The sequence below is a fragment of the Periplaneta americana genome, chromosome 1 (assembly GCF_040183065.1).
Source record: "Periplaneta americana isolate PAMFEO1 chromosome 1, P.americana_PAMFEO1_priV1, whole genome shotgun sequence".
In the NCBI taxonomy this organism is placed as follows: Eukaryota; Metazoa; Arthropoda; class Insecta; order Blattodea; family Blattidae; genus Periplaneta; species Periplaneta americana.
The window spans coordinates 84,581,581-84,714,050 of record NC_091117.1 but is presented as its reverse complement, the minus strand read 5'-3'; the positions used below and the strand labels follow the sequence as shown (position 1 = coordinate 84,714,050).

At 34.7% G+C, this 132,470-nt stretch overlaps 3 protein-coding genes across 9 annotated transcripts; all 3 read right to left on the bottom strand.

Moving 5' to 3' along the window:
- Nucleotides 1–46,778: 46,778 nt before the first annotated feature.
- LOC138697675 (aldo-keto reductase family 1 member B1-like) lies at nucleotides 46,779–75,012 on the bottom strand. 4 transcript variants are annotated; one of them, XM_069823148.1, is made up of 7 exons: nucleotides 74,857–75,012; nucleotides 64,579–64,746; nucleotides 60,838–60,954; nucleotides 59,203–59,397; nucleotides 55,492–55,704; nucleotides 54,372–54,462; nucleotides 46,779–46,996 (listed from the first exon to the last, which is right to left on the bottom strand). In XM_069823148.1, the coding sequence occupies exons 1-6, from the start codon at nucleotides 74,932–74,934 to the stop codon at nucleotides 54,406–54,408; spliced, it is 828 nt and encodes a 275-aa protein (XP_069679249.1). In that variant the 5' UTR covers nucleotides 74,935–75,012; the 3' UTR covers nucleotides 46,779–46,996; nucleotides 54,372–54,405. The 4 variants fall into 4 exon arrangements, with proteins under 4 accessions (XP_069679249.1, XP_069679231.1, XP_069679258.1 ...); XM_069823130.1 differs by lacking the exon at nucleotides 54,372–54,462 and adding an exon at nucleotides 52,767–52,915; XM_069823157.1 differs by lacking the exon at nucleotides 54,372–54,462.
- A 1,758-nt stretch (nucleotides 75,013–76,770) lies between these two features.
- On the bottom strand, nucleotides 76,771–102,057 carry LOC138697655 (aldo-keto reductase family 1 member B1-like). 4 transcript variants are annotated; one of them, XM_069823109.1, is made up of 7 exons: nucleotides 101,985–102,057; nucleotides 95,079–95,246; nucleotides 94,636–94,752; nucleotides 93,047–93,241; nucleotides 90,356–90,568; nucleotides 84,561–84,709; nucleotides 76,771–79,785 (listed from the first exon to the last, which is right to left on the bottom strand). In XM_069823109.1, the coding sequence occupies exons 1-7, from the start codon at nucleotides 102,000–102,002 to the stop codon at nucleotides 79,743–79,745; spliced, it is 903 nt and encodes a 300-aa protein (XP_069679210.1). In that variant the 5' UTR covers nucleotides 102,003–102,057; the 3' UTR covers nucleotides 76,771–79,742. The 4 variants fall into 4 exon arrangements, with proteins under 4 accessions (XP_069679210.1, XP_069679203.1, XP_069679194.1 ...); XM_069823102.1 differs by having other exon boundaries at nucleotides 101,853–101,989; XM_069823093.1 differs by lacking the exon at nucleotides 101,985–102,057 and adding an exon at nucleotides 99,917–100,076.
- A 7,308-nt stretch (nucleotides 102,058–109,365) lies between these two features.
- On the bottom strand, nucleotides 109,366–129,495 carry LOC138697647 (1,5-anhydro-D-fructose reductase-like). The gene is made up of 7 exons (XM_069823081.1): nucleotides 129,289–129,495; nucleotides 121,214–121,381; nucleotides 117,863–117,979; nucleotides 116,655–116,849; nucleotides 115,527–115,739; nucleotides 112,517–112,665; nucleotides 109,366–109,593 (listed from the first exon to the last, which is right to left on the bottom strand). Exons 1-7 carry the CDS (start codon nucleotides 129,364–129,366, stop codon nucleotides 109,551–109,553), a joined length of 963 nt encoding a protein of 320 aa, XP_069679182.1. The 5' UTR covers nucleotides 129,367–129,495; the 3' UTR covers nucleotides 109,366–109,550.
- Nucleotides 129,496–132,470: the final 2,975 nt, after the last annotated feature.

The following is a 132,470-nucleotide window of genomic DNA, read 5'->3' as shown; positions in this document are numbered from 1 at the left end:
TCTCGTTATCTTTCTGCTCGCGTCACCATCTTCTTTTGTTTTCGTCTTGTGACCTGGTCTCATCTCAGCATTTCATTGCATCTCATGGTTTCAACGTGTGATTTTATCATCATTATTGTTCATGCATTAAGCATACAGAGTGGACCGTTCGAATGTGCCTAATTTCAATTGTATGTGACTGGTGAACGGTTGAAGATAGAACCTTACGGTAACGTTTATATGAAAGGAAAACTCAACAAGTTTCGAATCCTATCGGTAGATGGTGAGCAGACACGGTTTCTTTTAGTAGATTGTGTCGATTATAAAAATGGCGACACCGCAGATGAAAACGCAAACTATGTTGTGGTATGCGGAGTTCAACTCAATTATTGGAGTTCAAAGGGAGTATCGGTGATTGGTTAACCATGATGCTCCAACTGCTAAAAGCATTAAGAAGTGGCACGATACATTTTAGCTACAGGATCGGTGTTGAAGAAGCATGGTGATGGTCGTAGAACTTCCGACGAAACGCTTGCAAATATTCAAACCGCAGATGAGCGAAGCCCGTGGAAGTCATTAAGAAGAACTTAGCGGGAACTTCAAGTACCAAAATCAACATTGCAACTAATTGTCCACAAATGCCTCAAACTGTACCCATACAAAGTGCAGTTAATGCAACATCTGGAGTCGGATGACAAACCCAAACGAGTGGAATTCGCCAATACGATGCTAGACCGTCTCGGTGCTGATCCTGATTTTATGTCCAAGATTTTCTTCTCCGACGAAGCCACGTTCCATGTGTCAGATAAAGTAAACCGGCATAATGTGCGGATCTGGGGATTGCAGAATCCTCACGCTCTACAAGAGCACGATCGTGATAGTCCCAAGTTAAATGTGTGATGCGGTTTGTCACAGCAGCAGGTCATTGGACCGTTTTTCTTCGCCGAGAAAACTGTGTGTGGTACCACATATTTTGACATGCTGGAGCAGTTCTTCTTTCCACAAATTGAACACCTGTAGCTTAACATCGCTTGGCCCCCGAGATCTCTGGATTTAACACCGCTCGATTTTTTTTCTCTGAGGTACGTCAAAGATAAGGTGTACGCCAACCCAGTCAGAGACCTTCATGATCTTCGGGAGCGCATCATAGAGGCTATTGAGAGCATTACAGAAGACATGCTCCAACGTGCTTGGGAAGAAATCGTTCATCGCCTCGATATCGTCACAGTGACAGCTGGAGTTCACAAAGAGATATGGTGATGTGGATATCGAAACTTGTTGAGTTTTCCTTTCATATAAACGTTGCTGTAGATTTCTATCTTCAACCGTTTATCAGTCACATACAATTGAAATTAGGTACATTCGAGCGGTTCACCCTGTAAATTGCTCATCATTGTTTTTGCACCAAGATTTTTACGACTCCGGAGTTGTGTGATTTGAATCCTTTGGGAAAAATATTATTCAGTTGAAGGTTTATTAATGCCTAATCCGTCATTCAAACAGGCCTATATACGGTATATTTCTTGAAGTCTACTACCATAATCTTACGAGGGAGAGTCAATAAGTAAGATACTAGAAATTTAAGAGCCACTCACATTTCGAATGGGGCACCTGAAACTATCATCTTCAGATGGCAACGTTATCGATGTGCGCACAAACGAAACAAAGAAGCAGTAATTGTAACATGGAGGTACCTCTGCACGAGTGTACCATTGTCGACTTGATCCAAGCATGGTTACACGCATTGTCTCTGGCTGGTAATGATGCACCCAAGACTCATCACTTGTCACTGTTTGGGCTAGCATATCGTTCCATTCATCCTGTCTCCTCAGATTAAGTCGCCAATCTGTTGCACATTTGGCTCCGTGTCAATCTACACTGGCCGACAGACTCAGTGTTCGATACTCGTCCACACTTCAGAGAACTTCTGCACCCAATTGACGTGGTAGGTAATTCTTACATACAGGGTAGCATTTCTTTATTAATATTCTTTGTTACCAGTCTCTTTGCTTAGAAAAATCGAACAGAGCGATGCTCGACTGTGATACACTAGCGCAGAGGTACCGCCACCTTGCAAATGCTTGTTCTATGTTTCGCTTGTGTGCACATCAACCACCTTGACACGTAAATAATGCTGCAAACTAGCGTTGATAGCTTCAGGAACCTCGTTGAAAAATGTAGGCCGCTATTTGAATTTGTATCTTACTAACTCGCCTGTGTTATTAATAATTTCCTACAAATGAGTATATTAATGCTCAGGTAATTACCTCCTATGACATTTTTATTAGATTCTTGGTGCACTTAACTGCGATAACCTACCGCATACAAAGTTAAATGGTAGGCTTACATCAAGAGAAATTCTGAAGAAGCCGTTAAGAATCTTGGCTTCTTTATGGACAACAATCTAAACTGGAATAGTTGGGTAGCATACATATGAAAGAAAATATTCTCGTTGCTCCATTCTTTAAGCTATATGAGGAAATTTCTATAATTTATCCAAAAAAATTCTTATTCAGACGCCTGTGATGCCCCATTTTGGTTATTGTGATTTCTTGCTGACAAATGTAACCCACAACCTAGCTGAGAGATTACAGCATGGTCATAATATGTGTATAAGTTTATCTGCAATACGCGTAAATTTGATCGCGTAACACCATCCCTCGAGCTTCTATCATGGGTTCCCCTGAAGAAACGTACGAGTAGATCATACAGCCATTGACACTTCTATTTAAGCTCTTGCATAGGCTACCTGTACTCCCATTTACTGTACCTGGTAGCACGTTTTCAATTTCTCACAATAGTATGCAATCAGAATCAAGCACTTCTTTCTCTTCCCTCGTCATTATATTTATCATTCCACACAATATCATTACCTCATCTATGTAATTCTCTACCTAGTGACGTCAGGGATTGCCGAACGCTACATAAATTCAAAATTAAGTTAAATACATATTTTTTGTCTAATAAAATGTATTATTAGTATGTTACAATATGTATTGATTACAGACTTTGATCGTTTATAATTGTATTTCTTGTTTGCATTATTAGTTTGCCTTTCTCGTTTAGTTGTTAGATTAATAATATTAATATAGATCTTAAACTTTGTCTAATTGTATACAGATTTAACATTTTTAATATTTTTGTGTTATTTTTTCTTTTTGTATAACTTATTCTAAACGTTTTTGTTTTGTATGGACGTTTTTGTGTACTTGAACGTTATTAATTAGTTTCCTAGCTGCTGTCCAAAAATGTTGTATATGTACATATTCCTAGCATGAAATAGAAGATCTGATGGCCTTAACTCCATCAGAATAAATTTATTATTATTATTATTATTATTATTATTATTATTATTATTATTATACTGTACAGTTATCCATTTGGAGTGTATATATATATATATATATATATATATATATATATATATATATATATATATAACAAAAAAATATAAATTATAATTCATTATAGTTGTCTTTTCTATGACAGTTGGGAATTATTCTACAACATATAAATACATGTCGATTACTTCTGATGATTGGAAACGAGTACATCGAGATACCTCTTGACAGAAAATAGAACTTGTTTACTACATGTAGGACTTGAAGAGAGAAAAGATTTTGTTGATAAACGCACGCAACTATTGGCAGCACGGAAAATAAGGCAGGAGCTTAGAAGCAAGTAATATGATAAATGATGCAGTTTACCACATAAATTAATATTCACCTGTGAACAGTTGGGTCTGAAATCATGAAGGTTTATCAGTTAGCGAATCGCGTGAGGCAATCAAAATGGCGGCTAACATATGCGTCATCCCCTCCATTCTGGGCAGATCCCAGGACGATATCACAGAGAGAGTGAAACTCTTGCGCACGTCCTGGGATCCTGCCCATATGGAGAGGCTCTTTGTAACAAGAGACATCACAAAATTAGATCTGAAATTGTCTGTGCATTTAAAAACGTAGGATTCACAGTACATGAACTATTTGGTTTGGCAGAAAATGGAAACAATAGAAGAATTTATATAGGTATTGGCCTATAAAAGCAAGTCTGATGTTGGCTTACTGATCTACCCAACTGTTCGCTTTGGAAGCTACGGCGGTCGATCTGATGATGTTGACAAAGGAAATAAAAGTATTTAAGGACCCACCATTCCTTATTATTTAGACAAATAAACTTAAACTTAGAGAAATCAAAGTAATAGCCCTTATGATAGGAGCCAGAGGAACTACTTCTCATTTTGTAAAATTATTTTGGCAAACACACAATCTAAAAATCCATACATTGAAATTTGTGTTAGCTCTTAAAGGATCCATAGCTCTCTTAAGAAACCATCGTTATGACTTACAGCTGTAAATGTCTATATTTCTATATTTGTATCAATCTTTGTCACGCTCTTGTTATCAGTTTTAGATAAAGCTTATATGAAGGGTTCAGAACCATAGTGGGCCAAGCACCATTTACTAAAACCGTAGAAAACAAGGGTTAAAATGAAGTCATTACCATAATTCAAGGGAAACATATAGCAAGTAATATAAAGTATACACATTAAAACTACATGATATGTCAATTTTAATTAAACTATGGTATTCACTTAACTTTAACCCTTGCTTTCTCCGTTTTTAATAAATCGCGCTTGGCCCACTATGGCTCTGAACCCTTCATATAATGTAACATTAATTTTGTTTTATACAGAAAACATATTTTAAAGTCTATTTATTTTCTTTCTTTCAGGTAAGACGCAAGGCGCAATTCCTCCAGTTGAACATAGAAAACGTCATTTGAAAACAGAAGCCGGAACTGCTAAGAAAATACAAATATTGAACAAAATGGAAGATGCGGGGCATCATTGAGAAAATTTTGGATGTAGAGGTTCTGTATACTGAAGATAATGATAAACAATGTAAGAGTAAATATGTGCAGAAAATCACGTTACATACTATCTATTGGAAGTCCAAAGGCCGAGTTGGAGCCATAACTCAAATATATCAGACAGACAGATGCAAGTTTAATTACGGATGTTATGTCACTAAAACGGCTATCTCTATGCAACGAGGCATTAGTGTGACTCTAGATATGTAATGTTTGTCGCCGTTTTCTTATTTTATATTTTTCTTTTTTCGTTTCTTCTCTTTTCGTCCGTTTGTGTTAATTTAAACTGAAAAGAAATGAACACACCAAAAGGAGAAACAAGAACTTTATGTTTTTCGGATGTTGAAGTGTAAGCAAGCGCAGGGAAATATGGGACATTGCAAAATAAGTTGGCGGCGAGAGAAACAATGTTTTAATTTAGAGAAAAGTAGGGATAAAAAATACTAATCGAATAGGTTGTAGAGAAACCGCAACGCGGCCACCCAGCTCTCGGACAAGCCCGCTCGCAAATTCAGGCTACGCAGATAGCTTGCTATCGGTGATCTGTGCCTAGGCATTGTTTCCCACACCACTGACAAGTATCCGAAAATATCTTACTTGTATGGGTATGTGACAAAATATATACGAAGTAGCAATAGCCCTACTACTTAAAATGAAAATAAGTCTAGGCCCCAGATTATCGTTAAAGTAAAATAACACAAACATATAGTTCATGTTTGAAAATATAAACCATTCTGCATTTGGGGGATAGATCGAGTTTTTCTCACTTGGTGAGGTAGCAAAAGTGACAGTCTACTATCTGACTACAGTTTATAATTATTAGGAACTCCATTATTTCAGGACATCGCTTACTGTCGCCTATTATTATTATTATTATTATTATTATTATTATTATTATTATTATTATTATTATTATTATTATATTCTTCTTCTTCTTCTTCTTCTTCTTCTTCTTCTTCTCAAGGCACTCCAACTTCAAAATTGAATGTCTTGGCCTTCTCAATAATTTTTTTCCAATAACTTCTATTCTGTACGACCATCATCCAATCCGTGATTCTTAGCTTCCTCAAATCATTCACAGTATCATCTTCCCAGCGGTTTTCGGTCTACCCGCTGCTCTAGTTCCCAGGGGTTTCCATTTATATATACCTTTCTCTAGCCTCTGGTCTTCCATTCTTTTAACATGGCCAAACCAACTTAACCTCATAGCCCTGATGACATTTATTATATTTTGATTGTGTATTAAATCATTTAGTTCTTTGTTAGTTTTTATTCTCCAGTTGCCATCTCTGTCCTTGGAGCATCCAAATATTCTTCTTAAAATTATCTTTTCAAAAATTAACAATTTTTGTTTCATTCTTTCAATACCCAAGTTTCACAGGCGTAGGTGACAACTGGCCTTATTATGGTCCAATATAATCTTAATTTGGCTTCTTTTGTTATTAGTTTGCTTTTAAATAAGCCTTGGTTGGCGAAATAGGCTGTGTTACCATTGGTAATTCGTTCTTTAATTTCATCTTCTATCGAGTTATTGCCATTTAATATTGTTATTATTATTATATTAATTATTATTATTAATTATAATGATAGGCATCCATTTTTGTAAAAATCTGTTTTGTTTCTGAAAAGATAGACTCATAATAGTAAGTTTAATTAAAATGTTTAATGGATTTTTATAAGTACGAGTAGTAATAGTACAAATTTTATAGAGTATAGGAATGCGTTAAACATTAGAACCTATTTAGCCTGTATTATTTTATACATTAGGATCAAATAACACATTTTTCTGTTTTCTTTTTTTGTAACATTAAAAATCAACTCGTTTTAAGTTTCATAAGTGGCAGCCATTATTTTCTCTTTGGAAAATGAGGTACCTTGCATCTCTTGTGCTAATGTTCATAACCAAAATTGTAATTAAATAATTGTGTACACGTACTGGAAATTTGTATCTTGCACGTCACTATAAATTGTAAATTTTAGTGTCTCCATATAGCCGCGACCCCCTAGAACTTAAAGATCGATTATGCATCAGGGCGTCGTGAAACTGAGTTTGAGAACCCCTGGTATATCACGTGACGTACTCCTTCTCAAATGAACTATTTTCAATACCGCAAACTGGAGCAAACTTGTTTATAAATAAATAAATAAATAAATAAAGTATCATCATATTGATAGCCGTCTAAATCTTGGATTTAAAATATCGGCATCCTAATCAATTGAAATGTACAAAAATATATGTAAATTAATGTTAGAAATATGCATAATAAATTAATTAAGTAAATGTAAATGATCTTCAACAAGATGTGGTGGCTATCAATGCAACAATAATTTATTCAAAAATAAATATAAATAAATAGATAAGTAAGTAGATAAATAAATAAATAAATAAGTAGATAAATGAATAAATAAATAAGTAGATAAATAAATAAATTAATTAAAATAAGTAGGTAAATAAATAAATATAAATAAATAATAAATAAATAAATAAGTAATTGAGTAGGCCTAAATGAGTAAATCAATAACTGAGTAAATTAAATAATGAATAAGTAAATAAATAAATAAATAAATAAATAAACATTATCTATGCTATGATATCAGATACACTGACATAATTTTAAAGTTCATTAGTTTTTCTCCATTTCTGGCTCCAACAGAAGGGATGATATTGTTGCAATTGATACATAGCATCAGAAGGCCTATTATTCTTGATCCAACTATAAGATTCGAGAAAACAATAATGTAGTTCAGCAGCAGATGAAAATTTATTAAATTTTATTTGTAGTATTTTAAGTCAGAAATAGAAAAGTTGTGGTTTAATTTTCTTGCTTTATGGTCATTTACCTCATTTTACAATATATTTTCAGTTTCCATATAGAGACCCAATTTTTAACTTATTTTCATACGTAAACGATACGTAATTTACATCCACATGCTGTTAATGTGACATAGGTGCGAACAAATGAACATACAGTTTAGTTTCGTTGTCGGTCTGTTAAAATCTTGGAAAAGGACGGTTTACGCTTTTAATTTATAGGATAGGCAGAAGATGGCGGAATTTGTCAAGGGACTTCAGTAATGGTGGTAGAACTTCATGTAGCCGGTCTCGGTTGTTCAGCCGCAAAAGTATCTTCTCAATCGCAAGGAGAGGGAACTCCAACTGCACGCATGATGAATAATAAATTATTCGCTATTTTGCTTATTAAGACACCCCCGAGGTCGCTGATATTTGTAGAAAGGTACGGAGGTGTATTAAAATTAGTAGATATAAAATATGATGCAGATGTGAGCATGTTAACACTCAGAGTTACCCAAATCTGTATTAAGGTCCGTTCTAACGTATTAGAAATAATTTATTCAAAGGTTTTTCTGTGTACTATGTACCACGCGTTCAATGTTACATGACCGTTGAGCTCTAAAGTACCACTATCGTTGTCTACAAGACATCGTAGGTGATTACGTAATGCAGGACATTGAGGGGATCGAAGCATTCGTGGAGGGCTATGACGCATTCGGCTAGTTCGTGGAATCAACACCGGTCAATTTACAACGGACAGATAGTAACTACCGCATCCCGCTGTATGTTAATTCATATTACCATTAATACAATGATCGGCACAAAAAGCGAAACACTTCACCTTTCTTACTTTTCATTTCATTTTTTACTGGGTTATTTAACGACGCTGTATCAATTACTAGGTTACTTAGCGTCAACTGTATTGATGATAGCGACATGGTATTTGGCGATATGAGGTCGAGGATTCGCCATAGATCGCCTGACATTCGTCTTACGGTTGGAGAAAATCTTGGAAAACCCCCCAACCAGGTAATCAGTCCAAGCGGGAATCGATCCCGCGCTCGAGAGCAACTCCGAATCGGCAGGCAAGCACCTTAGCTGAATGAGCTGCGCCGGTGGCTTACTTTTTATTATAAGATCTAAGTTAATGCTATTTGTAACCATATCTACCGAAAATATATTGATTACCACAATAATATACCGACATTTAATTAACAATTTAGTTGTTTTCTATTCGAAAACATACAGCCATTTGTATGGATGCCTTAAATTGAAGATAGAAATTGAAGCGTTTCGCTTTTTGTGCCGGTGAGTGTAATTTTTAAGTTTTATTTCATTGGTTATTAATAAAAATGGAAGAAAAATATATAAAAACGAACTTATGACACCGTTTATTTCGTTATGACCAGTTTTTATATACGTTCCTTTGTTATCTTGTTGTTAACATCATGAAACAAATAGGAAGATTTGGACCTGTTCTATGCGAGGCTTAAAATGTGCTTGCTTTAAGATAATCTTGTGCCAATGATTTGCTAGTCTTGGGGCGACGGGGGATAGATTTGGAGGAATGTTCTTTAGACCATTTAGAATGCCATAGGCATTATTGCGAAACGTTGTATAATACTTGACATCGTTCATTATGTTTCACATGAACAGTGACTCATATTCTAATATTTAATGGTTTTGTATTCCTAATTAATTTTAACTTGTCTCACCTGATATATCACGTTGCAAGTTCACAATTGTATATGTTTCATTACTCTTATTTCTTGTACACATTTATTAAGTCAGTGTTGTTTATGCTCTTACCCTTTCTTAGCTGGAAGGGTGTACAATAATATGTTTCTATGATACTTTAAGATGACTATTTGGTGCACTTTCTATTTTTACGTTCATGCATATTAATTTCTTATGCTACCTGATGATGCAGGATAATGCGAAAGTACTTGCAGCCACTACTTGTTTTTACATGCTATTCGCTTATTGAATGATTCATAATAAATAGACATCGAATGAAGTTTCTTTTTATCATCATTTATTTGTTTGTTGACTAGTCGGTACAATATGTTTAGTAAATTATGCCATAGGTAATTAAATTCAGATTGTTATTAATTTTCCCGTCTGTTCTAAATAATGGTGGGAAATTTGGTGAAGGAGAAAGAGATCTCTTATGGTTAGAAGGTAACCATACACGATTTTACATAAGTCTACGTAGAATAGCACGCTTTTAATTTACTGTCTAAAACAATGTTCGGCAAAGTTTACGTCACATAAAATGCAGCCCGCAATACACAGCAAAGGGGAAGATAAAAGGAGAGGATACCCTAATTCAGGCATGCCAAAACCCTGCACATTGTGCAGTAGTATCTGTGCAATGTGCACTTTCTATTCCCCTACCTGGAGGGAGTGAATCGCCTTGGAAGGGAACGCGACAGGGCTATACAGACCTGCAACAGTATATCAGCTTTTCTTTCAGTAACGCAGTTTCAGTACGGGTCCCGATTTGGCTGTGTCTGTGAATGAGTTATGATAAATAAAATGAGGAGTTCACGGATAATGAAGAAGAGAAATTACGAATCATATAACATAATTGTTATAATGTTTTTCTCAGTCAATAATAATAATTATTTTAAAATGAAAGGCTTTCGTCAGCCCATGTCGAGGAAATAGTCTTGTGACAGTTTAGATCAGATTAGTGAAGTTCTCAAAATATTATATTGCCAGCGCTTATTTCTAATCGGTACTCTCATGGCAAAACGAACTTGACAATGGCGTTGTTTTGGAGTCTGTACTAACGTAGCCATCAAAGATTAGACGACTTACGACTTTCATTTCATAAGCTGATAAGTGATGAGAATATAGTGAGGAATACATATAAGGTTCTTGAGGTTGTAAGGAGCGAAGAAAGCAACTATTTGCAAGGCGGAAAAATTTTCTGGAAAAATATATAATGGCAAATTTTCCATCTCACGTCACTATATTATGCTAATATATACTTACATTAATAAACCTTTAAACCTGACATAAATAGAATATCGTCGCTTCACAGCTTGTGAACTACACTTTTAATTTCTTTTAGTAACGCTTCCAGCTTGTCGATACTTGCTCTCAACGTTTTCCAAATGAACTATATGCGAATTTAAATTCTAAGCTTACTTTATATAATTTATTAATATTAGTGTTAATTTATATTGGCATACAGTAAGGAAATTATTTCAGTGTAAAAACTTCACAATGTCCTACTGCATGTAATTAATTAGGAGTATAATATTTTCTTCAATATTTGTGTACCAATGGTCCCAATAAATAATAATGTTCGACGAACAAAGAAAGCGTAGGGTCTATTACAGCGTTGTCAGACAGAGCCTAATCCACTATAACTCGTTGCGTGCTCCGGTGCTTCCACAGACATAAGCAAGTTCACGCTCCGAATGCACGTCTCTAGCTCCACAACCAGTTTCGGAGCTTACAACTCTGACACTACTGGTCTATTACTTTAAAATAATTAGTACCTACTATGTAAAATTAAATACTTGTTCGTTTTTTGTTGTTTCGAAATTACTGAAATATTTTTTTCTTCAAATGCTATATAAAAATCATATTAATAAATTATGCTTTACAAATCACTGCTTTGTGAAGTATAACTGAGTAAGCCTAAAGTTTCTTGTATTACAATTGTCAAGTATAGACACTGATAATAACCGTGTTTTTTTCCTTCTGCTAAGTGTGTTTATAATGTCCAAATGCCTATTTAATCCAACCTAGAAGCGCAGAATAGATTATTGTACACCCCTCCAGCTAAGAAAGGGTAAGAGCAACGCTCGAATGATGCAGTCTGCACAGACCGGCGATCCGCGCACAAAACTGCATATTTAGAGTCTGATTTCTGGCATGCCTGCTCTAACTGCTTAACATTGAATGAATAAGTGATGGGTAAGGAAGGAGATTATGCCTTACTCCTCCGCTCTGCTTATGTATTAAGGGGATGACTCGCGAGTTAAGAAATGTCGACCACTGTACTAAAATATAGGGTTATAAAAGTTACGAAAGATTTAAAAGGCCTCTTAACTTTGTTGAGAAGTAAATTTTATAGAATAATAATACAGTTTTATGCATAAAAGAATGACTTTTATTCAGAAAATAGGATACATTTGAAAATCCTCTTTGTTACGAAATAAATTCATAGAAAGATGATAATACAGTTTTTTCATAACGAATGGTTTATTCAGGTATAAACAGATTTGAAAACGTGATCTTCGAGGATTCACGGACTTTTGTCTACCACAATCTTGTCAAATCTTTAGCAATATGAAATAATCTTTAACAAATCATTTCAAATATACTGAGCATTGGATAAGTACCTAATGGCAACAATGCTGTAATTCAATGATCGTAGCGGTGACCATTGAAATCTTGTACTACATAATAGAGCAACGATTGTTTCATAAGTTAGCAATATTGAAAGTCTCGAAGTAGCCATATTTTGTAAATACAGTGGCTGTTTCTGATTTGTAGTAGACAATACTGCCCTAAAGGTAAGATCAAAATTGCTTCATAAAAATCCAAATTGCGAGAGAAAAATATGCAACTCAACGCTTCTGGGCATTACAAGAAGCCTGTGGAAGAGAAGTCCTACCATACTGAACTATTGCAAGTTGGTTGGAAGTAAGGCATTCGCTTTCAATCAAGAGTTGACATCCGAAGAGCTTTAGATTGATCAGTGAAAGATATATCTAGAACTATTTCTGCGGTTGGAGTCCGCCATCTTCCAAGAATTTGGCAACATATTGTTCACATAGCAGGAGAATTTATTATTTGAAGCAAGTAATGTCAAAAGTAACCTAAATAAATTTAGTGTGAAACAGTAACTATGTTGTCATTACTTTTCGAATGCCATAGTACAGGGGTACCGAATTGAGGCTTCCGTCAGAGCCGATAGTGTTGTAGTTGCTATCTAGGACGTAGTCGCTTTGACCGAAGGTTCTGAGCAGCGTGAGGGTAGGGGAAGCCTGCGCGATATTGAAAGACTATAATCAGCTCTGTATTTTTGTTCAGGAATGAATTTATGTGAGAGAAATGCAATGAGTGTTTTCCGTTAAAAGTAAAAATGACTATTGGAATAACAAACGTACATCTTTACGTCAAATAGATTTATTTACATCTTACATTTTGGAGGAACAAACTGCTTTTGTAGAAAGATGACAGCGCGTTTTCTTCACAACAAGTTCATGAATATTTGCGTTTATTTTCTTAGCCGTCATTAACCGAAGGTAATTATACAAGTGTTTATCCGACATTCTGCTACGAATATGTGATTTTGTTAATTTCATTAATGAAAATGCATCTACAGAAACATAAGTCGCCGCGAACAGTGAAAGCACATTTACAACGAAAGCAACTAACGTGGGAAATCGTCGTGTTCTTGCAGCAGCTTTCCAAAACCCGTCAATCGTTGATGTGTTTTGCTTATCTTCCAACGCAGAGTCGCACTGTAGTTCGATAAGTTCGGAAGCAAAATCTCCCGGATAATCCTGGGACGGATCTGCTGTATAAGGGGAAGTGAATAGTGAAAACTTCTTTGTCATTCGATGAAAGTCAGAGAAACGTTGTTTAAATTCCTCAGACAGGTTGTGCAAAAAGACTAATAAAATGTTCCTTTCAAAGACGAACGAAATAATCGAAGTATCGGGAAATTCTCTAAATTATTTTCACTTACTTTCATACGATACAAGGATAGTTTAAGACTAATTTGGTAGACATGTTGGACAGAAATTCAAGGTCTTGCTACCAACGTCATCTTCCAATTCAGGTACGTCGAATTTTTTCTGCTTTAAAAATATTTCAATTTATTCTCTTGACTCCGCAAATATCGCCAATGCCTCATATTTACGTGGCCCATGCTACAAGAACCGAAGACACCTCACTTTTCGTTACACAGCTCCCGGGAGAGCCTCGAATCTGATTGTCGTAGCCTCGAGCACCGAAAAATTCTCAGTTCGGCACCCCTGCCCTAATAGATCATCTTTGACAAATTTTCTTGTAAAATATTGAATTGGAAGAAAAATTTGATCGCGTAGATAGAATTTTAAAGGCGGTCGGAGCTAAGTATAGACTACATCTCATTCTAATGATTTCAATGCCGAGATCATGAAAGCATTAGTTCTACCTCCATGCCACTAATGCACGTTAATGACGCTCTTTATTGTGTAAATGGAACTGAGAAATTATATTTGAGGTCAAACATTCCTGTTCTTCACAATAATAGCCTGAATTACTTAAAATGCGTCACTTTTTACTTAGACCAACGAACAGTATAATGGAGGATATTTCCTTCCTTTTACATCTTGATATGCTATACACTTCTCAGAATTAATAACATTTCTGTTCTTGAAATGAATAGGCTATTTTTTTTCTACATTGGGAGTTCGTAGCGTATGCATTAAACGAGGTGTAAGGCAACATTTACCAGTGAATAACTGTTAGCTCTAAAGCAAAATAATAATATCTATAAGTAATCATTACATCTACGCTATCAAGAGACAGCTAATGTGAACTTTTTTGTGGTGGAAAGCAAACTATTCGAACTGTAACTGCTTTTAAGTACATGCTTATCATTTGTGATAGCAGAGTCGCTAACAGAAGACGCAATATCCTCAACGCTGGAAGTATTAAAATAGGCATTATAGTGAAATCATGCAGTATACTACAAAGTAAGTATTGTTAAATTCCAGTAAATTAAAATTTATTGCGATAAATAAATAAATATATAATATATAATTAAATAAATAAATACATAAATAAATGAATAAATAATAAAAATAAGTAAATAAATACATACATAAGTAAACAAATAAATAAGGAAATAAATGAATAAGTAAATAATGAATATAGAAATGAATAAATAAGTAGTCTACATAAATAAATAAAGAAATAATGCTCATTTTATAAATTTATATAGACACTTACATACTCAGACAAAAATTACAAAATTGATTCCGTCAAAAGCAATTTTGCCGGAACGTACTCTAACATGTTTCCGTGTAGTTTGATATGTAGAACGCACACCTACTGAGAAATAAGCAAAGGCGTTTGTTTACGAGCAGAAAATATTCTGTTCTTCACAGATAGATCATAGCACTCTGGTACAGAGTTGCCAGGTTTTTCCATTCCACTGTAGCCAATTGCGGGATAAAACGTATTCAGAATGTCACCTTATCGTAAATTTAATAAAAGATGAGGGTCTAAAAGTTGAGCTACTTACTGAATTAAAGTAGATTAAAAGTTAATAACCATCCTGTATTAATTTGAACCGATAACATTACACATTGTCAGGGAACACTTGCATCTTGTTTGTCCTGCAGTTGGCGTTCTATTCGTGATTCAAAACTAGACCTCGAAGACTGTTGAAAATGCATTCTAGTGATAAAGATTGACACTACGATGACCTTTCCTACAATTTAAATTATTTGTTCACTTATTTATTTGATTTATTTTTACTGGTACTGGCAGAGTTAAGGCCATAAGACCTTCTCTATCACCCAACCAGTATAAAAATACATAGCAAATATTAATAACATCAATACAGAAAACAAAGATATAATAATAACAATAATAATTATAATAACAATGATCATAATAGGAAGAGCAAAATGTAGATGTGTTTAGTTACACGTAGTTTTAAGGGTTAAACAGTTACAATTTAGTGTTAAATAAGACAATTCGGATCGAAGGAATGATTAACATATTGCAGGAAAATTGATATATTAAAAATAAATATTCTAAAAAAATAATATATGAAGAAAGGTCATATTCTAGAGATGAAAAGCAGTCTTTCTGAGAATCGGCTTTGGAAGTAGTAAATATCTGACAGTCCTTTGCACTAAGTACACTAAAATACGCTATTTTCACTATTTACTACACTATTATAAAGAATGAATGCTTACATTGATCAAATATTAGTCTACTTACACTGTTGTTTACAATTTACAAAATAAGTAGGCTATAGTATTATGAAATGAAATATCTTGCATTACAAGACACAACACTGTGCATAAGCTTCTAAGTGTAAATAATGTTTGATCATTGTAGGCCTACATTTTTATATTGTAGTGTAAATAGTATAAATAGCGAATTCTGGTGTATACGTAGTTTAAATAATTTAAATTGTAAGTACTAGTTTTTTTTAGTTGATTATTTAACGACGCTGTATCAACTACAAGGTTATTTAGCGTCGATGAGGTTGTTGATAGCGAGATGGTATTTGGCGAGATGAGGCCGAGGATTCGCCATAGATTACCTGGCATTCACCTTACGGTTGGGGAAAACCTCGAGAAAAACCCCAACCAGGTAATCAGCCCGAGCGCAACTTCAGATCGGCAGGCAAGCGCCGGTGGCTGTAAATATTACTACGAGTACAATTGTTAAAGTGGTCTATGTATTGTTCTGCCACAATTGACGAAACAAGATTCGCATGAGCCGTCAGTCAAGTACTTGTCTTGCTAGATGTACGTGCGTCGTTCACTTAAAAACTCCAGTAATACTTAATCTTGTAGTTCCCTGGGAAAAAGTACGATTCCTAATCATGACTATTCACAACTTCAATTACTTTGTTATCATTGTCATTTTCCTCATTAGCTATAGCTGTTGACAACTGTTGAATTCAGTCTTTCAAACATTTCTTTATTATACTCAAAAGTCAAAGTCCGTACAAGACTTATTTAGAGAGTTGAGATGGACTTCAATTCGCAACAATACACTAAGAATTTCCGGTTTCATTCTATTTCTGAGTTTTGCTTTTGCTGCATTCATTATGATGAAGATTACGGTATTAGAAATAGGTTATGACAACATCAATAATGCAAATTCAGCTAATTCTCTGGATATTGTAGAGCATCAAGCATTTTCTGGGGTAAAACTACTGGCCGAAATTTATACGAATCTATCGAAATGTCACAGATATAAAATTCAGACCAGTTAACATTGTCAATAGAATTGTATTGATTCTGAATAACATCCAAATCCTTGGTTATGTTTAGTATGCCTGTATCTGTATGGCAAGCCTTTGAAATTCGCTTTTGATGTTTGAGAGACACATTTTAGGACTGAAGTACTGGGGTTTATTAATCCTACTGCTACCAAGAGGGGTAATAGGACTATCCCACTTATGATTTTTCAATATTATTTTCATTTTTTTTCCATATTTCTTTTTGAAATGCCATATATTTGTCCGTTACATGTCTACTAACAATTTGAATTAAGAATAACATAATTAACTTCGGAATATGTATGATAAGTACTTCATTGTGTTAAATTTTAACGTACCTTGTTAACATGTTTCGACCTATTTTAGGTCATCTTCGGAACGTTAAAATTTAACACAAGAAAGTACTTATCATACATATTCCGAAGTGATACAGTGTTAAAAGTTGTTTAATCAAGATGTATGTGTAACATAATTAATCTAATTTAAGATGTAATTCACATTATTCATGGGGTAATCTTGTTACCCCCCCCCCCTTGGTAGTCTGTATTATGAAAATTCCAGAATCTAAAATTCAATCTGTAGCTTAATTTTCTTAATTTTTTAGTTGTCTACTTCCAAATTATTTTATTTTGTGTTATTTGTAACATTTTTTATAATTTATTGCTATTTATATTATCATGATCATTTGTTCTGATTTTTTTTTATTTTTTATTCTTGTGTCATGGTTTTCCTGAAAATGCTTTTGTTAGAAATAATTATTAGAGGGGCCTTTTTCGAGGTGCTCATTGTAGTATAGGTGATTTTGGAATATTTGAATTTCAGCAAAGAAATAAAATTTGATTTATTGTTTTATTTTTATTTTTTATAACTTCAATTTTGGGGTTTTTTATTTTATTATAAAAAATATTTTTCAGATGCTCAGGGTTGTATATATGATATTCGAATATTTAAATTTCAAGAATTAAGTGAAATGTTTTCCAATTAATGTTGTAGTAATGAGCTTTCATTACTTGTAAATGTGTTTTCCATCATTTAAAAACTATATAGCATTGAGTAGCTTGTCTTGAAATGGAAGGGAGACAAATTTAAAGTTGCTGTAATATTATGTTACCTCGTAGTGTCACCAGTAACATAAATAAACTTCATTTAGTATACGTTTTCAACAAACTGGAACAGGACTTTTGAATCATGCAATATTTAAAAAAAAATAGGATGATTACATTATATTTTTACATTTTTTTTTTGTAAATCTATAGTCAATAATACTCGTACAGTACATAAATTGTTTATATTCCATATGCTTAACAAAGATCGGTGTATGATTTTGATGGGGGTAATTATGTTATACCCCTTGGTAGTAGTAAATTATGAAAAACCAAGTGACTTAAGTTTGGAGGCAGTTTTTTTACGAGATGGCCAATTAGCACAATAATATCTTGTTTTACTTTGCTCTACGATTGAAGGAGCTTACTATTTTCGAGCTCAAATTTTTCGAATAATTGATAACATTCTGAACGTACATCAACATATTTCTTATCTATGTAGGCTAAATCATTACACCGTGCTGCATTTTAATACTTTTTTTCCGATGATTTTGATCTGATAACTGATTCTTAACCTATATTTTTTTGTGCTGAATTCGAAACTGACCTCCAAATAGCCCCATCACATCAAAATTTTTCACAATTCATAAAAAACCGAAATAAAAACAATATTTTTACAGGCAAATATATCGCATTCATGTTTGTTAAGTACGTGTAAATCAGATAAAATTAGAACTATTAACTGAATAACAAAGCTAGTAACATAATATTTATACTCAAGTAACCTTACCTTGACCATATGTGCATCTCACTCCACTTGAAATTTTCGTTTCTGAAGAATTGTTTCTCTTAAGCATCCGGCAGTAATCAGACATCATACTCACACTCCATTTTCTTTGGTATCTGGTTTTCATGTCTTTGATGTTCTGATGAAACTTTTCACCAACTTCCATTCTAAAAGCGACTAAGTTCTCGGGAAAATAATTGAGGTGCGAATGTAGAAAAACACTCATATTGCAGCCCAAGGTTCTGAAGTTCTCCAACATAGTTTCAACCATTTTTTTGCAATTGGGGCCCTTATAGTTTATATTAGACATTAGTGAATGATAGAATCAAATAAATAACACGTCAACATACAACTGTCATTCATTGGCAAGTACTAAACCCAATCTGGTGACTGATCGCAGTTGAAGGAAATTATCCTTTCCAATGCCATTGTTGTGTTGCTTTAAAAATTGGATTCTTGTAATTGGCTACCCAGCTAATTTATAAATAGTACATTATGCAACGAGCCTATAATGATAGTAATTAAGAATCGAGTATGGATATTTATGAAACGAGCGCAAGCGAGTTTCATAATTTTCATACGAGCTTCTTAATTACCATTATAGGCGAGTTTCATACGACTTTTTATGCTCGACCATATTTCTAACTTGAAATTACCGGTATTCAAATGTATACATTTTATTTGTAACTGACAAGATCGGAAGTGACCTTGTTCTAGGTCGTGAATTGTGAGATGTGCGCAGACGCGAAAGTATTGATTTTTTCCGAGGAACAATAATGTCATTGACCTTGACGTAGTCCCGTTAAACTTGATAATATTATAATATTATAACCTTGATTATTGAATTCGACATTGAAAAACGAGATGACAAATTGAATTAATTTGAATATTATTTACAATTAACGCTAATTATTATAGTAACAGAACATAACCTTCTGCGACAGTATTGGATTTCCAGCCTCCGTGACTTTTCGCTAATTCTCTTTCGATTGCATATCCGAGAATAATCGATACTTGCGGTTTTATAACGGTACAAAGCTGACTTGTCATTGGCTGAACACATGTAAGCTGAGTTATCATTGGCTGAAGACCTGTACTTTAATGAGTAGGTGTACTTTAATGACATGCATTAAAGGACTGCTACCAGATGTATAATTAGTACATTTCGGCATGGTCGAGCATAAAATAATTTAAACGTCATATTCTAAAGCAGGCGGAGCATAAATATTCTCACGCCACGATTTATTTATTTATTTTTTAATTTATGCAGAAGCACAATTTCTAAAATCTGTTACAAAGTGCAATTACACATTTTTATTACATCTGTGTGTGACATTTAAAGATTTTAGTAGCTCAGACATATTGTTTGCAAAACACTTTATTTAATCATAAATACGAGTATACCAGAGATAGGAACAGGCACCTGCAAATCTGTGTGCATTTACTTCAGGTACAAAAATCAGGGAGTGGCCGCTTATTAAGGGATAAAAAAATTCTACCAGTGTCAAACAAAGGCCAGGCATGCGGCAGTATATCAACATTAACCTAACAACGTACAGAAAGATATATGAAATTACTTTAAAATTGCATCAAAAAATTGTCAAAAAATTCAAAATATTAATTTTTGTACGAACACACTTTAAAAATACACAAAGATTCAGAAAGATCCAAACTGTAACGTGCAAAGTTTCATAACTGTGCGATAGTTTCTGAGAAAAGTCGAGTGGCCAAATTTGTATAAGCAATTCTTTCAACATTATTAACATAGTGAAAGAAAAACACTACTTTTTTATCTGCACCCATCAGAATGTTTGCTTGTAAGTTGAAAAATAGTCGAATATTGTAATTTCGAGTTACGTAAAGGGTTGGTTCTGAAGAATTTAAGCATGTTGTTCTAAAGTGATTGTAGGTATGGTTTATAAATATCACATTATCATAGGATATGGCTTGAAATATGCAATTTATTGTCAACTCATTATTTTTTTTTAAATTACACATATAATGTTATCCCCTCGGTATATTATAGTTTGTTGCAATGTTACTCCGAAATTGTTCAAGACATGTTGGTTCGATATTGGAGTTTCACAAATCCTATGGGATTATATGAACGGCCAATACCCAAAATATATAATACATTAATTAGAGCTTACCCTGAGCTAAGTACACTTAACACTCATAGATTTAAGAAACAAATCAGATTAATTATTTAATTGTTTAAGCCAATTGAGTTAAAATTGTTACTCTAATATTCATGTACTTCTGTATTTTCTATTTGTATATAGACCCTGTTATTACATGCTGTATGTATTTTACCATTTATTAATGTGATTGTGCTCAATGAACTCTCGTAATTTTGTGATATATTTTGTATAACTGATCTGAACTGCGCCCGAGCACGAGCTTCTGCTCTTTCGGGCTGCAATGCCTAATGTAGCTCAAGTGTATAGTATTAATAAATATTATTATTATTATTATTAAAAAAAAAAAAAAAAAAAAAACAGTGAAAAGGTGACCTTATGGTGTGCTATATCTGCTAGAGTTATCATCGGTCTCTACTTTTCCAAGACGCAATTGAGAGACTTATTACAATGAATGATATAAGGTATTGGCGAATGTTACAGATAAAGACGCACTAAAAAGGGATGACATTTGATTTCAACAAGATGAGTTTACGGTCCATCCTGACTCAGATACAGTTCGGTTGTTAAGGAATATACTATACTATAAACTGATAAAGTTAATAGGTAAAGCATATAAAACGAGTTATAATTCAAGGAAAAATAGATGAAAACACATTTTTAGAATATTACAAAAAATTATGGAATATAACAATAAATAGAAAGCAAACAGAAGAAACGTGGGATCTAGATAATCATAATGACATCACAACCTTAGAAGAATTAAATATGGTATTAAAACTAATAAAAAATTGTAAAAGCCCGGGTGAAAATAACTAACTCAGAACTTTATAAGTATGCACCAATATAATTTTAATTACGATTACTAACATTTTTAACCAAGTATACACACAAAAGCGTATTCCAGAAGAATGGAGAAATGCAATAATTATACCGTTAACTTATATAAAAAAGAAGACAAACTAGACCCACAAAATTATAGAGGAATAAGAATTCTATTAATATATCTACGTAAAGATTAATTTTGGGTCCTACAGAATTTATCTGTTATGGTAACAGTGGTTATTAGAGGAGAAAAATTCGCTCCGGCGCTGGGATCGAACCCTGGTTCTTGGCTCTACGTACCAAGCGCTCTAACCACTGAGCTATGTCGAAGTTAAATCCAACCATTGTTACTATAAGAGTTAAATTCTGTGAGACCAAAAATTACTCTTTACGTAGATTACTTGCCCAACAGTGCATAACTTATACTGTGGAATCCCGGCCACCAAGTCACTCAACTGAATGCGCTCCTTGTATAATGCCAGTTGACGTAATATATGTCAACATATATGTCGAACATGGAGTCAGGTCACAAAGGGGAAAAACATTAGAAGAGAGGGATCCGATCCGGTGCTGGGATTGAACTTCGGCATAGCTCAGTGGTTAGAGCGTTTGGTACGTAGAAGCAAGGACCAGGATTCGATCCTCGGCGCCGGCCGGAGCGAATTTTTCTCCTCTAATAACTATTGTTACCATTTTTAATACTTGTTTCAAAATATAGTCAAAAATTCTAAACATAAAACTTCAAGCTCATGCAGAGAAGTTCATGACAAACACAAAATGGATTACGGAAAGGCCACTCATGCACAGACCTGACATTTTGCCTCAAATTATTAATAGAAAAGAGAAGGGAATTTAATTTAAACACTTATTTGTTATTCGTTGATAATGAAAAAGCTTTTGATTGCATAAAAAGAGAGCAGTAAAGGTAAAGGTATCCCCGTTACGCCATGAAGGCACTTGGGGGACATGAAGGTAGAGTCCCATGCTTTTCATTTATTAGGTATAATGAAAAGGAGACTTATCCCATATCACCTAATCAAAGCAGTAATAGACATCTACAACAGGAATAAAATAATTATAAAACACAACTCTAAACTGCCAAAACCAGCTGAGCTTAATAGAAGAGTGCGTCAAAGATGTCCCTTTTCACCAACTCTCTTTAACATATGAAATGGATGAAATGAAATAGCCTATTAGTGTCCCTTAGAAGGGCTAAGGTCTCCTGCAAGAGGGAAAGCTCTGGCTCCGTTTTGCTCACGTGTCGAGCTAGTCCACGTGGGCGGAGTTGTGTACTACTCATCGACAATTATGACTAAATATTAACACTTTGTCACTTAATTATAACTAAGATATTCAACACTTTTGTCATTTAGGATTGTACTCATTGCTGTTAGTTTGTTCTCCACTTTAGTTATCACATTAGAATATTTAGGTTTTGTCACACAGGTGATTTCAGTTCCTACTCATTGGTCTACGTTTAATTCGCACTTAATTAACATATTAGGATATGTATCACTTTGTCCTTGGGATGCGTTGTCTCTACTCAACTAGCTGTCGTCCTAGCTCCTTCCATCCTCTCCTACATTGTGCTACTCTGCTCCAGTGTGTTCCGATCTGCTGCCTGAAGGAGTCAGCCCATCTGACTCTCGGCCTTCCCGGTCTTCTCTTTCCTTGGTAGAGGTCCCAAGTAGTTGTTATTTGCGCCCATCTATTCCCCTGCAGCCTTACCACATGTCCTCCCCATCTCCAGTTTATCCTTGCCGCTTCATGAACTATGTTCTTGGAGGATGTGATTTCTTGCAACCTCTTGTTGTTAATCCTGTCCTTCAAAGATATGCCGAGTATTATCCTCTCCATTCCCCTTTGGCATACTGCTAGGGTGTTTTTCTGTCTAGCTGTGAGGGCCGTACAAAAGGACTGGAAAGATACAGGTGGTGAGTGCTTGGAGTCTGAGGTTCCTATTTAGTGACTTGTTTTGTAGTATGAATTTTAATGCCCAGAAGTCTTTCCACGCTTGCGTCACTCTTCCTTTGATTTCTTTTTCCATCCTGTTGGTGAGTGAAACTAATTGTCCTATATATATATATATATATATATATATATATATATATATATTCATCCATATAGTTCAATTCAGTTCCTTCGAGTTTGATTGGTATTGGTGCTTTGTTTGTCATAAGTTGTGTCTTACTGAAGTTCATTTCCAGGCCTGTTGACTTGCTTATCTCGTTTAATTCCCGAAGCATGTGTTGAAGTTGCTTGAGGAAAGTTGCAAATAATACAACATCGTCGGCGAAGCGTAGGTTTGTCAGTCTCCTGCCGTTCACGGTTATCCCGCATTTGCTGCTCCACTGTAGTTTCCTGAATATTTCTTCTAATACACATGTGAAGAGCTTCGGGGAGATGGGGTCACCTTGTTTTACTCCTCTGCCGAGAGTGAACGTTTGTCTCACTTTCTCTGTTTTTACCTTGGCTATGCATTGGCTGTGAATTGTTTTCAGCAATCTGACGTATTTTGTTTCTACTCCTTGATTGACCAATGCTTGGAATACGCTGGCATGTTCGAGGGAGTCAAATGCCTTCTTGTAGTCAACGAAAGCGATGTATAATGGTAGATTGAACTCTTCCATTTTTTCAATAATTTGGTTCAGAGCTTGGAGGTGATCCGCTGTACTGAAGCCGGAACGGAAACCTGCTTGTTCAGGAGGTTGATTTTCATCCAGAATTTGTGTTAATCTTCTTGTGATTATCTTTGTGAACAATTTATATAGATTAGACATTAAGCTTATGGGTCTGTAATTGCTTAAGTCATCTTTCGGGCCTTTCTTGTGTAGCAATATTATAGTGCTAGATTTCCACTGTTCGGGTATGTCTTCTGTTTCCAAAATCTTGTTGAATGTTATGCTGATTGGTTTTCTTAGAGCTTCCTCGCCTAGTTTAAGGTGTTCATTCCATATACCATCTTCTGCCGGCGTCTTCCCATTCCTCAGTTCCGTTATCGCATTTCTTATCTCGCTGTACAGAATAGGTGGGACTATGTCTTCATGGTTTGCCTTGAGTTGAGTTGTGTCGTTTTTTAATGTGCTCGTGTATAATGTTCTGTAGAAATTTGTTGCTTGTGTTAGTATTTCTTCCCTTGAGGTTGTGCGGTCTCCATTTTTCTTCTTCGTTCCCAGTATCCATTGTCTCCCCTGATTTAGGTGTTTCTTGGCTTTCCTGGTTGATTTGGTATCTTCAAGTATTTGTTGTGTAACTGCCGTGCGATGCTGACGAACATCTTTTCGGATCTCTCTCTTTGTGTTTATCTAATTCCGCATATTTTTCCTGTTGTCTTGCAGAGTCAAATCGAGTGTGGTACAGTTTTTCCCTCTGATCTATTAATGCAATGGTTGCTTCACTAAGGATGGATTTACTATTTCGTGTGGTTTTCGACATGGAGCTGAGTGCGTGGGCCTTCAGTATGCTTTGCTCTAGTGACTTGTACAGTTCCGAAGTTCCCTTTTCTATGTCAAAGTTCTCTTGTGACAACTGGTTTCTAAGATGTGTTACGAAGTTTCTTCCGTCTAATCCCTCAATTCTTGATCTTGGTGGTTTGACGTAGAATCGTCTTCTTTTGAGTTTCATTACTGCCCTTATCATTCTATGGTCCGTTGAGAATTTTATCTTCTGGACCATTTGCACGTTTGATATGGGTCTCATGTCATCGCTCAAAATGAAATCTATTTCATTGCGTGTTTTTCCGTCTGGTGAGCTCCATATCCATCTTGCTTCTGGGGTCTTCCTAAAAAAAAGGTGTTGGGTATTTTTAGATTATTTTCCTGTGCGAATTGTATCAACCGTTCGCCTCTTCCATTTCTTATTCCGTATCCATGCGGCCCTAGGTTTGCCTCTTCATCGGGGGTGCGCCAGCCTATTTTGCTATTAAAATCCCCTATGATTAGGTTTGTAGGTGACTTGTACTTTGCAAGGATATCACCTAATATTTCGTAGAACTCTTCAATCTGTTCTTCACTGCAGGCTTCTGTAGGTGCGTACATTTGGATAATTGTTGTTCTAGTTTTGTTTGTTTCTAGAACCAGCACCATTACTCTGTCCGTTACTCCGACTATTTCTCGTACCGATTGCTTGATCCTCTTCTTAATTATAAATCCTACACCTCTTTGTCCTGGTGTAGTTCCATAGTGGCATAGTAGGTCTCCATTTTCTTTTTCTTGTATGGCCTCCCCTGTTCTTCTCACTTCGCCTAAACCCAGTATGTCAAATTTGATTTCCTTTAGAGCGTTTTCTAATTCAATTTCACTTTCGTAAGTTCTCAGAATGCGTACGTTTAGTGTAGCCACAATGATTTCTTGCCGATTCATTTCCATTTTGGGGCGTTTATTTTGGGTTCGGTGTTCTTCTAGGTGTTCGTTTGTTGGAAGAGGGTTTGCCAGTTTACCCATGGGTTATTTATCATTAATTTCTGATATCCCACTTTAACTTCTTTTCCTTTTTCCCTCTCTTCATTTGCACGTTTCCTGAAGTATTGTTGGATTTCCCTTTCACGAATAGTCATGTCGCTGTCAATGAAGCAATCTTGTCCTTTTAATTTATTCTTGTTTCTCATTATATTAATCTTATCCTCAAGGCACTTGAGCTCCACTCTTACTATACCCTTCTCATTTTTATCCTTGCATATAGATGGACGAAATAGTAACAACATGGCAAAATGAAGAAATTTCGGGTATCCCATTCTCCAGAAATATAAACCTCAATACTTTATTATTCGCAGATGACCAGATGATAATATCTGAAGAAAATAATTTGCAGAAAGTTATATCTGGATTAAACAGAATAATAACAATATGGATTAAAAATCTCGGTTAAGAAAACAAAACCAATGGGGTTCGAACCCATTAAGAAGTAAAATAGTTATTAATAATGAGATAATAGAACAAGTCAATACTTTCAATTATTTAGGAAATTTGGTTTCATATGAAGAAGAAAAAGATATCAGCTATAAATTAAATAATTATTTGAAAGTAACAGAAATTAAAAACAATATATTTAAACCACAGAAAATCTAAAAAAAAAAAAAAGACCAGGTTGAAATTGTACAGCACAATTAAATTATATTGGTGCATACTTATAAAGTTCTGAGTTAATGTTATCTTCACCCAGGCTTTTACCATTTTTTTATTAGTTTTAATACTATTTAATTCTTCTCTCTCACCCTCTTGTACGGCAGTGCAAATTGGACCATCAGAGGAGCAGATGCATCAAGAATAAAAGCAGCAGAAATGAAATACATGCGAAAAATAGCAGGTGACACTTGAATGGACTACAGAACTGATACAGAGATTGCAGAAGAATTAAAAATAATTCCAGTATTAGAAACAAATTGAGAAGTATAAAACAAAATGGTTTCAACACGTACACAGACTACCCAAAATTTTGAAGAACTAGCCCTAAGAGGAAGGAGAAGTCAAGGAAGAAATAGGAAAATACTTTCGGACATTGATACCGGAACAGGTCAACAAATGGCCTATTTCCATGACAGCTAGGTGATGCTGATGATAGTCACTTTAGGAGAACATGCTGCAATTAGCCTGAACCAACTGCCGGATCCTTTACAATAAATAATGTGCAACTGCATTTATGACTTAATGGCAGCTAGGCCTACTTACCAGACATGTTATGCCTTTCCTTTAAATTTTATTTTTTAATCTTATATTCTCACTGATCAGAGTTACAATAAAATCAGATGTAGGGCTATGATAATGTAATCTTATGAAATTTCGAAATTTCTTTTTATCACCTTGCAATTCCTTAAGAAAATTTTGTAGTGTATTCGTATTTCTATTTTCTCATTAATTGGATGGGTCTAAAGACTCTTATTTTCTGTATACTTTTATAATTTCTCCAAACTGTACCACAATAATATCTTACTCGGTTCATACCAGTGACTGAGATTCAACAAGCTGAAATACTTTTGCTTTTAGGGAAAGCAAGATGTGAGATTTGTTTCAGTACAAGCAAGAATGCTTTTTCTCTGAACAAAAACACTTTTGACATCCCTCATAACTGGAAGAAATTATTAATGTGTTTTCTTATTTAGAAATTTACGTGAAAGAAACTAAATAAATTGATGAGATCGCACAATTAAGACAAAATAATTCATACAGTAAGTACATTGAAACATTTGTAACCTATTTAGTAATAGGTCCCTGATAGTTGTTAACATATATTCACTACCGGTATTTTCTGAAGTGACGGTGAATGATGAACCAAAAAGCGGGCGGAAAATATTGAGCAAGATTTCCTTTTTAAGGAAAGAGAAGTCAGAGTATAGCTCGAACGGAATCTGGTGAATCTTGACCTTGATGGCGAAACCAGTTCTACGGGCGGTTAGGAGTGGAGGGGGTAACGCTTGTTCAGTTTCTCTTGCATCTCGTCACTGTAACATCGGCCGGTACCCGACTCCACACCACACTACTATTCCCTCCCTCCAAGCTTCACCAGGTTCCGCACGAGCTATACCTTTGTCGTAGATTTACGGCAGAAACCCTTTCCCAGATTTCGAGGGCTCAAGGCAAAATTTACTGACCAGCTATCTCTCGTCTCATGCAGTTCCTTGCTTGTCTGATAGAGTCACTGTGGGCGAATATGTACATTCAGGTTGCAGATGCTTTTTCAGGTCAACGTTACATGACATTGTGAAGTAGGCTTACTCTGCAGTACGAACTAAAAAATTATCACTGCATGACATTGTATCGTGATAATGTGACGGTCTTTGTATTAGAAATTAAAATAGGAAATATTAATGCATGAAAATGTTTCGTGACCCTCTGCAGTGAAAATTAAAATGGAAAATGGTTCAGATAGATGGTTCATGATATTGTGAGGCTTGTGTAGTAGAAATTAAAGTAGAAAATATCAATTCAGGATAATTTCTCGTGATATTGTGATGGCCTTTGTAGTACGAAGTACGATTGATTCATATAAAACTATAGTTATATAAAACTAATACAATTATTTCTTTCTTTATTTAAACAAATATGACGTTAACCACAATTTGTTATATCTTAAATGTAGAGTATTTTTGTGAGATTACTAACCTCTATAGAAAATGCTGAAAATCCCTCCCTCCTGTTCAAGACAGGACACTTAACCCAGCCCTGCATCGTCCAAATGCTCAACAAACTCCATGAAAGTGCGACGCTAGTCTTCAGTGTTTAGAGTCTAGTCCACAGTCTGGTATATACAGTCGCGAAGCTCAATACGTAGTAAATATGCAAACATTAGATAGTTGCTCACCACTAGGATCGCTAATATCGCCTCATTACAGGCAATGCAAAATAGAACCGTCACAGTCTATTGTTTCTAGCACCCTCAAAACTCAAGCTTCGTGACTGTATATAGTAGACTGTGGTCTAGTCGAAGAAAATTGCTTCAACTTTACTCTGTACGGAGATTGTGCACCAAGCCTCGAACTTCGCTGGGTGTATAGGTACTCCCTCCGTGAATGACACGTGAATTTTGGGTATTTTGAACAAGACGGCGTCACATTACATACATCAAATGAATCCATGAAGTTAATTGAACGTTTCTTTGACTGCCGTATAATTTCCAAGAACCAGTGGCCACCGAGATCTCCGAATTTCACAGTACTGGACTTCTTTCTGTAGAGTTACTTAAAAGGACAAAGTTTATAACATACGCCCCCAGACATTGGACGATTTAAGCAGAATATTACACGAGAGATTAGTGATTGACAACATAGTCCAATGAGCGGCCAGTAACATGAAACGACGTGTTGAAATATACCTGGGAGGTCATCAGCATTTTATATAGAGATTAGTAATCTCTTAAAGATACTCTACCTTTTGAGATGTAACAAATTGTGGTTAGTATCAGTCTTGTTGACACAGAGAGAGAGAGAGAGAGCGAGAGAGAGAGAGAACGAGCGAAAGAAATGTTTTATTTTTACACGACTCATTGTGTATCAATGCAGGGAATTTTTTCGTGGTATTGTAAGAATCGCTGTAGTACGAAGTAAAATAGAAAATATTACGTATTGCAAGACAAAGGTTTCTTGATATTGTAAAGATCTCATTAGTACGGGGTGAAATAGGAAAACATCACTGCATGCAAAATAAACCAGCAATCTTCAGTCTGTCTAGTGCCGAGGAAGACCGTTTAACTACATGGCATATACAAATGTTATGACTTTTATCTTCTTAAGTTGGTATTAGGAATTTCTTGCCTCAACGTTTGTACAAAATCTCTCTTGATACTGAACTTAAGAAGAATTATTTTTGTAAATTTTACTATAACGATCTCAATATCTTCCTTTTTCTTATAATATTTCCCTTCATTTTTATCAGTTAATAGACGTAGTTTACTTGTTGCCTGCTTGTATAGGATTTGTAATTCTCCTGCTTTTATATTCTCCGGTAGGTAGCTGATGGGATATGTAAAAAATGTTTCATTTCCTTATTTTATATAAATGTAATAATTATTGAGACACAGTAATATTCTCCACAGAGCTTTCTCCGCTGTCGTCGTGCTTGTGTTCATCATCATGGGTCGGCTGACAACGGCTGAATCACACAATTCTAAACTTGGGCGACATTTTGTTCAATGTGTCCGTGCTATAAGCAAGACTTACTTCGAGATGGAAGGGTTTGTTACTATAGCTACAACAGACAGCAATGATATCCCTATAATGGAAGTTAAGAGATCATTATTGATCCAAGATTATGTTATCCATAAAAATATGCGCGAAAGTCTCTTAACGAGCTTATTGAAGGATCTGCAAAATCTGGACTCCCGATCTATCGTCCTTGCTTCCAAGGAGAGTGGAAACTACACCAATATGTCCAGTACGCTGCGTCTTGACAAACCAATCAACTACATTATCCTATTGGAGAGCAACCACACTAACATCAAGAGACTGATTGGAAACTTTAAGCATTTAGTTCGTCGAATGTATCGAAGTGCATCATGGGGTCCCACAGCTCGTTTTGTGTTGATTGTCACCATGAGGATTAAGGCATCTGAAAAGGACGAGTTGCTTTACCAGTTGTTTAACATTTTGAGAAAAATTAAAGTTTTCAACGTAGTGGTGCTTCTTCCAGAACCAATTCTAAATCCAGAAGAGCTTAGAGTGTACACATGGTTCCCTTACGTAAAACATAACATGTGTGATCGAGTTGGAGATACATTCTTACTCGATGCCTGGATTATGACCGCGGATGGATATTTTGATCGTAACTCAAACCTATTTCCAGTCAAAATTGATAATGATCTTAATGGTTGTGAATTAAAAATGGTTTCTTATAGCACTAAGCTAATTACTGCTAACAATGAAGTTAACAACACAAATGCAGGTTGGGTTATTTCCATGATGCAGGACGTAGCTAAACGCATGAACATGACTTTTCTGTACAATTCCATCCTGAAAGTAAATGGGAAAGAACTGTGGATGTATCTGCTGCTACGTAAAGTAGATATCGTTCCATTATCCCTGCTCGATACCGAGCGATTATTTCAGAGTACTTTTCCCTTTGTTTCGAAAAAGTACTCGTGGTTCGTGCCATGTTCAGTTAAGATTCCTTTCTGGCGAGCAATCTTGATGGTATTCTCAGAGTCTCTCTGGATTTCTCTTTTCTTGTCTCTTATAATATCTGCGATTTTAATGCTGTTCTTGGCGAAATTGAGAGCTCCGACGTTTATACAAGAGTTCCAGATCTACCGGAATCTTAGTGGCGTCTTCTCGGAAGCGTGGGTAGTGGTCCTGGGTATTTCGGTGACAGTTCTGCCTCGCACTGCGCCCCTACGTGTTTTCTTCATTTCGTGGGTGTGTTACAGCTTGGCTATGAACACAGTTTTCCAGACTTATCTCACGTCGTTTCTTATGCATCCGGGGTATGAACATCATATCGAATCATTTGATGAACTCATGAGTTCAGACTTGAAATATGGTTTCGATGACACTTTCGATTATTACTACGAAAGAATAGGTACCTCACAATCAAAGGTGGTACTGAAGAACCGAGTGCAGTGCAAAGAAATGCAATGTGTTCTTTGGATGTATCATAGCAAGAACTTTTCTACCATTTTGCTCGAAACTTGGTACAAAATGTCTAGGCATTCGGCATATGCGATTGATGATCAGGGAAATTTACCAATATGTGAAATCGAAGGTGGCGATGTCTTCAACATATACAGTGTAATGGTTATGTTGTTTGGTCATCCCTTGTTACCCAAAATAAGTTCAATCATCAGTCACTACGTTGAGGCTGGTCTTTACGAACTGAACTTGCGACAATACCTTCTACATGTTCAAAAGCTTTCAAGCAGAGAGCGTTTCTCTGCATTGACTCCTCTGTCACTTCAGGATGATTACAGAGACCTGAGTATATCACATTTGCAGTCCGCGTTCTATTTGCTTCTTCTGGGACAAGGATTGGGAATGTTATTGTTTTTAGGGGAAGTATTGTGCAGATTCAGAAGAACAAAGTGACTTGCACCCGCATTTTCTCACAGAGTTTCGAACTAAAATTTATAAATTATTCATGCACACTTTCACCATAAACTGTTGTATTACTCGTCTGTATTATTACGAGTATAAGAAAGCCAAAAGTTGCTCATGTCCATATATATACACACTCCGAATTTTGTCTGTGTGCAAGGGTGTTTCAATGAATGCATTCGGATTGTTGTATTCCATATCCGAAAATGTTTACTGTCGACATACCCAGATAGATGAAACCATGCTTCATCTGCATAAAAGGCCAGGTTCATGATTTCGTTTGTTGTCTCTTGTTGGAACCAGTGAAAGTATTGAAGTCTTGCTATGAAGTCAGGAGGTTTAAGCTCCTGAAGTACGGATATTTTGAATGGGAATATTCCTAATTTCTTCCTGAGAATTTTGTGAGCACTTCTGTAAGAAATCCCAATTTCTGCAGCTAGCTTTTTGACTGATTTATTAGGACTTCACTGCATCCATTCTCTAGTATTTTCTGTCACCTTTGTTGGCCGTCTTACACTTTTCTTCCTTTCTGTACAACCTGTTTCTTTAAATTTATCTACCAGATTAATTACATTTCTACGAAAATATTCCGTAATGACATAATCAGGAAAGCGCGAAGAAAACTGTTGTTCACATTCGGTTATATTGTAATTCCAGTTTCCATCATCGTCCTTCATACTTATAACAATAAAACAAAACTCTTGTTTAAATAATGTTAAGTACCGTACCACATTAAAGGGTAGCATAGCCTACTTTCGGTAACTCTAATCTTCACTTCTGTTCAGTCCACACAGATGAAGTTATTTAGTCATGCTACACATCTTACCTGTGCGAAAATAAGCTTCAATAATATAGGCTCTTTCTTCTATAGAAAACGCAACCATATTTCTGAAACACACTATACTCTGTACTGTTTACTTCACTGCTACCAGACTTCGAATGCAATAGCGGCCCTAAGTTTATGTGGCTGACGGGAGCAAGGACATTACTGTAAGGGTTGAAACTCAAGTACATTCAGAAACGCAGGTACAATAAAAATGCAAGTAAAAATGAAGTGATGTCCCGATATATATATATTTTAAATACGGGGCATAATTTCAGGTATGTGTTGTTCCCACATGTAGACAATCAAAATAGTTCATTACAACATGTGTCCAGAAATGCTTCATTTCCGAGTTATGGCCTTCACAACATTGAAATTCACCGGAACGTTTTTCTTTCCGCAGGTCGTTGTCATTACATAAGATGTTCAAAATGTCCACCTCCTGCTTGAATACAGACCTCACATCGATGTCTCATTGACCTGCGAACACGATCCCAAACTCCAGGAGCATTGCGTATGTCCTCAGAACATGCCACAATTCGATTCCGAAGGGATTCCAAATCAGGCACCGGAGACGAATAAACCAATGATTTTAAATGGCCCCACAAGTAGAAATCGAGAGGGTTCAGCTCAGATGAGCGTGGAGGCCAAGCAATTGGGCCACCTCTACCTATCCATCCTTCGATCCATGTACCGGCGATCCGTACGACTGAAGTGTGCAGGAGCGCCATCATGCAAGAAGTGAATGTGTTGACGATTGATCAGTGGAGTGTCTTCTAAAACATGAGGTATGGTGTTTACCAGGAAGTTTGTGTACGCCTGCCCCGTAAGTCTGTTTACAAGTACATGGGGTCCAACTAATCGATCACCAATGATACCGCCCACATGTTGAGGCAGAACCGCACCTGGTGATGAGATGGAACAGTTGCACGTGGGTTGGTTTTCATACGCCCATATATGCTGATTGTGGAAATTTGTTATGCCATCTCGTGTGAACTGTGCTTCATCTGTAAATAATACTAAGGCAGGAAAGTTCACACTGCTGCAAGAACCACTGACAGAACCTAACTCGTGCAGGGTAATCTGCTGGTGACAGGGCCTGTACACGTTGCAAATGATAAGGGTACAATTGATACTCTTTCAACAGTCTCCAGACAGTCGTATGAGAAACACTGACTTGCAACGCTACCCTTCGTGTGCTGATAGAAGGAGTCATGTTCACAGCCTCCAGAATCTCCTCCTGTACTTCTGGAGTTGTAGATCTTGGTCGTCCCCTTCCCAAACCAGGAGAGTTAAATTTTCCATACTCGCACAGACGGTAATGGAAACGTACAAATGTCTTCCGATCTGGACATTGTCGCTGTGGGTTCCTCTCCTGGTACAAACGACGAGCCAGCGCAGCATTGCCGTCCGCCTTACCGTACATGAAGTGTATCTCTGCCAGCTCTTGATTTGAATACATGTCGCACAGTCTAACGCCTACACAACACTGAATGTAACCTTGGCCTCGGAATGAACTGTCAGAGTGCCCTCTTAATGTCTACTTTGACGGCAACGACCTGCGGAAAGAAAAACGTTCCGGTGGATTTCAATGTTGTGAAGGCCATAACTCGGAAATAAAGCATTTCCGGACACATGTTGTAATGAACTATTTTGATTGTCTACATGTGGGAAATACAAACCTGTAATTATGCCCCGTATTTTTGAAACATCCTGTATATATATATATACATATATATAAAAGCTTCTTTAGGTGTCCTTCAGAAATACAAGGTGGAAGGGAACTTATTGAATTAATTCACAGAGGTAGTAGATGAAGTCAATGCGAACAAGTTTGTCAAATACGTTTTTGATACATACAATAGTTTTGAGAAAACGGAATGTAACGTGTTGTAATGCTGCAACGTTCCTTGAGGTCATTGCTCTGCAGTGGGGGTGAGTGTAACTGCAATAATCCACTGTACATTCGTAACACTTAACACATTACTTAAGATTACTGTAAACTTATTATCGTTTCTAAATTAATTTTTTTTAATTTCTTCAATGATAACTTAAATGGAGATTGAGTTGCAGAGTGTGTATTCGTAATAACGTCATTTTGAATTTACATGAAACGTAAAGGAATCTTTAATGGAAATAGTTTTGTTTTATAAGAATGTACAATTTTTACTTTTTTTAATTACGTAAAAAAGCAAGGAAATTAACAGATACTGTGAATGTTAAGTAAGTTTCATGATATTAAATTTAGGGTTAAAGAGATTATACCGTATTAAGGAATATTAAAAATCAGTCAATTCGCGTAATTAATTTATTCCATACTTTGTCTCGATCTATAGTCATTTGATCGAAACCTCTCTGATCAGACATTTTTGTTTACATTCTCCTTTCGCAAATCTTGCGGCGTGGATAATTACAGTAACTCACTCCCCACCCCACTGCGGAGCAATGACCTCGAGGAGCATTGCCTTGTCGCAACATGTTACATTTCCTATTCTCAAAACTGTTGGACGTATCAAAAAACCTATTTGACAAAATTTGTTCGCATTAGCTTCATCTGTGAATTAATGAGATAGGTTCCCTTCCAACCTGTATATCATTAATAGAATCTTAATATATAAAATTCAATGTGGGTATGTATGTATATATGTATGTGGGTATGTATGTTTATATGTATGTGTGTATGTTCTCTAAACAAATCTACACGCTTTGACCGATATATGCCAAAGTTTGCACATTTAACCTTCATAACCAGGAGAAGAACATAGGCTACATTAAAATTGTGCAAATGGAAGTTAAACTAATTAAAATTATAAATAATAAAAATAAATACGATCAAACATTCATGTGTAATACTAAAATGCAATCTTCTATAGTCAATTGTTTTTTATTATTTTCTGTTGTATTCAACATCGACTTTCACGAGGCCATGGAAATTTTAACACGAAATTAAATGACATTGTTGTTGTTACAGATCATGAAGGCTAAAACTAGATAATTCATGCAATAACTATCTTTACGCAGTCCAGGACCGTATTATGAATTCCTCGATGCAGTTTTGTAGATAGTGAGCAAGCTGTTTTATTCAACTGAATTCTAGAATTCTTTGAAACTACAAGGTTTCCTACCACATAATTTACTTAATATTGAATAAGCAATAGTACTATTGCGAAATATTGACCCACCAAAATTATGCACGAATAAGAATTGGTGTGAAAAACTCATACGAAACTTAATAGAATTGGCAATATTACCTGCAAAAATAAAAGGAGATGTTTTTATTCCACGTATTGCTAGGATACTCATTCAATTTTAAGCAACTGCAATTTCAATGCCACTAAAGGCCATATTAAAATGAAACTCAAGGACAGTCGCTCAAAAGTTGCAGACATTAACTTAAAAACTGCGTGTTTTTCACATCCTCAACTATATTTTATACAAAGAAGGGGGAAAAAAAAGATTTTACACATATGAATAAGCAATTCAATCATACTTTTGTCATGTTGCTAATGTAGTATGTGAATGTACATACTCCCATTGAAAATAACATTGTATTAATTCTCAAAATATTGTTGTTTACGTCCGAAAATGTGTTGCTGCGAAATTATATCTGTATAATCACGTTGCAAATTTAGTATGTTAAGCGTTGTGGAAATAAAAATCTCTTAATTTCTAAAATAACGATAGGCCTATACGTTTCTCAGAATATTAGTCTTTACGTTAAAAAATGACTTATTGCGAGTTTATATTGTATCTGCATTCCGTGTATATTTTTTATTTTATTTTAATTGGTTATTTAACGACGCAGTATCAACTACTATGTTATTTAGCGTCGATGAGATTGGTGATAGCGAGATGATATTTGGCGACATGAGGCCGAGGATTCGCCATAGATTACCTTGCATTCACATTACGGTTGGGGAAAACCTCGGAAAAAACCCAACCAGGTAATCAGCCCAAGCGGGGATCGAACCCGCGCCCGAACGTAACTTCAGACCGGCAGGCAAGCGCCTTAACCGACTGAGCCACGCCGGTGGCTTTTCCGTGTATAAAATTATAATTAAAATAATATGTTCTGAATTTAAGAGATATAGTTTCAAGTTTTATTAAAAAGAACTGGGTATGATATGTGGGTGTACAGCGGTCAAGAGGTAAAAAAATCTTCCAATATAAATTAAATTATATGTATGTATGTATATATATATATATATATATATATTGATTCGATGCTGAAACTGATCAGAAAGAGGAGAAGGAATTATATTTTCGCTGGGTTTTACTTTGTTTATAGTTTGATTTTTCTATTACTTTATTTGTATTTCTGGCGGTGTGGAAGAGAAGGCCTAATGGTCTTAACTACACCAGAATAAATAAATACATAAATAAATAAATAAATAAATAAATAAATAAAAACAAATAAATAAATGAATAAAAACAAATAAATAAATGTAAAACAACAGTTTAACGTCAGGCACATTATGAAATGTTTTCTTTTCGGTGCCTGATTTACAACTGTTTTAAATTAAGTTAACCCTGGGAGGGATTTGGCTAAGGAGTTCATAAGTTAAGTAAAGATTCATCTTTATGGGCGAGGAAAGCTTAGTAAAGACAATTCCTTTTGGTTGTGTATAATTATGTTTCCGAGATTTCCGAAAATATAATAACCAGTTTAATTAAAAATAGAAGCAGAAAGGAAAACCCGGGCAATGCCGGGTGCTTTCAGCTAGTATAATATATTTTTCAACTCGAATAATTTGTTTCTGAACAATATATGACTATGTTAAATTTTGTAATTTTGTAATTAATACGCACAATATTAACGCTGTGTGTTTCTAAGGATTTTGTTGATGGTTCGCGATGGGATTAGATATTCATTTAACCGCGAGTGAGATGTCAATCTTCCAGAAATATGTACAGTTTTTGGATTCTAATAATCTGGTGGTATGAAGAATTGCATTTTAGGGGGTTAGAAGCAAAGGGGTACAAGTGACATTTCTAAGAACATGAGTTAAATGCATCCAGGATAAGATAAAACATCTAAAATTTTAGTCTGTTAACACATCACACACTAAAATTGAAATAAAAAATTTCACGGAATTTACGGAAGCTTAAGTACTTTCAACCACATTTTCTAAAAAATAACTTAAATATACTTATACCCCTTTGCTTCTGATCCCCTCATTTCTAAGATGGAAGAACCTGTAGGGCAGAATATATCATCCTATTGCAGGATGTGAAACAGGAATGTTGAATGACTAGAAGTGTTCAGTTTTGTCTCTGTCAAGAAATAAAGTTTCTTATATAATCCTGTATTAAACACAGTAATCTTATTTGTATAAATGTTACACACCTTCAGTCACAGTATTGTAATACTGTATTAGTACGTCACATAATATTAGTCATTTGTATCTTAATTGTATTAGATATCTTATTATTTATGTTTGACAGCAAGATTCGTATAGAATGAAGTTGATTATAGACGTACAGCAATTCAGCACTTTGGACTATACCTGGTGAGGAAAGTGTGAGATATTGCCTTTTAAATAAGTGTATTTAAATGTTTTTAAAAATAAAAGTTGCAACAGAAAATTACGAGTTTTATTTATATACTAGATATTTTACAGGAAGTACCGTCTTCTCTCTCCAATCATTAATATCCTTCTGTCCGGTGCATCTTCAATTCTCCATCTGCCTCATTCTTATCCTCTATCATTTCTTCGTTCCACGTTCTCTTTCATCCATCTATCTACCCCGAAATTTGACTTTAACAACTTCTTTAGTTCACTTTTCTCCGTTTCATCACATGGCCAAACCACTTCAAAATCCACAGTTACTTTATAAACGAAATAATTTCTCTCAGTTTCTTACAACTGTTACACGTGTTACACCCGTCCGACGGTTCATCATAACTAAATACTATAGAATAAAGAATTCAGTTCACCGTTGTAGAGTAACAGAATGCCTGAACGTGAAACGCCTCATTTCGCCGGCATTATCACCTTCATCTCACCAGACGCTAGATCGATATAGCGTCGTAAAATAACCAATTAAAAAAATAAATAATCGATATGATTATAATTTATAGGTTTAAGTTGTTATTAAGATTAAATAATACAATTAAAGTGTTTATAGGACAAGTATAATTGAAAGCTTTATATTAATCAACAGAGCTGAAGAAAAAGTTTTCTAATTTTCTTTTTATAAATTGTGTCAAACACTTACTGTATGTTGGCTTAAATTGTAGCCGTCTTGTAAAAATCTCATCTCGGAAAAAATAAAACGAAAGAATTAATGAAGGTTTATGTACGAGTAAAAAGGTTGGCGACTGAACTTTCATCATGTGAAATAGTGATAGTAGAGCTACGTTCTGAACGTAGTTCGCAACACCATACTCTTCCATTTTTATCTCTGTGTTTTGTGTACATATATCCTTTATATAATAACTTACGTTTACCCTCTCTGTGTTTGTGAATCTTCAGAAATAAGAAAAGCAAATCCATGTGATTGATAGAGGACGAAATAGGAAATGAAATAACAGACAAACCAGGAATAGTGAACAGATGGACGAAATATGTAGAAGACATATGAAACAGGAAATCGTCCAGATGACTTGGCTATAGAAAATAAAGAAGCCGTATCAGAAGACGAAAAAAGAATTTCTGTTTTAAGGGAAGAAGTTGAACTAGTGATTAGGGAAATGAAGAATGGGAAAGCAACAGGAGTTGATGAAATCCGAATGAATTAGTGAAATGCTTGAGTGAAGACAAGAAGAAAATTACATCATTATGCAACGAAATATATGAGGAAGGCGAATGGCCTGAAGATTTTACGGAGACAGTGTTGATTCCAATACCGAAGAAAAATAATGCCAAGAAATGTAACGAGTTCAGGACAATAGATTGATATCGTATTCGGCGAAGATTCTTCTGCGAATACTGAGTCGACGTTTATATTCTAAGATGGAAGAACAGTTGGAAGAAGAGCAGTTTGGCTTCAGGAAGGAAAAAGGTACGAGAGATATAATTGGACTGCTACGAACAAACGGGGAAAGATACCTAGAGAAGAATAAAGAAGTGTATTTGTGGACCTGTAAAAGGTGTTTGACGGAGTGAATTGGAATAAACTGATGGGGATCCTAAAGAAAATTGGCGTGTATTGGAAAGAGAGGAGGCTGTTCATTAACCTTTATATGAAACAACGAGTGAAGGTCAGGATAGGAGAAGAAATGTCTGAAGGAAGTGAAATTCGGAGATGAGTACGACAAGGATGCCCTTTACCACCTACTCTGTTCAACATCTACTTGGAGGATTTAGTGAAGAACTGTTTTCAGAACATGGGAGGAGTGATAGTTGGAGGAAGAAGAATAAAACGTATAAGATCTGCTGATGATATGGCGTTGTTAGCAGAAGAGGAGATGAACTAAGGGATATACTAGTGGAGCTAAATGACAGCTGTGAGCTGTATGGAATGAAGTTAAATGCAAACAAGACAAAGACTATGCTCATAGGAAGAAAACTAAAGAAGGTAAAAGAGGCAGTAGAGCAAGTGAACAGCTTCCAGTACTTGGGATGTACTATACGCAGTAACATGAGCTGCTGCCAAGAAGTCAAAAGAAGGTCAGCAATGGCAAAGGAAGCTTTCATTAGGGAAAAGAGCATTTTCTGCGGGCCCTCTGGAAAAAGAACTAGGGAAGCGACTACTGAAGTGCTTTCTGTGAGTTGTGACATTGTTTGGGGCAGAAGCATGGACATCGACAAAGTGAAGAGAAACGACTAGAAGCACTTGGAATGTGGACAATAATATGGAGAAGGATGGAGCGAGTGAAATGGACAGACAGAATAAGAAACGAAGCTGTGTTGGAAAGAGTGGATGAAGAAAGAATGATGCTGAAACTGATCAGGAAGAGAAAAAGGAATTGGCTGAGTCACTAGTTGATAAGAAACTGTCTGGTGAAGGATGCACTGTAAGGAATGGTGAACGGGAGAAGAGTTCGGGGCAGAAGAATATATTAGATGTTAGACGACATTAAGATATCTGGATCATTTGCGGAGACTAAGAGGAAGGCAGAAAATAGGAAAAACTGGAGAATGCTGGGTTTGCAGTGGAAGACTGCCCTTCGGCAGAACACTATGAATGAATGAGGACTATATCGAGGGCTCATTTCAAAAGGGAAATAACTAAAGCAAGTTGGTTTTTCGAATTAGACATGCCATGAGAATGGCAGATAATTACTCTTCCTAGTTCAATACAGCAACGACTCGTTACTTTGCGTATACGAAGCACAAAAAGGACTAAATCCTTACGGAACTGATTATATTTTGTAATTAAATTTCCAGTTCAATACGCCAACAACTCGAAATATTTCCTCCTCAGTCTGTGAGATTCTCATTTCACCATTTCAAAACAACAAAAAGAAAATCGAAAATTTGACGCTCTGTTATTATCATTTTAAGAGTACTTGGTACTGCATAGTTATTTTCTTTTGATCTAAAAGGCAGTGAACAAGTTAGAAACCTATTTTTTTTACATTTTCTCTTATTCTGCTTTGTTTTAATTGTAATTTCATCTTTATAATTATAATGGTTTGAAAATCAAATAAATACGAACAATCGAATGTTATACAGGATTGTTCACGAGGATTTACCGCAACTTACGGAGCTTTTATTTCCGAAGACAATCTGAGCAAAAAATATCATATAATCATTTGTTCTTATCGCAATATTTTCAAGGTTACATTAATTTGAAGTTGTTAGTAAAATAACTTTTCTTTATTTTTACGGGTAAACAAATATTACCAATAGAGAATGAACTATTCAGAAGTATCATTTCTTTAATTGATTAATTTTCTGAAGCTAAAAATGTATTGTTAATTGCTTTGTACAGATTTTGTTTTTCAATTTTTAACTAAAAATTACGTTTTACGCACTTATCACAAAAATTGTTATAAATCATACAACTTTAGGAACTTGATTCTTTACAGTTTAATTATGCATCTTGATGTACAGTCTTGAAGAATTTACAAGAGTGGCGTCATTTGTTACAATTGTTGTGATAAATGCGTAAAAAAATGTAATTTTTTAGTTAAAAATCGAAAAAAAAAATCTGTACGAAGCAACTATGGAATTCACAACACAATTTTAACTTCAGAATATTAGGTAATTAAAGAAATGATACTCCTTAATAGTTCATTCTTCATCTGTAATATTCTTTTAATGGTATTTTACGGACAATCTCAAATTAGTGTAACTATAAAAATATTGAGATTAGGACACATGCTTGTATGATATTTTTTGCCCAGAATGGCTTCGGAAATAAGATCCGTAAGTGGCGGTAAATCCTCGTGTACCACTCTATATATCCATTAAAATTAGGCCTATGGACTGTATCCAGAGACAGAGAAAACGTCAAAGTTTTCGGCGACTGTCGGTAAATTGGCATACACATGGATGGGCAACTCGTGCTCTCAAAGTGCTAAAAAAAAAACCTTGAAAGAGAGACAGGCAGACAGAGCCAGCCGCAGCAATTAGAAGTTGTTTGTAGTTTCGCTGCAAAAGCCACGGTGCGCTCTGGCGGCTCATGCAGGTGATCGTGATGTCTATTCCCTGATTTGAATTTCAGAATGACGCATGGTATAATAATTATAGTAATTTTAGACAGACTATACCTGAACACATAACAAAATTATATTATTTTCTAGCTTTGTAAATTAGTTCAGTACTGGAAACACAAACTGAACACAACCTTTACGAGATACAACAAATATAGCTGCAACACTTACTTATTATTACATTATTTGTTAATATTTACTCAAGCGCCTGAAAATTCCTGAAGCCAGCATAACACCTCGAACAACTGGAATAAATCTACGTGATGAATTGCGAAAGAGATCGTTTGAATCCTGGTGTCAGTTACCTCATAAGGGGAAAGGTGTAGTCATCTAAAATATTTTGATATGATACCTCTTGCACAAAAGGAGAGATCTATAACTGAAACTCGATTAATATATTTCAGTATTATTTGTATTTATCCTGGTAATAATGAACAGTTTGACCCGTAGACATTTTGTTTTTTCAGCATTAACTTCCCATGATTTTACGAGAAGATTAGAAGAGAACGGCAGTTACGTAGACTTTCAGCTCCCCACTACTACCATTAATGCACAACACAATGTCAATACGGCGGTTGCTGTCGTCTGCGATACAACGAACTTTTCTGTTGATTTTCGAGTTTGGCATTTTTTCCGGCTATTATATGCTTATTATATGCTTGTATTAACTCTCGCTAGTGGTTTTATATTTTATTTTATCTGTCTTAGTATTTATTTTATTATTGTAAATATTTTTGTTTTATCACTATTATTATTATTATTATTATTATTATTATTATTATTATTATTATTATTATTATTGTTACTATTATTTATATCATAAGCATTATTATTTGAACCCTGTAAAATTTATGTAGACTACTGGACTGTACCCGAGCACGAGCATATGCTCATTTCGGGTATCTATTCATATGTATTCAATTCAAATGTAAATTGTAAATAAACTTGAAATTTGAATTTGAATCTATGAAGAATATCCAAGAGCCAATTCATGGGTCAGCACCAAAAAGAATTTGTCGTCTTCAGAATATATTAATGCAATCAAGATGTCCTGCAACCTTACTGAAGTGCTCTCCGTTCCTGGCAGAGCTTTCAGCACGACACGTTGCCGTCAACCAGGCTGCAACGAGACAGAAACTCTTGGCTACGTGTTGGGCTTTTGTCGGAAAGGAGAGTTATTGCGTAACAACAGGCATCATAGAGTCCGTGGAGCTATCGCCTGTCTTCTTCGGAACAAGGGTTGGGAAGTTCATGAAGAGGTCCACTGCATTTCTGAAGACGACTCTCACAGAAGAGCGGATATAATAACAATAAACAGGGAACAACACAAGGTTATTACCATAGATCCAACTATACGCATGGAGAGAGATCTAAACCAAGCTCATCAGGTTGATTAGGAAAAGAGGGCCATTTATGAACCTTGTATTCCCTACCTTAGTACCAAGTATAACATCCCTCTCTTCAATTGGTCAGTGACAGGTTTATTTTTTGGTGCTCGGAGTTCTTTACCAAAATTTACATATCATTTTTTAAAACAGTGATCAATATCATCTTTTGAAATTCAAAAAATCATCTCGCAAATTCTCAAACATTCCCTGCAGGTTATACAATTTCATTTATATGCTAATTTTACATAAAATCTTTTATTTATAAGTATAATTTTATAGTCATCTTCTAAGATTTTATTTTATAATTAATAATCAATGGTGCTTAATTATTACACTTTATTTTATAACAATATTCATATTTAATTCATTATATTTGTTTGCTATTAATTTCCGGATCCTCGTGGTCATCCTTAATTAAGGCCGGATGAGTTTTTCTCTCTCTCTCTTCTCTATATGTCTTATTTGAAATGTAGAGAGCTATAATTTACAAGTCTTTATACATTAAAGAGTATTTCTCTGTTCTCAGGAAGGTAATAGTCTGTATTCGGAAACAATAACAAATTCAAGGAAGTATTTTTTACATGTTACGACAGATGAAATAAGCTTACTTCTGAGCTCTTTCTTTACTTTAAGAGCTTTTACACTTCTTTCTTGTATTAAACTCTGCCTCAAGCACATACAGTATATATGGAAGCAAAGAATATATTTGGAAATCCTACTTAGGCAACATTATAAACAGTTCGATTCCTGATTTTGCTCGAATCTGAGTGGCGTGCTGTTCTGTAGATTTATTAATTCAAGCTATAAATTTTCAGGATTTTCTATTGGCGTAAGCCAAAAAGATTTCAGAAAAATTTCGATTCCTTGTCCATTGTCACTATTTCTCCAAACTTAGCAGTTAATTCTGCTGTAAGTCTTGAAGTAGAGTCTTATATTTGATAAGAAGATTTTCTTATCACTCTTCAAGATAGTTTATAGTCAAAGAAAGTGAAGTTGTCTATGTTCTACATGATACTACTACATTTAAAATTTATCCATAAATGTTCTTAGCTAGTCGATTATATGTCGTGCAATTCTGTAACTCGCACGCACAACGTGCTAATGATATTTGATATCAGTCTCAACTTGTTGATATCTCATTTTTACCTTTAGCTGTATTTCTTTACTAAAACCTTCAATGTTTATTTGTAACAGAAAAGGTCATGCGTAAGAAAGTGTAAAAGAATACAAGATTTACCTCTCTTCTTAATAAAAAAATTCTCTTTTTATTCGTAACTAAAGGGAATTATCTGGGAATTATATTGTTTTTCACTTAAAACGAGCCGCCACTTACTGCAGACCCTGCAGACGCGATCGAACTTGTATCTTGAAAGAACCCACACAGACAGTACAGTTAGTATTTAGTACAAAGTCCGTTCTACCTGCATTGAGATTCTGTTGACACTTGAGAGCACAAGTTGCCCACCCATGGGCATACACAGCTGGCTTCATACGGGTGAAAAAATTATTCCTATGACCGCTTTTGTTAACATTATGATTGTGCTAGTCGTAGCAACATAAAATAAATCGATTTTTTTTTTACTAATGTCGGATAATTAACTGCTTATCTTTCACCCTTTATGTAGACAATTTACCGTTAGAGTCGTTGCCCAGGATGCACCATTGTAGGCTGGTCTATGTTACGCTCACGTTGAGATGAGCTGGGGATAGAGATTTGCTGGGATGTGACAGGGGAACTGGAGCTCCCGGAGAAAATCCCTGTGTTACCTGGACCACGGGCTTGCCCAACAGAAGTTCTAAATCGAGGTTACGCTGGGGATCGCACTTGGGACTACAGGATTATAAATTCAGCGCTCTAGCCACTAGACCACAGTGGCGGCTAGTATTAAACACTTTGAACTCAGCAAAGAAACTCAAGCTCCACATAAAAATTTTTAGGCGTCATGGTAACCTGGCCCCCGGGGTTTGTTTGCCCCTGACTATAAACATTTTCTATTGTAATCGTTCAATAAATATCTCACTGCAATTATTTATTTTCCCCTTATTTAAGTTTACTCTGTCTCAAAGCAGTTGCTGTCAATTTACCCTAAGTGCCAGATCAAAGAGGCAACAACTCAAAACATGTTAGAAAAAACAAACTTGCAGGTAAAATTCTGGGATCATTGTAATTAGTCCAAATTCTGTTAATGATATTTTATACGTATGTAGACTGTCATAAGTTTCAAATTAGATTGATGTTAATTGGGGTTTTCACAGCAACATGAAACTTTACAACGCAATTATCTCAAAACTTCAAATTTTGAGTTGTTTTCTTTTTGAACTGGCCCGTCGATATATAGGGGCCTAGGCTACTTGTGCAATAATACATTACATCGAGTGATTCACTTGTCCCTTACTGTTAAGTTTTAGACAACCTTGAACTTTATTATATCATGCCCACGAAATTGCGGTACCTGTTTCTAGGAGATTTCAACGGAATGAGATGTGAAATTTTTATACCTCCAGAGTGGATAATTCCTCAATTAAAATTAAAGGGCTCTTCCTTATATTTAGTTACCAAGTAAAGTTAGTACCAGCTGATATTAGACACTTATTTCCTTGTTTTGAAATGCTGATGAAGTAAGTATTATGATCGTTTTATAATATACATATGCCCGAAGTGCTGGCCTTGTTTCGCAGTATTTTACGACACCGCTGCCTTAATATCAAAGAGGATATATTGAATATTCCAGGGTACCCGTATTACAACAAGACAATTAAGTAACATACATAGTCTAAGACCTCAACTCACAAACCATTATTAGCTACACGCCTTATTCACCTCATCTATTGTGACAGCACATTACTACATTTTTAATTTAAAATACAGTATGATTATGAGTACTGTTTTTACTGAACTGATTTTATGGAATTGAGTTGATGTGCGGGATTCCATAACTTCGTATAAATAAAGGCAGGTGAGTCACCAGGCATATGCAGAAACGTAATAAAGTGTAGCAGAAGGTAAAAATAACATGAAACTACCATTTGTGTGTCTTACATGCGATTTACTAGAATAATACAACATATGCATTCAAGTTATGTACATTTATACTCGTAGTTTACACTCAAAATTGTTCCAAATCTGCATCACATTCAACTCTGTGCAAAACGTAGTAGTTAGAGATTTTGTCTTCAAGTTTAATAGAAACTCCTCTATCATCAGAATTCAAGATAAAAGGGGTAATTTTTAGAACCCATAAATCTGAAAAAGAATAAAAAAATATTAATACTTGTAAAAATCAATCATCTCGAATATTTTTCTTAACATTTCTACACTTACACTGTACTATGGACTAGTGCTTCAATTTTATCAATTCAAATTCAAATTTATTCATAATTTACATTTGATTAGATACCCGAAATGAGCATATGCTTGTGCTCGGGTACAGTCCAGTAGAGTCTACATAAATTTTTAAATTTTACAGACATCAATAATAATGTTGATGATAAACATAATAGTAACAGTAATAATAATAATAATAATAATAATAATAACAATAATAGTAATAATAGAATAACAGTGACGGAGATAATTAATTAATTGATAATAATAGTAACATAAAAATATTAACAATAATAAAATAATAACTAAGATTGATAAAATAAAATATAAAACCACATTAGCGAGAGTTAACATATCTTATATAAGCATATAACCAGAAAAAAAAATATCGAACTCGAAATCAACAAAAAAGTTCGTTGTATCGCAGACGATAGCAACCGCTATTGATAGGAGGAGGGAGCCGAAGGTCTACATCCAAACATTCTCTTCAAATCTTCTAATATACAATCATAGGAAGTTAATGCTGAAAAACGAAAGTGTTTAACAGTCAAACTGTTCATTATTACCAGTATAAATACAATAATAATACTGAAATATATTAATCAAGTTTCAGTTTGGTGCAAGAGGTATCATGAAAATAAATCAGTTTACTAACTTAAATAGAAATACCTATTGTTGGAGAAATGTTGAAAGTAGGACGTTAACACTGAAGGGATAGCAGAACAAATAGTAGTAGTAGTAAGTAGTAGCAGCAGCAGCAGTAGCAGTAGTAGTAGTAGTAGTAGTAGTAGTAGTAGTAGTAGTAGTAGTAGTAGTAGAGGAATTGACCACCCTACCCCATTATCTCCTGACCTAGTTGCCTCATAAGTGGTGCCTTGTTGGTATCACTTGTGAGGTTCAGACCTGTCTTCGGACAGTTGTCTGAACAAGAAATAATAATAATAATAATAATAATAATAATAATATAATAATAATAATAAGAGGTGCTTTTAATATTGTAACCATCATAATTGTCGTTATTAGATTGCAATCGTCGACATATCATCTTCGTCCTCGCCACCACCACCACCACCACCACCACCACTTCACTAAGTTAGTAGTTTGGTATGTTCTTTCACCCGAAAGATTATAAAATAAGACTGTAATAAAGTTCACTTTCAGATGAGAAGCGGGTTCATTAACAACCAATGAGATGCAAATAGACTACTTGGGGAGCTTTATCACTTTGTATTTTCTATGCACTTTCTCTGTTCTTTGTGTTCATAATTTTACTATTCATCTTATGAAATAATTCAAACGAAATGTTATAACCTAGCTACTGTGTCATTTACAATATCATGTCTTCATTCCATCAAATAAATATGATAACATGCAAACTCTTGTTTCGACCGTGTCCAAGGGCTTGTTGAAGTCAAACAGTTCTCATTGAAAAGACTTATGGTGGGTTGCAAGAACGCATTTATTCCTTCGTTAGGCGCTAATGGACCAGTAAGTTCGAAAGGCGCGTTGCAAGAAACATCTTTAGTGTTATTGATCCCTTAAAGGATTCACTAACTTATAGATCTGATTTCTCTCCTATAATAATATACAGAGTGTTTAAAAAATACGGGCATAATTTCAGGTATGTATTTCCCACATGTAGACAATCAAAATAGTTCATTACAACATGTGTCCGGAAATGCTTTATTTCCGAGTTATGGCCTTCACAACATTGAAATTCACCGGAACGTTTTTCTTTCCGCAAGTCGTTGCCGTCAAAGGAGACATTAAGAGGGCACTCTGACAGTTCATTCCAAGGCGAAGGTTAGAGTCAGTGTTGTGTAGGCGTTAGACTGTGCGACATGTATTCAAATCAAGAGCTGGCAGAGATATACTTCATGTACGGTAAGGCGGACGGCAATGCTGCGCTGGCTCGTCGTTTGTACCAGGAGAGGTACCCACAGCGACAATGTCCAGATCGGAAGACATTTGTACGTCTCCATTACCGTCTGTGCGAGTATGGAAAATTTAACTCTCCTGGTATGGGCAGGGGACGACCAAGATCTACAACTCCAGAAGTACAGGAGGGGATTCTGGAGGCTGTGAACATGACTCCTTCTATCAGCACACGAAGGGTAGCGTTGCAAGTCAATGTTCCTCATACGACTGTCTGGAGACTGTTGAAAGAGTATCAATTGCATCCTTATCATTTGCAACGTGTACAGGCCCTGTCACCAGCAGATTACCCTGCACGAGTTAGGTTCTGTCAGTGGTTCTTGCAGCAGTGTGAACTTTCCTGCCTTAGTATTATTTACAGATGAAGCACAGTTCACACGAGATGGCATAACACATTTCCACAATCAGCATGTATGGGCGTATGAAAACCAACCCACGTGCAACTGTTCCATCTCATCACCAGGTGCGGTGCTCCCTCAACATGTGGGCGGTATCATTGGTGATCGATTAGTTGGACCCCATGTACTTGTAAACAGACTTACGGGGCAGGCGTACACAAACTTCCTGGTAAACACCATACCTCATGTTTTAGAAGACACTCCACTGATCAATCGTCAACACATTCACTTCTTGCATGATGGCGCTCCTGCACACTTCAGTCGTACGGCTCGCCGGTACTTGGATCGAAGGATGGATAGGTAGAGGTGGCCCAATTGCTTGGCCTCCAGGCTCATCTGATCTGAACCCTCTCGATTTCTACTTGTGGGGCCATTTAAAATCATTGGTTTATTCGTCTTCGGTGCCTGATTTGGAATCCCTTCGGAATCGAATTGTGGCATGTTCTGAGGACATACGCAATACTCCTGGAGTTTGGGATCGTGTTCGCAGGTCAATGAGACATCGATGTGAGGTCTGTATTCAAGCAGGAGGTGGACATTTTGAACATCTTATGTAATGACAACGACCTGCGGAAAGAAAAACGTTCCGGTGAATTTCAGTGTTGTGAAGGCCATAACTCGGAAATGAAGCATTTCCGGACACATGTTATATTGAACTATTTTGATTGTCTACATGTGGGAAATACATACCTGAAATTATGCCCCGTATTTTTAAACACCCTGTATAGTTCTCCGTTAGACAGCCATCTTACGTACATTTTGTGTATTGGTGAATAGTTTAATATATTTTAACTCATCATAATGTTACCTGTGCGAGGTTCAGGCATGCGATATTTTGTATAATAGACCTGTATACACGATACTACAATAATACTGCATATCGATGGCTAAAAAGTGATACCTCGTATCTGTTCATTTGCAGATAAATAAAACAAATTCGACATTATTTTCTTAAAATAGACAAACGTCTTATATATGTTTCTGCTTTGCAAGATCTTCTATTCGAAAACAAAATATTATGTCCAATTTTGTTAACACAATAATAATGTAGTTAATCTAAATAATAATAATAATAATAATAATAATAATAATAATAATAATAATAATAATAATAATAATGTAGTTAAACTAAATTACCATTTTTGTAGATAGAGGCATCTCTTCATAGCTATCGATATACGATAATTTGATTACTTATTTATTTACTCTTTTATTTATTCATTAATTCTTCGAATAGCGAAGTTATTATTTATTTCTTTATTACAGACTGTAGTTCATCGTCTGACGACAAGGTTATATGCTCTGTAGCCTGTATTTTTATTTTCTACAAAATTAATGCACTCGTGCGCTATTTATAATAAAAAATAGGCATATATCTTTTTCATTGAAACTTTTGTTCCTGATTTCTTTCTGGTTCGCATTAGTCTATATTTATTGAAAATTTTGACAACAATAAAAACAATGCCTCTCATCAGTCCAGCAGCCGATGTTCACTTTTTATTCATTCATGTCCTATTGCGTCACTTGTGAAATCCAAAGGTGCTTGGTTAACGATCCAATAACTAGTGGCCCGTTAAATCCCTCTTCTGCAGTCCGACAATCCACTAACTTTAAAGATCCACTAACTAACAGAGGAATACATTATTTATAGGTCTGTTTTCTTGCAACTCGGCATAAGTAGACATAACAGGATTGCATATTCATGCAATCAATATGGCACTAGTATGATCCTCGAAAGATCTCTTACGGATGAGAGAAAGGAGACGAACGCCAAATTTCTGTGTTTGTTTGTGTGTATTTGCGTGTGTTCGTTTTTTTGTGTGTATTTCAATATGTTTGCTTGTATTTGTTTGTGTGTATTTGTGTTTTTGCTTATTTGCGTACGTGTTTATGTGTTTGTTTATTTGTATATTTATGAATGCTTATTTGTATTTCTGTATTTGTTTTCTGTGTGTATGCTTGTTTGTGTGTGTTTATGTTTGTTTGTGTGTGTATGTTTATGTGTTCTTGTTTGTACTTGTTTATTTATTTATATTTGTGTATTTGTATGTGTTTATTTCTCTGTTTATGTGTACTTCTTTGTATTTATTTATTTGTGTTGGTTTTGTATTATTGTATATGTTTATTTGTTTGTGTTCGCGTGTGTGTGTGTGTGCGTGTGTTTTGTGTGTGTGTGTGTGTATCCATACTCCATAGCTACCCAAGATCCTGTTTTATAAAATACAATAACCTGATGTATTGTACAGAGTGTCTCTAAATTAGACCGACAAAATTAGGGAGCAGATAGATAACCTTCATGGAAGCATATTTTGTTAAGGACTGCGAAGCTTCATTTCATTGCAAGAAGACGGGAACGGATAATCAATCTTCTCAGTCCAAGAGGGGTGTGTTATTATTACTATCTCTCGGTTTGTTTACGTCCGGATCCCAGTATCATTTGGTATCGATTACAGCACGTTTGTTTACTTCCATTGGTACGACCTCTTGTTATCCGTGTTATTCGTCTACGTAGTTTAGTACTTGTACTGCACTCATTCTTTTGTAATGTTCAGTACAGTTTAATGCGTCGTTGGTTTCGTTTTTCAGTACGTATTTTTTCTTTGTTTGGATTAACACATAGAATCATGTGACACAGAATCGCTTGTTATTTGCTTATACCTACTTACTTTATTCCGACCTGTAATTCCTTCTTGCCCTGAAACGAAGCGTCGCAGCCCATGGATTTCTTAACAAAATATGCTTCCACGAAGGTTATCTATCTACTCCATAATTTTTTCGGTCTAATTAAGAAACACCCTTACAGTAGAGGCCTTGGTTCAATAAGCCACGTCTGTGGCTATATTGCTAGAGCGCTGGCCTACCGTCCGGGGTTCGATCCCCGGCCATGTCGTGATTGAATTTGTGGTGGACAAGGCAGACGTTTCAGACTGTTTTTCTCGGGGTACTCCCTTTTTCTTCTGTCATTCCACCAACACTCTCCTCTCCTCCCTCATTTCATTTATAATCTGCAATAGTAAACATGGGCTGGGGTGAATTCTTGGGAGTAGTACGGGTTGATTTAGGAAGGGCTTGGGGCTCCGGGCGCCTGGGGCTTTTCAGACTACTCGTCCGCGAAGCGAGACTTGGCTCTATAAGTGGCTGTGGCAGGATGGCCCACCTGTCGGTCTTGGACATATAAAGGCGCGCCATGGGCCAAACCGGACCTATGTGTGCTGACCTGTCCCAGGTCCAGCCCTTGTAAAGCCAGGTCTTTGTTCAGTGACATCTGTTACGTATTTTCCACTCAGTTATGACTTGTCTTTGTAGACTTTACGCCTAAGTATTGCTGTAAGACAAGAATCATTATTTGTACGTACTGTGGACATATAAATATCCTAATGTTCACGTCCAATGCGTCTATAGAAGTAACCTCATCAGAACTCAGTTCGAAGTCAAATACATCTGTATTTTGTTGGAGACGATCTTTATTTGACGTCTTCGGGATTGGTGCAACTTCATGTTGAATCTGAAAGTAAAAACAATATTCGTTGACTAGTTTGTTGGACGTTTCGTTGTCAGCATTCACTTATTCACCCGCTCACACACGAATTAATTCATTTATCCAGTCTGCCTTTTAGTCACTAACATTCGATTCCCGGAGTACCCCCGATTTGTAACTTGTGTTGTGCAAGCCGTGGTTCAGGTAACAGAGGAGTTTTTTTTCCGGGAGCTCCGGTTCCACCGTGTCATCCCAACAAATCTCCATAATCATCACATCGCGGTGTTAGCGTAGACCAGCCCCCTAAGGAGCACCCAGGGCAACGACTCTGTAAATTGGTCTACATAACTGGCTTAATGTGAGTGCATGACGAACAGTCAAATACCCGCCATTAGTTAAAAAATCCTGTGATCATATCGCGTGTGTAGATCTTGAGATATACCGTATATCAGTCGATCATCGACTATTGACTGTTGTTGAGTTGGTGTTTCCATTGTTGTGTGTTAGATGGTTTGTGTTCGCGTAGGCGTAATTGATTGAATTTTGTTTCAAGGTTTGTGATTAATTTGGTGACTAAGGCGGTATGTAAATTTCCAATTTGGCATTTGCCATTGTGACAGGAAAACAGTGAAAAATCCCAATCAGAATGGCCGGCCACGGGGTTCAATCCAGAGATCTCTCGAATGAGAGTCTCAGACGTTACCGTCTCAGACACATCACTCGGTAAAAAAGAGCACATTTTTATATAATTCAGTAAAATGCAGTTGGTTATAGAAATTTCAGCAACTAACTTGCAGGTATATTATTTAAGGGATTGTAATAAGCCTAATTGTAACTCCTCCTCACCTGCTTCTCGACACACGACTACCACATATATACAGATGGATCACGACACAAAAGTAATCAACTGGAAGAACAAGTAGGCTGCGCATTTGTTGCCTACCACAGTGATAATGAAATATTTTGCACCAAAATAAAACTGTCTCCTTATTGCACAGTTTTTCAGGCAGAACTTCTAGCGATTAATGAAGCTATGAAATGGTGCATTAAGAACGAAAACTCAGCGCGCATATTTAGTGATTCCCAAGCTGCCCTTCACTGCATCGCTGACAAGTACAACCGTCACCCATTAGCGATAGAGGCAAGGGAATTACTTGAAAAGTACGTACAGCACATATGCCTCACTTGGGTCCGCGGACACAATGGTGTAAGAGGAAATGAAAAAGCTGATGAGCTAGCGAAAGGTGCAGCATCCGGCAACGAAACTCCGACATACAGTTTACAACCGATATCATATATCAAGAAACAAATACGACAACAGACTCATCAAAACTGGAATACTAGATGGACGACATGCACAACCGGATCACTAACAAGAGACACCTACTTCCCAACAATCCACGACCGACTCAAAAGCCATCACTTCAAACCTACTTTCGTAACAACGCAGTTTATTTCTGGACATGGGAAATTTGGTACTTACTTCGACAGATTCAATATTCCAGCAGACATCGACTCTACATGCTCCTGCCGCGAAGACCTTCACAGTGTGAAACACCTTCTATTTGACTGTCCTATTTTTTAAGCAAAGAGATTTCAAATAAAGACACATCTTCTGGACTGCGACACCGAATACAGGACTCCACTATGTGAGTGAAGCAATCAAAAAACCTTGTTGCTACAGACAATTTATAGGCTTGTTAAACTTCATCTTTAAAAGACTTTAGATACATATTTCACCATTACCTGTGTGAAATAAGTAGTATAGATAAGTAGTTTACCCATAACAAAAACTAACACCCTAGCATACCGCTTGATGAATTAGGGTTCTTTTCCGCGGATATTTAATAATAATAATAATAATAATAATAATAATAATAATAATAATAATAATAAGCCTAATTGTATTAATTTGTAATAAAAACATTTAACTAACAAAAAATAATATGAGTAATTTCCCTTGAAATTATCCAAGTCTGCTTCACAGAGAGCTTTACCTGAAAGCCAGATTTGTATAATATATACGTCACTATAGGTACTTTAACAGAAAACCACAATTCAAGTCACACATAGTTTGTGTGCTCTCAAAGTTGGGTTTCTGCCGCCTTGAGTTGTGTAGATATAAAGGGAAAAATTGGGACGGTGTCGTGTGTAGTTCCTGGGTAGCTCAGTCGGTAGAGCATTCGTGCGCTAAGTGAAGAGTCCCGGGATCGATACCCGGCCCTGAAACAATTTTTCCCTTGAAATTATTTAAGTCTGCTTACAGGAAGCTTTACCTGAAAGCCAGATTTGCATAAAAATAATATACTTACAAAACAGATCAATCATGCATCAAGCGGAGTATTAAGATTCTAGTTTTTGGTCTTTATGTCTTTATACTATAGAACTAATTAAGCGAAAGTAAATATTCCTGTGCCTTGATGATTTGCGAAACAACTTTGGAAAAGTTACAAACTCTCATCAACACACGATAAAAATTACTGTAACAGTACTACCGAGTTTAAAAATGGAAAGCGGTCAAAATGACCTCTCGGCAGTTCTAGTATTAAATATGTTTACTATGCCATAGATTCACTTAAGTTTAAACGTATTTACTTACTTACCAGGTACCGTAAAATGACTTGTGGCACAGTCTTGCCGTGTTTGGAAGCAACTTCTTGTAGCTTCGGATCTTCAAACAACAGAGGTGCATCTTGTCTGACATATAACACCTTACTACCGGGCCTTCCAAATGGAGCATAAGCCATTATAGCAATTTCCCTTTCCTTGCAAAAGTTGATCAGTTTGCTCTGATTAAAGTACGGATGGCATTCAACCTGAAGTGAAAAATAGATATATCCAAATAAATATATGAGCAAATAAATGAATGCATGATTTACAGTACTTTTTCCTTGTAAAGAAAAAAAATTTATTTTCAAATATGCAGTGACATTAAAAAACTCTGGAGTTTCAGAATTAAACACATATTCGATCTTCAGAGCTGTACTATTCGATATAAGTAAGAATTACCTAGTCTGTTGGATATTTCTTGCTAGGCAAGTACACATACGCAATTAGTTGGAGTATTGGTATCTATTAATATCTGCACAATATGAGAGATTGTGAATCTCAACCGACGGTTGAAAGTTTCAAATTCTTTTTCACTATCCGATCGAAAATTAACTTCTATTCTGCTCCTTTAATCATAGTATAAGCCTATAGCATCTTCGGACGTGTTCGTAATGCCATTTTCTTAATTTAATGAACTAGGGCCATTTTCATAGACATTCTTAGCGCTGGCTTCCGGTGGATGATCAGTGAACTAACGTTTTTCGTATTCATGAACCAGTGTTAGCGATATGATATGATATGATATGATATGATATGATATGATATGATATGATATGATATGATATGATATGATATGATATGATATGATATGATATGATATGATATGATATGATATGATATGATATGATATGATATGATATGATATGATATGATATGATATGATATGATATGATATGATATGATATGATATGATATGATATGATATGATATGATATGATATGATATGATATGATATGATATGATATGATATGAATCCTGTACAAGTAACCAGTCGATAGCCGAGGCTAGTTTAGCACGCTCGTAGCGCGGGTTAGCGAAATGTCTATGAATAGCACCCCTAGAGTTTAGGTTGAGAACTTTTTTCAATGAAACTAAATAATTAATTTAAAATTATCATTCTATTCAATATCGAGACAAATTCATGGACTTAATAGGGCCTAATAATGTGCATATTAAAATAACAGTTGTTACTAATCTGCCTGATAATTTCCATGTAAATACAGGCGTATAATAAGGAGATTAATTTTCACCGGTATTATTCAACTAATACTTACTTACTTACTTACTGACTTTTAAGGAACCCGGAGGTTCATTGCCGCCCTCACATAAGCCCGCCATTGGTCCCTATCCTGAGCAAGATTAATCCGATCTCTATCATCATATCTCACCTCCCTCAAATATTATTCAACTAATAATAGAAAAAATAATTCTGTCAATCGAAACCTTTTAATACTGCAGTAAAATTAAGAAACGAAATTAATGTATTAGCTTATTTGGTTATTTAGTGTTATTGTAAGAGATTTAAGATAACATCTGAGTTTGCACTACGCAACTGACAAGACAAAATGATCTAGTATTGTCTCAAAATCCACCTTCACACAACACCTAGGTATTAACACAGATACATTTGAAAGAGTAGATGATTCCAAAAACTTATTCGATTAATTGTATAAAATAAGAAATTGGTATTGTTATAATTCAAAATATAACTTGATGTTTGTATGATTTATTAATCACTTTGAAAAGTAAATCAATTTAAATAAGAAAAAAAAAACGCATATACAGGCTTGAAGGTGTTAGTGACAGTTCATAAGGGACGAACCCTTAGATAGTATCAGTGGAAAAATTTTCTACGATTTCTTTGTTTGCTCTTGGATTTTCCAGAATTACTTTACATGATAATTTCTTAGTCATTATCTTTTAATCACATTTAGAAATACATGTTTTATAAATTTCTTTACAATAGAGTTATCAATTTTAACACATAATTTACATAAGTTTCTATGACATTTACAGTTTAAGAAATAGACCTTTTAGTCATTGTGACTGAAATTTCCCAAGATATGGCACTTTTAACAATCGAACATACTGAATTAGTTGCTATATTTACGTCATTAGCTTGATACACACAATTCCAATCATAATTATAAAAACTAATGGCAAGATTCAAGTAATTACCTTGTGTATAATTTTGAAAATAACTTTGTTGGCTATGATTAGAGTAAGGTAGTTTAACTTCGAGATTTATTAAGAGGAGTGGCCAGTTCGACATCACTTTCAAACACATTTTTGTAAAAACTAAGTCTAGTAGGTTCCTGTTATTAACGGTAAAGTTAATTTGTTGCACGCTGATATAACTCAGGGATGAAAATAACACTTATGATATGATTTTGGCATAGTAATATATACCATTAGAACAACATTAAGATGTGCAATTCATTCCAGGAGCGTTTAAGTCGTCAAGGATTAATGTTCTATTATTGTAGTAATAATAACAATAATAATAATAATAATAATAATAATGGTAATAATAACAATGATAATGAGAATAATAATGTCAATGGTAACGATAATAATAACAATGATAATTGTGATAATAATGATAATGAATAAACATAATAATAATGATATTGGTAATAATAATAATAATAATAATACTAATGATATGAGAGGCCTGATTATGATGATGATGATCATAATAATAATAATAATAATAATAATAATATATATATTTTTATTTATTTATTTATTTATATTTATGCGCTGGACAACAGCCATTGGCCAATATAAGACCAGCACAGAGATACAATTAATAGAATAAAATGAGCAACTATGATAGAAATTAAATAATTTGAGATAATAACAAAATGAACATAGATTACAATGATTAATTTACAAGAATTAATATTATACAGTAATATTTTATGGAAAGGAGTTGATTCTTACAAAAGTATTATCAATTTGTGTATACGGATTATTAAAATAATATTAGCAAAGACATTGCCATGTTCTAATACTTCTATACATTGAACAGATCGAAGTTGCGTAGGCCTACATTTAAGTTAGCATTTTTAATACATCTGGAGACCGGCGAGGAAGATTTAGAATTTCTAATATAGAAGAGTTTGTGATGTCTCATGTTCTTCTTAGGAATACGAAGGCTGACACTGTTTAAGAAAGATTGACAATTAATATCACCTTTAAGCACCTTACATAAGAATAAGTAATCGAGATTATGACGTCTAGCATACAAGGTTCGACATTTAAAGTGCTCGCATTTTTTATCATAGTTATACCCGGAGTTATCAGGCAGAAATCTGTACGAACATAATGAAATAAATTTCCTTTGAATATTTTCCAGTTTTGCCGAATCAGTACTAGTAATAGAGTTCCAAACTACAGATGCATATTCGAGTTTCGATCTCACTAATGTATAGTATAGTATTAAAAGAGAGTCAGGTGTTGAAAAAAATAATTGACCGAATTATTCCTATCATTCTTATTGCATGGTTATAAATATAATCAATGTGGTTGTGAAAATATAATTTATTGTGAATACACCGAGGTCTCTAATACAATCTTTTCTGTTAATTAATACATTTTTAGATGATAGTTTTAATAATAATAATAATAATAATAATAATAATAATAATAATAAATCTATTAACGAAGTACCTACATTCTTCCTCAAGGCAAACTCTTACCTGATTGACAACTGGTTTTATAGTTGCAATTTCCAGAACCCTGTCTATCTGCTGACTGTTGAAGTTGGATAGTCCAATACTTTTTACTAGTCCCAGCTCTACACACTTCTCCATTTCTCTCCACGTGTCCACATAATCTGCGTCGCTGTAGATCAATTTACCGTTTTCGTCTTTTGGATCAAAGACGTCTCCTTCCTAAATAAATAATAAGTAGCTATTAAATCACATAGCCAAATTTAAACCAATTGTTTTCTGCTTCATGTTTATCCTTTGTACATGGAGACGATAACAAAATTTATAACAGTAGAACTTTCCGTTGTGATCTAATTCTTTGGTGTTTGGAATGCGTTTTTGGAAAAGTAAGTTTTTCAACATTCTCTTCATTCTACTTTTTCCGGAGGGAAAATGAAATTGATTAATACTCATATAATTCTAAAGGAAATTCTATTCTGAAAAGGAAACCTTGGACAAATCCATGTCTTATTTTTAAATGTATTTTAATGCACCGAAGACCTGTATTTTAAAAAAAAAAAAGCCACCCTAAATAAGGGTTCGAATAGATCGGCCTACTAATCAATTCATAAAGAATAATCATTAAAACCAATTGTGTGACAATTTGAATGGAAAAAGAAAACATTAAGATAAATGATACGAAAACATAGGAAATCATTTACAATAAAAGTTTGTTGGGTACAAATGATTACTAATTATAGCTAAGGATGATTTTAACACATGAGATCCTATGGCATCAATCGTTACATCATAAATTTTAAATTGTTTAAGTTGATTTAAAGTTTCTCGTGGGATCGTGCCACGGGCACCGAACATGAGCCCAAAACTCTCCAACGTGTGATGTGGTATTGTGCTCCGAGATGCTGACAACAAGGCTAATAGATGACTTGTTTCTTGTGGCTGTTGCTCATGCACCTCGAAACGGATTGTGGGATAAAGAATGACACCCTTATCCTTCTGCCGAACAATTATGATATCAGCACGTCTAGTAGAGCCATCAGAAGTGACGCAACCAACCTCCTCATAAACCTCATAGGAAGCATTCTGACGGATTGAAGATGCGATGAAAATCTATTTTGATTGCAATAGGACTATTTGTCATTCAGAATGGATATCTATTGCTAATAGCCTTAATTGGAGAACAAATCAAGAGAGACACTTTCAGAATAGCATTAAGTTAGAGATTTCTCTTGTCTCATGAAGTAACCTATTTTCGAAGGTCTTAAGGTGAATTTCTACCGTAGAGATCCTTCACATGTAGTCAATACAATTTATCAATTTTATAATTCCGAACATTATAGCTTCTTTATCTTTGTTTCCAGATGAAATGCATAATGTGTGAGTCCCCACTTGTTCACATCGCATTACATAAAAGGTGTGGTAAGGATGATTACTTTTTAGTAGGGCCATTAAAAAGGACACTAAATTGTATTTAGTAATTTTCTTAATGTTGTGAATCCCCCCCAAGTGAAAATAGTGACGAGTGAATTGGTTGTACTGTAGTTGAGATATTCGCTGTCTTGCATAATTCTTTAATCCTAACAGTAGCATCATTCCATTGTTTCTGAATAAGTCGTGCAGTAAAAACTGCGCGTTGAGCTAATAATCACAGTTAAACCTCACCTTTAGAGCTACAGGGAAATGAATAAGATAAAGATCCAAATAATCCAGACTCATTGCTTCGAGAGTTTTCTTGCAGGCTGGCACCACTAGATCTTCCCGATGATACGTACCCCAAAGCTGGAACACAATAAATCAGTTTGAACTTTGACAAAGTTGCTTTGTCATTTGGATTAAATGACTTCGTTAAAATCTTATGCAACTTATTTTGTTGGTTTAATGGATGTCCGTATTTGCGTCTATTTGGAAAGTTGTATTACTGTCAAACGTCACAGATCTTAAATTCTGAGAGGTGGAGTGTGGAGCAGTGGAAATTATATCAAGTAGGGAAGCTCAGGCATATAGCAGTTACTGACGTCAATGTAAAGTCAAGGTGCAGCTAAAACATTGGCTGTGTTTTAATGTTGCGGGTTCTGAATTAACGAAAACTTGTAATAAGACGAACAAATTTCGACGTGAAACATTTTTATTCAGCTTTCAAACTGGAAAATATGTAATACTTTTGAGTAAGATGAAGTTCCTAAAGTTGATTATAAGACAGTACCCTTGCTCTCGTTATTGTATCACCCGTTAGATTGCACTTTTCAGAAATGTTTCAGAACATGGTAGGTGTACTAGTAGGAAACAGAAGAGTGAAGTGCATAAGATTTGCTAATGATATGGCGTTGTTAGCAGAAGAAGAAATTATGCTTAAGGGTATGCTACTGGAACTAAATGATAGCTGTGAGCCGTACGGGCTGAAATCAAGACGAAGACAGCCACCGGCTAAAGCATTTGTCTCCCGATTTGAAGTAGCCTTCTTGCGTGGCTTCGATTCCCGCTTAGGTTGATTACCTGGTTCGGTTTTTTCGAGGTTTTTTGCCAAACGTAAAGCGAATGTCAAGTTATGTATGGCGAGTCGTCAGCATCTTCTCACCAAATACCATCTCACTATTACCAATCTTATCGACGTTGAATTACGCACATATAGTTGATAGAGTGTCGTTAAATAACTAACTAAAAAGAGAAGACGAAGACCATGGTTATCGAAAGAGAAATATGACAGCAAATGTGCGAATTGGACACCGTGAGACAGTAGAACAAGTGGACACTTGAAATACTTTCGAGTGTGCTATAAATAGTATAGTACGTCCGCTCAAATGAGAGTACTTGGAACGTGCGATTGGACACACTTACCACAGGGAGCAAGCAGGTACGCGACTCCGAGCAGGTTCCATGTAAACAACGCTGCGTTGCCATCTCTCCCTTCTGAAGACTGAAGTGAACTTTCGTGTGCGTCTTGTTAATACAGAACTAAAACACGAACACCTCCTATTCAGAGTCGTTGAGTCACTATTTAAATCAATTACACAAGATTCCAAGCAAGCTTCTAAGCAGCGATAATCACTTTCTTTTGTCTTCATGTTCGACATACTTCACCCAATGCTTTTTATTATTGTCATCCATCACATTTACTATTAAATCACGTACTTCTTGAACAGATTTGTTTCCCAATCCATTTCTGACCGGACATTTCTCTTCAGTTCCGACCAAATGAATTCTATGGCAATGGTAGGGAGGGCAGTCGTAGTACAACATGGTCGTATTTTAATGATAATTCACCAATTACATACATCTTTTTTTTTCTGTAATGGCTACGTTTTATCTCTTGTAGTAGATGTAACTTTGTTTTTGGGACTGGTGTGGGCAAAGTGATGTTATTTTCACGTTTTAATGACATCTATTGTTGATCTAGTGGTAGTACCGGATTTACAATACGGGAATGGTATGGGGCATTATCCATAATGATGACAGACGGTTCTTCCAATCGTTTTAGCAAACATTTCTCAAACCATTCTTCAAAGATTTTAGAATTCATAGTCCCACGGTAATCAGCCGGGGCATCACACATACTTTGGTGGGTAACGAATAATGCTCCTGCAATGACACCATTTCTTCCCCTCGCATGTAAAATTACCATTCGTTGTCCTTTACCTGAATAAAAATTGTCATCACAATAACTTGATCCATCTGACCAACGACACTTTACTCCGTCATAAGTGTCATACTATGTTTCGTCTAAGTATACTTCTTCATATCCCAGTTGCCGATAATACTCTATATTCCGTAAATACAAGAAACGCCACATCCTTATTCGTAATGATTCCGTTGCTGCTGGTTGAGATTCATGAATTTTATATTTAAACCTCATTGAATGTAATAGTTGCATTAAAGTATTTCTTTGATACGGAAACTCATATTGGGTGCCTTGTGTTTTATCACGCATTGCAGCCACCGGCGTGGCTCAGTCGGTTAAGGCGCTTGCCTGCGGTCTGAAGTTGCGTTCGGGCGCGGGTTCGATCCCCGCTTGGGCTGATTACCTGGTTGGGTTTTTTCCGAGGTTTTCCCCGACCGTAATGTGAATGCAAGGTAATCTATGATGAATCCTCGGCCTCATCTCGCCAAATATCATCTCGCTATCACCAATCTCATCGATGCTAAATAACCTAGTAGTTGATACAGCGTCGCTAAATAACCAACTAAAATTAAAAAAAATAAAATAAATTACGCATTGCGTTGAAAAGTTTATTTGACGTTGGAACTATTTTATTTTTGATTTATATTATATGGAACACAAAAGCCACAATATACATTTATTGTCCTCTGCCTTGTTCTGCGCTAACTGCATTATATTTGCGGGCTCGTCTGAAACCGAATACTATATGAACTTGTTCTCGAAGCACTGACTTAGATCTGTCAACAGCGCTGGCGTACCAACAACCAGCCGCGTGCTTCAAGACTGAAACACCTGACGCCTCCCGCTCAAAGTATGTGCAAGTGGCTCTTATTTGAGCGGACGTACTTTAACATGAACTGCTGCCAGGAAGTTCAAAGGAGGACATCAATGGCAAAGGAAGGCTTTAATGATACAAGTAAATAAACAATATTAGGCTGTATTAAATTTAAAAATTACTATTATTAGACTCTATTATTATTATTATTATTATTATTATTATTATTATTATTATTATTATTATTATTATTATTATTATTTTCTCAACCTCTTATAAACCGCTCTTTGATTCCCCAGAGGGCTTCGACTTCCTTTTGGTTGGGAATCACTCAGGACACAATTTTACAGAAGGCATTGAGAAAACGTTTTCGTATTGAATAGGAAGACCAAGCTTTGATATAATAATAATAATAATAATAATAATAATAATAATAATAATAATAATAATAATAATAATAATACTTTATTTTTTGTGACAGAGCTAAGACCATGAGGTCTTGTCTTCCATTCAACCAGAGGATAAAAAGGAAATAAATGTATGATAATATAATGTAAATACAACACGAAGTTAAAGGTATACCTAAGACAGGATCGAAACAGAAAAAAATATGCTTAAGCCAGAGGATTATGGAACTTAAATACTTACTTAAACTAGACGACAAATTAAATTATATGATTACTTTATACTCTGAGCTTATCCATTGAAGTGTTCGGCACTTTCCACCACTCTGAATGCTAGAATCGAAAGTTAAAAATTTTTAATTTCGGTCAGAATTTACCCTGGAACTAGTACCTAGCTCTCCCGTATCTCTGATTGAGAAACTTTGTCATAGAGAATCTTTCGTTCTAATTCCCCATTAGCTACTTACAAGCTATGTACTGTACATCGAATTCTTGGTTAAATTCTAAAAACGAATAACATTCACGTGGAACAAACAATGTCGTTAAACTTGAAACTGATATCTATTTACCTTGTTCGTGACGAATAGCTCTTCTCTCTTAACAGGACCCTCTGCAATTTTCTCTTTAATAGCTTGGCCAACTTCGTGCTCATTGCCATAATACACAGAAGTATCGAAGCTACGATAACCTACATCAATGGCGTCTTTGACGATTTGCAGCATCTCTCCTGGTTTGGCCTGTAAATTTACTGAGATATTAGAATTTACAAATTACATAATATTAAATCCTGTTTTCGAAGCTTAGAGCGGATTGGGTATGAAGCTCTTTCTGTGGAACACTGGGGTTAATCTTAGTGGGCTGGACAGAGGTCGCTAGGGCTGTACAATTACTCGTAAAAATGTTTTCTAAGTGATAACGTAAATTACGCGTAAAACGCGTAAAATGTGTAGAGAAACATAAAGTACACAACAAAACTAGAAAAAAATAAAAGTATTAAAACAAAACATAGTTTTGGGATGGTTAATAGTATTATGTAGGCTATGACCATTTACATTTTTACTACGTCATACTACTTTTGACTTATAAAACGGTGCAGAACGACATGTTTCAACCAATCATGGCTGCTTATCCCACAATTTTTATCACTTCTCTAGCATTCGTTTTATCACCTCCCTGGAATTTGTTTTTATCACCTCCCTACCATTTGTTTATCACCTCTCTAGCATTTCTTTGTTTTCTTCACCTTCCTAGCATTTGTTTCTTTGCTTGCCAACATTGTACTTTCAATAATTATTGTAACTTTTAAAATGATTCATGTTTATTTCTTCATCTTTAATTAAAACTTTTATATCATTTATCTTTTATAATATGTTATAGCTTCTGATGTATGAGATTATGGATAGTCACGTATCAGAGATTGTTTAATATATATTGATAATTGAAGTGGAATGCAACTGTTTTAATGAAAATGAAACTGAATCGGCAAACCTATTTGACTAGTAATCGTCCATAGAGTCCAATGAAGATTGTGTAGTTGACACAATGGTAACACGAGAGCAGCTAATCATAACGCACTACTATCATCTAGCAGAATATTTGTAATGATGAGATGGTACAATAATATATTTTGAAAACAGTTTAGCGTTTTAGAAAGTCAATTAATATTTTGTTGTATTAGAGTATTTTCTTTTGTTCTAGTCTTTATATACTTTCTTCTAATTGTGTAATAGTCAATTAAATCCCACTCGAGTTTTGATTTTGTGTAGGTAAATCAAAACATCTAGTGATATTACCGTAGATAAAAACAAAAATGTTTAACCTTTTGAGGCACAAATGTTATTTTTATGTTTTTCATATCATGGATCATAAGGAAGCTTCGATCAATTTTTTCAAAATTTTAACTCTGCACACAATTTTAAACACAGATGGCACCTCTATGTATCCTCAAGAGATGGTTACATAGTGGAACATCTGTGCTATAATTGTAGAGAAATAAAGAAAAACGGTGGTTCTCCTGAACAACCACTATGCTGCAAAGGGTTAAGAGGCTTAAAAAACAAAATTCTCATTCTCACTTTTTACGTGTTCTTAACGTTTATTAGAACGTTACAAACTGTCATCATCAAAATCATAATTATATACATGTCGCTATTCCACGCGTGCTTGCGCGTGCGCTAGATTCTGTGTTTTAATTCTAGCCTTCGCATTCATACAAGAAAATTCCTTTCTTTTTGACACTGTGGTCGGTCAGAAGTCTGAACGGCAATATAATAAGATGCCGGAGGTTGCGTTGAAAAAAAAAAACATATTTTCAAATGAAAAAAACCGCCCTAAATAAGGGTTCATAGATCGGCCTACTAATCCATTCACGATGAACAGTGATTAAAAACAATCAAGTATGCGACAAAATAAAAGGAGAACAATAATTCTAATAAAACATTATAAGATAAATAATGAGAAAACATAGGAAATCATTTACAATAAACATTTCTTGAATATAAATTATTACTTAAGATCTCAGCGTATTCAGCTCAATTTGAAAGTGCTTTTCTCTAATTTTATTGGTCTTTTATCCATAATATCTCAAGAGACCATCATACCTTCGAAAGTTCCAAGAAACTGCTTTAAATATAAATTTTATTACATACTTAAGTTACAAAATCAATCAGAGGTGAATATTAGTGTGGTTGAGAGTAACAAATAGATTATAAACATTTAAAGACGACATTAAGATATGTGGATCGTAGGCGGAGACTAAGAGGAAGGCAGTAAATAGGAGAGATTGGAGAAAGCTGGATTCACAGTGAAAGATCTGCCCTTGGGCAGAACACTATGAATGAATGAAAAGTGTGAAATAAAACTTAGCAATGAAAATTAAAATTACAAAGTGTAAGGCAGTGATATTTTCAGTGTTGGGAGTGAAATCAGATATGTTTTAGAATAAGTAGTTAAATATTGTGTACAATCAGCAGATGTTTCTTTTCTACAGTTGTTACATAGTGTGAATATACAGATCAGATGCGTAAAAGACTAATTTTCTTCAATGTACTGATAATACAAACAACTATTTAATAATGTTCCATTTTAAACTTTAATTATCTTACAGTAGACGCTAGACCTATTTTAGCGCGAAGATTTATGGAGACTGAAAAATTAAGTTCTTTTGTTGTAATAGAGACTACTTCTTGCAATAGGACTTACAACAATAACGAATTTATATGGATTTGACTTTAGAATTTTAGTAACGGCTTTAAATTCCTCGTTTGTTTCTAGTCAACGAATACGCAGAAAGATATTAGTTTTTAGCAACTGGGAAAGTAGAAAGGAACATATTGAGGCAGATTTTATTTAGTTATGCTTTGTATACACGGTTCCTGTTTGCTTCTTTTATTATTTATATTAATTATTCAAAATACACTGCTCCGCCGATTTAGTAGAATGCGTTTGAATCTAAAGAAAGCAGAAAACAGTACAACGTGATCTGTTGTTGTGACGAGAATCCAAGCGCCTGCATACCGGTACGGTATCATATCACAAACACGTTCACGCCTGAGTACTTCTCATAAAGTAAATATTATTCAACGCCTTGGAAACAGCGCAAATATTAAGGATATTCCTGCAGAGTTTAAGGTAACATTTCTTTCTTTCTTCCTTTCTTTCTTTCTTTCTTTCCTTATTTGTTTCTTTCTCTCATTCATTGTTTCTTTCTTTATTTCATCCCTTCCTTATTTATTCATTCCTTCTTTCTTTCTTTCTTTCTTTCTTTCTTTCTTTCTTTCTTTCTTTCTGTCTTTCCTTATTTCATTCTTTCTTTCATTCCTCATTTCTTTCTTTCATTCTTTCTTCCTTCTTTCTTTTTTGTTTCCTTATTTATTTCTTTCTTCTCTTATTTATTTCTTTCTTCTCTTGTTTATTTCTTTCTCCTCTTATTTCTTTCTTTCTTTTATGTTTCTTTTCTTATTTATTTCTTTCTTCTCTTATTTCTTACCTTCTTTATTTCTTTTTTCTTTCTTTCCTTATTTATTTATTTGTTCTCTTATTTCTTTCTTTCTTTCTTTATGTATTTCTTTCTTTCTTTATTTGTTTCTTTGTTTCTTTCTTTATTTGTTTCTTTCATTCTTTCTTCCTTCTTTCTTATTTCTTTCTTTCCCTATTTCCTTCTTTCTTTTATTCCTTATTTCTTTCTTTCATTCTTTCTTTCTTACTTTTTTCTTTCTTTCCTTATTTATTTCTTTCTGGTCTTATTTATTTCTTTTTCTCCTATTTTTTCTTTCTTTCCTTATTTCGTTCTTTCTTTCATTCCTATTTCTTTCTTTCATTCTTTCTTCCTTCTTTCTTTCTTTTTTTCTTTCCTTATTTCCTTCTTTCTTTCATTCCTTATTTCTTTCTTTCATTCTTTCTTCTTTCTTTCTTTTTTCTTTCTTTCCTTATTTCCTTCTTTCTTTCATTCCTTATTTTTTTCTTTCATTCTTTCTTCTTTCTTTCTTTCTTTTTTCTTTCTTTCCTTATTTATTTCTTTCTTTCCTTATTTCTTTCTTTTATTTCTTTCTTTTCTTATTTTCTTCTTTTTTTCATTCCTTATTTCTTTCTTTCGTTCTTTCTTCTTTCTTTCTTTTTTCTTTCTTTCCTTATTTCCTTCTTTCTTTCATTCCTTATGTCTTTCTTTCATTCTTTCTTCTTTCTTTCTTTCTTTTTCTTTCGTTCCTTATTTCCTTCTTTCTTTCATTCCTCATTTCTTTCTTTCATTTTTTCTTCCTTTCTTTTTTCTTTCTTTCCTTATTTCCTTCTTTCTTTCATTCCTTATTTCTTTCTTTCATTTCTTCTTCCTTTTCTCTTTACTTATTTATTTCTTTCTTTCGTTTATTTCTTTCTTTCCTTATTTCCTTCTTTCTTTCATTCCTTATTTCTTTCTTTCATTCTTTCTTCTTTCTTTCTTTCTTTTCTTTCCTTATTTCCTTCATTCCTTATTTCTTTCTTTCTTTTCTTATTTCTTTCTTTCCTTATTTCTTTCTTTTTGTTTCCTTATTTCTTTCTTTCTTTCATCCCTTATTTCTTTCTTTCATTGTTTCTTCTTTCTTTTTCTTTTTTCTCTTATTTATTTGTTTCTTCTCTTATTTCTTTCTTTTTCTTTTTTCTCTTATTTATTTGTTTCTTCTCTTATTTCTTTCTTTCTTTCCTTATTTCCTTCTTTCCTTCATTCCTTATTTCTTTCTTTCATTCTGTCTTCCTTCTTTCTTTCCTTATTTTTTCTTTCTTCTCTTATTTCTTTCTTTCTTTCCTTATTTCCTTCTTTCTTTCATACCTTATTTGTTTCTTTCATTCTTTCTTCCTTCTTTCTTTCTTTTTTCTTTCTTTCCTTATTTATTTCTTTCTTCTCTTATTTCTTTCTTTCTTTCTTTCTTTTCTTATTTCTTTCTTTGTTTCCTTCTTTCTTTCTTTCTTTTCTTGTTTCTTTCATTCTTTCTTCCTTATTTCTTTCATTCTTTCTTTTCTTATTTCTTCATTTCTTTCTTCGTATATTTCTTTATTTGTTTGTTTATATACTTATATTTATTATTTGCTTATATTTCTATTTACTTTTACTTATTCATTCATTCATTCATTCATTTATTATTTATTTATTTATTTATTTATTTATTTATTTATCATTGTATTTCATAGATATATTCTAAGAAATAGAATTGATTTGTATTAACGTTGTATCATTTTTACTTTTTATAATAAATTAACAACTCTTAAATACCTATTCCCGTGTGGTCGATTTTTTACTCTCCATAATAATCCTGGATTTTCATGATGTACCTATCAATGATTCTTCCCGATTGCAGGGAAATTGCTCCGCGTGTTATATCTGCAGTGCCTGGGAAAAGTGACATAAGTCAGTTTCCACAAACATTTTTTGATAATTTATTGACAACTTACGGAACATCTGCTCGCTTGGAAAAAGAGACATAAGTATAATTCATACAGAAAAAAATAAAATCGACATAAACCAGTATAAGTTGTCAATAAATTATCAAAAAAGGTTTGTGGAAACTGTCACTTTTCGCAGGCACTGCAGATATTTAAGTAGGTAGACACTGGCTTTTTCTTATATCGACAGAGTAGTGTATTCACCTTCCTCCTCATAAAGGATTGACGGACTGGAGTAAGTATTCTTAGATATACTTAATCAAATGAGGCTCTGAATCTATTAACTAGATCATTCCTGTCCACTGTTTAATAACCCCATAAGAAGAAGTCCATTGGAATCATAACAGGTGATTGTGAGGGTCATTCCTGTGGACTATGGACATCAGTCCATCTTTCATTATACTGTCGATTAACAAGTACAGTCGGCCTAGGAAGCGTAGTCGGTATAGCGCTGGCCTTCTGTGCTCGAGGTTGCGGGTTCGATCCCAGGTCGATGGCATTTAAGTGTGCTTAAATGAGACAGGCTCATATCAGTAGATTTACTGGCATGTAAAAGAACTCCTGCGGGACAAAATTCCGGCACACCGGCGACGCTGATATAATCACCGCAGTTGCGAGCATCATTAAAAAAAAAAAACATAATTTTTTAATAAGCGCGCTTGTAGTAAGTGACGTGTGCACATGGTGATCATATTCTTGGTATCACAAATGAAGCCCTTTTGCTAATACGCTTACTCTGATAGGGCGGGGAGTCTTTCTTCAAGGAACGTATGTATATGTGGGTCGAAGGTGTTCTAAGGCAAGCATGGGCAATATGTTCCCGCGCGGCACTGTATACACCACCCCTTCATTCCTTTCTCCACAAATTTCCACCTATCCACCGCTGTGGAGTAACGGTTAGCATGCCTCACCGTAAAACGAGCGGTCCCGGGTTCAAATCCTGGTTGGGACAAGTTACTTGGTTGACGTTTTTTCCAGAGTTTTCCCTCAACCCATTAAGAGAAAATACTGGGTAACTTTCGGCGCTGGACCCCGGACTCATTTCGCTGGTATTATCACCTTCATCTCATTCAGACGTTAGATAATCACAGCAGTTGATAAAACGTCGAAAATATCAAATTAAAATAGACTACGATAGGCTATATCCTACCTGTCAGCGTGTACGTACAGTAAACACAGGTTGAATTCGGTACCATAGCGTCTTAATTGGGGATGTGTAAAGTGGTGGAATAAGGCGAATATATTGTAGGTTTCGTTTCAGCTTTCAGAATCATGGTAACAAGACTATTTTGTCATTATGAATAAGGTTTAAGTTCAATGCCTCAACTGTTGCGTTGAGATTTACATAAAAATTATAATATCAGACTTCTCTTCGATCTTGAACATAAGAATGATTTTGCAAACATAAACTTATAGATTAGAGTTTAAAATAGGATTGTCAAAAATGGTTTGTGTTAGTGAAATATCTGTTACGTGCGATAAAGCAACGTGTTATTTTAATTTAATTTGTTGTGCAGGTTGAAAGACTGAGAAAGTTTTCAATAAGCTACAAGAATAATTTGTTACCAGCGTAGCGCGCCATTTGCGACAGCGTCATCTCCGACAGTGGTCATTATGTGTGACATTTCGGTCAATCTCATGTAACTGCAGGTGGTTTTTCCAATAACACAATTTGTATCCGCATCATTTGCGATAGTAGAAGATTCTTAAGAACTCTGTAACTTTTTCTCACACTTTTTCTAGGTTTGAGACTATCTACACTTCCTGAAGTAGGCGGGTATGTGGTTTAAAAAGTTGCATAAATTGTAAAATGATATTGAAAACAATGTTTTCTATAAGCCGTGCATAAAGCTTAATCAATTTTAATATATTTCATTTTTCCCTTTTTCTCCTTCATGTTCTTCTGTCACATAAGAAATTGTCCTATTCGGCTTCTTTTTTTCCCGGATATTTATTAAAACGAACAAGTTGGGATGTGGTCTTCTTGAAAGGTCTCCGATTCCATCCTTCCAATGCGTTGTTGGTTCTGTGTCTTCTTTTGTAACAATTCCACATACTGATGAGTATTCTATCAATTTCAAGCCACTGATTCACAAAAATGTCGTTGAATTCTGTTACTTTACGGTCGTAAAGTAATGTTCCATGATATATAACCAGGCACTTTCAACGTTCTCTGGCTATAAGAACGCCAATAATGTACACATACGGTTGTGAAGTCGAATCGCTTGGTCCTCGTAAGAATGAACTAAACCAAAGTGTTGAACCTTACACCAAATGCACTGGTAACGAGTCACAGAAAGAAAAATTATGAATCTGTTGCAAATGACGCACTTGTTTATCAAGTTGTCGAGGGGAATATTAGCACTGTCGGGAATGGTACACTGTCGCAAATAACGCTGTCGCAAATGTTGCGGACTCAAAACCAGCAAGGAATTGTATGAATTATTACCTAATTACAAGTCTTCTAACTTGCATAACTTCACACCTAAAATCCTGACAATCTTTGAATCCACGTCTTTCTGAAACAATTATTGTGCAGTGGTGACACGTTGAGTGTGGGGGTTGGAGGGGAAAAGGAGAACGGAGCTTTTCATTGGACCTCGCGTGAAAATGTTGTCTGCCAACGAAAATCTGGCAACGGGATCACGGAGACAGTGTAGCCAAACTTCCCAGTTCATTTCCAGTACCACGCGCATTACGAGTCGCATTTTGTACCAGCGTCATTAGCCCGTGCTTTCTTAAAAACCGCAATTTTAATTACTAATATTGTTGCTAGTGTTATCGAGAACTATATGCAGTAGTTATTTTAAACATATCGGTGACAAACACTGAACACGCTTTGAATCTCGCACCACTGTGTGGCAACAGAGCTCAGAAAGAGAGCAATAGAACGTTGCTTCCGGTTTAGTCGGTTCATAACCTGGCTTTTAGTATAGTGTCTGTAAGGAGCAGAGAGAAAGTGTAGTAATAGCAAAAAAAAAAAACCGGACAGACTCTTGTAGCTGATTTCAGAGTCACAGATTCAAATTTTGTTAGTCACAAAACACATCCATCTTGTATAATTAATTGTAACAATGAAATTTATTGCATTTGTTCGATTCTTACCGTCTTTTGTTTCCTTCAGTGCCTCAAACTTACAGACGAAAAAACTTTGAGAGTTTTATTTTTACCTGGCATCAATATTACATTTATACCTCTATTCGGCAAAGATAACTGCGAATTTTTACATTAAATAGCAATACACACCTATGGCTTCACTGTCAATATTGAAATTACCACAGTTTGACACAATACACAGCACAGGATTCTTTTGTATCAGCTACAAGGGTCCGGTTTCTTTTTCCACTACTGCACATCCGACTCTCCTCAATAGTAGACCTGCTTGAGTGACGTGAGGTTGTATCAGAATGCCGGAACAAAAATCCAACAAAGAACAGATAATAAGGAGGACTACTGAATTCAGAACATGGGGAAATTGTGTTTGACTTAATTGATAATGATATTTTTTGTAATTTAATATTTGTTTCGAGTTAATTTGAAACATAAGTAATCTTGTGAATGTAAATTCTATTATGAGTTCATTCATATGGAGCGGACTGTATAAGCATAAGCAGTTGCGCGTGCGCACAAGAATTTTGTAAACACAGAGCTCTACGTACGATGCAGCGTAGCCTATAACAATTATTTCAGTTCTAATCATTACACTTGCTCATTTTCAATAAACTATCTGTAAGGTTTTCGAGAAAAATGTTGAATTTAATCGTAAGTTATCTACATGTTTAAGAAAAGTGTCATTGTCTAACTCAAGATTGGGGTGAATACGACAATGGGAAGAACATGCAAAAGAGAGACCCCATTCTAAAATTCACTTACAGTGAATCCAGGTAGTTCAGGCTGTTAAAGATGGAAAGAAGATAATGAGGCAACAGGCCGAAAGAAAACACTGCCAGTACCAGCTGAGAGAAGTATTTCTGAAGGAGACTGCATAATTTCAGAAGATGAAGGCAATTCAACATTGTCCGAAGATGAAGAAATTGATGAGGCAGTTCACCTATGAACGTGACTTGGAAAAAAATGTTGATGAGGAAAGGTACTGAAAGTTATCAATTCAGAACAGAAATATCTGGGAACTTTTCTCCGAGAATCTTGCAATGTGTCCAACATTTATGTGTTTCCAAATGTAGCTGAAGAATTTGAGTTACAGCAGGCACAATTTCTGACAGTTCTGAATCCACCAGGTGCTAGAAGGGGAAGACATCGATTTAATGGCTTGTGTTGAGTTATGGTAAAGTTTTGTGTTATAATATGTAATTTTCTCTATTAAATTAATAAAGTAGTTTTTTTTAAGATAAGAAATGTCCCTATTCGTCCCAATGTACACTAGAATAGAGACATCAAGCTGAAATAATGTGTGTCCCTATTAACTCCAACACTGGTGTGAATAGAGAAACGTCTAAAAAAATATGTATGTAAAATTGCAGTTACAAGACAGTGTTTTCAATAGGCAATTGAAACATGAACAGCTTGTTCTAATGATAAAATTTTATTGGGTCGAAACAGACTAATTGGTTTAAAAGTGTAGAGGTAAAAACTATTAACACTGTCTCTATTTACCCAATTTTACGGTATAGTTAATTTGTTCATGGAAACCTTTCTTAGATTTGTGATAGGATAAATGACATCATTGCAGACGCCGCTTGAGCAGTACAAGTCTACATACACTGCGTGCTGGGTCAGATGAGATATAACAGGGCAAGAGGATACGAAACCGGTAAAACTGCTCAAGTCTTTCGAAGAATAAGGGAATCTTGACCGAGTACAACCACTGTCTTCCACGACTCTAGTTTACAGTGCCCTCCGTCGTGAGCCACCATGTTACATAAACATTTTTCAATGTTTGCGAGAATGTTATACTTTACTTAACGAATACTTACTTGAGATGTTCCCAGTCCTAGTACGGGCATCAGTGTATTGTTATTCAGTCTTATAGTAGGCAGCACTGTCTTCGACATTTTAATACACAAGTAAACACAATGAAGAACGAACTGCTGGTTTCAGTCTGTATTTATCAGTAGCAAGGGATTACTTAACAGGAGATTATGGAACTTGTTTAACAGCTCTGACTATACAACCTGTTTTTCATGGTTGGTATTGTATGGAAATTTAGCAGTCTGATACCGATAAAACTTTTTTTGTGTTTTGAAGTAATGAAGGACAAAGCGAAACAGTACTGCACTTCGGTATGCTTTATAGATACCGTGGAAACCACGTTGTTGCGTTTGAGTACAATCCCTGGTCATGTTATACAGGGTGATTCACGAGGATTTACCATCCTTTACGGAGCTATTTCTGAAGACATTTTGAGCAAAAAATGTCATATGAACATAGTTCCTATTCTCAATATTTTCAGAGTTAAACTAATTTAAAGTTGTTTGTAAAATACGTTTTTTCTTTAGTTTGAAGGTAAAAGAATAATACAAATAGAGAATGAACCATTCAGAAGTATCATTTCTTTAATCGGGAAGTATTATGGAGCTAAAAATGTGCTGTGAACTCCTTAACTGCTAACCGAAATAAATTAATGGAGTGTTATGATAAATGGAATTCGCAACGTTTAGTTAAAGAAATTTTGAGTCGTGTTTCTACAGTGAATTTACAGTAGAGGTGAACAAAACTAAATATGAAAGTAAAGAGATTAATTATGGTGCTAGACAAGGGTGTCATTTGTCACCCGCAATTTTTTATTGACGAACTTGTAAAACAGTGGAAGAAAGATTAAAAATATAATTTTAGAATTATATTAGAATATTATATAGAATTTTATATTAAAAATTGTCAAACTTTTACCCCCTTTTACTGGTTCACGGGGATAACTTAGCATGTATTTCAAAAGAGAACTTTACAATACAGGTGCCACATGACAAGCAGTTTTGCTTCCAAGAGCTGTGTGACAAATTTGGTTAGTATTATTTGCTTCACCGAAATATTTAATTCCGTAGACCTACTATTTTAGCATTAATAACAGTACTATTGGCACTGTATTATTTGCTGCTGTCAGATGAAAATAGCTGATACAGAAGACAGGTTACAATGATATGAGTAAGTACATCAAATTAATATGGATTGGAAATGTCTATAAAGAAGCTAAAGTAATTGCATTTGATGGGGCCTACTCCTTTAAAGGCAAAAATATGTATAGGAAGTAATATTTTAGAACATATGAATCATAAAGGGACATTCAGTTCATTCCAGCCATACTGCTGATTGGGGAAGAATCGAGGCGAAAGAGTGCATGTTGTCCATGAAGTTAACAGTGCTTCCAGAGACCCAGTTTCCTTCCTTCTTCAAAATAAATTGCAGTGAGTGTCACGTGAAGGAAATGTCAGACTACCAAAAAATCAACCATTAATAAGCAGGATATTTACAGAAAATTATAACCGAAAATCACAGTACTCAAATATTGCTCATAAATAACTTATAATTATTATTAGGTTATTACCATGTCGGGACAGTAATGTTTTCTCTCACTGAAGATCCGTACTCATAGATAGAGCAAATTTATTCTGTAATTGAAGACCTACCTCGAAAAAGGGTGTAACATCAAATTAATGAAAAATGTGACGTCGGCGGGAAAAAGTAATTTTGAAGTATTCATTTATAACAATAATTAATGCATCCAACAGCTGAATAAAATTGTATCCTTGATTAATCAAATGGTTCTGCTTGTAAATATAGACCTAATGATATATTTCCCTGAAATTATTTTCCTTTATCCTGCAACGTGTATTATAGATTTGTTGGTTACACTCTTATTCGAGGGAAGTCTTCAATTCCATGAGTAAATTACATAGATATCATTTTGTTTTAATATTTAAAATAATACTCATATCCGTAATACAATAAATTACCTATGTACAACCGAAGTTAAAATTAAAAATACAGTAAAACCTCCCTAAAACGAAACGCGATCGTTCCAGAATTTCTTTTCCGTTTTCACAGGTGTTCGTTTTACAAAGGGTTGAATTTCGGCAAAACTAAGAATAGACTACTGCAAAACTGTAGGAAGAACACAATGAAGAAATAATTTGAAATAAAAGTTACTACAGTACATGCAAAGTGAATTTTATTTTCATAATTATTATCTTGGGCCCCACATTTCTTTTAAAGTTCATTCCCGCGACTTTTTTTTTTTTTTTTTGAAGGGAACGTTGTAATATTTTCTTCGCGTCCTGCATCAATTCAGAGTGTAAATTACGTCCTGATCCATCGGTTGTGTAACTGAAGTTGTGTGCAAAATAAATTAACTTCATGTTAGATAAATCAATCCTTGGATGGCAGGTAGCATTGTCTAAAAACAGTATGGCCCTATGACCTTGACGTTTCATTGCTCCATTAAAAGAATGAAGCCACTCTTCCATTATAGAACTGGGCAACTAGGATTTTTTTTATTAAATCACACTGTTATTTAACACTGTATTAAAACTCAGAATAAATAAACGAAAATGTGAAACTAAATTGACACTACACTACAATTATTCACAGTTTTATTCTACTCGCACTGTCCTTTATCACTGTAGTGCAGGGGCGGCTCGTCCATAAGAGCTGCGGAGCTGCAGCACTCCCTGCTTTAACAGGAAAATAAAAATAATATTTATTTTAATTTGTAGAATAATTATTACAGTTTTTATTGGTAAATTGCTGTATATTTCATCTGGCCGGGAATATGTACTATTATCTTATGCATAATCTTTTTGCGCGTCGACTGTGTTGGAATTGACATTGCATTCAAAGTCGTCCTGGGATCTGCAGGGTGGTCAGCTCATAGAGAGGGGGTAGAGAGGTGAAGGGAAGCAGAGGGAAACTGCCGCTGTTTAAAACCCATATCTCGCCGCAGTGGCTTGCAGAGCCAGGCCACAAGGGATCTTTCCTCTCCTCCCACACCGCTATTGTAATGCTGCGTCAAATGGATTCTCTATTCCCTTGAAACTTAATGACAAAATTTTTATTTTCTTTTCACATACTTATTGTTGTAGAATCTTATCGAGTTAATATAACGAAATTAATATTCTCTTTTGCCTTATTATTACGTATATATCCAGCCTCCAGCAGAACCTAATATTTGCCTTAACTCAAAATGATTGCACGAGTAGAATCCTTTTGATATAGCACGTAAAATACGAAAGAGACTTCTTTTCCAGTTTTAGAAAATTGTTGACTATCAGTATATCTGAGTGTTGCTTTGGTGTGACGTCTTAGTACCGTAACTTAACCAGTGCAAATGTGCAAGCATGAGTGTGTGTGAATTACAGAATATTACTTTTATTTTTCTCAACTTTCCCTTGCGGAGAATATTGATGTAATGAAGTGAAATTAAAGGGTCGTCCGTTAGCCGACTTAAATCTTACTTAAGCTTCTTCCAGCCGAAATAGTGCATATATGTAAGGAAGTATAACAATGAAACTTACGCTAAACATTTGTGGTTACGTGGATGTGAACAAAAAAAAATCTGTATTTTGTTTTCCTTACCTCCTCTTCGGTGGTGATGCTGCATGGACTAGGAGTGGTGTGACAGATTTAGGACATGTTCCCCTAAAAAGCAAAATGCACGAATCTTCGCAGTCTCACTTGAAAAATGTTGTTTCATTGGCTATGTTACGCAACTCATACTGCTGTGCAATTAAGTGAAACGAACAGAACAAACATTCTCAAACATAATCAAGAAGTGAGAAAAAATCGTGAAATTATTTTTAAAAAAATATTGATTATATCAAATTTTGTGGCCAATATGAACTTCCCCTTAGGGGACATGATGAAAAAACGATTCGAAGAACCCTGATGTGTTTCGTGGGTTGCTACAGTTCGTGAGTAATCTAAACGAGCCTCTCAAAAATCATTTGGAACATGCCAATGTTTAAGGTTATTCTAAGACAATTCAGAATGAACTGGTAGATTGTAAGTTGAGTGTCTGCCGATCTGAAATTCAGACTGAAATCGATGGCATTATTTTTTCTTAGGGATTAGCAAATGGTCCCACAGACATCTCCCAACTAAGTCAGGAAGTTTTGGTTTTTCGATATGTAGTGCATTTATTTTTGTCCTATACTTATTAGTAATGATATCAAGAAGTGAAATTTGTATGTACCGAAATCTATTACAGCTCTTCCAATCCACAAGTTCACGAGCGCCACTGCTGTAGTGGCTTACTGAGAATAAATGAACGAACATGCAAGAGGGTTGGAAGAAGTAACGGTACACGGGGTCAGTAACCTGCCCGGGTCCTTGACAATAAGCATAGAATAGTGGCATGTTTAGAGAAGCTTCACTCCAAAAGCCTGACAAAGAATAGTGAAAGTCTTCCAGATCATTGCATGCACAGTCAGACAAAAAAATTATGCCATGCTTCGTAAAATATTATCGCAAAATTAAAAATGATTTAATAGAATTTAGCAACAGTTACGCTTAAAATTATCCGTTTTAATAAGGTTTTTTTTTTTTATCTAAATGGTGCCCAAAAATGATTCCGTTTTCGCGTTAGGCAGTTTTCCGTTTAAAGCATTATTTTACACAGGAAATCATTCCGTTCCCAAATTTATTTTTCGTTTGTGCAGGTTTCCTTTTTATAGATGGTACGTTTTAGGAAGGTTTTACTGTATTTAATTTATTTTACATGCTGCTTACAAACAAGGAAAATACAATCTTGATTTATGTTGACATTTTTATTGTACTTAGTATATTCAAAATTGTCACAAATTGTCACCCCATTCAGCTCGCTGTAATACATCGTAGTAAGGAATTTCGTCTTGAAGTTAAAGGTATGTCTTCAGAATTCTATATAGAATGGGTAATCCTTAGAGTCCATGAAGCTGAAATGGAATAAAGAGATAGTGAGGTTCACGTAAGAGTAGTTCCTAAAAGACTAATTTGGCCGTCTCTTCAGTGTTACCAACTAATACCAGATATCACCAAAGAGGGTAAAGTCACAATGCCATGTAATGAAATAATAATAATAATGATAATAATAATAATAATAATAATAATAATAATAATAATATTGAGTAAAAATGTATTTTCAGTGGTTGCTTTTCTTAAATGTTCTATGTCGGTACTGTATAATGATCCAAAAATATTCAGCTTATCGAGGTCAAGAAAGACGCCTGCAATAGAATAGTAATTAAAGATATTACTAGTATCGTTGTCATTAACATCATTGGTAATATCATAAAACTTTTTTCTAAGGAAATTGAAACCTCGTTTGATATTTAATAAGACAATTTGACGGACAGTTCAAATAAATATATTAAATAAATACAAAAATTAAGAAATAAATACATGGATAAATTAATAATTAAATACATATTGAAATACATGAACAAAGAAATACCAAAATAAACAAAAATAAGAACCATGTAAGTAAGTACAAACATAAAAAAATAAATAAATACGTAAAATAAAAAATAAGTAAATGGGTAAATAAAAATAAATACACAAAAAAGTATAAATGCATAAATACAAACTAATAAAATATCATATAAGTTAGGAGTTATCCTGTCATATTATCATGTATACATAGCTTTCATATCAAAACTTTCCAGTATAAATAACTAATTATTTAAATTGAATTCAGTTTAAACAAAAAACGCGTGAATTTAGATATTGAGAGGGAAGTATGAAACCAGGCTTAATTGCATTTTAGATTTCATCCCCCACTCCCAGCCTCCCCACTTTGAAATTTCAAATGGGACCTCTGTATTTTTATACTTGAAATGAAAGAGCATTCAATTGTTTATACATCTCATTAATTTGTTTTCGCATCTTTTGTTTTCTGTCGTCGCCTGGCAACCTAGATTCTTGTTATTGTTGATTAGAGCTAAAGAGAATAAAGCTACAAAAACTTATTGAGCATTTCATATAATAATTGTTTGTGTATTAAATTATTTTAAAATGGTGTATACCCTTCAAGAGTGAACATAAATCATCCTTATTGATTAAATTTAGGAAATTACACAAAATAAGCTGTGTTTTCATCCTACAATCAACTGATAATAACAAAAATACAGTTTGCTAGGCGACGATACAAAACAAAAGATACGAAAACAAATGAATGAGGTGTATAAACAATTGGAAGTTCTTTCATATTTAAGTATAAAAATACAGAGGTCCCATTTGAAATTTCAAAGTGGGGAGGTGGGGGTAGCTGAGGATGGGGGTGGAATCTAATATGCAATTAAGCCTGGTTTCAGACTTCCCCCTCAATATTTAAATTCACGTGTTTTTTGTTTAAATTAAATTCAATTTAAACAATTAGCTATTTATACTGGGAGGTTTTGAAATGAAAGCCTTTATATATCGTATTTATCGTGTTGCGTCGTGTCGGATCATATTATATTTTATTTTTGCCAGCTGCCATAAAATGTACAGATGGACACGCCAATCAGTAAGTAAATTCATTTAGAAAACAAATAGTCGTTTAGCGTCGTCTTAAACATCTTCATATTACAAATTTGCAATATATCAGGTGGTAATTTACATAACTGACAGAAACAACTTTGACTTTGAATAATAAGATGTCCCGTAGTTTGCAATAAATATATTTCATTTATTTTTCTTGTATAATACATATCGACATCTTTATTTAATTTAAACGTTTCATTGTTGTTTTTCTTTGTAAAAAAGAGCTGATTTATAAAACAATAAAGAAGTAGACAATGGTTAAAATTTTTTTAAATGTCTCTAAGAGATTCTCTTGGTTTTAAATTAAAACAATTCTTAAAATCTGTTTCTGGATGATAAAAACCCCCTGATTACAGGTTTCATTGCCCTAGACTCCTAGAGTATTACATTATCAGATAAGATAGACTGAACACATGCAAATTACATAGTTAACAAGTTTGTACGATGAAGAATTTGTTTTAAACATCTCATAGCATAAAAAATTATGTTTAGTTTGTTAGAGACATTGTCTAGATGAGGATTCCAACAGAGAATTATCAATGGGTGTTACGTTTAAAAACTTATAGGTTGATACTGTAGTTAACTGAGAATTAGAAAAAGAACTCCAATTTTGTGAAAAAATAATCTGAATTGTCAACATTAATTATAAGACTATTAATTTCATATCAGTTTTTAAAAGCTTCCATGATCTTTATGACTTTGATATTTAAAGTATCCAGATAGTTGTCTGATATAGCCAAGGAAACATCATCAGCATACATTATTAAGCAATGAAAGTCAAAGTAGTGCTCTAAGTCGTTACCAAAAATAAAAACAATAGTAAGGGACCAAGAACAGATCCTTGGTGCAACCATTATTCAGTACTATGTATTTACAGAAAATTTTACAATTTATTTTGACAGAGTACGATTTTTGACAAAAGATATTAAGGCAGCATTCGACCTTCTTAATTCCTAAATTATTTAATTTATAGTTAAGGAAGGCATTATCAGTAGAGTCAAAGGCACATGATAGGTTAAAAAGCAGCCTAACCACATTTTATTTTTTGTCTAGACATCTTGATACAAAATTAACATACTCAACGCAAGCAGAATCCGTAGATTAGCTGTTATGAAACAACGTTAATATTTTGATAAATTATTTATTACTTAGCTGGAAAAAAATCAATAATTCGCTTGTAAAGCAGTTTCTTAAATAATTTTAAAAAGTTGAAAGTAGCGTTATTGGCCTGTAATTACTTAATTCATGAGGACCTCCGTTCTTAGAATTGGTAATATCATAGGCACTTTTAAGCACTCGGGAGAAGTACCTTGAGAGAATACAAGATTATATTAAAAAAGTTAAAGGTATAAGAATTTGGCAACTCATAATTAGATTATGATGTTCCTCAGTAACTTGTTAGCCGAGTTACAATTTCAATTGTTTTTACATAGCCTAGGAAGCAGTAAAGTCGCCAGTCATAAGCGATTAGTTGAAATTCAGTGAATTTATACATTCCATTGTAGATCTGTACATGGCCGAAAAAGATTTTCTTAATAATCATAAATGTAGGGCTTGCGTTCAAAATACGTTTGTCCATAAAATATGAAATGGACAAAAATAAAAAAAGGAAATTAAACAATGTGTCATGAAGGATTTTATCTCACCAATAACGTAAGCACTCGGTGAACAGTGGGCTTAAACTCAAAAATCGCCTTCCAATACTTAATGTCTTACAAATGAAAATATTCTGAACTTAACGAAGTTTTGAAAGTAAACTCCAGATGAACAAAGTTTTAAATAAAAACAATCGACAAAGTTTTCACGAAAGTAACATTTGAGAAACACAATACTATTAATAATTAAAACAGGTTATAACATAATATTCATATGTGGAAAATTACCTGCAAGAAATATCAGCATTTGAAATTTAAATATTCCTATCTTTTAACAAAATATAATAACAAACATCACATTTTTACAGATTGAATCTAATACCATCCTCCTCACAGTCACAATCCCTTTGACCATTTTCCTTTACATTATCATTTTCAGTACCAAATAATAATGGTTTGTACCTATTCCAAATCTAATGCTTCATTTTCTTCTTCAATTTTGGCCCGCAAAACTCTTCAGAAACTTCAGTACATCATTTTTCTTATCCTTTGAAATAGGATGCTGGAGAGAAAACTCTTGTAGACTTCTTTCTTCGAAGGAACAATCTCATTTCATTATATTTCTTCACAGTTTGGGTCATGCGTTATGTAATAAAGCTCCATTATTACCCTGACCATTCTATGGCCTCTTGATTTGTCCTCCTTAATAAATATTCTTTTCTTTTCTCTGATTATGTTAGTAGGATATGTAAGAGTCCCATAATATCATATAATTTGCAATCATCTCCAGTGATTTTCACCTCTCCAACTTCCTTGTAGATTTCCACGTATGTCTGAGGAGTGAGAATAGTACATTCTTTTCTTTATAGATTCACAACTCGCCCAAAGACACGGTTCGCTGGTAAATGAATCTCGGCAGGAATCTTCATTGAATTGCATGAAGCCAGTGTGTTGCGACCGGAATTTTGACTAACAGAGTTTTGAAAACAAGGAAGTACAGTACAGTACAGTACATACCGAGTTATGAAAGAAATACCGTATTTCTCCGCTCTAGTGCGGTGAGAATAACAGAGTTGTGCTCACGAAAGCTGTGCCTGACGTTGCGAATCCCATTTAACCTCACATTTCCATAGCTAAGTCATTTTTCTTTCAGAGTGGACAAACGTGTTATTGAACGCATGCACCCAAAGTGCCACCTTGACATTCACGTCCACTTCCTCCTTCAATAATTCAGTTCTTTAATCTGTCCTATCACTAGAATTGTCGGAATTTTCCATTCATGTTGTCAGCATTGAGGAATATTACCGCTGCCTTGAAAACAAGAATGAAACACAAAATTTGTTTGGGTGAAAAAAGAATTTCGACTCCTTAGGAGAGAAAATTCTAACTTTGATCACTAAACAAAGAAAACGAGGCAATGTTTTTTTATAATAATAATATGGTGACTTGATGTAATTATAGAAAATTCCTCGTTTCGATAATTTCTTTACTTAGTCTTTTCAATGTCTTTTATGACTTGTCAATATTGCGTTCATTCTCAATCATACTTATGTAATACGGTACTATAAGGAAGAGTCTCTCTTGATACATACTGTGGATATGTAAATATCCTACTATCGATGTCCAGGGCGTCTATAGTAGCAAGCTCATCAAGACTCAGTTCGAAGTCGAATACATCTATGTTTTGTTGTAGTCGATTTATATTTGACGATTTTGGGATTGGTACAACTCCGTGTTGAATCTGAAAATAAAAGAATCATTCACTGGTTAATACTTTGAATGTTCCGTTCGTTTAGATATTCACTCACTCACTCACTCACTCACTCACTCACTCACTCACTCACTCACTCACTCACTCTGCCTAGAGGTGAAACGTAAAAGCAAATCAATATACTCGTAAACATACTTGGTTATTATAACTTTTTAACTATTAATTTTGATGCTTATTCCACATCAATCATTTGTGTGCCCACGCAATATTATGTGGATTAATTATCAAAGGAGGTGCATCATGAAATGGCGATTATTTTAGGAATACCATTTTATAACGTTCTGAGTTGCTGTATTCAGCAACATATTTAATTCATATTCACATAAATATAAAACCAAAAGATCAGACAACATATGCTTGACAGTTCTTAAACGTACTACAACTGTAGCTTATAATCACAGTAGCAACTTCGGTCCAAGGCTTTATAACATGATAATAGATAAATTCCCAAACATACAATTTGCTAATGCTCCTTATTTTAAAAAATCTATTAAAAATTGCTGTTAACAGAGAAAATTTAAAGTTCAATTATTGTGATGTGTTTTTTTTTCTTCTTTTTTTCTTTTATTACTTTTTACTCTGTTATTCAATAAAATGTCTTTTAACATTAACTTAAGTGGAATACCCTCTGAGCACGAGTATGTAACTTTCTGGGGGTGCTTCAGAGTTCTTATATAAAAAATCAATATGTATCTTTGTTCTGGCAATAAATTATTATTATTATTATTATTATTATTATTATTATTATTATTATTATTATTATTATTATCATCATTATTAGGTATCTAGCCGTCATGCGAGGTAGACGTGTTTGCTCGTAGCTGCGCTCAACAGTGTTTCAGTTACGACATCTGGCCTACTTAGCATTACGCGGTATTCAGTATGCCGGCGAGCAAGGATCTTTGCCCGGTTTGTCGCGCTGCCTTCTTCGGTAGGCAGAAATTTTTTAAATGTGCGGGGCCTTGTGGATCAATATATCATCTGGATTGTATCAATCTGGGTGAGATGGAGTACAACTTCTTCATGGATGGAGGCATCTCTTCATACAAATGCGAGTGCTGCGTAAGTGCAATGAAAACTTCCCGAGGTGACGAAACTCCGGTAAGTTCTAAAAAGCCTATTTCGCCTACAAAAAAAGTCGTTTCTCCTTCAAGGGAGCTCAACCTACCGAGCCTGCCTTCAGCTGATTCACTCTCCGTCCAGGTTGAGACTGTTCGATTAAATAGTGTGAACATTCTGGACACAGTGAGCGACATATTGGAATACGTGAAGAGTCTCCAAAAGGAGATGATAGAACTTAAGAATGAAAATGCGGCTCTGAAAATTCAGATGGCCGAAATTTTGGTGAAGACTAATTCTAACATACTCACTAATAAGGGAAATGTCCCTTTTGAATCAATGCAATATGTATCTGTGCAAGCTAAGGGCCCTAAGAAGTCTTACGCTGAACTTGCAAATGAAAATTCTATTCTAAAAGCTCAAATGGCAGAATTGTTATCAAAGGGGTGCTGCCCCCCCCTAAATCATCTCAAAGTATTTCTTCTGTGGGTCAGTCTAATGACCCCATTAAGAAATCATATAGCAAGGTAGTGTCTGTGAACAAAGCTGCTGACAACTCGCATACTTTCAATTCCGATGCGTCAGCAACAAGGAAGTCTGTGTCTACAACTCCTCCTGTTACAGATAGACATCTCGAACTGAATCAGGCCAATGCTTCAACTTCTGCCAACGTATCTGATGGTTTTCAATTAGTTACTCGCAAAAAATATAAAAAAAGAGAACCTAAAGTTGGAACATTGGCCATGAGTAGCATTGAAATGGCCCCTGAGAGAATTAAAACTAAATCTCTATTTGTTTCGAGATTTAGTTCCAAAGTCAACACAAACAGTATAGAGGACTCTCTGAAGAATCAACTTCAGCTAAGATCTCTTGCTGTAACTAAACTAAAAACCAAATATCAATCATATTCTTCCTTTCACATCACTGTTGATGTGAGGGATTTCGATTCCATTAACAATCCTGAAGTTTGGCCTGCTGGTTGCCTAATTGCACCATTTTATGGTAAATTAAAGCCTAAGCAGCACTTTGCGCATTCTGCCAATTCGAACTCCGTTGATTCTCAGGGAAATGCCTCTTAGTCTTAGTCTTGCTCGCTCTCATTTTCAATGTTCAGTTCTATTAATCATCTTGAGATTTTCTACCAAAATGTTCGCGGACTTAACACTAAAGTTGATTAAATTTTTCAGAATATAGTGAGTAATAATGATCTCATTATCTGTCTCACTGAAACATGGTTATCTGAGTCAGTTATTAATTCTAATTTATTTTCAAATAACTATTCTGTGTTTCGTGCAGATAGACTGTTTGAAGACACTAACAAAAAAAGAGGTGGTGGTGTCCTAACAGCGATTAGCAACCAGTTACCTATTACTAGAAGGCGTTTTGACTTAGAAATTGTTAGTGTATGCGTTTGGGTTGAAATTAGAATGACTGATGGTTTTAATCTGTTATTAGGTTACCATTATTTCTCTCCTGATACAGATCACATTCACTTAAAATCTTATCTTAATTTTCTTGAAAAAAATCTCGATACTCATAATTTTAGAATAGTAATCCTTGGTGATTTTAATATTCCTGGTATGGACTGGTCAACTGGTTCCAATCTTAATGATACTCATTATTACTCTAAAATTAAGGCTAAGGATTTATATTCCTCGTCCTGCCTTCTTGGATTAATTCAAATTAACTCTACCGTTACGAGTAAAAAGCTTCTGATTTGGTTTTTACTAATGATAAAAACAGTACAGTTAAACTTGCCGATCATTCTCTAGTTTTAGAGGATACTTATCATCCATCTATCTCTGTTTATATTGAAGTAAAATTATCGTTACCGGAACACTCTCTAATCAGTTCTTATTTAAATTATTCTCAAGGTGATTATCTGAATCTTTATTATATTCTATACAATTATGATTGGACTAGCATATATCAGACTACTGAGGTAAACACTGCTGCAAATTCCTTGTCTCAAATTATAAACAATGCTATATCTCTTTGTGTCCCTGTCACCTTTGTTAAAAAATCGCACTATCCTAAATGGTTTTCAAACGATTTACGTCAGCTTATAAAGAAAAAAAATAAAGCTCATAAAAATTACAAAAAACATAAAATTGATCATCATTATCAAATTTTTTCTAATTTTAGAAAACAAGTCAAAGCCAGGATTAAATCTGATAAATTGAAATGGTTACAATCAATTGATGATAACCTAAAGCATGAACCAAATATATTTTGGAAATATGTCGAAATTTTTCGTAAAACTAATAGTAATCCCACAGAATTAATAATAAATGGCGTTCACATCACAGATGAAAAAGAAATTGCAAATACATTTGCTTGTCAATTTAAATCTGTTCACCAAAATTGTAACTCTAATTTCATTACTTATGATTCTAATATTACTGATTGTTTGTCCCTGCCTAATATTACATTCGATGATGTAAATAAAGCTATTAAAAAGCTAAAGCCTAATAAATCTAAAGGTACTGATAACATTCCTAATTTTATAATCAAGGGTTGTTCTAATATTCTCTTGCCTGTTTTAACTTTTTTATTCAATCTTAGCTTAAAAACAGGAATTTACCCGTCACTTTGGAAGGAAGCATCCATTATTCCAGTTTTCAAAAATGGTAATAAAAACAGTGTTACTAATTATAGACCCATTTCTATCCTAAACAATTTTTCTAAAATTTTTGAAAAAATTATTCACAAACGCATTTCATTTTACGTCAAAAATAAGATCAATTCGGCCCAACATGGATTTACAAGAGGGAAATCTACGACTACTAATTTAGTTTCCTATCTTAATCTCATAATGCCTATAGTTGAAAATCAAGGTCAAATTGACTCAATTTACTTTGATTTTAGCAAAGCATTTGATGTTGTTCCTCACAAAATTTTATTAAACAAATTAAGTAACTTTGGTCTCTCCACTAACTACGTTAATAGGTTTGAAAATTATTTAACAGATAGACAGTCTTGTGTTCGACTAGGTAATTCTCTCTCGGTTCCATTTAATAGTTTATGCGGAGTTCCTCAAGGGTCTACATTGGGACCTCTCCTATTTTTATTATTTATAAATGATATAAGTAAAAGAATAAGTTCTAGCTCCCTTTTATTTGCGGATGATCTCAAAATCTTTCGTAAAATTAATAGTTTGGTTGATTGTCAAATTCTTCAAAATGACATTAATTCAATTTCACAATGGTCTGTTGAAAATGGAATGAAAATTAATCAATCCAAAACTTTTGTTATTTCCTTTTCACGGAAAACTATCTCCCTAAAATTTAACTATTCTCTCAGTAATGTCGTAATTACTAAAAAAGATTGTATTAGAGATCTTGGTGTCCTACTTGATTCAAAATTATATTTCCATGATCATGTGCAATATATTTATACCCATTCATTAAGAATGCTTGGTCTAATTAGGTCTATAACTTATTATTTTTCCACTCCTATGTGTTTATTAATTTTATACTATACGTTGGTTAGATCCAAGCTTGAATATGCATCTGTTGTATGGAACTCCATTACTTCCACTGACTCGGCTAAATTGGAGAATATTCAAAGAAAATTTATTTCCTTGTGTTCTTATAGATTTTTACCAAATTCCGAGTATAACTATGAGATTAAATGCAAATATTTCAATTGCGGTAGTTTGTTCACCAGACGTCAGGATCTTGATTATTTATTTTTTTTGTAAAGTCATTAAGGGTGATATTGATTGTGAATCCTTCATAAGCAATATCAGTCTTCGTATTCCTGCTAAGGGTTTAAGATTTCATAAATTGTTTTATAATAGGAATCCTAAATCTCTCTCTCCGGTCTGCAGATGCATTAAATATGCTAATTTGCATGGATTCAACTTGGATCCATTTAATGTGTAGTATATGTTTGAGTTTTTATGTCAGTATTATTAATAATGCCATTTATTAAGATATGTATCATACTATTTTTGTCAATTGCATATCTTTACAATATTACTCATATTATTCCAGGCTTCATTTTTTAATTATCTCACTGATCTAATTTTAATAATTATTTGTCCATTTATTTGTTGCATTTGGTCAATTGATTAATGTAGACTATTCCATTATTTCAATTATCTCATTGTACTAATTTTATAATTATTTATGCTATTTTACTCTGCTGCATTTGATCAATGATTGATGTAGACTATTATATTGTTTGTGTTTCATCTCATTGCCATTTTCTATCATTCATTCTCATCATCATTTGTTGTTTTGTTCTGTTTTGTATCGTGCTAAACTGTAATTGGCCTTGTGCTGTTGTTTTGCACGTTAATATTCTAAATAAATAAATAAATAAATAAATAAAATTATTATTATTATTAAACTGATTCCGTTTTTCAGAGACCCTGGTAAAACCTTTGACCCTTGGGAGATTTGTTTCCTACATGATAAAGAACCTGCCTTAAGAGAAATTTATGATATTCAATTTATTTATATACAAATTCTGACCTCGTTTTTGCATATCTATGATTTTATGGCTCCATATAAGCTACTCACTGTAGTTCACAGAAACTTAATCACTTACCAGATAACGTAAAATGACTTGTGCCACTGTCTTTCCATGTTTGGAAGCAATTCCTTGTAACTTCGGATCTTCAAACAGCAGAGGTGTATCGTGCCTGATATAGAAAACTTTACTACCCGGCCTTCCGAATGGGGCATAAGCCATTATAACTATCTCCCTTTCCTTGCAGAAATTGATCAATTTACTCTGATTTAAGTATGGGTGACATTCAATCTGAAATAGAAGTTAATATGTCAGCAAGTAACAAATTGAATAAATTATTATACTTTTACTTCATGTGCAGGAGAATATCAATGGTGTTGAACAGCAACCTGGTATGTCAAAAACATCAATTTTACAGGAGAACGAAAAAAGACACATTTTAATTTCATGATTACGAACAAATGTCGGACATAAGAGGTTCTTTAAATCTCTTCTTGTGAAATTTGTATCCTTGCCTTAACTTAAGATGTGTTTGCAGAAGATTTGGGAAGACTTCTTTCATAGAAATAAAGTGTAATATCATTCAGTTCGTTTTTTGTCATACAAGATTTCTGTTCAACACAATCGATATAAATTTTTTAGTCATGCGTTAACATGGAGAATCTCCAATGTTTCCTATCCATGTACAGGCTCTATCATCGGATTCGTCTTAAAAAATAATGGAAGAATCGCCTAGTCTATTGGATATTTTATCCAGAGTCTTTCAAATTGAAGAATCTATGTTCATTGACTTTCATTTAAAAACTAAATTACTTAAATCTTTTGTTGTTTGTAGGTTTATGGTGATGATCAGTCAATTTGGGAAAGCGACAATCCTGTAAAAATGTCTTCAATGTTAGCTATGTTGGCGTTCCAAATGATCTGCAAAAATTTCTGAAGTCTTCACAACTTAAGGAGAAATTTCTCTTATGGTACGGATCACTGTCGAAATTGTAATCTTCAGTTTTTGGGTATTGTTTAGTTTATCTCTGTATGTGGCATGCTTCAGGAAAACCCATAAGGTGTAATTACAAAGACTGTGGTCGAATGAACATGATGGACAGGACTTCAAAATGCTCTTTCAGAAAAAAATACTTAGGAGTGGCCGGTCGAGCCCCGTCGTGTTAAAATATAGGCTACGCTTCTCCAAAACTAATATCCATTCTTTGGAAAAGTGGAAGAAAGTCTTGTTGATGTGTACGGCTGTAACGAACGGTATTCAGTATATTTGTCAAAAACATTGGTAAAACAATAAAATATCCTCATACTGGACAACATCCTGAGTATTTTTTATGGTCTCCATTATGATACGGGGATGTTCACCGATCTATACAACATGCTCTTTTTGTTGACTTTCCCATTCAATTGAAAATGAACCTTATCATTGAACCACATTCTATATTCTGCAGTTCCTCAGTTCTTTAAGCTATGTAAAAAGTAGAATCCCGTAGATTTATCGGCTAGGCTTATACAGGGTAATGCACGACTAATGATCCGTGCTTTAGGAAACTGAGAGGATTCAATCCGTGTGACTTAGTGGATAGAGCGTCAGCACTTAGAGCTGAAAACCCGGTTTCGAATCCCGGAGCCAGAGAAAACTTTTCTCCGCTCCACCGATCCTTCATCATATGACAACGCAGAATTCGTGCACGGAAATATCATATGTACTTTGGTACATCGCAATATGATATGCGTATATAATCACTTAGTGATTTAAGACGGCGCTCATTCCGTTGGATCCCGGCCACTTAGTCACTCGTAATGAGTGCACCTCTGCACATTAGTGTGTTGGACACTGTGCCACTGTCATACATCTGTGACACAGTGCATGAGGGTTGGCCAATAAAGGGAAACTAAGAGGTGAAGCTTAAAAATTGAGAGGATTCAATCCAGCATCGGAATTGGAATCCGGTGTGGCTTAGTGGATAGAGCGTCAGCACGTAGAGCTGAAAACCCTAGTTCGAATCCCGGTGGCGGAGAGAAATTTTCTCCGCTTCACTGATCATTCATCATATGGCAACGCAGAATTCCTGCACGAAAATATATCTATTTCGGTACATCGCAATAAAGGGAAATAATCCATAACCTTGTCGGATCCGCGGTTGTTTTCAGTACTGAAAGTCTCTTGTTTACTTTAACAGATATTTAGTTGTTTCTTTATAAGTTAGGTACGCTGTTGATTATTTGTTTCGGTACTCCATCATTATATAAAATTGCAAATCATTTTTCTCTGTGAATTGTATCAAATGCCTTCATGTAATCTATAAATGCAATACGTGTGTATCCATGTTAAATTCTCTATGTTTTTCGATATATGCGTACAAAAAATTAGAATTATATAGTTTAGAAATAAAATTGAATGAATCGTGAATAATATTTTTGAAAGACTATGTACTTAGCTAGTTCAAACTGTCAGCTGTTTGGGATATTGGAATATATAAGTAGTACGAAAATTTCGGAGGTATGCGTTTCAACATACGGTTGAAAGACTTTAAATCTTTTCCGAAATCCAGTCATAATCAAAGCCTATATTTTCCTCTTCTTCAATTTAGGATACAGACCCATGGCATGTTTCGGCTTCTAAAGTCATACATAATATCAGTTTTTTAATTCATTAAAAAGAACACTTGGATTTTTTAATATTTTTATTCTTGAGAACCAACATTAATTTCATTTGCAGTGTTTTTCTATCAGTGAAATACATCATATTTTTTACAGCATGACTCTTACCTGATTGACGACTGGTTTGATAGTTGCAATTTCTAGAACCCTGTCTATCTGCTGACTGTTGAAGTTAGACAATCCAATGCTTTTGACTAATCCTAGTTCTACGCACTTCTCCATTCCTCTCCACGTGTCCACATAATCTGCGTCGCTGTATATAATTTTATCGTTTTCGTCTTTTGGGAGGAAATGGTCTCCTTCCTAAATCATACAATTTATACAAATAAGTTAACATGTATAAAATCTCATGGAATTTTACAGGGAGGATGGTAACCTCTGCACCAAAATTTAAGAGGTGATTCTAATGTTAAATATAGCAAAGCTTTTATTACACTTGTCCTTCGATGAAGCACCGTTAAGCAATGTTTGCAGCGCTCTATTACTATAATGGCCCGAGAGAAATGGGTGATTGCTATACAAGCAGGTAAGTAAAATAATCTGAACAGTTAATAAGTTGAATATTTATTTGCAAATTAAACTATTTAGCAATGAATTTAAACTGAATAATAGCGAAAATCGTTTAAATAAATCTTGTAACGCAGCGTATGTCACATGTCACCGACTGAGTACTGCAGAGGGGGTGGGGAAGGTAAGGAGTGCAGACCCCGCTTGCTTAGAGCTATTGCACCAGCCGTGATAATGTTGCCAAATGCTTCTTAGAAACATAACGATTTCCTCTAAAACGCTGAATGTTAGAGAAAAAACTTACTCAGATTTTACAAATCTCTGTTCCTGATCTATTACGAGTTTCATTTTGGTGCAGAGGTTACCATCCATCCTATATATTATAAGAGGAGTTCTTTTTATAATGATGACAATCATTATTTGAATGTAACTTCTGTGTGTGTGTGTGTTTCCTATATATGATGAAATACTTTTTAAACAGTTTCTTAATTTACCTTTCTACACAATAGAAATGTGTAATAAATTATTGGAAGACGTTAGTTGAGATTGATATCAATTATTTTAGTATGTAAAATTAAATTTTAAAAATAACTTTTAACACTATATCGAAATCGCCTTTGCAATTTGTAGGTGAATAAATACTGTGAAAGGGAATGACTTACATAATATTAGCTGCCAATGCATACTACAAGCACAAAAATATGGTTATGAAGTAGCTATTGAATAAAATGCTTCATCCTATTAGTACATTAGTAACGTTTTACTTCTCTTCATTGGATACAATACAATTGTGTTACACCTTATATTATGTAGTGGTAACTTTTTTTTGTCTGTTAGTCATCGATGTAATAGCTATAATTTGTCTCTTTCCTTGACTTGAATCTCTGACGAACTCTAGAAATAGAAAGTAACGTGTACAAAAATAATTCACATATTTCGGAAGAACTGAAACATAACATCCGAGAACACATCACCATCATTTCACAAAGGTCCATTTGTCGGACGTGCAGCATAATCGCATATATAAGGACACACAATGTGTCATAGCAAGCCTAAGCGGTCTCTAAAAGACAAAACAAGTCCACCACGCGACATTAATATTGGACGAAGTTCTATTTATAATTTTTCCCGTTATTATTGTTCGTTCTTTCAATACAAATGTTAAATAAATGATTACAGTTACTTCTGACCTTCAGAGCAGTAGGGAAGTGAATGAGGTATAGATCCAAATAATCCAGACCCATTGCCTCGAGGGTCTTCTTGCAGTTTGGTACCACCAAATCCTCTCTGTTGTATGAACACCAGAGCTGGAAAATAATAAGGCAATGTGAATATTCACAAAATGGTATTCACATTAAGCCTTTGATTAAATTACTCTATTATAAGCTTATATCACAGAACAAGTAATAACTGCTATACTGTGTTAATATTATGGTAAATTACCTGGCTGTCTAGTTTCGACGTGGTGTCCGTTATTCTCGGAGGCTTAGTGAGTTCCAGCGCTATCTTGTGGTTTCCTGTTGTGGTGGAGTGTGTTCATGTTTGTGTCGAAAAGATGTGTGTTTTGAAATTCAGTTGGGTGTTCAGAATGTGTGTTTTTTTCATTTTGTTCATATTACTGATGTCTGTTTACCTTGTTCGTGACGAACAGCTCCTCTCTCTTAACGGTATCTTGAGCTATTTTCTCTCTAATAGCTTCCCCGACTTCGTGATCATTGCCGTATATCTTAGCTGTATCGAAGCTACGGTAGCCTATATCGATGGCATCCTTGACGACTTGCAACATTTCTCCCGGTTTAGCCTGAAAAAATATAGAGTCATTTAGCTTTTACAAATTATATAACCCTTAATCCTGTTTTCAGCACTTGCAACCGACTATGTATGAAGCCCCTGCTGTGGGCCAATGAAGATCAATGGGGGATGATAGGGTTGTCGCACATCAGTGGGGGATGTTATATTGACGGGCCAGTTCAAAAGGGAAACAACAAGTTTTGAGATAAATGCATTTTGAAGTTTCATGTTGCAGTGAAAAATCCAAGGGTCATTGAAATTACTTCAAATTCCGTTAATGGCGTGTCTTCTAATATAGGCTACACCGTGTCCCGCTTAGAGGGATCGAGAAATTAGTGCTAATTTAAAGTATAAATACTGTAATGGTTTTATAACCTATTTTTTGTACAACTTGATGTAAAAACTCTCCGAGTTTCGGAGAATGGTCAGTGCAACTCGATGTGTGCGCCTCGAGCTACCCTGAAGGCATCCAAAAGGTACTCAACCTTCTGCCAAGTGTTCCATAACATTTGTGGGGTGATTAGCGCAGCTGCATTTATAATGCGTTGTCTCAGTTTTCCAAAGTGTCAACTGTACCACGTTGGTACACAACATTCGTCATAAAGCCCCAGAAAGAGGTCAATGTGCGTCAAGTCGGGTGACCTAGGTGGCTAGGCAAGGGTTCTTCTTGTTGCTGAAAACCCGATCCTGGGGGAGTTGATCAACAACAAAAGTTCTGCACATGTCCCTTTGATTGTGCCTCGATGAAGGAGAATGGTCCAATGATGGAATGTTCTATTGAATGGCGCCAGGCTTGTTTCCACGATAAACGTTAGTGCGCATGTGCATGAACATGCAACTGTTTTAAACCATTGGTGCATAAACTTGGACAGTTTCTGCATCTTGTCAGATGTAAATCAAAACATTATCTTCATCTGATTTTAAATGGTGATCATTTATTTCTCAATCCTTCTAAGCGGGGCACGGTGTAATTAGGCTACTAGAAGTTCCAATCAGTGATGTTGATTGGATTGTTCATTCTAATATGTAACTTCAAAATAGTGCTATTTCAAAACTTTGCATTTGTAGTGTAATTACGTTAATGATATTTGAAACAGTGATTAGGAAGTAATTTTGAGATTAATTTCCTTACGGCTTTTGACGTAATACGAGTAACTATTATTTGAATATTATTTTTGGAGTGGAATTGTGTTGATGCTTACAAAACGTCGTACTTTTATATCCGTCCCTTCTCCAATTTGATGAAATATTGCGTCCTTTTATGTTCTTAATCAAATTTCTTGTTTTATAAACAATAAATATGTGTAATAATATAATATGTGTAATAATATACATTATGTGAAAGTGAAAACATTGATTGATGTGTAAATTAAGTTGCGACTAGGACTAAGTTCAATGGTATTGGTGATACTCTGGTGAAATTTAACAGCAGTCAGACCATTGTTCTGTTTACCGCATTTGTTATTAAACATAAAATATTATTGTCCTTTTTTATGTGGAGGGAATAATTAAGTTATAAATAATACAGTTTTTGATAATGTACACTTTTTGAACCAAAAAAAGAATTAAGTGTGAAAAAAAAATTAATGGTAGGCCTACCATGTTGTTCTTGTAACTGTTACAATACCTAACTTGTAATCATGTAATTAATTGAAATAAAATATGTTTAATGACGAAATTTTTTAATAATCGATTTATACATGATTCAATAATTTTCAATTGCATCAGAAGCATCGCACGGATATTTTGGTGCCATGTTGAAACAATAGGTTATGTTTACTGTACCTACATTTCTATATTCACAGTATTATTATACATTATAATTACGCATAAATTTTTGTAAGGTAGATAACCTGTAAATTAAATTTGTCTTTATTTATTTGTGTATATTTGTTTCTTACTGTGCTGAATGTATTGAATTATATTTATCCACTATATACCATAGAAAAAAACATACGTAATATAACCGTACTCATGTATAACCGTCATAGGGGGAACCATGATGAATGTAGGAAGGTAGATGTGTTACATTAAAATAATAATACAAGTTCTTTATAAAATCTCAAACTATCTTCCACTTTAAAACTTAAAAGTTGATGTTGTGAACAAGTCATATTAACATGGTAAATTCTCTTCATATTAAAATAATAAAGTTTTATAATTATTGCTGCGACTATTCCGCAATAACAAGTAAGTGGAATTTATGCACACACTGCAGTAGATAAAACTGAGCTCTTGTACGCGTTAAAATATTATACGAGTATTACCACAGTCTAGTATATACAGTCACGAAGCTCTATACATAGTAAATATGCATCCAAGGATAGTTGCTGACCACTAGGATTGCTAATAGCGCCTCATTACATCAATGCGAAATAGTACCGGCACAGTCTGTTGTTCCTAGCACCCTCGTGACTGTATACACTAGACTGTGGTATTACACTGAAATTTATGTAGCCTACTCTAATAGAGAAATCCAGATTTTTCGAGTGACTTCACACAAGTTATAATAGGTTTGTTTCTGCAGCAGTTTCCAACCGTCATGATATTGGTATGCGCACATCTAATTTATTGTTCGTGCAGCGATAACTTCAAACACTATTTGCTGGTTAAAGTCGGCGCTCTTTCCGCATATCAAACCATCACCAAACCATTTTCTGACGGTCATAAAAATTTGTGGATCAAGAGCAAACCATTTTCAAGCCAGAGTGACGCATGCGCGTAAAACTAATTCTGCTTTAATTTTATTCACTGGACTGGCTACAGACATACTTTTTACATTTATGTTTTAAGTTTCTGTGCTCATCCACATTGGTTATTAAAACATACTGTGAGATTTAATAACATCTTCAATATATGAGATTAGTAAATTATTTTACAGAGATGAGCGTTCGTGCAGGAATCGTTTTAAATTAATTTCAAACCGATCATCACCGATCATGCGCAATAGTTGAGGTTGGAACAGTTTTCATACAGTTGTTAAACCATCACAAACTCGCTGCAGAAACAAACCTATTATGACCTGGTATAGATCGAGAAGGCAGTGATACTGCCCTCCTTCTTGAATTGTCATGTTACATAAGCATGTTTGAATGACTGCTACAGTGTTGTATACAATAATACTTCATAAAAACTTACTATGAAACTTTATGGACAAATACGTCCGAAGTAAACACTGACCCCACATTAAAGGAACTGGCGAATGTAGACCTTATTGAAATAGAAGAATTAGAGAACGCTCTTACAACATTCAAAAATAAGAAAACTCCAGGCATAGATTGTTTAAATATTGAACTTCTAAAATATGCTCCAAAAGAAGTTAAAGAGAGATTCTTAGATATAATAAATGTATGTTGGAGAATGTGCATAATTCCGGATGAATGGAAAAAAGGACTTATATGCCCTATATTTAAGAAAGGAAATAGACACGAGTGTACAAGTTACAGAGGAATTTGCTTACTAAGTATAGCTTACAAGATATATGCTAAGATTATCACTAGACGACTAAATATAATCAACGAGCATATGCTAAGAGAAGAACAATGTGGCTTTCGAAAAGGAAGATCATGCTCAGATGCTATATTTACAATAGAACAACTTATCCAGAAGAGAAGAGAGTTCAACTTACCAACTTGCATACTTTTCATCGATTACGAAAAAGCATTCGATAGATTGTCAAGAAATAAACTCTGGAAAATAATGTATGATAAAGGATTCCCAGAACATATAATCAAAGTTGTACAAAGCTTATATTTTAAATCAAACATAATTATTGACAAAGGAGACCCAATAAGCGACAATACATTAGAAATCAATCAAGGAGTCAGACAGGGCTGCCCGTTATCTCCTGCACTTTTTAGCATATACATTGACGAAGTAATTGTACAATGGCAATCAGTACTAAGTACGGATTTTAAAATTAACAATAAAATTTTAAACACTATACTGTTCGCAGACGATCAGACAATTTTTAGCGACTCTGAAAATGATTTACAATTAGCAGTTTACAAACTAAATGAAATAGCAAAGAAATTCAATATGACAATCTCTGAACGCAAATCGAAAGTAATGGCATTCAACGGAAAAGATCATATGAGATGTAAAATCAGCATTAATGACAACATAATAGAACAGGTGAACAATTTTAATTATTTGGGATGCAACGTATCATACTGCCAGAAAGAAGATATTAATATTAAATTAAATAAATTCTACAGAATGTGCGGCACTATAAAAAGAACACTGAAAAATAAAACACTACAGAGTACACAATTAAAATTTTATAAAGTGATGGCGGTACCTACCTTAACATATGCAAGTGAGAACTGGACTCTTAATCGTGCAGACAGAAGAAAAATAGAAACTGCAGAAATGAAGTTCTTGCGTTCAATAGCAGGTGTGACAATATTAGACAGGAAACGAAATGAAGATATTAGAAAAGAATTAAATATTTTTAATTTAACAAATAGAATCGAAAGCATGAGAAATGGCTGGTATGAGCACGTTCGAAGAATGCCTACAGACAGAATTCCCCAACAGTTACTACAATACAAACCAAGAGGACGTAGAAGTGTTGGACGCCCAATCACTAGATGGGAGGATTCATTCAATTTCGCTTGATGTGAAAACAGGTCAAAAGGCCTAATTTCATGACGCAGAAGAAGAAGAAGAAAAACTTACTTGAGATGTTCCCAATCCTAGTACGGGCATGTGTAGATTGTTATTTAATCTTACAGTAGACGCCGTCATGTTCGATATTTTAGTAGAAGCACAATGAAAGTGAATTGCTGATTACAGATGCTACGAACTTATATTAAAAGTATCATTACTAGGGGATTATGTAACCGCAGATAAGGATTCGTGTTTCACGTTGCATAAAACTTCCTACACTCGATATCACAGCTGTTTGTCTTGCGTCAGTTCTTGTTTGTGCATGGCTCACAGAATGGAGTTGTGAAATAGTGGCATTGATTTGTTTTCTGTCTGAGGTTGGATTGGTACGGAAAAAAGCGAACAAGTGATAATTATATGCAACGGTAAATGCAGATTGTCTCTTAGGATAACACAAGACAAAAGAGATATCGGTACTCGTTTTTATGGAAGTGTTATAATTGGAGTAGAACTCTGATTCTTTGGTAGGCCTACCTGGAGCCGATATCGCTACACAGAAAATGTAGCCGCGTTTGTGGTTCAAGAGCTAGCGCGCTGGTGTTCCATCCTGACGGCCCGAGTTCGATACCCGATCAGGTTGTAATAGAATTTGTGGTGGACATAGCAGTCATTGCAGAGGGTTTTTTTTCGTGGTACTCCGTTTCTCTGTATTATTGCACCAACAATCCCCACCGTCTCATCTCATCTATCTTCTGCAATAGTTAAAAATAGACTGGGGTAATGATTTAGAGCAGGCCTGCACAAGTTTTGCGCTCTCCGAGCCGGCTCACAGCTCACGAGCGGATTGCAGATATTAGCTGCGCTCTGTATAAGGGTGGACTGGAAGTAGGGGTGATCTCGTACAGAATATGCACAAATGGAAGTACTATTAAGAGTGTTTATGAAATGAATTCCCGTTCAGTGTTTGCAAAACTATTTTGGACTATTATTAATTAATAAAGAAATATTTATTTTACAGAAATAATAGAAATTCTATAGCTACTTAAATGTTATATTTTTATTTATCAGTACATCAAAACGGGTTTTTATGCTGTTGGCAGCTGAAAGAAACAGTAGCCTACTGATCGTAATGAAACATCAGTTACAGATGTTCGATGTCTGCCTTTATTAAAGTTTATTGTAGAAAACAGTTGCTCACAAATATAAATGTTGAGCCAAACATAGCAATCATTTTCACAGCCAGCCTGTGTAGTCGTGGATATTATTGCTAATGTTTAGTCTTGTAAAACTCAACCAGGCTAGTAGTATTATTCAAACGGTCTTTAGCCCTTAGCCCTTAGGTTAAATGTGAAATGTTATTTCTGTCTTTTAGATTCCTCCATACTGTACTGTAGCAGTAGGTAAGCAACGTCAAACAGTTACTGATAATAGGCCTACATACTGCACTCCACTAGATAACTGAGTGGTCGTTTCCCTCTTCTCTACCTATAACAAGTCTGTCATTCTGACGTATCTTCCTCTCAGTTTCGGCGAGCGGTAAACACAGCTCTCCCGCTCTGAAGGAGCGCGCGCTCGTTGAGCGCTGTTTGTGCAGGTATGATTTAGAGGTATAGAACGGGTTTCCGATGCTGAAATAGGAAGGGCTTGAGGCTGAGGGTGCCTGGGGTTTATCAGGACACTTGTGTGCGAATGGGACCTGCCTCTATCAGCGGCTGAGGCAGGACGAACCACCTGTCAGCGTCGGGTTCACTAATGCCACCTAGGCCACCAGTCGCACTTCGACAATCGTCGCAAATACGAGTATGATACGCACAATTGGTCAAAGTGTAAGGATCCGTCCAGGGTTCAGCTCTCGTAATGCCAAAACAAATAGTCCATAAGAAAAACAGTTTTACGTTTGTCGTTCACAAAGTCCTAACATGTGTTTATACGCCATCCGCCATGAACTGCCGTGTTATGTTTCAATCTTTCCAAGACACTTGTATGTTACTTCAGAAAATCTTACCTGAGATGTCCCTAGTCCTAGTACGGGCATAAAAATGTTGTTATTTAATCCTACAGTAGGCACCGCCATGTTTGATGTTTTAGTAGATGCACAATAAAAAATTGTACTACTGATTGCAGAGATGCTACGAACCTGTATCAAACGTATCATTGCCAAGAGATTACATAACCATAAACAGCAGATAAGGAGTTTCAAGATCCACACTCTGGAATGATGCACTTGTATGCAGTGTGCCCAACTTCAGAAACACGAAATCCGCTACAGTCCGCTACGATTTATGGACCAATCAGAAATATGTTAAGAGCACAGAAATAGGTTTCATTGGTTTCCCTGGCACAATTTATATTGAATAATTTCGAGGGAAAAATTGTTCCGGAGCCGGGTATCGAACCCGGGACCTTTGGTTTAACGTACCAACGCTCTACCACTGAGCTATCCGGGAACTCTAACCGACACCGATCCAATTTTTCCCTCTATATCCACAGACCTCAAAGTGGGCTGACAACCGTCAAGCAACCAACTTCGAGTGCACACTAACTCCGTGTGACTTAAATTGTGGTTTTCTGTTAACGAACAGTGACGTGTATTATGCAAATCAAGATTTCAGGTATAACTCCCTGTAAAGTTGATTTGAATAATTTCGAGGGAAAAATTGTTCCGGAGCCGGGTATCGAACCCAGGACCTTCGGTTTAACGTACCAACGCTCTACCACTGAGCTACCCGGGAACTCTAACCGACACCGAGTTAGTGTGCACTCGAAGTTGGTTGCTTGACGGTTGTCAGCCCACTTTGAGGTCTGTGGATATAGAGGGAAAAATTGGATCGGTGTCGGTTAGAGTTCCCGGGTAGCTCAGTGGTAGAGCGTTGGTACGTTAAACCAAAGGTCCCGGGTTCGATACCCGGCTCCGGAACAATTTTTCCCTCGAAATTATTCAAATCAACTTTATAGGGAGTTATACCTGAAATCTTGATTTGCACAATTTATATTGTTTGAAATTCAAAGCTGTGATATACATTCATTTTATTTCATATTTATTCACAAATCTTTAAACTTCAATAAAGACCTATTTAGTAAACAGAAATATAGGCCTAAGTGGGACGTAAAGGTGTTATTTTATTAAAGCATATTTATTTCATAAAGACAAGTCTGGAAGAAAGTTGCTTTACTTATTTTTCTTCCCATAATAACACACTACAAAAATTTAATTTACCTACTTACTTACAAATGGCCTTTAAGGAACTCAGAGGTTCATTGCCTCCCTCACATAAACCCGCCATCGGTGTCAATGCTTAACAACATTAGTCTGGTCCCTACCATCATAATCCACCTCCCTCAAATCCATTTTAATATTTTTTTCTCGCTGTTCCTACTCGCTTTAACATCTTTGGTCATATCCCGAGTTAATCATTGGTTGAAATTCGAAGGCCTGTGTACTATTGTTGAGACTGGTTCTATTGTTGTGAACTAGATGGCGACTGTATATGTATTACTGATTTGTTATGAATATGATTCCGGTGATGAATGAGGCCGGTGATTTTCAGGGATGTTGTGGCCCGAATTTCCTGGCATTTGCCGTACTGTTGAGGAAAAAACCCTGAAAAACCTCAACTAGGAAATTCAACCCGACCGGGAATCGAACCCTGGCCCTCAGCGTAAGAGACCAGCATGTTGACCCTTACACCACAGAGGTTGTCATTTTAATATTATGCTACCATCTACGTCCCGGCCTCCCCAAAGGTCTTTTTCTCTTAGGTTTTCCAACTAACATTCTGTATGCATTTGTGAATTCACCCATACGTGCTACATGTTTTGCTCATTTGAAACGTCTGGATTTAATGTTCTTAATACGTTAGGTGAAAAATAAAATGCGCGCAGTTCTGCATTGTGTAACTTTTTCCATTCTTGTGCAACTTCATCTCTTTTAGCCCCAAATATTTTCCTAAGCATCTTATTCTCAAATATCCTTAACCTACGTTCCTCTCTCAAAATGAGGGTCCAAGTTTCACAAACATATAGAACAACCGGTAATAGCAGGCATTTATTATAGGCCTATTTATTCTGCGTTTAATTTCCTCTCGAGTGTCATTTATTTGTTAGTGTTGCTCTAAGGTACTTGAATTTTTCCACCTTTTCGAAGGATAAATTTGCAATTTTTATATTTCCATTTCGTACTATGTTCTAGTTACGAGAGATAATCATAGGCTTATACATTTTTTGCGGTTTACTTCCAAATCTATCTCCTTAGTTGCTTCAAGTAAAATTTCTGTCTTTTCCCTAACCGTTTGTGGATTAGTCTATATTATTATGTAACGTTCCAGATTACATATATAACAGATTGCTCAGCTTATAGGCTTTGACGGCAACAACTTTTATTATTTGCACTATGCTGCCATCTAGCTGAATTGCATGGGGCAACTGTGCTTCCAACTAGCGATCGTTCTCAATCGACGGTGGTAATACTGTTGGTTGTTCTCTTCCACATGTTACCGATTTTAATATGGAGATGGTCAATCTGTTATATACAGTATGTGGTCAGGGTTAACATTAACGTTGTAGCCCGCAATACACAGCAAAAGGGGAAGGTAGGAAGTTAAGATACCCAAAATGCTTAACATTGATTGAACAAGTGATGACTAGGAGAGGAAGATTATGCCTTACCCTTCCGCCCTGCTTGAGTATTAAGGGTGTGACTCGTGAGTCAAGAGATGCCTACAATTGGACTAAAATATAGAGTTATTTAAAAGTCCCGAAGGATTTCAAAGTCCTCTTAATTTTGTTGAGAAGTAAATTTTATAGAATAATACAGTTTTATGCATAAAATAATCACTTTTATTCAGAAGATAGGAAACATTTGAAAGTTGTCTAACTTTGTTACAAAATAAGTTTATAGAAAGATGATAATACAGTTTTCTTCGTAACGAATGTGATTTATTCAGGTAAAAACCGATTATAAACAAAACCTTCGAGGATTCACGGGCTTCGATCTACCACAACGTTTTAAAATCTTATCAAATCTTTAGCAATATGAAACAATCTTTGACAAAGCATTGTCAATATACTAGGGGGTTCGATAAGTAATGACAACAAAGCTGTAAATCAGCGCTCCTAGCGGTGACCATTTTGTACTACATAATAGAGCAGCGATTGTTTCATAAATTTTTAATACAGTATTGAAGATCTCGAAGAAGCCATATTTTGTAAATACAATAGTTGTTTCTGATTTTTAGTATAAAATACTGCTCTAAAGGTAAGAACAAAGTGTTTCATAAAAATCCAAGTTGCAAGAGGAAAACATGCAACTCAATGCTTTAGGGTATTACAAGAAGTCTGTGGAAGAGAAGTCCTACCATACTGAACTATTGCAAGTTGGGTGGAAGCGAGGCATATGTTTTCAATCAAGAGTTGACATCTGAAAACCTTTAGGTTGATCAGTGAAGAGAGAGATTCAGAAATGCTGCTGCAGATGGAATCTGCCGTCTTCTAAGAATTTGGCAACATATTGTTGACATGGCAGGAGGTTATATTTTAAGTACGCAATGTTAAAAGTAACCTAAATAAATTCAGTGTGAAACAGCAACTATGTTGCCATTACTTTTTTAATGTCCTAGTAGATCAATCTTTGACAATTTATTTTGTAAAATATTGAATTGGAAGAAAAATTTGATAAGGCAGAAAGGATTTTAAAGGCGGTCGGAGCTTGGTGTGGACTACATTTCATTCTAATAATTTCACTGCCGACGTCATAAAAGCATGTAGCTTTATCTCCATGCCACGAATGCACCTTAATGACGTCCAAAGGGTGTAAATGGAACTGAGAAATGGAAGTTGACATCATACATTCTTTTTGTTCACAATAATAGCCTGAAATACGTAAAATGCACCACTTTTTGCTTGGTCAACGAACGGTGTAATGGAGGAATATTTCTTCCTTTTACACCTTGATATGTTATACACTTCTCAGAATTAATAACATTTCTGTTCTTGAAATGAATATTTTTTCTACATTGGAAGTTCGTAGCGTATGCATTAAACGAAGTGTAAGGCAACATTTTATCAGTAAATAACTGTTAGCTGTAAAGGAAATAATGATATCTATAAGTAGTCATTACAACTGCGCTATCAAGAGACAGCTAATGTGGAGCTTTTTTTATGGTGGAAAGCAAACTATTCGAACTGTAACTGTTTCATAAGGACAAACCTATAATTTGTGATAGTAGAGTCACCAACAGAAGACGCAATATCATCAACGCTGAAAGTATTAAAATATGTATTATAGTGAAATCATGTAGTATGCTACAAAGTAGATGTTGTTAAATTCCAGTGAATTAAAATTTTTTTAGATAAATAAATAAATATTTTATTTAATATTTGAGTAAGTATATAAATAAATAAGTAAGTAAATAGAAAATAAATAAATAAATAAATAAATAAATAAATAAATAAATAAATAAATAAATAAATAAATAAATAAATAAATAATGCTCAGTTCATAAATTTATGTAGGCGCTTGCATACATTTAGGCCGGCCTCAGACAAAAACAGCAAAACTGATTTTGTCAAAAGAACTTTTGCTGAAACGTGCAAAAACATGTTTCTGTGTTGTTTGACATGTAGGGCGCACACGTATTGAGCAGAAAGCATTCTGTTCTTCACAGATAGAACATAGCACTCTGGTACAGGGTTCCATTCCACTGTAGCCAATTGCGAGACGAAACATATCCAGAATATCGTCATATCGTAAATTTAATAAAAAAAAGGCGGTCTAAATTTGAAAAATATATTAAAAGCTTAATAATAATCATCGTGTATTAATTTGAACCAATAACGTTACACATTATTATATTGATATTTGAAATATTCCTCTTCAGTTTCAAATCACATAGAAAACATTATTACAGACTAATCAAATGAAATGTTCTGTGGATCGCTCTGTCAAGCTTAGATAAGGGATATCATCATAACTAGAGACCGTATTCTGTCCCAGGGCGTACGGAGATAAGGTTAGTTATTCATAAACTATATAGGCGTAACGTCATATTTGGCGTGTGGCACAGGTATTATCAGGGAACATTTGCATCTTCTTTGTTCTGCAGTTGACGCTCTATTTGTGATTCAAAACTAGACATCGAAGACTGTTGAAAATGCATTCTAGTGATAAAGATTTATACTACGACGAGCTTTCCTACAATTTAAATTATTTGTTCACTTATTTATTTGATTTATTTTTACTGGTACTGACAGAGATAAGGCCATAAGGCCTACTCTACCATCCAACCAGTATAAAAATACACATATATGAATGACATCAATACAGGAAACAAAGCAATAACAATAATAATAATAATAATAATAATAATAATAATAACAATGCTGACAATGGTAAGAGCAAAGTGTAGATGTGTTTAGTTACATCTAATTCTAAGGGTTGAACAATTACAATTTAGTGTTAAATAAGACAATTCGGATCGAAAGAATGATCAATATATTGAAGGAAATTTGATATATTGAAGATAAATATTCTACAAAAGTAATATTTGAAGAAAGATAATATTCTGGGGATCGGTTTTGGAAGTAATAAATATCTGACAGCTCTTTACACTATGTACACTAAAACACGCTACTTTCACTATTTCCTACACTATCATAATGAAGGCTTACATTGATCAAATATTACTTACAGTATTGTTCACAATTTACAAAATAAGTAGGGTATAGTATTATGAAATAAAGTATCTTTCATTACAAAACACAACACTGTGCATAAGCTTTTAAGTGTAAATGATGTTTGATCATTGTAGGGCTATATGGACATAGCGTGTCATTAGCAGCTAATATTTTTGCTGTCATAATTGTTAACACAACACTTTCAAATGAGCCTTACTAGAGACTTCACTTGCGACCTCGCACTCAAGGGGTTCCTTGTCAGACACACTGCGGTTGTTAAGAAATCTTTTCTCTGGATGCTTAATTTCTCGTTTGGCGATATTTATTGGCCGGCTCGATCCCCAGACCTTACCGATGTTGATTTTGTGTGAAGAATACTAAAAGAAGGGGTGTTTCAAACTAGACTATACTGTATCCAGGGTCTGAAGAACAAGATACAGACAGAAGTCCAAGAAGTCAACGAAAAATCAGGTTTATTGTAACGTGTCATGTACAATTTGGGTGAGATAAGGTACCAAAAAGATCACTTGAAATCCTCCACTTTCAAACAATTATAACTTGCCAATAAATTACTTTGTTCAAATCATATTATATGCTATTTTGATATTTCTAAACCTTATAGTCACGTTAGTCACTATAGTCAATTTTATAAAGTCAGACTTTTGAATGAAGAAAGTATAAGATTGTTATATTAGCAAAGGGTGATATTTGATCTAAAAAAACTTTGGAAAATAAAACAGACATGAAGGAAGATTGGGATAAACATATTGCAATCAGCAGCAAATGAAAGCTTATGCTAAATAAAAAAGAAGAAAATATTTAAAAATCTGGGATGAAGAAATAAAAGGACATAATAGAAGTAAAAAAATCGCAAAAAGTAGCTAAACCCCCAAAAAAAACTTGAAGACAAAATAGAACACAAAAGAAAAACAATAATCGCTGAGTGAGAAGTGAGAAAAAGAAAAATAGAATCGTGGAAGAAATTTGTTACGAATTTAGAACACGACTCATATTATAAAACTAAACCTAAATTATATAACATAATATAGTTAATAAGTGAAGATATAAAATAAACTGCTATAATTCAAGGAAAACTAGATGAAAACACATTTTTAGAATATCACAAAAAATAATGAAATATAACAATAAATGAAAACCAAACAGAAGACACATGGGATCCAGATAATCATAATGATACCATAAATTATAAGAATTAAATATAGTATTAAAACCAATAAAAGATGGTAAAAGCCCGAGTGAAGATAACATTAACTCAGAACTTTGTAAGTAGCTAAACAACAATATAATTTAAGTTACCATTGCTAAAATATTTTAACCAACTACACACAAAAGCGTATTCCAAAAGAATGGAGAAATGCTATGATTCTACTATTATATAAGAAAGAAGACGGAAGAGACCTACAAAATTATGAAGGAATAAACATTGTTAATACTTGTTACAGAATATACTAAACAATTCTAAACATAAAACTTCAAGACACAATTTCCAACCACAAGTACAGAGGTGCACTCATTATGTTTGACTAAGTGACCGGGGTCCGACGGAACATCAATGAGAACATATTGCATATTCCAGGGTACCCATATTACAACAAGGCTATTAAGTAACATTCTACATAGTAAGACCTGAACCGGCAAAGTATTATTAGCTACACGCCTTAATCATCTCATATATTATGATAGGCACATTAATCCCTTTAGAATTTAAGATACAGTATGAGTACGGAATTGACTGGATTTGCGGGATTGCATAACTTAGTATAAATGAAGGCAGGTGACTCACCCGGTATATGCAGAGACTCAATGAAGTATAGCAAGAGGTAAAAATAAAATGAAACTACCATTTGTATGTCTTACATGCGATTTACTAGAATAATACAATATATGCATTCAGGTTATGTACATTTATAGTTTATACAAAAATTCTTACAAGTTTACACCACATTCAACTCAGTGCAAAACGTAGTAGTTAGATATTTCTTCTTCAAGTTTAATACAAACTCCTCTATCATCAGAATTCAAGATAAAATGGGTAATGTTTAGAACCCATCAAGCTGAAAAAGAATAAAAATATATTAATAGTGTAAAAACAATCATCTCGAACATTGTACTTAAAATTTCTGCACCTGCACTATGGACCAGTGCTTTAATTATCAGTTCATAAAAGTTAAATCGAAATGTTGAAAGCGGGACGTTAACACTGAAGTGGTCGGCCTGAGTGGCGCAGTCGGTAGAGTGCTGGCTTTCTGTGCCCGAGGTTGCGGGTTCGATCTCGGCCCAGGTCGATGGCATTTAAGAAGGCTTAAAATGCCACAAGATCGTGTCAGTAGATTTACTGGCATATGAAAGAACTTCTGCGGGACAAAATTCCAGCACACCGGCGACTCTGATATAACTTCGACAGTTGCGAGCGTCGTTAAATAAAACATAATAAAAAATTAACACTGAAGGGGTGGCAGAACAAATAATAATAATAATAATAATAATAATAATAATAATAATAATAATAATAATAATAATAATATCTGATAGTAATATCTGATAGTAATAGTAGATAATAATAATAATAATAATAATAATAATAATAGTAATAATAATAATAATAACAAACAACAACAACACTGGGCAACATATTTTTTCTCATTTTCTGTTGCATGAGATTTTTAAGCTGTTTCTGTGCATTTTTCATCGCTGATGTATTCTATAGTTATCATGCAATTCGAAACTTCGGAATTTTTGCAGAAAATAACACGCATTGGTATTTACACAGGAGATGGGTGGACAACGACGCTTGAATGTGATGTAAACAAACATTTCAAAGTAATTATTCAATAACCATGTTTACTTTTAAATGCATATTTTGTTCGTTCTTCTTCATTCTTCATAGAGTATTATCAGCAGACTGATCTGCTCTGTGTTCCGTCTTGGTAGTGTTCTTTCAACTCGTGAGTTAGGCATTCCAGAAGGATATGATTAATTCTGTTTTTATTGCATAACTTTTTTTTTATATTGGAGATGTTGATAGTTTAAGTCTGTACCGATACTCACCTGTTACCACATGTCCATTTATGGCTCTACAGCTGAATCTGTGTAGTTTATATACCGTGGTACATTCAGATAATTTTTAATGAAGGTTCTTTCAGCATTAATTATTGTTTCAGAGAAATCTATTCGTTTAGTTAAATTTGCTTTAAGATTGAGGTACTTCGTTTTATTGTTGAAGTAAATGGTAAATAATTCTGTAGTTCCGGTTGTAATTTATAGTCCAACTTCGCACATTTATCGGCTGATTCATTCCCAGCCACTTTTCAATGACTGGGAATCCGTTGAAGAACTATGTCTTTATCGATTGACGTTTTTACGATTATGAAGTACAGCAGTTTGTGGGTTTGAGTCACCCTAAACGAGTAAGATGTAGATTTGTAGCTGCTTATTTAATGGATAGCAGCCTTGTAGTCAGTAAATTTTAATTATCTAATACGAATTTTTAATCCAGCAACTCAAGGGTCGTCATCGGCTTCTCTAATGTAATAACTATCATTGTTTCTGTCAATATGCAGTCCCTCACTGTACTCGTCAACGGATCTTTTAGAACACAATAAAAAGTACGGAAGTGATAGATGTAGAGCTTTGTGTTCAGAATTTCGCTATTTGCATTATGAAGTAATTCAAACAAAATAATATTGTAACGTGGCTATGGTGTCATTTACAATATGTGTTCTTTTCGCCAAATAAATGTGACAACATGCAAGTTCCTGTTTGTATTGTGTTCAGGGGCTTGTTGAGGTCAAACCTTCTCATTTAAAAGATTGAGTAGACATAACAGGATTGTATATTCATGCAATCAACTTGACACAAATATGACCCTCGAGAGAACGTCCACGAGATGAACATCAAATTTCTGTGTTTGTTTATTTGTTTTTGAATGTGTTGGTTTCAATATGTTTGTCTGTATTTGTGTTTTTGCTTGTTTGCGTGCATTTGTTTGTTTGTTTATTTATGTAGGGTTGTTTGTATTTCTTTATTAGTTTTCTGTGTGTGTATGTGTGTGTGTGTGTGTCCGTGTGCGTGCGCGCGCGTGCTTGTTTGTGTATATTTGTATTTGTTTATGTTTGTATACTTGTTTGTGTGTGTGTTTGTTTGTGTGTTTATGTGTGCTTATTTGCACGTGTTTATTTGTTTGTATGTGTTTATTTCTGTTTATGTGTGTTTTTGTGTGTAATTATTTGTGTTTATTTGGGTTGATTTTGTGCTACTGTACTCCTATATATTTCTGTGTGTGTGCGTGCGTGCGTGCGAAGAAATCCGTACTCCATAGTTACTTGAGATCCTGTTTTATAAAATATAATAACCCGATTTATTATATAGTAGAGTCCTTGGTTCAGTAAGCCGCGTCTGTGGCTACAGTACTAGAGCGCTGGACTTACGTACAGGCTACACGTGTTCGATCCCCGGCCAGATCGTGATAGAATTTGTGATGGACAACCCAGATGTTGCAGAGGGTTTTATCTCGGGCTACTCCCCATTTCTTTAATCACTCTGCTCCTTCCCCCTCATTTCATATATGATCCGCAATAGTAAAAATTAGGCTGGGGTGAAGTCTGTGGGGTAGTACGGATTTATAAAGCTGATGTGAAGGGCTTGGGGCTCAAAGTCTCTGTGGCTTATCTATCAGGCTACTCGTTCTCGAAGCGAGGCCTGCTCTACTAGGGACTGAGGCTGGACGTCCCACCTGTCAGCATCGAATTCACAAATGCCAATCAGGCCACCTGTCGGACTTGGACAATCTTCGCCTATAAGGGCGCACCAAGGGCCAAACCGTACCTATGTCTACGAACCTGTCCCATGTCCAGCCCTTGTAAAGCCAGGCCTTGGTTCAGTGACATCTATTACGTATTTTCCACTCAGTTATGACTTGTCTTTGTAGACTTTACGCCTAAGTATTGCTGTAAGGCAAGAATCATTATTTGTACGTACTGTGGATATATAAATATCCTAGTGTTCGTGTCCAGTGCGTCTATAGAAGTAACCTCATCAGAACTCAGTTCGAAGTCAAATACGTCTATATTTTGTTGGAGACGATCTTTATTTGACGTCTTCGGGATTGGTGCAACTCCGCGTTGAATCTGAAAGAAAAAAAATACTCATTGGCTAGTTTGTTGGATGTTTTGTTAATGTCGGCATTCACTTATTCACCCACTTACTCACGAATTAATTCATTTATCCAGTCTGCCTTTTATTCACTCATGTAGGAGCAAATTAATTAAACCGTATCATATGTTATGTAGGTTATTTCATTCACTTACGACATTCTTGAGTTTAAAAATGTGTTTCGACCTTATTATCTCTTTCTTAGTCCGTCTAAGTCAGCGATGGGGACTATCAGCAAAGTAGGAAGCGAACGTTCCTACTCACCCCATATTCGTTTGATTGGCAGGCGAGGGGTAACGCAGTTTTTTTGCAAAGTCAAGTGCAGTGGTGGGTTCGACACAACTTGCGCATCAGTAATTTCTCCGCTGTTATTTCTTGTTTCAAAATCTTTATAGACTTTTGTTCATATGAAGTACATGTGCCATACAATAATATTACAGCCACCTACTGTCATTAGGCAAATTATATACTCTTCAATTATATAACTATTCCTTTATCGTGTGCAATAAAAATTCTTGAACTTCCTTGTGATCGACATAATAAATTGCTTCTTTTTTGAAAACAATAAAGAAAAAAGCAAAGCTCCATTGTCATTTAACTGTACAATATATTAAACAATATAATAATCAACATAATAAATTGTTTCTCTTTAAAACCAATAAAGTAACTAAGCTCCATTGTCATTTCATTTGAAAACATATTAAACACAATATAATAACCAACATAATCAATTATTTCTTTTTAAAAACACTAAATAAAGTAACTAAGCGCCATTGTCATTTGACTTGAAAACATATTAAACAAAATATATATGAAAGGAAATAGGCTACTACTGTAGACTCATACTGCTATATTTTATTTATTTATTTAATTATTTATTTAATTATTTAATTATTTATTTATTTATTTATTTAATTATTTATTTATTTATTTAATTATTTAATTATTTAATTATTTATTTATTTATTTAATTATTTATTTATGTATTTATGTAATTATTTATTTAATTAATTATTTATTTAATTAATTATTTATTTAATTAATTATTTATTTAATTAATTAATTATTTAATTATTTAATCATTTATTTATTCATTTATTCAGTCATTCATTCATTCACTCATTCATTTATTCACTCACTCACTCAGTCACTCAGTCACTCATTCACTCATTTATTTACTCATTTATTTACTCATTTACTCATTTACTTATTTACTCATTTATTTACTCATTTATTACTCATTTATTTACTCATTTATCTATCTATCTATCTATCTATCTATCTATCTATCTATCTATCTGTCTGTCTGTCTGTCTGTCTGTCTGTCTGTCTGTCTGTCTGTCTGTCTGTCTGTCTGTCTGTCTGTCTGTCTGTCTGTCTGTCTGTCTGTCTGTCTGTCTGTCTGTCTGTCTATCTATCTATCTCTATATCTATCTATATCTATCTATATCTATCTATATCTATCTATCTATCTATCTATCTATCTATCTATCTATCTATCTATCTATCTATCTATCTATCTATCTATCTATCTATCTATCTATCTATCTATCTATCTATCTATCTATCTATCTATCTATCTATCTATCTATCTATCTATCTATCTATCTATCTATCTAATCTATCTAATCTATCTAATCTATCTAATCTATCTATCTAATCTATCTATCTAATCTATCTATCTTATCTATCTATCTTATCTATCTATCTTATCTATCTATCTATCTATCTATCTATCTATCTATCTATCTATCTATCTATCTATCTATCTATCTATCTATCTATCTATCTATCTATCTATCTATCTATCTATCTATCTATCTATCTATCTATCTATCTTATCTATCTTATCTATCTTATCTATCTTATCTATCTTATCTATCTTATCTATCTTATCTATCTTATCTATCTTATCTATCTTATCTATCTTATCTATCTATCTATCTATCTATCTATCTATCTATCTATCTATCTATCTATCTATCTATCTATCTATCTATCTATCTATCTATCTATCTATCTATCTATCTATCTATCTATCTATCTATCTATCTATCTATCTATCTATCTATCTATCTATCTATCTATCTATCTATCTATCTATCTCTCTGTTTGTCTATTTCAAGTAAAATTTCCATGTTTTCCCTAATCGTTTGTGTATTTTTTCCTAACGTCATACGCATAGACAAGAAGCTGATGTAACCCGTTCATTTCCAAACCCTCTGTGTAATCCTGAACTTTCCTAATGGCATATTCTAGAGCGAAGTTTTGCTGTGGTCGTGCCAGAGACTCAGTCCCATTCCGAGGCTTATTGTAAGATTTCGTAACAAGCTGCTTTACGGTGATGGATTGTTAGCCTTTCGCCCAACCCCCAAGCTGGAGGACCACCTCTTTTCGGCTGTCCACGACTGCTTATTCAATATATTCGCAGCTACCCTCCATATCTGGAGGACGTCTGCTCTCTCCGCAACCTGAGGACGCACCATGCCGTTGTGATAGGGACCCACAATACATGGATAGATTAAATAAATTAAGCGAAATTAAATATGTTGTACCGAGATGATTTACGAAACAACTTAGGAAAACTACTAAAGCTTTCCTGCCGACGTGATAACTCAAAATGTTCTCGGGCTTTCAGCCAGGTCATAAGTTGGTGATCCACCAACATTTTGAGTTAATTTAGGAAAAGTCACAAACTCTCAACAATACATAATAAACATTACTGTAACAGTACTATCGACTTCAAAAATGGAAAGCGGTCAAAATGATCTCTTGGCAGTTCTAATGTTAAATATGTTTCAGATTCACTTAAGTTTAAACGTATTTACTTACTTACCAGATACCGTAAAATGACTTGTGGCACAGTCTTGCCGTGTTTGGAAGCAACTTCTTGTAGCTTCGGATCTTCAAACAACAGAGGTGCATCTTGTCTGATATAGAATAACTTACTACCGGGCCTTCCAAATGGAGCATAAGCCGTTATAGCAATTTCCCTTTCCTTGCAAAAGTTGATCAGTTTGCTCTGATTAAAGTACGGATGGCATTCAACCTGAAGTGAAAAATTAGATACATCCAAATAAATATATGAACAAATAAATTAATGCATGATTTACAGTACTTTTTCATTGTAAAGAAAAAATTTGATTTTCAAATATGCAGTGACATTCAAAACCTCTGGCGTTTCAGAATTAAACACATATTCGATCTTCAAAGCCATACTATTCGATATAAGTAAGAATCACCTAGTCTTTTAGATATTTCTTGCTTGGCAAGTACACATACGCAATTATTTGGAGTATTGATACCTATTAATATTTGCACAATATGAGATAACTTATTGTAAATCTCAACCGAAGGTTGAAAGTTTCAAATTCTTTTTCACTATCCGATTGAAAATTAACTTCAATTCTTCTCTTTTAATCAGAGTATAAGCACAGTCTAGTATATACAGTCACGAAGCTTGAGTTGTAAGGGTGCTAGTAACAATAGACTGTGTCGGTACTAATTCACATTGTCTGTAATGAGGCAATGGTAGCGATCCTAGTGGTTAGAAACTATCTATGGATGCATATTTAGTACATATTGAGCTTCGTGACTGTATATACTAGACTGTGGTATAAGCCTATAGCATTTTCGGACATGTTCGTAATGGCATTTGCTTATTTTAATAAATTAGAACTTAGGTTGATAACATTTGTTTAATGAAACTAAATAATTCATTTAAAATTATCATTCTAATAATATTAATGGTAATAATAACAATAATGATAATAATGATGATAATACTAATGTCATTGATGATGATTATGATAATAATGATGATTATGCCAATGATAATGATAATACTAATGATAATGACAATAATAGTAGCAATAATAATAATAATAATAATAATAATAATAATAATAATAATAATAAATTTATTAACGAAGTATCTACATTTCTCCTCAAGGCAAACTCTTACCTGATTCACAACTGGTTTTATAGTTGCAATTTCCAGAACCCTGTCTATCTGCTGACTGTTGAAGTTGGATAGTCCAATACTTTTAACTAGTCCCAGCTCTACACACTTCTCCATTTCTCTCCACGTGTCCACATAATCTACGTCGCTGTAGATGAATTTACCGTTTTCGTCTTTTGGACTAAAGACATCTCCTTCCTAAATAAATAAAAACTAGGTATTAAATCACATAGCCAAATTTAAACCAATGGGGTCTATTTGTTTTCTATTTCAAGTTTATCTTTTGTACATACAGACGATAACAAAATTTATAACAGTAGAACTTTTCGTTGTGATGAAATTGTTTGATTCTTGAAATTATTTTTTGGAAAAGTAAGTTTTTCAATATTTTCTTTATTTTAATTTTTCCGGTGAAAAAATGAAATTGGTTAGTACTCGTATATCATTCTGAGGGAAATTCTATACTTCCAAGGAAATCTTGGACAAATTATATTGCTAATACCCTTAATTGGAGGAGAAATCAAGAGAGAGACTTTCAGAAGAGCAATAGGTTAGAGATTTCCCTTTTCTCATGAAGAATTTTCGAAGCTCTTAAAGTTAAATTGTGACCAAGACTAAAATTTTTACCGTAGAGATTATTCACATGTAGTCAATAAAATTTATAAATTTTATAATTGCAAATAGCCTATTATAACTTTTTTACCTTTCTTTCCAGATGAATTGTATGAGATATAAGTTAGTCCACACTTGTTCAGTTCTCATTACGTAAAATGTGTGTTAAGATTGATTACTACTAGGTAGGGCCATTTAAAGTGATACTCATTTGTATACAGTAATTTTCTTAATGTTCTGAATCCCGCCACGCGTGAATAGTGACTAGTAAATTGGTTGTAGTTGATATATTCACTGTCTTGCATAATTCCTTAATCCTAATAGTAGCATCATTCCATTGTCTCTGAATAAGTCGTGCAGTAAAAACTACTGCGCGTTGAGCTAAAAACAATAGTTAAACCACAGTCCAGTATATACAGTCACGAAGCTTGAGTTGTTGAGGGTACTAGGAACAATAGACTGTACCGGTACTATTTTGCATTGTCTGTGATGAGGCGATAGTAGCGATCCTAGTAGCTAGTTAGCAACTATCTATGGATGCATATTCCCTACGTATTGAGCTTCATGACTGTATATACTAGACTGTCGTTAAACCTCACCTTTAGAGCTACAGGTAAGTGAATAAGATAAAGGTCCAAATAATCCAGACTCATTGCTTGGAGAGTTTTCTTGCAGGCTGGCACAACCAAGTCTTCTCGATGATACGTACCCCAAAGCTGGAACACAATAAATCAGTTTGAACATTCGAAAAGTTGCAATCACATAAAGCCTGGGATTAATCTACTTCTTAAAAAAATGTTATCTAACTTATTTTTTGGCCGATCATGTTTTTAACAACCTTACCGAAGTTGTTGGTAGGTCTTGTAAGTTAAACTTAGAACACACGTGTGGTAAGTAATAATCAAATCAACTTTTCTTTATTTACTTAAAAGTAACAAATTTTCAGTGTCGCGCACTACTATGTGCTGTGAGGAAATAAGTAAATGTCTTATTATACCTGTACTCTTTCTAAAATTTATTGGAGTGGAGATTTGTAAGGAAACAGGAATTTATAAGGAAACCATATCTGACGACTTCCGGTTGTTGCTCTGAGCGCCACTCGTGGGATCGTGGGTGAACGCGAAAACATCCATGGAGTAAAATACACGTATTCAAGCATTAACCTATACCGGTTTGCAATTTATTTACTGTGATGTAGGCTATAATTAATTAGTTACCTACAAACATTTTCTATATGCCATTTATTTATATTGATGTAATTACTGTCACCTACCTACTTCTTTGAGGACGAAACTAAACTTTCTATAATTTATTTTATTACATCATTTTCGCAATCAACGCCGAATAATAACAAATGAATAACACCTATGGACAAATACTAATAATAACAAATGAATGATATCTATCAAGAAATAACAAACGGCAATCACACATGAAAACGTTAGCGTCCAAAAACAAACTGCTTATTTAAATTAAAAATGATTAATAATAATTTAGTTTTATTAAGATCGACCAAAAATAGTATGCAATACATGAGTTAAGTGCATAAGAGAATCTCGGAAATAGAGAAGACTCGACTTCGTCTTGTATTCTCTAACTTTTCCTCGATTCTGTTATAGGCCTAATGCACTTACCACGCTTGTATCGCAATATACTCTTGTTAGGTTTACTGGAAGTCCGTATTTGCGTCTGTTTCGAAAGTTATATTACTGTTAAATGCCACAGATCTTAAATTCTGAGAGTTGGAGTGAGGAGCAGAGAAATTGGAACAAGTAGGGAAGCTCAGTAGTTACTGACGACGATGTAAAAGTCAAGATTTAGCTAAAATATTGACCGTGTTTTAATGTTGCGGGTTCTGAATTAACGAATACATGTAATAAGACGAACAAATTTCGATGTGAAACTTTTATATTCAACTTTCAGACTGTGAAAATGTGTAATACTGTTGAATAAGATGAAGTTCCTAAAGTTGATTATAGGGCAGCACCATTGCTTTCGTTATTGCATCAGCCGATAGGTGGCAGTTTTCAGAACATGGTAGGTGTGTTAGTAGGAAAAAGAATAATAAATTGCATAAGATTTGCTGATGATATGGCGTTGTTAGCAGAAGAGGAAATGATATTTAAGAATATGCTACTGGAACTAAATGACAGCTATGAGCAGTCTGGACTGAAGATAAATGCCAGCAAGACGAAGACAGCCACCGGCGTATCTCAGTTGGCTAGGGCGTTTTTCTCCGATTTGAAGTTGGGTTCGGGCGTGGGTTCGAGTTCCCGCTTGGACTGTTTACCTGGTTGGGTTTTTTCGAGGTTTTCCCCAAACGTAAGGCGAAAGTCAGGTAATATATGGCAAATCTTCAACCCTTTCAACCTCTACCATATCACTATCACGAATCCTATCGATGTTAAATTACCTAGTAGTTGATATAGCGTCTTTAAATAACCAACTTAAAAAAGAAGACGAAAACCGTGGTTACCGGAAGAAAAATATTAAAACAAAATATGGATACCGTGAGGCAGTCGAACAAGTGGACAGCTTCAAATATTTGGAGTGTGCTGTAAGTAGTCTAGTAGCATGAGCTACTGCCAAGAAGCTCAAAGGGAGATATCAATGGCAAAGGAAGCTCTTAATTATACAGGTAAACGAACAATATTAGGCTGTATTAAATTAAATTATTATTATTATTATTACTATTATTATTATTATTATTATTATTATTATTTTCTCAGCCTCTTATAAACCGCTCTTTGATACCACAGAGGACCCCGACCACCCTTTGCTTGGGAATCACTCAGGACAAAGCTTTACAGAAGGGATTGAAAAAACATTTCCATACTGAATAGGAAGAACAAGCTCTGATATACTGTAAGCTAATCTCTTGAAGTGTTCGACACTGCCCACCACTGTGAACGCTAGCATCGAAATAAAATCATATACAAACCTTTGTTAAGAATTTAGAATATTTAACAATTTATGTATTATTGATTGTAGATCTCCAGAAAATGTAAAATAATCGTACTATTTAAAAAAAATACAGGGTGGTTCAAAAGTCCCGTTCCATATTGGTGAAAACGTGTACCAAAATTATTAAAAAAACTTTAGTTATGTTACTCTTGACACTATGAGATAACATACCAGTATAGCCCACAGTAAATTTAAACTTACCTCACTTCCATTTCAAGACAGAGTCCTCAAAGCTTATAGTTTTGACATAGTAGACAACACAGCTATAAGCTATGAACGTCACAGCATTATAACATAAATTGGAAATCATTTCAGTTATTTGTTGAAATTGAAATATTGGGATAAATTTTATATAACTATGGACGTCTTCAAAAGATTTGTTTATAACAAAATAAAATTGTAAAAAATGTATAATAACTTCTAAAAATAAATAAATAAAAATATAAATTCAGTAAAACAAAATTTAGTTTTTTGTTGAAATTCAAATGTTGGAACATCACCTACCACTGTCATTTCGGAAAAATGGTCCACTAATATCAATTATTTCCATCAAAATCGCTTTTATAATAACCATAACACGCTGGAATAAAAAAATTGGAAACCAACGGTCATGATAATATAAATCACAATATGAATGATGACATGAATAACACGAAAGAAAATAATTTGGAACCAGACAGACTCATAAATGAAGAAAATTAACCTACAGATTGAATGTCATATTCTGGAATTTTCATAACACAAACTACCAAGGGGGTAACGAGATCATCAAACATGAATAAAGCGAATTTTTTCGTTAATTAGACGAATTATTTATGTTATTCTTATTTCAAGATGTTTGTAGACATGTAACAGACATATACAAGGAATTTAGAAAAGTAAATATTAAAAAAAAATGTAAACGATACTCAAAAATAATCAGTGGGGTAATCCTATTACCCCCCTTGGCAGCAGGAGGGTTAAACTTGAAACTGATATCTATTTACCTTGTTCGTGATGAATAGCTCTTCTCTCTTAACGACACCTTCCGCGATTTTCTCTTTAATAGCTTGCCCAACTTCGTGGTCATTGCCATATACCACAGACGTATCGAAACTACGATAACCTACATCAATGGCATCTTTGACGATTTTCAGCATCTCGTCTGGTTTGGCCTGTAAATATACTGAGATTTTAGACTTCACAAATTAATAACATTCAATCCTGTTTTCGAAGCTTACAGCGGATTGGAAAACTGGAGTTAATCTTTGCAGGCTGGTCAGAGTGTCGCCAGGGTTGTGCAATTACTGGTTGAGGTTTTTTCAGACGTTTTCTCTCATTCTACTCTAAGAAAAATACTTTCTGGGTAACTTTCGGCTCTGGACTCCGCAATCATTTCGTTCGCATTATCACTTTCATCTCATTCAGGCTCTAGATAACCAAAAGAGTTGATAAAGCTTCGTAAAATATCCAATTAAAAATATATTTACCTGTCAGCGTATACGTATAGTAAGCAGAGATTGAACACGGTACCATAGCGTTCTAATCAAAAATAAAATAAATTATATTTTTCCTTTTAATTTCCAAGAAGCATGGGAACAAGACTACTTTGTTATTATGAATAAAGTTTAAGTTCAATGCCTCAATTGTTCAGTTGAGATTTATATAAAACATTATAGCATCACACGGCTCTTCCATCTTGAACATAAGAATGATTTTGCAAACATAAAGGTAAGAGTGAAAATAGGATTGTTAAAAATGGTTTTATTAATAAAATAGTTGTTACGTTCGATAAAGAAATCTGTCATTTTAATTTAATTTGTTGTGGAGGGTGAAATAGCGAGAAAGTTTTCAAGAATCTAGAAGAATAATTTGTTAATAGAAAAGCCAACCCACAATTACTACTAGTTGTAAATGCAGTCCGATCAATTTAACACAGCATTTCAAACACAGCCGAGTCATAGAGAACAACATCCTTTTTCAAATGTAAGATAAAACCAGCATGGAATTGTACGAATTATTGCCTTATGACAAGAGTCTCCAAACTTACGTAATTTCACACCTAAGATTTTGGCAATATTTAAATCTACGTACTTCTGTAACAATTATTTTGTAAAATGAATCTAATGAAAAATATTGCGTGTACACATCTAACAGCCTATCATCTCGTAACCACTTTACGTTTATGTAGTAATAGCATTCATCCTAATATAGACAGACTCGTCCTGACAAACAGTATATGCGATCTAGAGGTTACAGGTGATTATTTACAATAAGAGCTAAGCCATGTGGCCATATGAATTCCTATATTACGTATTTGACTTGATTTGAAATGTTTAATGTAATGTAATGTAACCTCTATAAAAGGACCAAACAAAGGAAGACATTCTATCTAATGCTTCGACTACAATAGACACGTTATTTCACTTTACATACATTACTGAAATTGACGTCAGAAAATCACTAAGACGACTGAAATCTAACGCACAACGCATAGACGGTATCAGCATATCACTGTTAAATAAAATAATTGACGTGAACGTACCGACAGTGACCCATATATTTAATGCATCTCCCATAACTAATACCCTTCCTAAAATTTGGAAAATGGCACTAGTAACACCTATACCCAAGACGAAAACTCCGACCTCTCAAAACAACTACAGGCCTATAAATATTCTCCCCGCTCTCTCCAAAGCACTGGAACACATCGCACACCGACAACTGACAGACCACTTAAACATGTACACTTAGCGGCAAAAAGAATGGCCCATTCCGACAATTTCTAAGTTCGAGAGACATAACATTGCGCATGCTCGTCTCGTCAAAGCCATAGTTGACGAGGTAACACATAATTAAACCATTTTAATTTGCTGTATTTTATTTAAGAGTCTAAAATATGTAATAAAATCGAATGGTGTGTTGATTCTAGATACATCAGGGCCCTTGAAGAGTGAAATAATAATAAAATTGATAAATACAAAATCAACCGGAGCGAATATGAACAGGAAAACCATGTATTATGCCGAACCAGCATTAACTGTCACAATAGCGTAAGTTGTTACGATATTGGTCTATTGAACAAGTTGATAGTAGTAGCTCAATGTTCGAATCTCCCTCAAATCTTTTTTTTATTACAAATTTGCCATCGTATGTGTCTCGCAAAGGTATAATTATGTGGCGATCTCTTAGAATATGCCCAAACTCTAATAAAAAATAAACCTCCCTCTCTCTTTCAAGCAATAATGCTATCTGTTAATACAACGTTCTGTCTCGTCATTACGCTTGAAGATGGCACAGAAGCAATAACTCATTGCCCTGGTTCGCATAGGTTATTCTGCGTATGCTACTCTCCGACAGGACTTCGATTGGAGAAATGTCATTTTCTCCGACCAGGTAATTGTCTCCAGTAGCATTCTGCGTATGCTACTCTCCGACAGGACTTCGATTGGAGAAATGTCATTTTCTCCGACGAGGTAATTGTCTCCAATAGCAACGATGGTACTGCCCTAGTTTATTGTATGAATGGCCACCGATACGATGAACGCTTCGTGAGACGAATTATTAACAAGTTGGGTTGCGTGAGGGTTGCGTGTTAGGGGTGGATGTCATACGATGGGGCAGGACTTCTGGACGCATCCACGGGCGGTTTACGGCAGAAGTCTACGAACACATTTTGGCAAATGTAATGATCCCTTCCGCCCGAAAACGATATCCAGAAGGAACACTTTTCTTCCAGCAGGATAATCATCCGATACACACCGCCAACTGGATTCAAAGATGGTTTACGAGGAGGCGTGATGTCGACCCAGTCGACTGGCCTCCAAAATCACCAGATATGAATTCGATTCAAAATTTGTGGGCTGCAGTCAAAAGGATCCTACGCTCTAATTGGGCAGAACAACCACCCGTTCGGACACCTGAGGAATTATGGGACAGAGTTCTAGATGTGTGGGAGGAGATGGCCAAGAATTTAGACCTGTTCCATAATCTTGTGGACACCATGCCGCGCAGAATGAGGGCAGTTGTTGACGCAGGTGGTTTGTGGACGAGATTCTAGTCCCCACCACAGGCCTTGTTTTGTTAATATATTAAAAAATTGTTTGGTTTTGTTAATTTAATTATTTATTTGTGTTTGATATGCGTCCGGTTTTTTAGGATGTCAAACAAGTATTTTTGTTTATACAGGCCAGGTCTCACCTATTAATAGCCCACAGGTGATGGGCAATAATATTTTTACAAGGCAGGCATAACGAAATTTGTTAACAAATGCCATTTCACATTTAAACTAATAAATTAAGTAAAAGTTAAAATAAAAAAAAAATAATAATTTTACCGTACCGGTAAGCGAACTCACAACCTCTGGTACGGATGTCAGACTTCTTACCACTGGGCCACACACTGCTCGTAAGGTTTACTACATTATAGACGGATGACTTTCAGTGAAGAGACACCACAGCAATGCCTTGCAGTGGGTTACGTTTACACGAGTGAACCGCGCGATAGAACTTAGCATTTCTGTCGACCAAGAGTCGGCCCATTCTTTTTGCCGCTAAGTGTACAAACTTATCAACGAACACCAATCTGGTTTCAGAACAGGACACAGTACAACTGCCCTACTCAAAGTGACTGAAGACATGCGAGAACCAATGGACAGAAGCGAAGTGACCATATTAACTCTACTAGACTTCAGTAAAGCATTCGACTCAGTTGATCTTGACCTACTACATGCAAGACTAAGAACGTTATACTTGTCTGACAACTGCATTAATTGGATAGACTCTTATCTTCGTGATCGTCAACAATGTGTCTCAGTACAAAATCGGTTTTCCCCTTGGCGATACACGAAAGTAGAAGTACCTCAAGGCACCGTGCTTTGACCACTGCTTACTCCATTTATATTAATGACGTGACTAGAAACTTACATTACTGCAAGTATCACATTTACGCAGACGACTTACAACTCTACATACACTCCCGACCAGACGAAATTGATGCAACTATTGGCAAAATTAATCATGACTTGAATCAAGTTTCTTAATGGGCGAAAAAGTTCGGACTTAGGCTAAATGCTAGTAAGTCACAAGCTATAATAATTGGACATAAGAGACCACTGAACACAATGAACAACAGACATATCCCAATTATTACAGTAAATAATGCTACTATTCTGTACCATTCCGTCGTCAGAAACCTCGGCATTTTCTTGGACGAAAATTTAAATTGGGAATGCCAAATAAAGGAAATATCCAAGAGAGTGTGCTATACCACGCATTCTCTTAACCCATTCAGAAACTTCCTCTCTCAAGAATTAAAACAGATTTTAGTGCAAAACTTCGTACTACCACTGTTTGACTATTGCGACGTAATACTTACAGACTTGACAACTGACCTTTCGAACAAGCTGCAGCGTGTGCACAATACGTGTGTCAGATTCATCAACAATGCTCACAAATTTGACCATATTACATCCTCGTTCAAATCTTTATCCTGGCTGAAACTTAGTAACCGTAGAACACTTCATTCGCTGTCTCTTCTATTTCGAGTTCTTCACACCTCTATTCCAAATTATCTTCGTTCCCGGTTTAACTACTTATCCTCCAATCACAATCTAAACACCAGGTCACAGGAGAGCCAAATCCTAGCAATTCCTGCCCATAGAACATCCCACTATTCATCCTCTTTTACTGTCTCAGTCCCCAGTGAATGGAATTCTCTACCTCAGAAGATTAGGGGCTGCCAGACAATAACCACTTTCAAGAAAAGGCTAAACGACTTCTTACGGGCGCAGTGAAATTGAAGTTATAATTGTGATCGAGTTTAATAATTTAATTTAATTTAGGTATGATTATCATTACTATTATTATTATTATTATTATTATTATTATTATTATTATTATTACATAATTATTTTATTGGTGTTGTGAAGATGAAAAGAATTGTCATTGTATTGTATTATATTGTCTTGTATTGTAATATTGTATTGCTTTGAATTGTATTGCATTGTATTGTATTAATTATGTTATATTCATAGCATTGTAGTAATTTTCTCTCATACTGGTTGAGTGGAAGAGAAGGCCGAATGACCTTAACTCTGCCAGTTAAAATAAACCATTATTATTATTATTATTATTATTATTATTATTATTATTATTATTATTATTATTATTATTATTATTATTCCATACAGCCCTAACTCTTAAGAGAAGTTAAGTTCATGTTATTACCCGTTGCTATAGTTACAGTAGCTATGTCTGAAATACTGTGGAAGGAATGAAGTCCATCGTCTATACTTCCCCTCCCTTATGTCCATGTCTGTTGGATGGAGCAAATCCTTGTCAAATTATTAATGGAAAAGTCATATACCATTTTGTTACTTTACACTTAGATTTCCCAGAAATAATTATTTTATATGATAATGTTTAGTCCCATTATTTTTTCAAACATTTAGGAATAGACGCTTTGTAAACGGTTCTGCAGTACAGTTCTCAGTTTCAACAAATGTGTTCACTAATATTTCTGTCATGTTTACAGTTTGAATGTTTCAATATCTTAATTATTGATAGAGTGGATTGGAATAAACTGATGGGGAGCCTAAAGAAAATTGGCGTAGATTGGAAAGAGAGGAGGCTGTTCATTAACCTTTATATGAAACTAGTGAAGGTCAGGATAGGAGAAGAAATGTCTGAAGGAAGTGAAATTGGGAGATGAGTACGACAAGGATGCCCTTTATCAACTACCTGTTCAAATCTACTTGGAGGATTTAGTGAAGAACTGTTTTCAGAACATGGGAGGAGTGATAGTAGGAGGAAGAAGTATAAAGTGTATAAGGTTTGCTGATGATATGGCGTTGTTAGCAGAAGAGGAGATGGTACTAGGAGATATCGCGGGTGCTCGTGTAAAGGGGGTTAAGTTGTTTTGGCTACACTGGAATAAGCACAGATTTGAACTATCCACAATTACTTTTCTCTTATGTTAAAGGGGTTAGGTCATTCTTCCATCTATGATGCAGTTACAGTGCTCCGTATTTTGTGACAAAGGGGTTTTGTTCAGTACCAAAGGAGAGAAGTTTACAAACCTTGCAATTTGACTTAACCCCCTTTACACATGCTATTGGAGCTAAATGACAGCTGTGAGCATTATGGAATGAAGATAAATGCCAACAAGACGAAGACCATGGTTATAGGAAGTAAAGTAAAGAAGGTAAACTTGCGAATTCTAAATGAGGGAGTAGAGCAAGTGAACAGCTTCAAATACTTGGGGTGTACTGTAAGCAGTAATATGAGCTGCTACCAAGAAGTCAAAAGGAGGATAGCAATGGCCAAGGAAGCTTTTGATAGAAAAAGGAGCATCTTCTGCGGCCCTCTGGAAAAAGAAGTAAGGAAGATATTAGTGAAGTGCTTTGTGTGGAGTGTAGAATTGTATGGGGCATAAACATGGACATTGCGACGAAGTGAAGAGAAGCTAATAGAAGCATTTGAAATGTGGATATGGAGAAGGATGGAGCGTGTGAAATGAACAGACAGAATAACAAACGAAACTGTGTTGGAAAGATTGGATGGAGAAAGAATGATATTGAAACTGATGAGAAAGAGGAAAAGGAATTAACTGCCTTCTGAAGGATACACTAGAAGGAATGGTGAACGGGAGAAGAATTCGAGCAGAAGAATATATCAGATAATAGACGACATTAAGGTATATGGATCATATACGGAGACAAAGAGAAAGGCAGAAAATAGGAAAGACTGGAGAATACTGGGTTTGCAGTGAAAGACCTGCCCTTGGGCAGAACACTATGAATGAATGAATTATTAATGTTAGTCTGAATGTAAGACACAACTAAAAGAGAGGGGTATGTGTGTTTAATTCTTAAAACAAATAAATGTTACAAATACCTAAAATATTTATAAAAATTCAAGTGCCTAAATAAAATAATTAACTTGTATTTCTTAATATTTACGAAATACTTTTTTTTCGGTATAGTTAATTCGTTCATGAAGACCTTTCTTAGATTTATGATATAAAAGATGATGTCATTGCAGACGCTTATTGAGCAGGATAAGCCTACACACACACACACACACACACACACACACACACACACACACACACACACACACACACACACACACACACACACAGCTTGCTCTATCAGATGAGAAATACAGGGCGTAAGTGACATAACGTGCAGATTGAAAGTAACGATAGGGTACACTTAAATGAATAGAAAACCTACATTACGTTTTGTCATTAAATGCACTGTTAATTAAAAGATTAAGTTGGAAGATTTAACAGTCTGATAACATCGACGCTAACACACTGCTCTTTCTTTTCGTAATACAGATGTAATAGGCCAAAGAACTCAGGTCTGTCTCCCCAACTTTCATCTCTCTCTCTCTGACTACAACGTTCCAATCTGTTCACATCATTCAATGGCTTGAAATTAGTGGTTTCTAAATTAAATTTACAAGAATACCGCCCACGCTATTGAAATACGCCACAGAGACAAATGATTCTTTGTTAGAGTTTCTATCGATGTTGACAAAAATCATGATCTTACTCACAATATTTACCGAATAATAGGGTGTTAAACATTTAGAAAAAAAAAGCATTTCTGAGAAAGCTATGAAATTTCCACTAATATAGTACAGTATTAGGCTATACATCTTTTTTGCATACAACATAAGCTATTCGCTCTGAAAACCCGCAGGGTTATTTCACTTCCACCCTGTATGATACAAACAGGGCAAGAGGATTCGGAATCGGTAAATCCTTGGTTTTTCTGAACCGACGCATGCGAGATGCGAGGTGCGAGGCTCCTGTCCCACAAATCCGGACTACACGAGAGATAGTGGTTTCTTTAGTTGCGAGGTGCGCAGACCTCGCATCTCGCAGCTATAGAAACCACTCACTATCTCTCTGTAATCCGGATTTGTGCGAGGCGGGCCTAGCATCTCGCACGTCGCATGCGTCGGTTCAGAAAAACCAAGGCTTTACAGTGCCCTCCGCCGTGAGCCACCATGTTACATAAACATTTTTCATTGTTTGCGAGAATGTTATACTTTACTTAACGAATACTTACTTGAGATGTTCCCAGTCCTAGTACGGGCATCAGTGTATTGTTATTCAGTCTTATAGTAGGCACCACTGTCTTCGACATTTTAGTACACACACAAACACAATGAAGAACAAACTGCTGGTTTCAGCTTCGAGGAACTTAAAAATCGTCTGTATTTATCAGTACCGTCTATTTATATAACCGCAAAGTATGACAGTTTTAACAGTTGAACTACCTGTTTTTGTATGGTCGATATTGTAAGTAATTTACAAGTTTTGTACTGATAAAACTTTGGACTAGTGAAGGACAAAGTACTAGGGTACGCTTTATAGACAGCATGGAAACCATGCTGTTGGGCTTGAGTACAATGTAGAATATGTATACTTTTCAATGTGATACGCTCAGTAGTCTTAGCATAATAAAATGTAAACAGCAGGTCAAAATAAATGAGACATACAAAGTATAAAAAAATAAGACAATTATTGATAATAATAATAATAATAATAATAATAATAATAATAATAATAATAATAATAATAATAATAATAATAATAATAATAGCAGTAGTAGTATTAAAATAGTGCAGTACAAAGCATACAATGAATACAATATTTTTAAGTACACACAGTAAGGAAAATTATGATTATACACATATAACTCAACTTATCACATTATAGATATACCATTATCGGAAAATATGAAAACAAAGATAAGTTAAATATCACTAGAACATAAAAAAATGTGAATACGTGGAAACATGCAATACAACACTTGTCATAATAGTAAGTTAGTTTGGCAACTCGTCATAAGATAATTTTCTAACTTGGATTTGAAAGATTTCAATATTCGGCAGCCCTTGACTTCAGGCGGCATCGAGTTCCAGTGACGAGAGGTAGCAACAGTGAAAGATGGGGAATACAGAGATGATGTGTGAAGTGGAATTTATAGCGTGTTATCGCGTTGTGATTGAGTATTAATATTATGATAGCGAGAGAGAGTATGAAAACGAGTGAATAAATAATAGGGGGATGAAGTGTGCATAATTCGATATAAGAGAGAAAGTGAGTGCAGATTTCTCCTCTCATGTAACCTAAGCCATGATAACTTCTTGAAAGAAGGTGAGATATGATCATAGTATCGAACATTACAAATGAAGCGGACGCACGCGTTATGAACACGCTGTAGTTTCTGAGCGGAATCAATCCTGAGATCACTGAACAAAACGTCGCAATATATATGCTTGTTGATTATAAAAAAGCTTTCGATATGGTTAATGGAAATAAATTATGAAGTATTATGTTAAGAAATGGCATTCCTCAACGTTTTGTTGAAACAATTTAGAGTCTATATATCTACAATAAAATTGCGTTAGAGGTGAACAAAACTAAATATGAAACTAAAGAGATTAATTGTGATGTTAAACAAGGGTATCATTTTTCGTTCGCACTTTATTTTATTTTATTGACGAAATTGTAAAACAATGGAAGAAAGATTAAAGGGTTAGGTACAGCTTATAGCAGCAAAAGTTTGGAAATATTCAACATTGTGTCCTCCATTACTGTATCTTGTACAATAATGAAAATTAGTATGTGTAAAACACTGTCCTGCTATATGAAAAAATATTTTTACGATTTAAAAAAAAATTACATTTTTTATCAAAATTAATTTCACTTTGCAGTGATGAAGCATTTGTGCATGTTATATCTACAATATGGTGCAAGATCACTTCTCTAACTTTGATAGATTGCCTGATAAAAAATAAATTCATTTAAAAATGGTCAAGTATCAGTACTTTCTTCTAACACAAAATAAAAAATATATATTATTTATTAAGAAATGCACTTGAAAGAGCATGATATTGTAAACATGAGTTTCAGTAATAAAATAAAAGAGAGAGAACATGAAAAAGTTAACAAGTTTATGAATTATGAGGGAAACGCTTCATCACTGCACAGTGAACTGCCACCATTTCGAATTTGTAAGAAAAAAGTATGAATAATTTTTTTAAATCGTAAAAATATTTTTTACATATAGCAGAAGGACAGTGTTTTATACATCTAATTTTCATTATTATACAAGATACAGTAAAGGAGGAAAAATGTTGAATATTTCCAAAAATTTTACTGCTGTAAACTGTAATAACCCCATAAAATATACTTTTAGAATTAATAACAGCACTATTGAGACTGTATTAGTTGTTTATGATCAGATGGGAATAGCTGATGCAGAATACATATTGCAGTATGTAGTTCATCAAACGAATATGGATTAGAAGTGTCTATAAAGATATTGCATTTGATGAGGCTATTCCTTTAAGAGCAAAAATATGTATAGGAAATTATATTTTAGAACATATGAATTAGAGATGAACAAAACTAACTATCGCTCTCGCATGCTGTGTTCATTGCATTTGTCTCTCGAGTCTCGGCTCGTCATTCTCGTGCGCTTCGAGTCTCGCTCGTCATTCTCGAAATAGCATTTGGTCGGCGTGGAAAGATTTCGTAACTTTGAATAATATATATTATTGAAATAAGTAACATAAAATATGTTTAAATGAGACAAAAAGACAAAACAGAACAGTATCTTAGTTATCAAAATGTTCTGGTTGTATTATATGATATTACCTATGATTATATAAATAAAAAAAAAAGAAACAATTCTCAAATAAACTTGCATTTCTAAGAAACATAAAATATGACATTAATATCTTTTTACTTGAGATTGCACACTTGATCTTAAACATAAGAAAAGAAAATGCCTAGCCTTTTAATAAGGACCTAGTAATTAAATAAAGACTGGGGTACGGATTATTACACACTGAAAGGTAGAGATGTTTCAAATAGGCTACTTGATTGTTTATACATAGGCCTATATAACAGTTGCTAAAGTAGATAAAAGTTCAGTCAGGTATAAACAAATGCTGACTTCGGGACTTCGGGAGATGATCAATATCGAGTCTCGGAAGACTCACAACCAGTCTTTACGTCAAGGACGCGATGAAATACAACACTGTCGTGCGGGTTTTCGGCTTTGTGGACGCTGTTAGTCTCGTTTTCTCGATCGTTGTTCATTTTTAATAAGAATCATATAAAGACCTTCAGATCATTCCAGCCATACTGCTGATTGGGGAAGAATCGAGGCGAAAGAGTCTATGAAGGAAACAGGAAGTACTTCCACGAACCCAATATCCTTCATTGTTCAAAATA

What these genes read in the sequence shown, in the direction of transcription:
- LOC138697647 (XM_069823081.1), bottom strand. Translation starts at nt 129,366, where the DNA reads ATGTCGAAGACAGTGGTGCCTACTATAAGACTGAATAACAATACACTG. An exon ending in ACTTACCTGTAGCTCTAAAG is followed by an intron (nt 116,850 to 117,862) that starts GTGAGGTTTAAC and finishes TTATTTATTTAG; the next exon opens with GAAGGAGATGTCTTTAGTCC. An exon ending in AGGATATTTATATATCCACA is followed by an intron (nt 109,594 to 112,516) that starts GTACGTACAAAT and finishes ATTCTTTTTCAG; the next exon opens with CTTGATGGGTTCTAAACATT.
- LOC138697675 (XM_069823130.1), bottom strand. Translation starts at nt 74,934, where the DNA reads ATGTCGAAGACAGTGCTGCCTACTATAAGACTGAATAACAATACACTG. An exon ending in TAGGACTGGGAACATCTCAA is followed by an intron (nt 64,747 to 74,856) that starts GTAAGTATTCGT and finishes GTAAATTTACAG; the next exon opens with GCCAAACCAGGAGAGATGCT. An exon ending in AGCTATTCGTCACGAACAAG is followed by an intron (nt 60,955 to 64,578) that starts GTAAATAGATAT and finishes ATTGTGTTCCAG; the next exon opens with CTTTGGGGTACGTATCATCG.
- LOC138697655 (XM_069823102.1), bottom strand. Translation starts at nt 101,921, where the DNA reads ATGGCGGTGCCTACTGTAGGATTAAATAACAACATTTTTATGCCCGTA. An exon ending in AAGTCATTTTACGTTATCTG is followed by an intron (nt 84,710 to 90,355) that starts GTAAGTGATTAA and finishes TTTTATTTTCAG; the next exon opens with ATTCAACACGGAGTTGTACC. An exon ending in AGGATATTTACATATCCACA is followed by an intron (nt 79,786 to 84,560) that starts GTATGTATCAAG and finishes ATTCCATTTCAG; the next exon opens with CTTCATGGACTCTAAGGATT.